This window comes from Dendropsophus ebraccatus, chromosome 7 (genome assembly GCF_027789765.1).
Source record: "Dendropsophus ebraccatus isolate aDenEbr1 chromosome 7, aDenEbr1.pat, whole genome shotgun sequence".
NCBI classification, from domain to species: Eukaryota; Metazoa; Chordata; class Amphibia; order Anura; family Hylidae; genus Dendropsophus; species Dendropsophus ebraccatus.
This window is the reverse complement of record NC_091460.1, coordinates 66271854-66383281: the sequence shown is the minus strand read 5'-3', so window position 1 is coordinate 66383281 and position 111428 is coordinate 66271854. Positions and strand designations below refer to the sequence as shown.

Here is a 111428-nt window from a genome sequence, read left to right as displayed (position 1 = left end):
CTGAAGTAAGTGTTTTATTTTCATTCAGACACAGTGCTCTCTGCTCACAAATCTTTGGCCGAGACAGGAACTGTCCTGAGTAGGAGAGGTTTCCTATAAGGATTTGCTCCTGCTCTGGACAGCACCTGTCTTGGCCAGAGATATCAGCAGAGAGCACTGTTTCTGAATGGAACAAAACACCACTTCCTGCAGGATATATAGGAGCTTATAAGTATGGGAAGACTTGAGATTTTTAAATAGAAGTGAATTACAAATCTATATAACTTTCTGACACCAGTTTATTTGAAAGAAAAAAAGGCGTAAAAGCAAATACCCCTCAAATAAAAGAAACACGTTTTCTTTTTCAATTTCACCACACACTTATTTTTTTCCTGCTTTTGCAGTGTACTTTATGCAAAAATTCAGCCTGTCATTGCAAAGTATAATTAGTGGCGCAAAAAATCAGGGCTCATGTGGGTTTCTAGGTGGAAAAATACAAGTGCTATGGCCTTTTATGCACAAGCAGGAAAAAACGAAAATGCAAAAATTGAAATTGTCCCGGTCCTCTAAGGCAGTGCTTCTCAAAGTGTGAGGTAGGCCTCCTAGTTGTTGGTGAGGCCCAGCTGGGGAGGCGGTTTTCACAAAATAACTATAATCTGCACAGTCCTTTTGCGGTTTGCAGAAATCTCCATTTTAGCAACATTATTAATTTATTTTGTACTTAATATATTAGTATATAGAGCTTGAGAGATGGGTGTAAGGTAGCCCTAGCATTATTTTCAGCTTTTAAATGGACTTTTACCACAGATGGTGAGGCCCAGGCACCATCTTAGTCAGTCTGGTGAGGCCCAGGCATTGCCTTGGTCTGTTGAGTGAGGCTCCAGTAGAAAAAGTTTGAGAAGCAATGCTGTAAGGGTTAAGTAAAAGGATTTTAGCTGCAATACCAGGCATTGCCACTATGATAAACAGAACGCTGTTTCTGAGAACTACACAGCTGATCTGATGATACACTATGAATATTATAGTCCCAGAAAATCCTTATAAACTTATCATGAAAATTGGAGACAAAAAAAACAAAAAACAGATTCAATATCATGAAAAACAAGCTATTGCCTGCAATCCCAGAATGGGAGGGGAAGCTCATGGCCATGTAGGGTAGGAGTTTGGGACTTTTGTTTTGGGAATGTTGGCCAGTATGTATACTGACACAGGAGGACGATCACATTAACACAAATACAAATACACATTTATGTTCCTTTAGGTTATACTTACACATGGCAGATGTAGAAGGTCTTGCATACATCTGAATGGAGATACATGTGCAGGGATATCTGCAATAAAACTGCTTTGTGTGAATAAAGCCCTGTATGTCTGAATGTCCACAGCTGATCACTGTTAATTAGAATGGAGGGAGGTAACATTAACCTGTGAGCCAAGCTGTAGAGACTGCAGCAAACTGATCTAAGAATCAGTAAGGTAAGTAACAGGATCAGCAACCAAAACGGTTTGCCAGAACATGAAGCCACCCCCTTACTATACAACAGATGTAGTCATGCCGTGCACCCATTTTCTTTCTGTTAGTATTAATGTTACTGATGCTGTGATAAATTGCTAAATTTACCAGATTACACTTCCAACCTTACATCTAATATAACATGGGCTTAACTGAATGATGCAAAGAGCTGAAATCATAAATGTTGTGTACACTTCAGAGTTTGCAGCAGCTTTTAAGAGAGGGACCATCAGGGAATTCCGCTGAGAGCTGATACACAGCAGATTGGCTAATGTTCCATTGCTCGCATATGAAATCAGAAAGTCACCATGTACATCTTGCCTAATGCCATTTCCCATGGTAATTCATGATGCACGTTAAATAGAAAAACATCCACATCACAGCCATCCTCCATCATTCCAGAGTATAACCCTGTGTATTTCTTGGCTATAGGCAGCTGATGCCTGCCCAGTCACAATGGGAGACCAAGACACCATGACTGAGGTGCCTGCTGCTCTGAAACGACTGGCTAAGTACATGGTTCGTGGATTTTATGGCTTAGAGCATTCGCTGACCCTCGATGTGCTCATCAGGTATTCCTGCGTCAAGGAGGAGGACATTGCCTTACTCCTCAAGTTTGAAAAGAAGCAGCTTCGAGCAATCCTCAACACCTTAAGGGGCGATAAATTCATCAAGTGTCGCATGCGTGTAGAAACTGGCGCCAATGGCAAGAGCACTAAACACAACTATTACTACATCAATTACAAAGTGCTAGTAGATGTGGTCAAGTATAAACTGGATCATGTCCGACGCAAGATTGAGTCGGATGAGAGGGAATCCACCACAAGAGCTTCCTTTAAGTGTCCTGGGTGTCACAGCACTTACTCTGACCTAGAGGTGAACCAGCTGTTTGACCCATTCACAGGTATTTGCCATATAATTGTAGTCTCCAAAGTTTTTTCTTACCTTTTAGGTCTGTATTAGTAAGATCATTATGGTCGCAAATTTAATAGATTGTCCCTATGGAAGAGTGATTTGAGTCATATTTTAATTGTTTGTATATTGCTCACTGTACAGAGATTAACATCTCTCATGTCTCCCTATTAGTACATTTTAGAAGTTTGCTTGGTTTGGTACCAAAAAAGAAGTTGCCCTTGGTCAGATTTGAGGGCAGGACTAGAGATAAGTAAACTTCCAACACGCTCAGGTTTATCTGAAAGCAAGTGTGCAGCATTTGATTACCACTGGCCAAAAAGTTGAATGCAGCCCTAGAGAGTCCTATAAACATGGATACAGCCTATGGCCATATTCACATGGCGTAAGACACCGGCCATTCTGTGACCTGGGAGGTGTCAGAGAAGGTCAACCTGGGCAGTACTGCAGTACCAGCCAGAGGATCTTCACTTCTGCTAAATCCGGATGCAGGCGCACCTGTGTGCGCCCCAGTAGTGGGTTATAATAGGGGCGTTTCGGGCAGCAGCCCGGGGCCCTGAGCTCCTGGGGGGCCCATGAACACCCAAAAAGACTTATACTTTCAATGGTGTACTGTCTCCTGGCTACACTTCCGCCATGATTTGCAAAAAAATCACTGTTTTTTTAATGGCAATTTTGCACAAATCAGGACATCATGACATTATCTGTCCTGTACTATGAACGCCAGGCTAGTGCTTCCATAGTTACAGTGGGGTGGGGGGGCCCAGGCTTGGTGAACAGCCCGGGGCCTATGGTAAAGTTAATACGCCCCTGGTGCGCCCGCATCTGAATTCCCTGCTGCACACAATTGAGCGTTCATTGTGTGAACTTGACAGATTCTCTGCGGCCACTGTTCAATGAATAGAGGCCGCAGAAAACTGACATGCCAGTTTTTTGCATGGCCGCTAGTGATTCCGGACGGAGTGTGTACTATATGTAGACACTCCGCCCGGGATTCCCTTTGGCTGCAGTACAATATAAGTGAAATATTATTCATGGCTGTGTTGCATATCTGCAACAACGGCCGTGATTAGTACTTTATTTACGTTGTGTAAACATGGCCAATGGCTGTATCCATGTTTTCCAGGCAGCCTTATGGTGGAGATTTGGCAGATTTTAAGCCAAAGCCAGGAACAGACTATAAACAGAGAACAAGTCATAAAGGAAAGACTGAGATTTCTCCTTTTCAAGTCCATTCCTGCCTTTGGCTTCAAAAATCTGTCATCTCTCTGTGTAAAGACACCATTAGGGCTGCACCCAACTTCTGCACCCACTGGTGATCAAATACTGCATACTTGGGTTTAGACAAACCCAAGCGTGCTTTAGGTTTGCTCATCTCTAGACAAGACCAAACATTTCAAGGCTATAGTACGAACTGCTGGGTCACTATACTGTCCAGATATAAATACTGTAAATATGAGGTGTTTCCTTAAAGGGGTTATACAGGTTTAAAATGTATAGATTGGTCAGGGTTCCACTCCCAGCACTCCCTCCATTCAGCTGAAATGTTTAAAAATAGTGTTGAGCAGATCTGTGAAAATGTTTTTGTTCTGCAATGTTATCCAGACCTGAACACACAGCCTTTAATTCCCAATAGCTACAAAAGTTGGATGCTGCCCTAAGGAGTCCTGGATAACATGGATATAGCTCTATCAATGTTTTCTTGGCAGCCCTGAGGCGGAATCCAAGTTCTGCAGCTGCAGGGAATCAAATGCTGTGTATTCGGGGCTGTATAACATTGCAGAACAAAAACGTTTTCACAGATCTGCTCAACACTACTTTTAAGCATAAAAAAAACATTTAATCACACCAGCTCTATGACCCATTTCATACAGCTAATGGGGTTGACACTGCCCTCAACCCCACCCCTCCCACCCCAAAGAAAAAAAAAAATATCACAAGGACAACAGGCCAGGGCAATGTCAGCACGTGGTGGTGCTCAGTCTCGGGGCACCAGATTCACAGTGTAGGAGAAAAAAAAGAAGAAAATGAGACGGCACTCACCGACTCTTTGTGCTTCTTTATGCCAATTAAAAAGCAGTATAATAATAAATAATTTTTATTTAGATAGCGCCAACAGATTCCGCAGCACTTTACAATTCTGGGGGTACATACATAGACAAAAAATAGACATTACAGAGATATACATATAATTATCCATACATGAGGAGTGAGATCCCTGCTCGCATGCATGAGCTTACAGACTATCAGGAGGGGGTGCGAGACAAAATGGCAGAGGGGCAAAGTGCATCATTGTTCTTATGGTCCAGCCATCTTTATAAATAAGGCAGTGCAGGTAAGGGTGGGTGAACCTGTCACCAGCTAATGCCTGCATTCACAGGTCTAAGCACAGGCTTAAATGCTTGGCGTGTGTGTATGCTTGGGGGTTGAGGGTAGCAGTCAAAATTAGGGAAGCTGGAAAGCCTGCTTGAACAGATGAGTTTTGAGGGCACGTTTGAAGCTTTGTGTATTGGAGGTGAGTGACAGTCTTGGGTAATGCATTCCATAGAACTGGTGCAGCTCGGGTGATGTCCTGGAGAGGGGAGTGAGAGGTGCGGATCAAGGTGGATGTTAGTCTTAAGTCGTTAGCGGAGCGTAAGACACGGGTAGGACAGTAGACAGAGATGAGGGAGGAGATGTAGGGAGATGCAGCACTGTGGAGAGCTTTATGGGTGAGCAGGAGGACTTTATATTGAATCCTGTGTTTAAAAGGGAGCCAATGTAATGACTGGCACAGGGGGGAGGCATCTGTATAGTGGCTGGACATGGAGATGAGCCTGGCCGCTGCATTGAGAATGGACTGGAGAGAGAAGAGTTTAGAGGAAGGAATTGCAGTAGTCAAGACTGATTCAACAGTAAGGAAGGGACGGATTTTAGAGATGTTTTTTAGATTACAGGAACGTGAAAGAGATTGAAAATGAGGAGTGAAGGAGAGATCCGAGTCAAACATAACCCCAAGGCAGCGAGCTTGTTGTCTAGGGGTTATGGTTGCACCACAGACACAGATGGAGATGTCAGGTGGGGGGCGGTTAGCAGAGGGAGGGAATACAAGAAGTCAAAAGTCATTAGAGGAGCGTAAGGCACGGGTAGGACGGTAGACAGAGATAAGGGAGGAGATATAGGGAGGTGCAGCACTATGGAGAGCTTTATGGGTGAGCAGGACTTTATATTGTATCCTATGTTTAATAGGGAGCCAATGTAGTGACTGGCACAGGGAGGAGGCATTGGTATAGCGGCTGGACATGGAGATGAGCCTGTCCGCTGTATTCAGAATGGACTGGAGAGAGGAAAGTTTAGAGGAAGGAAGGCCGATTAGTAAGGAATTGCAGTAGTCTAGACGGGAATGGATCAAAGCGACAATAAGAGTTTTAGCAGATTCGACAGTAAGGAAGGGACGATTTTAGAGATATTTTTAGATGCAGATTACAGGAATGTGAAAGAGATTTAATATGAGGAGTGAAGGAGAGATCCGAGTCAAACATAACCCCAAGGCAGCGGGCTTGTTGTGTAGGGGTTATGGTTGCACCACAGACGGAGATGGAGTTGTCAGATGGGGGGCAGTTAGCAGAGGGAGGGAATACAAGAAGCTCAGTCTTAGCAAGGTTTAGTTTTAGGAATAGGGAGGACTTAGCGTTAGAGACGGCAGACAGACAGTTACTGGTGTTCAGTAGAAGAGCGGGGGTGATATCACGGGAGGAGGTATATAGCTGGGTATCATCAGCGTAGAGATGGTACTAAAAACCAAACTTGCTGATGATTTGTCCGATGGGTAAAGTGTAAAGTGGGAAAAGGAGAGGGCCCAGGACTGATCCCTGGGGAACACCCACTGTAAGGGGAAGAGAAGATGACGTGGAGCCAGAAAGTGATACACTAAAGGAGCGGTCAGAGAGATAGGAGGAGAAACAGGAAAGAGCAGAGTCCTTGAGGCCGATAGAGCGGAGCGTGGAGAGGAGGAGCTGGTGGTCTACAGTGTCAAAAGCTGCAGATAGATCCAGGAGAATGAGCAGAGAATGGTCACCTTTAGATGTGGCGGAGAGGAGATCATTAGAGACTTTAGTAAGGGCAGTTTCGGTAGAGTGTTGAGGACGGAAACCGGACTGAAGGGGGTCAAGGAGAGAGTTGTCAGAGAGGTAGCGGGTTAGGCGGGAATAGACCAGACGTTCCAAGAGTTTGGAGATAAAAGGAAGATTACAGACAGGTCGAAAGTTGGCTGCACAGGAGGGGTCTAGGGAGGTTTTTTTTCAGTAATGGAGTGATAATGGAGTGTTTGAAAGCCGAGGGGAAGATGCCAGAGGAGAGGGAGAGGTTGAAGATTTTAGTAAGGTAAGTAGTAACAACAGGAGAGAGAGACTGGACAAGGTGTGAGGGAATAGGGTCATTAGGGCAGGTGGTGGGGCAAGAGGAGGAGAGGAGTCTGGAGACTTCCTCCTCTGTTACAGGGAATACTGAGAGGGAAGAGGAGGAAATACAAGAGGGAATGGAATCAACACTACTTGGGGACTGGGAGGAGATCTCCTGACAGATAGTATCTATCTTTTCCTTGAAGTAGGATGCTAGGTCTTCAGCACAGAGGTTAGTTACAGGTGTCTGAACTTTGGGTTTGAGGAGGGAGTTGAGGGTATCAAAGAGACGTTTTGGGTTATGGGATAGAGAAGAGATGAGAGAGGTAAAGTAAGATTGTTTAGCAGAATGAAGAGCGGAGTAGTAGCTTCTAAGCACAAATTTGTAATGTAGGAGGTTTGCATCAGTTTTAGATTTCCTCCACGAACGTTCAGCACACCTAGAACACCGCTGAAGAAAACGAGTTGAAGGTGTGTGCCAAGGTTGTGGTCGTCTGCGTTTTGCTGATTGAGGTGTGAGGGGTGCCATTTTGTCAAGGGTTGTTTTGAGGGTGTCGTGATAGCATTTGGCAGCCAGATTGGGACAGGAGAGCGAAGAGATAGGAGGCAGTGATGACTGTACAGAGTCTGTAAGTTGTTGGGTGTTGATGGCACATAAGTTTCTGTACATGACCAAGGTTGGGGTATCAGGAGGAGAATGAGTATTAGTGATTGAAAAGGAGAGAAGATTGTGGTCCGAGAGCCCGGTAGGAGTGTTGTTAAGGCGAAAAACTGGGCAAAGTCTGGAGAAGACAATGTCCAGGGTATTCCCACCCTTGTGGGTTGGAGAGTCAGAATGCTGGGAGAGGCCAAAGGAGGAGGTTAGGGAAAGAAACTGAGAGGCCGATGGGGAAGTGGTTTGTCAATAGGGATATTAAAATCACCCATGATGAGGGCTGGAATGTCTGAAGATAGAAAGTAAGGAAGCCAGGTGGAAAAGTGGTCAAGAAAGCGTCGTTGTGAACCAGGGGGGCGATATATGACTGTGACTCTAAGGGAAAAGGGTGGGAAGAGTCTAATGGTGTGCACCTCAAAAGAGGAGAATGAGAGAGAGGGTACAGGGGAAATGACCTGGTAAGTGCAGTCCTGAGAGAGAAGTACACCCACTCCTCCACCATGTCTGTTATCAGGTCTAGGAGTATGGGAAAATTGAAGGCCTCCATGGGTCAGAGCAGCAGGTGAGGCTGTGTCTGACTCTTGAAGCCATGTTTCTGTGAGAGCCAGCAGGTTGAGCGATTTATTGAGGAATAAGTTGTGGGTTTCAGTGAGTTTGTTGCAGACAGATCTAGAATTCCATAGAGCACCGTTAATGGAGATGGGGTCTGGCATGCAGGGAATCTTAATCAGGTCAAAAGGGTTTCTGTAGGAGGCTGATGAAAAGAAGCTGTTAGTAAAGGAAGAAATGGTTTATTGTATGGGAAAAAGATAGCAGGGGGGGGTTAGATCAGCAGGTAGAAGGGTAGGAGAGATAAATATACTATTGCTTGATATAGGAGTTGGGGGTTTGGAGCAGAGTTTGAGTATTAGGGAAGCAAAAGTGATAGCAAAGGTGAACATTTTTGGAGAGCAGAGGAGTATATGGAATGCAGTTACCTTCAGTTCCCTTCTGGTTCAATTCTGGTTTAATTCATCTAGACACTTTGACTGATCAGCACTTAGAGTGATCAGGAATGACCAGAGCAGTTCACTATATAGTTAGATAACTTGCTGAGAAGTACTACCAGGTGTGAAACATGGGGTGGGTGGGGAAGAGATGGAAGAGGGCAGGGGTAACTAGTAGAGATGAGATTGTAAACAAACAGTTTGGGTTCACTGCTTAGAAAAGAGGGCAACAAAAGTCAATACTGAGAAGAGTAGAGACAGATATCATACCATGAAATTTAAACAATGCAATGGATAATGGGGGTAGGAGTAGATAGCTGGAGCCAATTGGCTGCGATTACACATACACATTTATCCGACAGATTTTTTTACGCCAAAGTCATGAATGAATTTGAAAAGAGGAGAAATCTTGTCTTTTCTTTATGATCTGTTACCTGTTTATAGTCTGATCCTGGCTTTGGCTTCAATAATCTGTCAGATAAATCTCTGTGTAAATGCAGCCATACATAGTAGCTTGTGGGGACGCCAGCACCCACAGACAGGTTACAGCTGTTTCACACGCACCTGCGTGCTTCCTCAGACTGTAAACTGGCTATGTATCCTGCTTTTACTAGAGATGATTGAACAGCCGAAAATCTTAGGTTCGATTGAGCGTGAACCTTGCCAGACCTTCCGCATTTGATTCCTGATGCCTTCCTGGTCCGTGGGGAAGGAGGAGACAACTCGGGTACCGCCTGGAATTCCGGGATTCAGCCTAGGTAATAGGCTGTATCCTGGAATTCCAGGCGGCACTCGGGCTGTCTCCTCCTTCCCCATGGACCGGGAAGGCATCAGGAATCAAATGTGGAAGGTCTGGCAAGGTTCACGTTCAATCGAACCTAAGATTTTCGGCTGTTAAATCATCTCTATTTTTTACTTGGAATAAAGAAGCACGAAGATTCGGTAAGTGCCATCTCATTTTCTTCTTTTATCTGCTATACTATTTACAAATGGTTGTCATTTGCATTGCTGTACTACCAATGACAGTGGTGCAAGGTACTTCAGCATTGGCCCATTGAACAGAATCTTGAACTGGTGCAACTTATAGTATGGCAACTCCAAGAAGAGCACTTTATTACCCCATATAACCGCATTATAACCCCTACAAACAATTGATACTGAGGATCGGCAATCAATCAAATCCTGATAACCCGTTTAGTTTGAAGAGGCGTTCAGCATTTTTCAAAATCAACGTCATAGCTGTTCATGGGCCATATTTGGTATTGCAGCTTCATTAAAGTGAATGAGGCAACACTGCAAAACTACACAAGCTGTAACACCTCATCTGTAACCTCGGCCAACACTGACATCACACAGTGATCACCTTGCCAAGTGTGAGGAAACAGCAGCTTCTCCTGGGTAATATAGGGGAAAGGAAACACTGTTGTTTCATCTCTGTCTCTAATCTATCTAGATAGATGTTGTCTACTTTTTTTTTTGTCTGTACTTATGCCACAAGCAGCGTGCTCCCTGCATTGCGAACAGTGTCATAGATGTGCTGCCAATTTTTCCTTTTTTTTGTGTAAAGCAGGAGCAGATCGAGCCAGTGGTGGGAAGATGCTCCAAGACAGGGAAAGGTACAAGGCAGTTGATTCAGAGGTTCAGTGCATGCTGGGAGATGTAGTTTCCTGGCCAGGTGCCATGATGTAAAAGTTAGAATCTAGAGCTAGGAACAGTGTAGACAAGTGTTTTTTTATATGTATTTAAGTAAAAATAAAGATAAGTTAAGAAAGTGTATGTATAGTAAGTGTCGAATGAAAAAATGGCTAAATATTCTCATATAGACTGACTTATTTTTAGTCATAAGAAAATATAGATTATAAACTTCTATATACAAGTACACCATACTTTTTTTTATGACATAACTTTCTTTACACCTCTGATGTCATATTTCTGCAGCATTTCAGATCATGTTCTGGTACACATCAAGTTCGATGAACCCAGTACTGTCTTTCTGATAATTCCTAACACATTAATTCTATTTGTGGTGCAGAGCTATTTCGCTGTACTTACTGCAATGCTGAAGTAGAAGAAGACTTCTCATCAATGCCCAAAAGAGATGCCAGGACATTACTTGCCAAGTTTAATGAGCAGATTGAACCAATTTTTGTACTTCTCCAAGAGACAGAAGACATTGTGCTCCCGCCTGAATTGCTGGAGCCGCAGCCAACATATATCCCAGAGCTTGCAAACAGGTAAGTTTACTTGCCCTCAACTCTGTTATAGTGACCCCTACAGTACTATCTTTAGTACATATAGATTGCCATTAGCTGTTATGCCTATTATCAAAAGTTGTAAGTGGTAGCTGGAGCGGCCTTTGATCCTTCTTGCTGTATGGGTTGTTCCATGGGACTTCAGTGCCTGCAGGAACCTGGAACTTCAAAGATTTGGCATTGACTGCTGCAAAAAGTCACTTCCTCCATTACTGTCAATTCTTTATAGATGCAGCTAAATGCCCTATTACACTAAACAATTATCAGCCATATGCCGGGTTCACACTACGTTCTTTTATACATTTAAAAAAAAAACAAAAAAAAAAAAACATGCATTTGTGTGCGTCCGTTTTGATTAATTTTTCTATTGACTTACTTTATAAAAAAAAAAAAAAAAGATTAAAATGCACCCGGTTTTTTAACATACACAAAAATAAAGCCAGCTATGTTTTTGTGTACGTTCACAGAAGATGCGTTTTAATCTGTTTCTTTTTTATTACTTGGCCAATTACTGACCATTCATATCGCTAATCATTTAGTGTATTAGAACATGTTGAAAGGCCACAATTAGCCTACACGCACAATGTCGGCTGATCGTAGTCTTTCAACATGTTGAAAGATTACCACTGTTTCTGACTTTAATGGGCTGCCTGAATAATCTAAGGATGTGAGGTGACAGTATAGAAATAATATGCACAGTGACATCACAGTTATAGTAGTATGACAACGTCATGTTCTAAGCCATCTAGTTGGAGTGAAAAACTCACTTGAAGGCAAAACTACCTTGAAAAGGTGGTATAAGAGCTGCTTCACTTATCCCTTCTTCATAGTTAGCAGGAAATGGAAAAGAAATACTGTGAAGTCATAGGAAAGTGTTATTTCATGGGTTAACTTGGGTGTGCACCAACACTAATACTTTAAAGTTTAACCACAGTCTGGAGGCTGCTCCTTATAATCCGAGCCTATTTACTTTAGCTGTGAACAGAGTTCTGACATGCCAATGGTTGACATGCAAGGAAGATGGGCAAACAGGACTTCTTCCATAGACAATATGTATGTCCAAAATGTGACCATCAATGTCCGTGAGCATGAGCTTAAAAAGGTAAAAGAGAAGAAGGGGAAGGAGCAGCCAGTGTGGATGAAGGAAAGTACTGTGACAGTTAGCGAAGCCCTTCCAGAAGAAATGAAGGCTAATATTGGTGAGTATTGCGAGAAACGCCTGGTCACTCACTGGGGTGCACACTGCGATGGTTACTGGGATTGGTGAATAAGACAATAGCCTCTGAATATATATTCTTTCACGATTAAGAAATCCATATCTAAATATTAAGTCTTCTGGTTCTGGGTATTTTCATCCACTTAAGAACACTATAATAGGCACAGTTTCTAATTGTCACAATCTACTTAGAAAGTTAGTGCATCTATCAGTGTGTGGCTAGGAAGGGCTAATCCAACCTCACTCCTACTAAACCTCTATAATTTTTTCTGCACCATGTTGGTTCACCATGACACTGGCCCTAGTGTTAGACTATTAAAGCAAAGACTGGATTGGTTCTCTCAGCACAGTAACATCTTAGCCAGTTTACCTTCTGTATTTTAATACAATTCTCTGTTCCTGTATCCAAAGTACCTGAAGAACCAGAAAATGTGGATGAAAACGCCAATAAGAACAGTGGTGCTGACAATGAAGTGATAAGGACCCTCTTAATCCATGAAATGAAATCTGGATCTGGTCCACCTGTAAGTCAAATTACCAAAAGTGATTCAGAAAGCGATACCAGCGAGTCCGATGAAGAGAGAAAACGCACAAAGCCAGCAGCAGGAAAACCTATAGACAGTATAGAGCAAGAGGAGGAGGTCGAAGCAGATGACCCAGTACTCATGGTTGGTGGCCAGCCTCACGTGTACAGTGAGGTCAGTCAAAACCCTGAACTTGTGTCTTTCATGACTGATGAAGAGAGAGAAGTGTACATCAAGATAGGACAAGAAATGTTCCAGTCAGCATTTGAGTGACATATGCTGTATACTAAAAACCTGACCAGAAAAGGTCTCAATGAACTTTATTTTTTGCATCATTGTTTTTCTGTTTTGGTGCATGTCTTATTTTTGTGCATTATTCACAGTTTAGTGTAAATAAAACATTACAGCATGACTTCTTATGCTATTGGTCACTCTTACAAGAACAACTTCATTTGATATACTTCTGTACAGTGTGATCCATCTTTCATGGATCTTATTAATCAAAATGTTTTACTGTATAGTGTCAGTGAATTAGGATGTTTTCTGTACATGTTTACATTGCATTTATAGTTGTAAATAGAAACATCAAGTTCCGTAACACATGTTGACAGCTGCCCCACAACCGGGCAGCAAGGGCTTTCTTCACAAAGCCACAAGGGAACAACGTCATCTATGCAGCACAGAAAGAAATAAAGTGCACTCACAGTAGTACTAGCACTAGAGATTCATGGATTAAGTCGGTTCACATTTGAGCAGAGGCAAGAACAGTTAGTTAAACAGCTCCGATAGAGGCAGACCATAAGCGGCCAGTAATTCTGTCAATGCAGAAACAGGTTCTGAAGTGTCCACGGGGGCTACAGTCAGTGGGGGTCCCAGAGACTAACCAGGAAGACACTGGGGGAACGAAACCAGGTAAGATTATTTTCTACTGTAACCTTTAAAGCAAGGGCTGCACAGACATAGTCAACAATGTCCATGCAGCCCTTGCTGCGTGATCATTAAAGGGAACCATTCACCCCGTGGCCCCCGGCAGAAACTGACATACAGTGACATAAAGGTCAATATACTTACCACATCGCTCCCGGTCCCGTCCCAGATCCCGTTGTTGACACGGAGAAATCGCTGATTCTTCTTCTCCCGCCCATTATGGTAATGAGCTGAGATGAGTCCAACGTCCATAGGAAACGACGGACGAGTCCAACTTATTCATGAGGTCCTCTTCTCGTCGCCGCCCATCCACGCCTCCTGGAACTTGATTGACGTCTTCAGCCTTCTGCCGAATTCCCGCGCAGGCGCCGCTGTGATGGTCCCGTCACCTCTTCTGCGCCTGCGCGGTAAACAGGATACGGTGTTCGAGCAAATCGGCGCACGCGCAGTAAACAGTGAAGCTGCGGAGCAGCTTCAATTGTGAACTGCGCATGCGCCGAAAACGACTGTCACGGCGCCTGCGCGGGATCCGTCGAGAAGAAAGAAGACTAGGAGGAAGAGGACCTGGCATCAATCAAGTGTCGGAGGCGGGGAGAAGGCTGGACTTCGGACCCGGCGGCGCTCATTACCATAATGGGCGCGAGAAGAAGAATCGTCGATTTCTCTGTGTCAACAACGGGCTTCGGGACGGGACCGGGAGCGATGTGGTAAGTATATTGACCTTTATGTCACTGTATGTCAGTTTCTGCCGGGGGCCACGGGGTGAATGGTTCCCTTTAAGCCGTCTAATAGACTCTGTAAGTGAGCGCTGCTCTAGTAGATCGGTATTCACTTACCCTGATCCTTGGGCCGTGTAATACAGCCCTTAGTGTCAGCAGCTTATACACAATGGTTTCAGTGTGAAACCAATTTACTTAATATCTATTATGTGCTTTAGACATGTTTTACCCTTGCTCCTTTGTGCGCATCTTCTCAACAAAGCCATAAACCTATGAGAAGCAGGGCTAAAATATGTCTAAAACACATTTTACACCACAATGTGATGCCACAAATAAGTCAACTGATTGCTGGTGAACTTTAGACCAACTATGTCATACACTGTAATAAGTAGACTGTCTAGTCCAAATATGGATTGTCCAAGAATTTGTATCTCTATCTTTTAAAAGGATTGCAGCACAGCGGCACTCATCAGGCTGGATTCACATTCACTGACCTTATTTAGTCATTCTCTGACAGTTAACAGCAGTGGTACAGAACATTCTGGGATGCTCCATGGGTAGACTACGACTGTTTCTCTGCATCTCCACTTCTTCCGGGTCAAATAACACTTGCAGAGACTTCAGGACAGTGCAGTCTGTATAGTGCTTATCTTGGAGAGAAGGTGTCTGTTGGTCAGTGCTGGTGATTAATTTTCTCATTTAATGGTAACTGCTCCAGTGTTTCTAAGGGCCCTATTACACCAAAAGATGTCTGACAGATTTTTTCAGCCAAACTCAGGAATGGACTATAAACTTTTCCTCTTTTCAAATCCATTCCTGGCTTTGGCTGAAAAAAATGTGTCAGATAATCTGTCAGACATCATTTGCTGTAATAGGGCCTTAAGTCATCTTGTTACTTATGAACATGTTCTCTATCTATATTGCGCTATAGTACAAGGCACGATATTAATCCCACTTTATAACCATTCATGTGAAACTGGCCTTACTAGAAGAAAAGACACAAATACAGATAAGCCAAAACTTTATTTAGAACTTCATTCTAACAATTCCGAATTTACAAAAAGAAAACCGTACAAAGACAGAGATTGGGACATGGAAAAAGAACAGTGCTTGGACTTATAGATCAATGTAGGGTTCCTTATATAACCAGAACAGACAACTTTTTGTGTATTTCATTAACTGAGCTGATCCTGAATGGCTGTGCCCTAAGACAACTTTTTAAAATAAACTTTTAAACATGGAAGATATAGTGCAGATATTTCATTTGCTTCAGGTCTGTGTAATATTATGAAAATCAGTGCATTTCAGGCAGAACTGGATCCACAACTATCTGCAATTAAAAAGTAGTACAAATTAAAATATAACAGTATTTCAAAGTATAATTAGGTACATATAAACATGATCTATCATGCTGTGCTTTAATAGCCAAAAACAGTAGGGATGCTGAATGACACATGGAAGTAAGAGAAGCTACAATAGCAGTCTCAAACCAAATCTGACAGCTTAGGCTGGGTTCACACTGCATTTTTTTTCATCCGTTTTTTTTTTACAAAAAACGGATGAAAAAAAAATAGATGCATTTGTGTGCATGCGTTTTAATCCGTTTTTCCATTGACTTCCATTGTAAAAAAAAAAAAACAAAAAAAAACAACAGATCAAAACTGATCCTTTTTTTTTGACGGACACAAAAACGTAGCTGACACTATTATTGCGTCCGTTAAAAAAACGGATCCATTTTGATCCTTTTTTTTACAATGGAAGGCAATGGAAAAACGGATTCACACAAATGCACGGATGCGCAAAAACGCAATGTGAACCTAGCCTTAGCTGTCTAAATTTAGTCTACAAAAAGTAGCTCTGCTTTTAATGTGCCGATTGTTCTGTGTACATACCTTGTACATAGAGTGCTCGGAACAATCAGTGCACATTAGAAGTTAAACTATTTTTTATTTTTTTTTTCAGATTAAACAGACTGACAGACAATTCCTCAGATCTAGCCTGTAGTACTGTACTTCCACTAACCCTTGGTGGCAGGTGACTTATTTCTGATGAAAACAAAGGAAAGCAAATATGCAGTAGAGGCTCATTTATCTGACTCTTTAATGAAACTCCAGGTTGGTTTTCAAGCTATCATGTAAATATACCCATAGTGTATGCGTAAATGTTTAGGATTTGCCTACAAAAGAATAGCTTGCCTGTGGCTCTTGGCTTATTCTGTCAGATGTGAAAAGGCCATAGACTTAGAATAGAAATCTATGGCCTGTCCTAACCTCTCTAAAACAAAAAGCTTTTTTGGTCTTAATAACTAAAGTACACTTTAACTTTAGTCGTTGATTCTGCAAGTGTCATGTGTCTCAATAACACAGACAGAATAGAAACAATGAAGGTGCATTGTACATAATACTTGATAAAAGTGGAAAGACATACCAGGCTCTTTCAGCGACAATGCATCTCCTGCCAACTCCTCAGCACCATTTCCTTGTCCATTCAAATTGAGAATCTCATCACATAAATTGTTTTTCAGTTCCTCCTTCTCCATTTCAGCCATTAGCTCTGTCTGGAAACAAGAAAACAAAATTTTTAGCTTAAACACCAAAGTAACTTCATTATTCTTATTATTTTGCTATTTTCCTCATGCTACTTATACCTTAGGTAAGGTTAGTTTAAGGGGCAAATCCTCAACTTTTACAAAGTCATCTTCATCAGATTTCTGACTTAAATTTCCAGAACCAGTTTCCTGCTAGGAAAAACAAATATTTCTAAATAAGAGATTAGCAGAGATGGTCACAAAAATATCACTTATTAAAAAGGGGTATTCCCCCCCCCCCCCCAAAAAAAAAAATATTTCTTGCATTAAAAAATAGCCCACCTACAGCTTTCCACCTTTGTAAAATCAACTCACTATGGCCTTTGAACAGTTTTGCTGCTTTTTAGCTGCACTCACTCCCTCTGGACACATAAAATCATCTGAACTCAGTCCTCTCCAAAACCGCTCCTTCGTGTTGGGGATGACGTGTCCTCCGTCTTTTCAATGGGCTGGGTTAGCGCTTCTAACCCTGACCACTGAAGAGAGGGAGGACACATGGTCCACTGAGAGCGCTTTTCTTTCCAGAAGTTTGTCTGTGTGTCAGCACAAGTCCTATCTGACAGCACAAAAACCCTGACTACCCCCCCCCCCCCCCCAAGTTAATACCAGGCTCTGGGACCGCCTTGTTACGTCCACCTCCTCCATGTCTATGTGCCGCCTCATGCTTCTGATGCTGGAGGTTTGTCTGCGTGCCAGCTTAGTCAGAGCTATCAAAAGCTAGGGGGCAGTGTTTGAATCCTGTACAACTCTCTAGATTTATTGTTAGATGAAAGAATTTGAAACGACTACTTACATATTCATTAACTAGAACAGGGGAATCAGTAGCTGGACTGCCAGGTCCAGAGCTTTCTGCTGATGCTAGAGATGATTTGGTGTCCACATCTACAGAAGACATTTCACCCTCTTTATTTAATAGCAGTGGAGCAGATGTATTGTCTGATGACATGTCTGCTGATAAACTCTTCTGGTCTTCCTCTGAAGTCTGATCATTTCCTAGATCAGGATCATAAAATTGTATTTGAACTAAATGTATTTTAAGATTTTTCTTTAATTCATGCCTATGTTTTCTATAGCAGGTCAGTTGGACAGGTCAAGGTCTATGTTTCCAAACTATGACAATAAAAAAACTGGGAGAGGCTGGGAGATTGCTTCTTGAGCACAGAAAGAGGCTTTTTTGGCTGATAAAACCTATTACAGAGTTTCTTAAAATCGCTTATACTACTGATTTCTGCAATAAAAAAAAAACATGACAGTTACGCTTTAACCCCTTAAGGACAGAGCCTGAAATGGCCTTAAGGACCGGAGCAAATTTTATGAATTTGACCAGTGTCACTTTATTCATTAATAACTTCGGGATGCTTTTACCTATCCGGCTGATTCTGAGATTGTTTTCTCGTGACATATTGTACTTCACATTTCTTGTAAATTGGAGTCGATACTTATAACGAATCTTTATGAAAAAACCCAAAATAGCGTGAAAAATTGTGAAAAAATGCATTTTTCCAACTTTAAAACTTTTCTGCTTATACAGAAAATGGTTATACCACATAAATTATATATTAAATAGCATTAGCAACATGTCTACTTTATGTTGGCGGCATTTATTAAACTATATTTCATTTTTTTTAGACAATAGGAAGCTTAAAACATTAGCAGCAAATTTCCAAATTTTCAGTAAAATTTCAAAATCAGATATTTTTAGGGAACTGTTCAGGTTTAAAGTGTATTTGAGGGGACTGTGTGTTAGAAAGCCTCACGAAGCACCCCATTTCAGAAACTGCACCCCCTAAACTCTGCAAAAGCACATCCAGAAAGTTTTTTAACCCTTTAGGGGAGTCACAGAAATAAAAGCTAAGTGTGTAAGAAATTTGAAAATTTTAATTTTCTGTGCAGAGATTTTATTGTAATCCAATATTTTTCATAATTATAAACCTATTACCAGAGAAATGCACCCCAATATTGATTGCCCCATTTCTGCAGTTTATAGAAATACCCCATTATGTGGCCCTATTGCGCTATTTGACGCAACCACAAGCCTCAGATATAAGGGAGCGCCTAGTGAATTTCAATGGCTCCGTTATTTTTGGTCATTTTTGACTGTACCACTTCAGGTTGGCAGAGGCTCTGGGGTGCCAAAACCTAAAAAACACCCCTAAAGGGACACCATTTAGAAAACTACACCCCTCAAGGAATGTAACAAGGGGTGCGGTGAGCATCTGGACCCCACAGGTGCTTCACAGATTTTCCAAACAATATGGCTTGAAAAAAGACTAAAGTATTTTTTACACTAAAATGTTGTTCTAGCCTTCAATTTTTCATTTTCACAAAGGGATAAAAGGAAAAAAAAAACACAAAACATGTAGCACAGTTTCTCCCGAGTACGGAAATACCCACATGTGGACATAAAGTGCCAAGCGGGCGCAGGACGAGCCTCCAAAGGGAAGGAGCGCCAATTGGCTTTTGGAAGCTGGATTTCACTGGAATGGATTTCAAGGGCCATGTCGCATTTACAGAGCCCTCGTGCTGCCAAGACACTGGAAACCCCCCACAAGTGACCCCATTCTGGAAACTACACCCCTCAAGGAATCTAACAAGGGGTGCAGTGAGCATATGGACCCCACTGGTGACGGGCACAAATGTGGAAAAATGTGACGTGAAAGTGAAAATTTTCATTTTTTCACTTTCATGGCACAAATGTGCCCGTCATCCAGGGGTCCATATCCTCACTGCACCCCTTGTTAGATTCCTTGAGGGGTGTAGTTTCCAGAATGGGGTCACTTGTGGGGGGTTTCCAGTGTTTTGGCAGCACAAGGGCTCTGTAAATGCGACATGGCGTTCATCATCCATTCTAGCCAAATCCAACCTCTAAAATCCAAATGGCGCTCCTTCCCTTCGGAGGCTTGCCCTGCACCCACATGGCGCTTTATGTCCACATGTGGGGTATTTACGGACTCGGGGGAAATTGCTCTACACATTTTGTGTGTTTTTTTTCTCTTTTAACCCCTTGTGAAAATGATAAATTCAAGGCTAGACCAACATTATAGTGTAAAAAATTTAATATTTCATTTTCACGCCACATTGTTCCACATTTGTGCCCGTCACCAGTGGGGTCCATATGCTGACTACACCCCTTGTTACATTCCTTGAGGGGTGTAGTTTCCATAATAGGGTCACTTGTGGGGGGTTTAACTGTCTTGGCAACACAGGGGCCTTTTGAATGCAACATGGCCCCTCGAAATCCATTCCATCCAAATCCAGCCTTCAAAAACCAAATGGCGCACCTTCCCTTTGGAGGCTTACCCTGCACCCGCATGGCGCTTTATGTCCACATGTGGGGTATTTCCGTACTCAGGGGAAATTGCTCTACACATTGTGTTTTTTTTATCTTTTAACCCCTTGTGAAAATGAAAAAATCAAGACAAGATCAATGATTTAGAGTAAAAATTTTAAAAAAATTACACTAAATGTTGGTCTAGCCTTGATTTTTTTCCATTTCCACAAGGGGTTAAAAAAGAAAATGAACACAAAACGTGTAGGGTAGTTTCCCCTGAGTACGAAAATACCCCACATGTGGACATAATTTGCCATATGGGCACAGGGCAAGTCACCAAAAGGACAGAGCGCCATTTAGAGGCTGGAATGGGGGATGGAGGCCATGTCGCAATTACAAAGCTCCTGTGCTGCCAGAACAGTAGAAACCCCCGACAAGTGACCCCATTCTGGAAACTACACCCCATAAGGAATCTAACAAGGGGTGCAGTGAGCATATGGACCCCACTAGTGATGGGCACATGTGTAGGACATGTGCCGTGAAAATAAAAAATACCATTTTTTTCATTTTCACGTCCCAAATGTGGCCGTCACCAGGGGGCCATATACCCGCTGCCCCACTTGTTAGATTCCTTATGGGGTGTAGTTTCCAGAATGGGGTCACTTGTGGGGGGTTTCTATTGTCCTGGCCGCACAGAGGCTTTGTAATTGCATCATGGCATCCTCTAATGGGAATGGCGGCCATACCTACTTAGCTGGGGAAAAGGGACAATTCTAATTTATTTGGGGGTATTAGGCCAATTATTAGTTTATAAGGTTGAAAATGACAGGTGTCCATCAAACTCAACCTGTGTTGATCCAGAGGAAGGCAAAAACCCCTCGTGAGGCAGACGACAGTAGCCTCATCACAGGGGAAAAATTCCTTCCCGACTCCATAATGGCGATCAGAATAATCCCTGGATCAACGTGACCCCTGAAATAGGAATAAGGGACAGAATTTAGATAATGTAGAACCCCAATGACGTGTAGTGCGCCTTGGAGCGATCCAGTATGCAGAGGCCGGGGGGATCAGGACAGGTGTCACACTGGTAAATGGTGTCCTTCCTGATCCCCCTGTTACCCCACACTCTGCACTTCTTCTGGGGTCTCCTGTTCTCCAGTGTGGGGGACGTCACCTGGAAAATGTTGTCCTGGTGCGATACGGGGTCCTTCATATCCAGAAGCGCTGGGTCCGCTCCATGGCTGCTAAATATTAGGGCTTTATTACTACTTCTGATATGTTCGGATCGTGCCGCAAGCTACAGGGCAGCGAGGGACCGGAAGAGGGGGTGCTGGTATAAAAGTTATCCCCGTACGGGTGGTGGTGACCTTTATCCAGCAGTGGGAAGATCAGTTCCCGGACGATCTCCCCACTAACTCCGAGGATGGGGGGGGGGGGGCATCTGGCGGCTGGATTCGAGTGTCCCTTCCTTCATACACTCTAAGGGTACGTGCACACTGCGGAATCGCGAAGGATAACCCTTTGTGCATTCCGCAGTTGGCACCCGCCGGCGGACTGATGCAGGCGCACGTCTCCGTCCGTGTCGTAGACTCCATTCTATGCACGGGCGGATTCCGCTCTGCGTCCAACGTGTTGATGGAATGACGGATAATGGAATCCGCCCATGCATAGGATAGAGTCTATGACACAGGCGGAGACGCGCCCCTGCATCAGTCCGCCGGCGGGTGCCAGCTGCGGAATGCACGAAGGGTTATCCTTCGCCATTCCGCAGTGTGCACGTACCCTAAATCTGTAAGTGTACCCTGAGGTACTCTCACAGAGTTTGTAGAATTTCACGCCATACCGTCATCTCTTATTGGGACGGTACTGGCGGAAAAGACGTGTCTGGGGGGCAGCGTACGCTACGCTACTCCCAGACACGTCACTGGATGATGAGGAGGATGAGGATGAATGGAGGAAAGAAGGATCCCCCCAATTCATCCTCACTGGCTGTTTCGGTGTCGGAGGCAATAATAATGTATGCGTCCGACACCGAAAACACCCTGGGGGCCATCTTTATATGGGGATTGGTATATGGGGTATGTAGTGGTGTAGTGTAAAACTTTATTCAATGTAGTGTGGTGTAATGTAGTGTTTTTTTACGTGTTTTTTACAGTAAGTATAAAAAAAACCTACGCCAAAAATGGTGTTGCTGATGAATGCCGCACTTATGTTCGGCACTTATAAGCAGACCGTGGCAGTAGGATATAAAAAAAAAACACCCTACGCCAAAAAGGAGGAGTTGCTGATTAGCAGCGCACTTTCGTGCGATGCTGATCAACACTCAGCGGCGATAGGGTGCGGAAAATAGAAAAAAAAAAAATTGGGAAAAATTTTTTTTTTTTACTACATTCTGAACATCCCTGTAGTGGCTGATACGTGTATTACACTTATCAGCCGCTAGGGGGCAGCAGAGCGCAAGATCCGAAAATAGACGACGCTGGAGCCGGAAAAATACGAAAATAGACGACGCTGGAGCCGGAAAGAGACGATCGGGACTCACGGAAGAAGCCGAAGTCCCAACAAGAGGAAGTGGACGCCGGGAACCCGGAAGACGCCGATCAGGACCCCGGGACAGGTGAGTAATGTACAAATACCTGCTCCGGACCCCTCAGCTACCTAGCTGAGGGGTCCGGAGCAGGTATTTATTACTTGTGGGGACTTTGATCGCCGTGAACGGCCGGCCGGCTGGCCGGCCGTTCACGGCGATCGGGACGGTGGTACCGTGACCACCATTACTTTTTACAGTAATGGCGGTCGGTGCCGTCCTCGGACAGCACCGACCGCCATTTTTTTCCGGGTCATCGGGCCACCGATGGCCCGGAAAGGTTCCGATCGCCGCTATGGGCTTATCAGCCAATAGCGGCGATCGTCGGCATGGGGGGGGTTAACAACCCTCCATGCCGACAGGGAGAGATGGCCTGCTATGTATTATAGCAGGCTATCTCCCCCGATCGGGACCCGGCCGGCCGCGGCGCCCGTTTAAAGGGATGACGTACCGGCACGTCATGGGTCCTTAAGTGACAGTGATCCATGACGTGCCGGTACGTCATGGGTCCTTAAGAGGTTAAGCCATTTTACATCCCTTAAAAAGAGTCACTGTAGTTAAATTATTTTTTGCAGAAATCAATAGTCCAGGCCATTTTAAGAAACTTTGTAATTGGGTTAATTAGGCAAATCTGCCATTATCTGCATTTAAAAAGCCTTTTCCCAGGTCCCCCCTCCTCTCCTTTCTGTCATACACTGCTCAGAATCAGGAAATCTCGACTGTATTTTTATCAGTCGGATCCTGTCTGAGCTATGGAGAGGGGAGGGGGAGGAAAGATGGAGGAGAAATGCAGCAGAGAACAAAGGATTACTCAGCTGGGGAGCTATTCAGAGTGGTATTCAGAGGTCAGAGAGGTCAGTGGTGACTGTCAGAGGAGAGAGCCTGTGATGTTGCTGTAAATTAACTCTGTTGTCCTGTTTTAGTGCCTCGTTTCCCTCTCTCCATAGACAACAATGAAGACAGGGGGGAGAGCTTAAAACTGCTTTTTCATGATAAAAAATTTATTTTTCAGCTAATAAACCCAATTACAACGTTTCTTAGGGTACAAACCCACTTGACGTATTTGCTGCGTGAATCAGTCTTAAAAATAAGCAGGCAAAACGCAGGTTGGCTTTATACAATTGTTCTGCATTAAAATACGCAATTGCGTATTTTTGAAGCGTGAAGCTTGTTGTTAGCAAAGCATCAGTTGTTAACAACCTGTGCGAAAAACGCATGTAGCTTCATGCTTCAAAAATACGCAATTGCGTATTTTAACACTGAACAATTGTATAAAGCCAACCTGCGATTTGCCTGCTTATTTTTAAGACTGATTCACGCAGCAAATACGTCAAGTGGGTTTGTACCCTTAAAATCGCCTGTACTGTTGATTTATGCAAAAAAAATGTAAACAGTAACGTTTTAAATCCATAAAATAATTTTAAACAGTACACAAATGTTAAAAGTCAGTCACCAACCTGCCCCTCTAAGCTTGATTGACATTCCCTGTAAGTTACCACCTGCTAGGGGGTTAGAGGAATAGGCTGTGTCTAGAGAGGCAGGGTTAGAGACTGAAGAGCTTTAAGGCTGTATCACACGGCACAACAACGAGGGGGAAGTAAGTGCCATTTGTTGTCGACAGATTGCTAGGTCTATTACACAGGGTAATATCAGTTGATAAATGCCCCAAATACTAGGCCTTAATGCTGTTACTCTATACAAGGGTTGATCAGCATTGCGGAGGTAATAAAAGCATGCTGCTTGCAATAATGTAGGTAGGTTACCTGTTTCCTGCTTCAGAATCTCTGTATTTCCGTTTGCCACTTCCTTTGGACTATTATTTAAAACCTGCAATAAAATATAACATGTAATTGCATGTGTTGTGTAACGATCATACAACCCCTACCAACATACTGTATACCATAAACACATAAAACTTACTGCCTCTTTTTCATTTTCCTCTGGGTTTTCAGTGTTAGCTTCTAGTGATGTCTGTACATCTACAGGCCCTGCCTCAAACTCATAATTCTCCTCCTCCTCCTCATTTTCATCTTCACCGCTGCCATAGTTTGTTAGAGCTTGTGTTTCTGCTTTGGATAAACCTAACACATTAAAACACATTAAATTGAAATGTTACGTTCATTTAAACGAAAACTCTTGAGATTTCACACAGACATATCAACAGTTTTGGTCCTCAATATAAGCCTATAAGACTCCTTTACTTTGTTGGATTGAGTGTCAAGCTGGAGAGTTAAGAGCACTTCCCCCACCTATATCTAGAGATCCTGAGGGTTTTGGGACAGAGACCCCAACTGATCAAAACTTTTGCCATGTCTGTATGACATATAATAAGTTGTTTTTATATTACAGTGACACTTAAAATATATTAAATTCAATATTTCTTCACAAATTTTATGTATTACCTTATCCTTAGAAACAATGTACATGAGAAAATTCCCCATCTACTGTTCTTGAATTTATTGACCATTAAGTGAACAAAGTAAAATACTAAAACTCTTACTGATGGACACAGGCATATCATCTCCATCTTCATCCTCCGAAATGTCAGACCTTCCACTGTGAGCTTCAGATACATCAATATTTTTAGTATGTGTTTTTGCTAATGTCTCCGTTTCATCTTTGTCCTAAGAAGTAAATGAAAGACAAACATTTAAATGAGCTAAGACCTGATGCTCTGCTGCTAAATTATTTACACACATTGCGTACAGGTGTATTGTGTGACAGGTATCCTGATGATGAGCTGCTATCACTTATGGAAGATGAAAGTTTTCACTTCCCCTGCAAAAATTAAGCATTACACAATGCCTCAATTGTGCAATAACAAGCTTCTTCTCCCATTAAGTGTATCACGCTAGGCTAATAGTCCCAGAACAGAGAACTCTACCACTAATTTATCCATAGCCTTTATAAAGGGTTTGGATAGGTGCTGTATAAGGCAGATACTTTTCTCAGCTTATATAATGCTCATTGTTTTACACATCCTGGCTTCAATTTTGAAAGGGGGCATATGATGAAATCAGGCTCTCTTAAAAACACAAATATTTAAATTTTTAATCTTTAATTTCATAACAAAAGCCCTCTAAGCCATGACAAATAATTAATATTGTCAGCTAAGTCATCTTGTTGTTAAAAACATTAACCATAGAAATGTATATATGTATGGATAGATAGAGATATTTGGGTTTTTTTTCCTTCAATGTTCTATAACCTGGAAGAGGGATCATTAATTTATCGTCAGTGCCTACTATGGACAGAAGGGATTGAAAGCTTATATGCATACCTTGTCTTCATCATCAATCTCCCCGGTTTCAGCACTTTCCTCACCCACAAAAATCTTCTTTGCCTAAGAGAAAATAATTAAAGTAATTTGCATTAAGTCATAAAATTAGGTCTGCATTCATGAGGGTGTACATGGGTTGTGGATGTTAAATAAAAAAAAGGATCATGATAATTTCGTGTGTATGTAAATATAACCCCCATATCATAAAAAAGTGCGGAAACTGTTGGCAATATACAAATTAATATTTATCACACGCTTTGTTAATTTGTACTGTTCCAAACCTAAATAGTATATATATATGTGAGAATATCATATAAAGGCCATAATGGAGTCTTTAAAGGGGTTGTCTCACCATTATAAATTTAGCCCTGTCCACAGGATAAGGTGTAAGAGTACAATCACAGGGGGCCCGACTGCTGGGACTTCCAAAACATAGAGAATGGGGTCTCGAGTCCTATCAGAAAGGAGCAGCGGTCAAACATGCACATTTATTTCCTCCACTGTCAATAGTAGCTGCTGGAGATAGCCGAGTACAGCTCTGGGCATCAGGAACATGTTCTTAAATTTGTAGGGCGTGTCACCCAGTCGGACCCCATGTAATCTTGGACTGCATTCACATGTTCAGTGTTTTTCCTGGTCCTTGAATGTAGTCCGCTAGTTACCATCATGAGCCGTCCAAAAAAGGTCCATGTTTACAGCCATTCTGTATTCGTGTCCATGTTTTTCAGGGATCTGTCTAAAGCATTTTAAATTACATTGATTACATCACATCCGTGTTTTTCACGGATGTCACATCCGTGAAAAACACAGATCTCATTGATTTCTATGGGGGGGGATCCGTGCTGTGCTTCTTTTCCGAGTTTTTTTAAACAGAACGGATTGGAAATCTATGCAAACACTAAACACGTGAATAGCCCAATACAAAGCAATAGGCTATAAATTTGTCCATGCACATGGACAACTTCAAGAAACGTGTGAATGCAGCCTTATATTTATACCCTACATTGTGGATAGATAACTTACTAATATAGTGTGTAGTGCTTTATTTGGGACATTTAGAGAAGAAAGGTTTATTTACAGCATGTTGTCTTTTGTTGAATGATGCTACAGAAAAAGAAGCAGATGGGAAATGAGCACAGCAGGTGCTGCAACCTCACTCACTGTGCAATAGCCTGCTGTGAAATTAAATGTTCTGCAAATTGTTCTGGGTAGGGAATTGGTGGGTGGCTAAAGGGAAAGCAATGCATTCTGGAAACTGTAGTTCTTGGCAACCGCTCAATCAGAAAATACAGAACTAAGCCCTCCAAAGTTTTTGTTGGTAGTTTCAGAAATGTGGTAAACAAGCAAGCAATGCTATTGGGGTCTGCGGCATTTTTTTTATCTGATGCCAGAGAACTACTTTAAGTAACGGTGGGACAATTCCTTTAAAAACAAATCTGATGTCCTATTTAAAATGCTAAGCCGTATTAAAGTCAGAGTGGGTGGTATCTGGAACATGGATAACTTTTAAAAACGGACTGGTCAATGGCTGTATAGGTGTAACAAAGGTGCTACTGAAATGAATGGAGGAAACATTCAAAAAAAGGACTTTCACAAATCTCATTTTCTTCATATTATTTATTTCAGTTTAAATAATAAAATATGCACCCTGACCATCTTCTTTGGGAAGTTGCATACTCCCCCCTCCTCCCCATTCCCCAACAACTACTTTTCAATGCAATCTTAGATGGTTGTCTCAAGAGCTGTTGCTGCATATGAACCATAAAGACAATCGTGCACTTTATTGGAATTACAATACTAAAGCATAGGTTAAATAAATTTGTTTAGTGGTTTTATCTCAATTCCTTACATCCACCAATATGCTGAAACCCATCCACTGCATTAATTTTTTTTTAGATATTATGTAGGATCAGATGTGTGTCTCTAATCCATTAATATCTCTTTTGGAGGCATTTATCTGATCAAAGCATTAAGGTGCCTATACACCTTCAATAACTGATATTCTCAGAAAAACATCACAGTCATGACATCTGTCATTGGAGACTCAGGAAGCTCCCATACACCATATACTGTCAAGCATACAGTGTCTTGGGACCATAAGAAAACTTGTGCAGGAGGGCACATGGCTTAACTAATGTGAAACCTCAACCTGAATCGACTGATCTGAGAGTATCTCAAGCCCTTAAGATTACATGGGAAAACTTTGTTTTACGTATTCGCCAATTGATCAACAAAAAACACCTTGCGACGCTGTTAGATTTTTGTCATATTCAACATCCCATTAAAGGTCTTTACGCTGCTCCTCCAATCTCTACGTATATGTTAACATCCGAGTCCTCTGAGATGGGGCAACATGTATTGTTGTATTTTTAGCAAGATTCCAGAGTCTCTTATAAGAGCTCTTAAGAACAACTCGTGAAATATAAAAAGCGGTATTTTCCTGTTATAAAACATGACCCAAGTCCAATGCCCATCATCCCTACATGTTTTATTGTAAAAGATCAATTTCTTCATGCCTAATGAGATGCTTGAATAGCTTTTAATTTACACCTTATTCCAAAACAGAATATAGAGACATGGGTAAAAAGTAAGGACTGTTCCTCTAAAAGAGGGCCACTGGGAGGCACTCAGTGGTTGGGTACAACACAGGCCAAGGGTCAGTTTCCAGGCCATTTTTGTTATCCCATGGCAGCTTTAAGCAGAAAAAGCTTTGAAGTGGAAGAAAACAGACACTCTTAAGCACATCACCTCCTCTTTACCATTGAGAACACTCTACATTTAAAACAGATCACAGTTCAAACAGACAAATCTTATTTCAATGAGTTAAAGTCAATGAGAAAGCCCTAACTTACATTCTGGAAGAAAGATTAGGGGCATTATTAAATTTTTCATTAGATTAACTTAAAACATGGATAGGTTCCCCTACTACCATGATGCAGAATTCACTCTGAAAAGCTGTGGCTTTTCAGAGGAATCAGGGTTATAACATTGACTAGGAACCAGGCCCTAAGTCATCAAGGCAGCCCCCCACCCCACCAGCCTTGATAGTATGATAGGGGCCTATAAGCAAAGATCTATCAGTCCACCAGACCTTGACCAGAGAATAAAAAACTACTAGTTTAAATAATGTGCCATAAAAAACACTAATAAATATTTTCACAATTACATTGAAATGCTGCTGAAGATTTGCCAAATGCAGCATCTAAGGGGGTTCTCCGTAGGAAAAAAAATGCAAAGTGCCCCATTCTTTCCAGTCTGACAGTGTTCTCTGTTGTCACCTCAATCAGTGACAGGAACTGTCCAGAGCAGGAAATGTATTCTATAAGGGATTTCTTACTGCTCTGGACACTTCCTGACTCAGATGGCAGCAGAGAGCAAAGTTTCAAACTGAAAAGAATACATTACTTCCCGCAGGGCATACAGCAACTGATGAGTACTGAAACGCTTGAGTTTTTAGAATAGAAATAAAAGACTTTAAAATTATGCATAGCCTTATGACATCAGTTGATTTGCAAACAACTTTTTTTTTTAACCCCCCCCCCCCCCCCCCCCTTTTGAAGTACTCCTTTAAGGCACTTGAGATATCTCCCATTGTAGAAATAAACTGCACAAAGAAAACAATTGTACACATATAATAAAGCCACAGCCTCTAAAATTATTTAATGCGACATATACATTTTATATGTGATGAAAATAAATTAAGATTCTCAACCTCTTTCGAGAAAGACTGCAAAACCTCAGCATCAGGTTTCTGTTGGCTTCTGCTCGGCACTGAGCTGCTTGTATTGTCCAGGTCTTGCATCAGCCTGAAAAAGGCTAACTCATTGAACAACACTTCAGAGATTTCTACCAGAAGATCTTCACCACAGTCCTTCAGCTTTTTATTACTAAACTTTGCCAATGAATCCTACAAAATATAAAAATGATAATCACTGTTCTAGATTGATCCACAGAGATCAGTGCCTTTCAGTATGTACTTTACACTCAGAGGTTTTTTGGACTTTTTTTTTTAATATTGATTACTTTGAGATACTGAAACATTTTTTTCTAATCTGCATTTTTTTATTGTAATTTTTTAAATAAAATTTTTGGTACATTACTAGGGAGGTTGCCATCTTTCCTATGAACATCTCCAGAACCTATCCTTTGTTTGGGACACATTTGTAAACATGCTCTGTGGTCTCTATGACCTGTGCAGAGGAGGCTGGTCTTATGTCCAATCTATCTATTGGTGTCAACTTGACAAATCTAACCTGCCGATAGCTATCAAGTGCGCACAGGGTGCTGAGGATAGGATAAAGGTATGTCTGTTACCTTCATCCTCGGCACCAATTCCATGCGTTTGCAAAATCCTCTGCCTGGTAAGCCATTAGGAACACTCGGGTTAGGGCTACCTCCCCACAAGCTACCCCAGTGCCCTTCATTGATTACCAGTTTCCCTTTAAACAACAGGTAATTTTTTGATGACACATCCCCCTTAGTTGCACATACACTTTACACTAAAGTTGGCTGAATGTGCCGCTGGCGGCAGTATAAGGTAAATGGGGGCCTTCTGACAAATAACGTTGGTGAAGAGCAGCAGGGTCAGAGCAGTCTGGCTGTAGCTGGAGTTTGGGTCTCCATGGATATGAAAACACAATAAAACCGTAATGCACGTGACCCCCATTTGATTAAAACGGGGGTTGTGCATATTATGGTCTTAAAGCGTGTTCGTATCAATTGAGACCCAAATTTCTAGATAAAGAGAGGAAATCCCAACTGATCCATGCAGACAGGTACACTTTAAAAGTTGTATAGGTACCTTTAGATTGCAGTCAGAAAACGAGAACCAGTCCTGCTCTTAGCTCAGGAATTGGGGAACCGGGGACAATAAAATCATAAAGAAAAATTAAGCCTTTTTGGACCGGCCACACAGCCTCTTAAAGTGTAACTGTTATGATGCATGTTATTTTGATTGGTGTGAAATCCATTTTGCCACTGGAAGTTCAATGCGACCATGCCAGGTTGGTTCTGTGTGAGACACCTATTGGATCAGAGTGGGGTCCGGGAGAATCCTTCCCGTGAATCCTTGTCTCAGAAATAAACCTAGAGGGCACGCCAGTAGGCAATGTCTAATAGCTGCATGATGTCGCCGATGGACACAACTACTCTAAAATTAAAATTCTGTGCTTTTACAAGAAATAGTCATGCCACATAACAGTTATCATTTACAATATGTTTACTTTATGTTGACTTTATGACCAAAACACCTGTTCAACTGTACATACTATAAAGAAATGAAGCCTCCAGCATGGTTTCCAAACATGTAACTTACAGCTATCAATTTTCCACATATCCCCTGAAAATATACTATGTAAATGTCCACTGTATGTAAATTACCCTTAGCTAGGCATGTGGGCGATCGTCTGCAATGAACTAGTCACGGATGGCACATAAGAGACATCTGTAATCAAGCCTTTCTAGGAGGGTCAGCGCTCAGGGACAGCCCAGTGAGGCATGACTACAGCCAACTTTGGTGGTGAGAACTGTCCACATTTACAAAGTTAATTTTTTGGGGGGGATCAGAGGAAAGCAGACAGCTATCAGTTACATGTTTGGAAACAGTGCTGGAGGCCTTATTACTCCATATGTATAGTTCCATGGGCATTTTAGTGGTGATTGGTTCCCTTAAACCATTTAAGGGCACCGTGGATTTTGCCATTAAAAGACAGAGCCAATTTTCATTTTTGCATTTACGTTTTTTTTCATCCTCACTTTCTAAGAGCAATAGTGCTTTAAGTGTTATTTTTGCACCACAATCTCTAGTTTTTATTGATATCACCTTTATGTAGACTGGAATTTATCACTTTTTTTTTTTCCGGCAATCCAGGCGTTTGTTTTCATCTATGCTGTTCACAGTGCACAAATGCTATTGATATATTTTACTGGATCGAATATTTACGCACACTTCGATCTCAAACATGTTTGTTTATTTTTAGGTTTTATTTGTAAAATTGTAAACTTTTATTGAGGCTTTTTGTTATTTTTTAAAAACTTATTTTAATTTTTACACTTTTTAACTAGTACATGCAGTCATTAGATTGCATAGAAATTGATCAGTGTTATCTGCATCCACACTAATAGCAGCCAGTCCACACCTTCTGTGAAGCCAGCTCAGCTCGCTCACATCATAGAGCCCTGGGACTTAATGACATTAATGTATGCCATGGGTCATTAAACCTTCCATGGCATACATTTACGTTATTTGTTGGGAAAGGGTTAAACATTGTTAGAAAGTTTTCATCTTTGGCAGCAATTTTCAAAATATTTAAAATCTGATTTTAGGGACTAGCTGAATTCTGGATGTTATTTAAGGGGCCTGTATGCTAGTAACACCCATGAGGCATATTCATAATGACATTTATTAAGTTTATTAACAGGTGTTTTACAGAAGTAAAAGTGACACTGTCACCCCTTTTTGCATTATGACTTCTCTACACAGATGTAGAGGCTAAATTTTGCGGTTTGCATACCCTATTTTATATCATACGTCATGGTGCTTGTTCCAGTAAAAAGTGATCTTTTATCATCTGCGCATTGTGCTACCTGAATGGGGCTTCACGGGCGCAGCACCACTTAGCCCCGTCCACATCCCCACCTTGCCCCCTCTGTGACCTAATCCACGCATAGACCTTTAAGCCAGCCCGTCTCAATGGCCGTTGAGGCCTAAACGGATATGATGTCATGGAGGGGCAGGGTCTATGGTGCCACTGTGGGTGGGGTAAGTGGCGCTTAGGTCAAAAAGCCCCACCCAGGCAGCACAATCCACACAATCCAAATCAATGGCACTAGCTCTCTCACTAGAGACAGGAGCTTTGGAGATGGGACAGGGAAGTTTCCACTGTATGCAGCAGACGCTATAAAGCATATGATTACATACCTGTAAGATGCTGCCTAGTTGTTTGTGAAAGAATTTCACAAATTCTTTACTCTCATCATTCTGCTGGGTTAGGGTTAGAACCATTCTCCTGATGGATGTCAGGAGATGAGGAGAGCACACTTCTTCCATGTGTTCCTGCAAACACACAAAGAACAAGCTTCAGCAAAAGGCAATAGGCAGGTGAACAATTGACACAATGCACCCATTTATAAAAGAAAGGAACTATTCTCACCTTCTCCAAGTTCTCCTGCAGGCGTGTCTTCAAAAATAAATGAGGGGGGCAAGGTGAAATTTATACGTAAAATGCCACCCACTTATACGGAATCTTTATGGCTACATCTTGGCAAATTTACCAAATTTATCAAGCTTTAGAAGCTCAGTTACAAAAAGGCCAAAATATGGTGATGTGTAGCACAGATTAGTGTCACATACATATTGATCACCTCCTCTGAAAGGAGAACTCAGAGAAACAGCTGTAAATGGCTGATAAAAGGAAAGAAAATATTAAACATCAAACTATTTCCCTTAGCCAGTGGCTTCCACATATACTTGTCGTTGGATATGCACAAACCGTATACTGGGCATAGGCTTTGGGTCCGAACATACTACAGCCTACAACAACCGACACTCAAAAGAAGTTTGATGTAAATGATTCTGAAGATTTAGTACTACCATTTCCATACAATCTCATACAATGGGCACTTCATGGTGCCCATTGCAACGGGAGGACCTGACAATAATACAAATGGCACCTAGACATTAAGGGCATATCACTATAATTGGTAGGGTTCCCACCTATTGGACTCTGTTCTTGAGAATAAGGAGGATGCAGTGCTGGGGGCCCTTCACATTTTTTCAGCAGGCAGGATGTAGGGCCAAATGGCTGGGAGCGTCCCTGTATGCCCAAAAAAATTAGAAGGGGACAAGGCACTAGGCTGCATCCACTTCATTCTTGGGATTGGTGGGGGACCAGAGGTCAGTAACCACCAATGACAAACTAATGGCATACTCTAGCAATATACCATCATTTGACAAGATGGAAATAACCTTTTAAAGTGATATAGGCAAAAGAGTGTAAATTGTGAGCATGAAGGGTATGGAATGAAGTGGATTTTAATACTGAGAATTTTAGCAAATTCGAGATCTCAAAAATTGCACAAAATTATAGTAACTTCATTTTATCATGCTGAAGCTAAATCTATTCGACTGGTCCATCCCTTTAGGGATCTGGTCATGTCATTATAAAGAATATGGGAACTGTCATTAAAAACAACTTTGTACATTTGAACAGAGGTATTCACATATAACATATTTGTAAATCGCTTTGTTTTTTTTCTAAGTTGTTTTCTGTTTGTATTTTATAGTTCTACAAGTAGCCATTGACTGTCGCTGTTCTATAGGTTTTCCGCTACTCTGTCTGTTGTCAATACATCTTCATTGATGACAAAAGCAGAGCTAGAACGAAATACAGCAAGTATGCCAAGCACAGTGAGGGCAGACGTCATCCTAGATGAAGCTAACACCCCTTATATTCTGCTGAACCGCAAAAGGAGGATAATAAGATGGCCAAAAAGCGGTCAAAGAAGAAAATACAAGGACGGACACTATGTATTATGCAGTTGAAAGCTGATGCGTAAAATAGGCAAACATATGAATGAATAAGCCACTAATGACACACATCTAAGTTTTTTATTTATTTATTTTAAATAATGGGTATTGTTAAAAGGGTTATCCAGGATTAGCAAAAAAAAAAAAAAAAAAAACTACTTATGCTACTTTGTTGCAAAGACAGCACCACCCCTGTACTGTTCTACTTGTAGTACTGTAACTCAGCTCCATTCACTTCAGTGGAGCTGAGCTGCAATACCACATACCAACTGAGTCCCAGAAAGACACACTTTCTGGATAACCCCTTTAGATTGGCTTCCCAGGGTGAAAGAGACATTGTGTAAAACAAGTCTCTCATCACTGCCCTGGCTCTTCTCAGAGTTATATGCAAGTGACACAAACATTCTGTAGTCGGACTCACAGTGTAGAGCGTGGGTCTCCAAACTCCGGCCCTCCAGCTGTTGCAAAACTACATTTCCCAGCATGCCTGGACAGCAAAATCCAAAGCTTTAGCTGTCCGGGCATGATGGGTATTGTGGTTTTGCAACAGCTGGAGGGACGGTTTGGAGACCCATGGTGTGGAGTGTTATAAGTAACACAGCCTGTCTCCTCCTGAACACAAGAGTTCAGCATCAATCTGCAGCACACACTATAAAATCTCAAGCTTAATATTGCATAGACTCACCTATTCTACCACAGCACTCTTTCTGTCTTTTAGGGTAGATGTAAATTAGTAATTGAAGATTACTTGAAGATTACTTCATGATGTGAGTGCCAATCAACTAGACGTTCCCTCAAATAAAAAGAGCCAATAAAACCGCTAAGTAATCGTGCTGGGAGGCCATTGTGTGTGCAAAATTGTGGGTTTTTTTTTTAAATGAATTTTGTGTTACTAAATAGATTTACAACAAAGAATTTATGTCCCACCTTACAATAAATGCATATGGTAAAGTGTGGAAGCTTTTCTCACCTTTAAAAATGGAATGACTTCTTTCATAATTGCCTTTATTTGTCGGTCAAGCTGCTGAGTATCGATACGTGGGCAAGGAACTCCAGATCCATCTTCATTGAACAATCTGCTGTGACCACCCTCTTCAGAGCCTGTTTGAAATTAAATAACTCAAGGAATGTATTTACAACTTACGTCCTTATGAGAGATTTTTTTCAGAAACTTATGAAAAATTCTAAATCAATTATTATACAGTTATTCAGTATTTCTGTGTGCTCTAACTCCACTACAGAACTACAACAATGACACTAGGAATAATTAAGGTATTTTCTTCACATGCCAAGCTTTATTTGAACCAAGCAGAATCTACGGTCAAGCATTTTAGCTACAACTTCTAGTCCAAACCAATGAATTAAGTTTTATGCAACCTTCTGCACTATTACAGGTTCACCAGATTGTCATCAATAGTGCTACAAAAACTGTAGTGTAGCCCTAGATTTAAACTAGTTGTATAATACTGATGACCTATCCACTGGATATGCTATCAATATCTGAACAGCAGGGTGCCAGCGCCCCCACCAATCAGCTGTTTGGGGAAGCTATTGCACCCATACACAAAGAATGGTGTAGTGACAGCACGAGTTGCTGCAGCTCAGCTTTATCTGAATTTAATGAGAGCTGCAATAACTAGACAGTACACTAGACAGTGTAGGGCTAAAATGTATACATAATTTTCCAAAAAAATTAGTGAATAAGAGCATTGATAACTCCAGTCAACAACCATCACAATACACACTTGTAAGCCTAAACATATTACAAAGTGGCTACAATGTTTCAGCACATTTCGAAAACTGTGCCCTCTACTGTATGTAAAAAGAGATGTGGTGCAACCTCATTTACAAAATGCATCATGTCCTGATTCTGCAGTGAAGCTGTAAAACATTTGGTCAAGAAGGGATTACACATTTGTTTGTGCATAATATAAAGTTATCTTTTAACACCTAAAAGGTTAAAGAGGTTGTCCAGGCAATACTAACTTGTCCCCTAACCATAACTAACTTAAGCCTGTGACTGTATTCATAACAAAGAAGTCATGAGGCCAATATGGAGATTGGTGAGGGTTACAGAGGTCGTTCACCTTGCAATTTCTTACTTGTCCCCTATCCAGAGGACAGGGGACAAGTTAGTTTTGACTGAACAACCTCCTAAAAGCTACTTTGGACCTTTATTCTATAAAACTTTCACTTCCTTTACTGCATTGCAGCACATTCTGCCCAGTCAGTGTAAAATGGGCTGGCAGTTTATGAGGCACTGGCCTATTAGGTTCATGCACATTGGCATCCTGTAATTGTACAGCGGTGGCACTGATCAGTGACAGACAGAGCTCTGGTCCATCTGGCTAATGACTTGAATGCAACCCTAGCATGTAATTGGTTATAGGGGTAGTGCGTCGTTTCAAAATTAATCACTAAATAACACACACTAAAAAATGTACCCGGCGCTGCCCGGGTATAAAGTGTCAGTGTGTTAATTAGATTTGTTCTAAGGTGCCCAGGAGGCCAAGCTAAAGGTATTGTTTCATCTGAGTTAATCAGTGGAATTAGTGTATACCTGTAGTGCATAGTAGGAGGGGTTCTGTATAACCACAATGTATAGTTTTTAGGGGTCTCGCATATCTGTAGTGCATAGTTGGGGGGGGGCTGTATACCTGTAGTGTGTAGTTGGGGGGGGCTGTATACCTGTAGTGTATAGTTGAGGAAGGTCCTGTATACCTGCAGTGTACAGTTGGTGGAGTTCCTGTATACATGTAGTGTATAGTTTGGGGTCCTGTATACCTGTAGTATATAGTTGGTGGAGGTCCTGTATACCTGAAGTATATAGATGGTGGAGGTCCTGTATACCTGTAGTGTATAGTTTTCGGGTCCTTTATACCTGTAGTGTAAAGTTTGGGGTCCTGTATACCTGTAGTATATAGTTTTGTGGAGGTCCCGTGCACCTGTAGTGTATAGTTTTGGGGTCCTGTATACCTGTAGTCTCCTGTTTACCTGCAGGGTTGTATTTACCCGTATGGCAGCGTTATTCAGTCACAGTGTGTCGGTATTGGTCATGTCTAGTATGGCGGTGTTATCCAGGGGGGGAAGGGGGCCATTCACTAACATAACATACATTACAAAGTTGTATAACTTTGTAATGTGTGTTATTTAGTGAATAATTTTGAAACGCTGCACTACCCCTTTAAACTGCTAAAATCATAGCAGTCTGAGATCTAAGCTGTTGGTGCAAAGTCTCAGCTATCATATAAATGTCACTATCCATGCAGATGGTGCAAGCTATAAATTTATGAATTTGAGGGCCAAGTGAACAGCGCAGGACATCATCAAGGGGCTGATATGTCCCTTTTCTATAGTTATATCTTTTTGGCATTATAACAAAATGTTTAGGTAAATATCTAGCCTTTCATTTAAATTAAATGGTGTGAGGATGAAGTGCCATTATGCTCCAATATACACTAGGGTAAGGAAGTAGTGCTGCCAATGTAGGTTTATACAGCTTGGTTGAAATCTTCACTGACAATATTCTGTGAGTTGAGCATTTACCTTCTAAGTTAGTTGCAGCATTGTTAAGGTTATTGCAAGAGTCAGTTGCTAAATTATTTTCACTCTCAAGTTTCATGCGCTCATATTCTCTCATTCTTGCCAATGCTTGATCTAAATGAATCACTGTGTTACCTGAAAATAAATGGACAACACAGTATGAAGACAGACATTGCTGCAACAGGCATGGCTAGTAAGCACAACAAATGCAACACTTATGTAAAAAGAGAACGCCTACCAAGATCATCAGTAGCAAAAGGCTCAAAATTGGAAGATGTTGATAAATTGCTTAAGTTATCCCCGTCATTTTGATCACCTTCATTGCAAGCTGGACCAGTTGAGTTTTTTGCAAACATTTCCTAAAAGTAAAAAAGTAAAGCCAGATAAATTAAGGGATATACATACGGCCCTAATGAACAGAAACACAAAAAAAGACTATTAACTAGTAATAGAAATATTACTGTATTCGATTATGAAACTATGGCCCACAATGCCACAGTTGACCCCACCCCCTTGGCAGCCATAGAGGGGTGGGGCCTAGACCTTTAGGACAGCCTGTTCCAATGGCTGGTGAGGGGGCGGTTGATAAAAGATGACTTTTTACTTGAACAAGCACCATGACGTATGATATAAAATAAGGTATGAAAACCGCTAAATTTACCCTTTACACATGTGTAGAGATGTCAGAATGCATAAAGGGGGTGACAGTGTCACTTTAAGTTGTTATGATTACAATGATATGTAACATGTATAACTTTTATTTGATGGCTTGTAAAAAATTAAAACCTTTTAAAGAAAATATATGTTCCTTAAAATCGCTCTATTCCCATGCTCATAGCGCTTCTATCCTTTGGTCTATGAGGCTATGTAAGGTGTCATTTTTTGCGCCATGATGTGTTCTTTCTATCGGTACCTTGATTGCGCATATACGACTTTTTGATCGCTTTTTATTACAATTATTCTGGATTTAATGCGACTAAAAATGCGCAATTTTGCACTTTGGAATTTTTTTACGCTTACGCCGTTTACCGTGTAAGATCAGGAATGTGATAAATCAATAGTTCGGGCGATTGCGCACGGGGCGATAGCAAACATGTTTGTTTATTTATTTTTATAAAATGGGGAAAGGGGGTTGATTCACACTTTTATTAGGGGAGGGGGCTTTGTGTTATTAAAAATACATTTTTCTTTTACTTTACACATACACTAAAAGCCCCCCTGGGGGACTTCAAGTATATGCACTCTGATCTCTCATAGAGATCCATGCAGTATAGTTATACTGCATGAATCCATAAGATCAGTGTTCTATTGCTTTCGGCTGCTGCAGCCGAAAGCAATAGAATGCCGAGCCGGGATCAGCACCATTACGGCGCAGACCCCGGCCCGGGATGGATGCGGGGATCACCCCCCCCCCCCCCTGCAAATCGTGCCACGGGGGCGATCCCCCCACTAGACCACCGGGTATGGAGATGGGCAAGTATTTAGAAGCAGCTGTCAACTTTGACAGCTGCTTCTAAGTACTTAATTAGCAGGCACGGCGATCGGACCGTGCACGCTAATAGCCGCGATCCCGGGCTACATGCGGCACCCGGGATCGCGGCAATTCAGCCGCGCGACCCCCCCTATGAACTCCCATAGCGGCACCAGGACGTTCAGTAACGTCCTGGTGCAGCTATGGGTTAAAGATCCGTAATATGCTGCCCACTGCCTGCCATATGCCCTAAACCGCACCTTGGTGTTTACACATAAACCCAATATGTTTTTTTTGTCACTGATTTATATAATTTCTGTAAGGAAAAAAGGCATGCTCCACTGCATGATGTTTTATGGAATATTCCTGCCTAGATTTAGTTTAGGGGAGAATACAGTGTCTCGTGGAATGTGGGTACAAGTGCCTATGATATATGGTCAGTAGCACAATATCTAAGCAGGGTTTCAATTAAACATATGACTTAACCTTGAATATCCTATAATTAAAAATTCAAATGTTTTGAAAGCTAATTGGAGTCTGAACTCCTAATGCATCATTTTTGTGAACACAGCCCTAATTTCACTGCACACTTCTGCACAATTAGAGAAATCAGTGCAACACCTGCTTCTGGCTGGTCAGAGATGGGGAATCACTCAGGGGGTTGGGGGATCCAGCCAAGCCTCCTGTGACATCACTCCCTGTCTGCATCATTAGCCTGATCTCAGCAAACACACACAATGTCAGACAGAGGCATGGAAGATTTGTCTCCTGGGGGGGTTGGAGAGGGAGCAGGAGACAATGTGGATTTGCACAGGGGCCATTTTTTTCCCACTTCCTGGATTTCTATCAGCTACCAGTGTGGCAGAACCGTACAGATACGGTAATACATTGTATAGACACATATATTTAACTATTAATGTACTTTTAGTAGAAAACAAAGTTTTTCCTATCCGGAGTTCCCCTTCAAAAGGGGTAGTGTGGTGCTAAACATTTATTCACAAAATAACACACATTACAAAGTTATACAACTTTGTAATGTGTGTTATGTATGTGAATGGCCCCCTTCCCCGTGTTCCCCACCCACCCACGCTAGACCCGGAAGTGTGGTGCATTATACTTACGGCATTCGTGTTAAACCCAGCTGTCCCTCATGCCGGTCCCCCTCTGGTGCGTCATCAGCTGCTCAGCCGCGATTGGCTGAGCATTACTGTGCTTTGGAGCGGTCCGGCCGGCCTCCTGAAGATGACGTCATTGTCACAAGATGGCGGACGGCGGTCGACATGAATGCGGTAAGTATAATGCACCACACTTCCGGGTCTAGCGCATGTGGGGGGGAACACGGGGAAGAGGGCAATTCACTTACATAACACATAACAAAGTTGTATAACTTTGTAGTGTGTTATTTTGTGAATTAAAGTTTAGCGCCACACTGCTCCTTTAACACCTATTTAGAGCTATTTGTTTTAACCAGCCATGTACCTGGTGGACCAAAAGTAAATAATAAAAGGTTCTGATTAAACAAGCCCAAGCTGTGATCTCGCAAAATAAGAGGAAATGACAGAACTGATATTAAAAGACCATATAACATTATGCAATCAATAAGCTGAATTTGCTGAAACTACATTATTAATGCAACTTTTTAAATGTGCCTTCACAAGTGTTAGAAGCTCCAAAAAAAACTGTTCATTCTGAGTAAAGGAAAAGAGAAAAACAGAAATACATACATCATCTGTTGTAGCCAGACTTTCACTTGGTGTAAGCTCAGAGTTAGATGCCATCCACCCAATGGACTCCACAGGCTTAGTACTGTCATGTTTCTTGTCTGCAGCTTCTGTGACACGTCTGGTCACAATGTCCTAAAAATATGTATTTATGAGCCTTAAAAAGGTCATATAAAATACGTTTTTTTTTTCTTATTATTTTGTTTTTAAAAGGAATAGCACTACTCTTGTACATGGGCTTTACCTGGCAAAACTAACTTGTCCCCTATCAACAGGATAGATGGCTCCATAGAAATGAATATGCCATGGGTCACATGCCATACCTGCAGCTGTATTCCTAACAAAGGAGATAGGGGATGATCTGGAGATTGTCGGGTGTGTGTGTGTGTGTGTGTGTGTGTGTGTGTGTGTGTGTGTGAGGGGGGGGGGGGGTGTACGGAGATCAGAACCCCCTCGCAATCTTACTTGTCCCTTATCAATCTTAGAAATATATCAAATGACACAATCAGCAATGCACAGGGAATCTTACCTGAAGAGCAAAAAGTGCTTTCTGTCTAAGATAGTCAGTATTCAGAAGCTGCAGTTCATGGAAGAGCTCAATAAGAAAATGTGGACGGCATTCATTTTGAGAAATCAGTGTGGCAACTTCAGAGTAAATGGTATCCCGCAAAGCTTCAAACATAGAAAAGTCACTTCCTGCCTCTGCAAAGTAAATTTAAAGTTTAAACTTTCAAGGCTAAGGACACCTTTTAAAAGCATTTTTTTTATCCTTGCTCTGCACCTATTAAAAGGTGATAAAAACATTTTCTCCATAGATATTTATAAAATAAATTTTGGTTATTTTCATGCTACAGCCTCTGCAGCTTAAAGGGAATCTGTAACTAGATTTGTGCCACCTTAAATGAGGGCAGTATAAATTAGTGATATAAATGTTGAACAGATCAGTGTATTACTTACATTATTTTGTTCAGTAGTTCTCCGAATATGCAGGAGAATAGGATTCTTGCCCCCGATAAAATGAAGTGAGTGTAAGGGGAGGAGGGTGACAGTTTCACTTTAATAATCAATTCAATTCACTTTAATAATCATGCTGCAGTCCCTTCTTTCTTAGGGTCCAGACAGGACAGACTGAATCTTTCTTAGCATCATTGGGGTCCCAGACCAACCATACAAAGATAGCATATTCTAGGAATACTCTTTCAAGTGCAAGGTATCTTAAACTATTTTTAAACCTGGAAATTTTAATTAACTGTATTTAAGAAGGTAGGCTTGACCATATATTAAGATTCGGCAAGAAAAGTCTTGACATGCTCAAAACTCAAATCAGTGACTGCAAGCTAAATGACCTTTTTAGTTGTGTCACTGAAATAAATATTACTAAGAATATATGCAACCTGAACAAGCTATATTTAGGTTGCTGCCCTGCATTTTCATTGTTTAGAAGGTTTCAAAATGATACAGAACTTCTTCAAACTCCGCAGCTGACAGGAGCCCTGTGCTGGGGCAGGGGTGATTATGTGAGCCGGGCAGCTGACAGGAGCCCTGTGCTGGAGCAGGGGTGATTATGTGAGCCGGGCAGCTGACAGGAGCAGGAGTGATTATGTGAGCCGGGCAGCTGACAGGAGCCCTGTGCTGGAGCAGGGGTGATTATGTGAGCCGGGCAGCTGACAGGAGCCCTGTGCTGGGGCAGGGGTGATTATGTGAGCCGGGCAGCTGACAGGAGCCCTGTGCTGGAGCAGGGGTGATTATGTGAGCCGGGCAGCTGACAGGAGCCCTGTGCTGGGGCAGGGGTGATTATGTGAGCCGGGCAGCTGACAGGAGCCCTGTGCTGGGGCAGGGGTGATTATGTGAGCCGGGCAGATGCTGTAGTTGCTCCATACACAGATCAACCATGCCTGCACACGGCTGCTGTCAGCTGCTAATGAAGATGCCTATACCGGTCTCACTGCCCCCTCATCCCTCTCATCCTTCATGCTGCATAAGTACTCACACTCTAGGAGCAGCTGGAGACAGAGGCAGGCAAGGCAATCCGAAAGCAGACAGACAGGAAAGGGTTACTTGCCGGGCAGGTCACTTCCCCCAGACGGAGCTCCTCACACCGGCATTCCAAGAAGAAGAGCCTGAGGTGTGACGGGCCGCAGTCATTAGCAGCGGGGATCTGTTACACATAGTAGCCGACATTCCCCGCCACCCCCCACCACCACCATTTCTGGAGCGATTCAGTTGTCAGATGCTGTTGTCAGTTGTGACAGCGGCATCTACACAGTTACATACCTGGCACATGCCATCACTGTGTGCCGGCTATTAGAACGTAATGCTGCTGTGAGCGGAGGGAGGGGCGGGAGGGAGGTGACACCAGGAGGCAGCACTCGGAGAACATGGTCGGCGCTTAGTTAACCGCCGGCCGCTCTGCTCTATACTTTATGTCAAGTTGCTTTATTACACAGCTTAAAGGACAACTCCGGCGGGACCCCCCCCCCCCCCCAAAAAAAAAACCAGACACCATACTCACCATCCCTCCGGTGACGATCGCCACTCCATTCGCCCGCCGTCCGCCTCACCGTCACCGCCGTCCAGCGATGTCTATGACTTCCGGGTCCTGGGGATGGAAAAGGCTGCCAGTGCGCTTGCACTGGAGCGCATCACATGGCTTCCAGCAACCTCAGCCAATCAGTCACCAGATGCCGCCCGGGAGAAGAGGACCGTGACGATCGTAATAGGTAATGTATACATTCTTTTACTTCCGGGCGGGAAGGGGGGGGGGGGGGGGGGGATGGGGGGGGTTGGGGGTCCGAAAGTGGGGGAAGGGGGCCAGACCGGGTATTTAACCAAATTACAAAGTTATATAACTTTGTAATGTGTGTTAAATAAGCTTAAAAAAAATTTCGTCGGAGTTGTCCTTTAAAGTATCGATACCAGGAAATCCTGGTACCGAACAGTATTTTCCCCGAAATATCGATAGTAGTATCAATATTTTGGTGCATCGTGCATCCCTATTGCCTAATAAAACATATTACAGAGTTTCTTAAAATCTCTTGTAGGGCACAAACACACACACCGTACACGCAGCGTATTTACTGCTGCGATACGCAGCAAATACGCAGCAGATTAAATCTAAATAACTGAACACAGCATCAAATCTGCTGTGTATTTGTTGCGTATCTGCTGCATATACGGTGTGTGGGTTTGTACCCTTACTACTGATTTTTGCAATGACATGATTTTGAAATGACAGTTACACTTTAAAAACAGAAAAAAAAGTACCTGAAGAAATATCAGCAGTTCTATTATCCTTCCTCAGTCTTTCTATGTGATCACAGCTGGGATTTGCTTCGGTCACCTCCTCAGTCTGTGCATGTTTGCTGCTGCTTTCCTTAGATTTAGGAGCACTGAAGACACCTACACCGTAGAGATCTGTGAAAAATTAAACAGTAAAATATTTTTTCACTTAAAAACCCTTTTTAGTGAATTTGTTTTGTCAGACAAAACTATAAAATATACCATGGTTCTTCAATCCTTTACTTTTATGATGGAAAATTTTTCTCTTCTTATTCTTTGTCTTTGGAGTTTTGTCCTTGGACGCCAGGCTCGCCTGGGCTGAAGCTTTACGAGATTTATATGTTTTAGTCACTGTTGTGGGATCTGCTGGATCAGGCATACTGCTCAGACTCTCCACAGACTCTTCATCGTACTGCCTCAGTTGCTTGACAGAGTTTCCAAAGGCTGAGAGTCTAGAGTCCATAAAGGGAGATGTTTTACCTTGGTCCTTATTCTGGCTTTCTAATCTGTGACCTCTGCTGTGTTCTCCATCTTCAGCTGCTTTAGGGGAGGTTCTGAGGGAGATTGTAATGCAGTTTTAGGTAATGCAAAGGGAACAACAAACAAAACATATAGACATGCAGAACATAAGGGAAGCAGAAGAGTATGTGTAACTTGCTGACTAAAGTTATTAATCTATATCATAAAAATGAAAGTCTGTCTGTCTCGTATAGACTTCCAAACGCCTGAACCGTTTGATCCCAAATTTGGCCCACAGATACATTAGGTGCCCGGGAAGGTTATAGCGAAGGTCTAGTCCTTGCCAGATGTACAGGAGGAGAGGGGGAAAAGCGGCGCCCCATAGAGATGAATGGGAAAATCTCCACACTGCACACACAGGTGATATAATTAGTGCTGCAGCTGAAATGACAATTGGGAGCCTTAGCAACCAATACGATTACTACTTTCATTTTCACAGGGAGCTGGAATCTGATTGGTTGCAATATACAGTTTTAGAAACTTTGAAACCTCTTCTGTGTTGTCCTTACCAAGAATGAAAGGTAGTGCCTAAGAGGGCACCAGGCTGTATATAACACTGCCAATGTTGTATATAACCAGGCTCAGTATAACACTGTTAATGTTGTATAGCAGGCTGTATACTGTATAACACTACCAATGTTGTACATAACCAGGCTGTGTACTGTATAACACTGCCAATGTTGCATATAACCAGGCTGTATATAACACTGACAATATTGTATGTAACCAGGCTCAGCATAACACTGCCAATGTTGTACATAACCAGGCTGTGTACCGTATAACACTACCAATGTTGTACATAACCAGGCTGTGTACTGTATAACACTACCAATGTTGTACATAACCAGGCTGTGTACCGTATAACACTACCAATGTTGTACATAACCAGGCTGTGTACTGTATAACACTACCAATGTTTTACATAACCAGGCTGTGTACCGTATAACACTACCAATGTTGTACATAACCAGGCTGTGTACTGTATAACACTGCCAATGTTGCATATAACCAGGATGTATATTACGCAGCCAATCTTTGTATATAACCAGGCTGTATATAAAACTACCAATGTTGTATATAACCAGGCTCTGTATAAAGTCTGATCACGTGACACCTCAGTTTGGCTATTAGGTATTTAGGATTTTTAAAGTTTTTAGTTTATTTCTAATGTGCATAAGTTACAATTTACATAAACAGTGCAGAACTGTCGGGGTATATAGCGTATAAAGGGATATATAGGGCTCCTGGTGATTTCCACTTAAACAAAAAAAAAAACAAGGGCATAGATTGGCCTTCTGGGCGACCTTGGAACAAATCTAATTAACACACTGACACTTTATACCTGGGCAGAGCCGGGTACATTTTCTAGTATATCCTATAGTCAAATTTAGTAAATCAAACTACTATTGGAAGAAAAACAAACACAATGCAAATAAAACACAATGTAAGCTATTTTCCATCTAATCTAAGCCAATTGCCAAATAGCACAACCCATCAGCAAAGACAGGCAATATTATGTAAATATATAAATGACAAAAAAAAATAAAAATAAAAAGGGGGAAAAACTCTTGCCAAGTTACAATACACTATTCAAACACCTATTTCCAATATGTCTGCATGTTATCTATTAAGAGACTCTTATATAGGTAGGGCCCTATTACACAAAGCAATAATCTGCCAAATAAGGCTGATTCAGCAGATTACTGCTCTGTGTAATAAAGAAAACAATCAATCAGATGACCGTTGTTGTTTATTCCAATCTTAAAATCATCGGGCGTGTATCGCTACATGTAATAGAGATGCCTGGCCAATGGCTGATGACGGTGTGAAAAAAATATTAAAATTTTATACATACCTCTCCACCGTGAAATGGTGCGTTTACACAGACAGATTTTTTTAAGCCAAAGCCAGGAATGCATTTGAAAAGAGGATAGATCCCAGTCTTTTCTTTATGACCTCTTCTCTGTTTATAGTCTGTTCCTGGCTTTGGCTTCAAAGATCTGTCAGATAAATCTCTGTAAATGCACCATTAAAGAGCTCAGTTAAAAAAACTGGGAGATTTACACTCTCGTTTTACAAAGTCAGTATCAGTATTGTACCAGTCATAAACAGCTATTGCTCAACTCAATACAATAAGGAATTTTACACATTTATACATTTGTTTGTAATTGAAAATAAATAGAACAGTACCTTTGCTTATCTGCTGTACTGGATGAAGTACTTTCAAAAGGCTTAGGAAAAGCCATGTACTCTGTTTTCCCTGAAGTATTTGGATCATGAGGCTGGAGTGGTATATCAGGCTGAGAAGCAGAATTACGAGTAAGGTCTCCTATACCGGGCTGAAAGGCTGGATTAAAATTCACGCCTATGTTAAAAACAAAATGAGGCAAATTAAATACACCACCAAATCATAGCTTTCAACACAAAGAATCTACTCAAGCAAATAGACATAGCAAATCATAATGAAAAATACCTGGCATCAGGTTAGGAAAGTTTCCAAATGTAGGCATGTTAAACATATTCATTGGAGGAGGGAGGAAACTGAAATTATTAAATATATTAGGGGAGGATGGAGGTGGTACGCTGCTACTTCTCTCTTGCCTCTGCTGGCTATTTTGTTGAAAGTTTTCCTGCTGCTGACACATATCATTCAGCATCTGCTTCAGCCTGCAAGTATACATAAGTAAACTATTAAAAATATAAACGCAAAGACTGCCAACCAAAAATATATATATTTTTTTTTACTTATAATCTTTTTTATTGAAATTTATACAGAACAATAAAGAAGTGCAGGAGTGTCACAATGCAAGTTCACAGCAACAAACCACATCAAAAGTCCAATGGTTAACGGTTTGTGAGATATATATGCCAAGGCAGAATAGGCACAATGTGAGAGCTGTATAACTTCTCCAAAAATATACAAAAACATGAAACCAGGGGTGGGGTGGGAAGATGACAGACAACAGTCAAGACAAAGGGACAAAGAGGGGAAAAGGAAGGAGGTCCCTTGGATTACTATCCAGAGAAAATGTAGGTATTCCGGTCTTATGGCCTCTGAGGATATCGAGAATAGAAATTCACACCTGAAAATAATAGAATAACCGCAATAACAAAAGTTAGCCAAGGGTGCCAGCATTTCGTGTATCTTTTGGAGTAGTTCATGGTGTCCGAGAGGAGTTCCTCCATTCTATGTATGTAGTGGACTTCAGCGCACCATTCAGCAATTGTTGGGGGAGAAACCTGCTTTCACTTTCTGGGAATGACAGAACGAGCAGCTATAAGCAAAAAGCACGTCAGGGAGTGTAGAAGGGCTCTCATCGGGCCTGGTATGAGAGAGAGAAGCGTAAGCTGAGCAGAGTTCTGTAGCGATTGACCCGTAATGTGGTTTATGAGCCTCAACACTTCAGTCCAGAAAGGCTGCAGTGAAGGGCAGCTCCACCATACGTGGGACATAGTTCCCCGTGTGCTACCACAGCGCCAGCAGAGGTCAGAGGTATTGGGGTACATCTTAGCCAGGACGACTTTGTACCAGCGAGAAATCACTTTGTAAATCACTTAGTGCAGTGCGTCTTACATGACATTGAGGTCTTATGGCATAGCGTAAAGATTTTCTCCCAGTCTTCAGAGGAGAAGGTTTTGCCGAGTTCCTTTTCCCAGCTTGAGAAAAAGGAAGGGGGCACCATGCACAGTGGGTCTAAAAGGAGTGCGTAGATAGTGGAAGTAGGCTTCGCTATCGGCGAGGTGGCGGCACACAGAGATTCAAAAGGAAAGAGAGGTCGCCTTAGTCGAAGCGTATTCCCCTGTTTACGCACAAAAGCAGCCAGCTGGTTAACCTCAAATGTATGGCGAGCACGTCGAAAAGCCGGTTGTGTGTCTGGAAAAGGTAAATCATCTAAAGGAACGAGGCCGGAGGAGGACAGGAAAGTAGAGAGGGTAACCCCCGAGTGTGAGGTAAAGCCCAGGAAAGAGGGAGCCTGTCTGATGTGGGGAAAACTCGGTTGTCCAAAAAGAGGGGAAAGGGGACCATCTGGAAAGTAGCCTTAAAGAGGCAATGGAGCGCGTGATGGGAGGGGAATGGGAATTAATTAGGGAGAAAGACAAATCCGGTGGCAACCACAGGAGGGAACCTGGGTCGTGGGGTGCAGTGTGTGATTTCAGGAGGACCCATAATTTGGAGTGTCTAAAATGGAAGCAATCCAGAACACTGTTAAAAATAGCGGCCTGATAATACGCTCTACAGTCAGGGAGGGCTAAACCGCCTTTAGCTTTGGGTCGAATGAGTGTAGTGTGTGCGATTCGTGGTCTTTTATTGTCCCAGACAAAACGGGAGAAAAGGGACATAATAGTGGAGAGGTATGCTTTAGAAAGGACAGCCGGTACAGCCTGAAATGGGTACATTAAACGTGGCAAAGCATTCATTTTGAAAATATTAATTCGGCCTATCCACGAGAAATCTCTCTTGTGCCATTTTGCAAGGTCCGCTTTTAAGGTCGACAGCAATGGATAGTAATTTTCCGAGACAATAGCCTCAAATAAGGGGGTGACGTGTGTGCCCAAGTATTTTAAGAAGGATTTGGTCCAGGAGAAGGGGTAGTTATCTTGGAGAGATTTCCGCAGTGAGGGGGGGTATGGAAAGCCCAAGGACTTCACACTTAGATGCATTCAGCTTATAATTAGAATAAAAAGCATATGTGTGGAACCAAAAAGATTTTATGAGTTTTAAATTGTCAGTAACCCTTTAATAATATTTTTAGGATACGCTGTTGTAGGTGTACAAGATAAGCAGCATATTTTGGCCATTATATAAACTCTAGCAATAAATATAAGCTCATCTCTTAATCTGCCCTGAGCTACTGGCTGGTGACTAGCTTTTATATGGTCACTCATATAGTGAACATACAGAAGAATCCTGAGAGAGACCGGCCGGGTCACGGAAAGGCCGGTCTCTGTAAAGATCAGCCCAGCCGGTACTGTAGTACCGGCCGGATGATCTTTCTGGCCGCAGAGTTCTGATGTGGGTGCATCAGCAGGCGCCCGCATCAGAGCTTCACACAGCCCACAATGAAGCAAGTGGCCGAAGCCGCTCGCTTCATTGTGTGAACTGACAGGTCTTTCAGAAAACTGACATGTCAGTTCTTTGCGGCGCTGTATGGGATCCCGGCCGGAGCGTATACTATATGTATACTCTGCGGCCGGGATCCCATAGCAGAAAAAGGCAGTGTTCCACACTGTACAAAGTACGGCTGTTGTTGCCGATGGCAACAACGGCCATACTTTTACATAGTGTGAACATAGCCCTAAACAGTGTAAACTGGAGTGTAGCCAGTGGTCAAGGTGCATGTTGACATTTCTGTAGAATGATATGCTGACATGAGCCTCAGTGTAGTAACCAAGTTCAACCTATTACCAAACTTATACCAATGTTATGTTGGGGGACTTTCAATGGAAACTTACTGGTTTCCTCTCTGAACTGTGACCTTGCTGTTGTCATGTAACAGTGCACACTCTTCCGATAATCCTCCCCTATTGCATGTGCAATGAAGACAAACTGCCGACACCAATGGGACATATCAGCAGACTGCAGCTGAACTGAGCCTAATGCCCCTATTCCACGAGTCGTTTGGAGGAGCAAACGAGCGCTATTGCTGCGGGAGGGCTACCCGGGGGATCGCTGATCGTCCGGGCAGCCCATAGGATATAGCAGCGTCTGCTGCCGATGCTCCTATTCAACGGAGCGACGGCAGCAGATCACTGCTATATCAGTCGCTTGTTTTTCAACATGTTGAAAAACAAGCGACTGCAACGATCAGCCGACATGAAAGATGTCGGCTGATCGTTGCACTCTATTCCACGGGACGAATATCGTTAGTAGCGGCCGATATCGGCCAAATACGAACGATATTGCTCCTTTAAACGACCCGTGGAATAGGGGCTTTAGTGACCCTCCTGAGTGGATACCCAATTGCTTGTCATAACCGAGGGCAAGATGTTATGAAAACATAGCAGGCACATAAGGGGTTAATAGGTCTACAGCTCTCAAACAGGATATTTCTAGAAATGTTTCTACATTTGAAATAGGTTTCATTTAACATTATGCATCAGTCTTGACATATATATTTTCACAGAACAGCCCCTTTAGATATATGCATTAATATTACAGTAATGTAATAAATACACCGACTGTCTGCATGAGGAACTACAAACAAATCTCAAGTGTCTCATTTTAAACACACAAATCTAACACATACCTAAGAACGTTGTTTTGTTGCCAGTTAAGCTGAGTATAGCACTGATTCAGCTGGTGCATTATAAGGTGGACTTGAGGAGTTCCCACGCTACTTGGCATCATGCTGTAAGGATTTGTGAATAAGCTTTGCAAGAGGTAGGAAAGCGACTAAAAAGAGAAAAAAAAAAGAAAAAAGAAAACTACATCACACAGAGGACTACAAATGTTCTTCAGGAACCCAATACAATTGTTATGCTCTCTATATAGTGTAATAGTTTCATTATTTTAGTTGATTAACTGTAGGACTAAATAACTACCAAACCTCATGAGACTTTAGCCATTACAATAGCCATAATTGACAAGTTTTGACAAAAGGACAGGAAATAAGTGCCTCAACTACAATCAACCTCTGGCGAAACATTAATTTAAAAGGGATACGCCAGCAATTTAAAGCGGCACGATCAGCAGGTTTTGCCCCACAAGCTGTTTACTTTTCCACTCCATAGCTGCTGTTAACTCTTTCCTCCATGTCCACGCTTTGAAGCAATTCCCTAATTGTCCCTATGCTAATTAGGCTTAGGAGCATTTAGGGCGCCACCCTGTGTTCCGGAGCACCCCCTGATACCGCCCACTATGCATATTCATATATGCATCGTGGCCTCTTGACAGAGCATGTGCAGGAAAGATGTCGGAGACGGCTGGTTCCCGCACATGCTCGATTCGGCCGGACCTCTTGATGCAAAAGGATCCTGCTGGAGCACATTTTTTAAGGTTTTCATCATAAAAAAAAAAAATGTACATTGCAAATATGCTTTATATCACATCCCCTGCTGATTTAGATTTTGACATTTATCATTGATAACGACACTAATTCATAAGTGACACTTTTAATTCATCTACAGAGCAAGCACAAGTCTGTGTGTTTGTGCATGGTAACGAACCCTTGTAATAAATATAAAAATACATTCCACTGCAATAAACACGTTAAGAGCTCTTTTCTGCTCCAGTGAGGCAAAACAGAATTTCCATCACACTCTAATGTGCCAAGTGTTTGGGTAAACTTATAAGACCTCAGCATTTATGAGAAGTCACAAATGTCAATATCAAAGGGGTTATCCAGCGCTACAAAAACATGGCCACTTTCCCCCTACTGTTGTCTCCAGTTTGGGTGGGGTTTTGAAACTCAGTTCCATTGAAGTAAATGGAGCTTAATTGCAAACTGCACCTGAACTGGAGACAACAGTAGGGGGAAAAGTGGCCATGTTTTTGTAGCGCTGGATAACCCCTTTAAAGCCTACATTTTTGCATTAATTTGGGTTAGCAAGCAAAAACAAGTAGGGAAAAAAAACAAAGGTACAACAACAAATTTTTCGACAGTACCTGTTGGTCTCGCATCAATGTCTGGCATATATTTGTGCTGAACTCTATTTGTTTTTTTAGCTGGTTTATCTGTTCCTGCCAATGTTCTTTTTCTTCCACGTGGGAAAGTTCAGATACCCACTGAACATTTTCTTGTCGCCTCATGCTAATGTTTTGCTGCTGTCTTGTCTTTGGAGAAGGACGGTAATTTCCATCAACAGAATATGAACGTTGGTTTTCCCACCTGGAAAAAAAGTATGGGATTAAACAAGTAATATTATTTATTACATCTACAACTCTAATGCATCGCCGTACAGACTTCACACCATCCCTTTAATAATGCAAACAAACTACTTTCCAATTGTAAACACTGTTTGCCAACTAAAATTTGAACGTGAAATTGAAATGGAACTTGCACAATAAAAACCTGCTGCCCTTCAACCCCTTAATGCTATAACCTCCTTACATTTTAGCATTTTTCTCCTTGTCTCCTAATCCCCTAGGGATTCCTTATACCAATAAATGTCATGCTGCTGCATGCAATGCTTCTGAGGGCCTTTAGCTGCCATGACAACTGACTGGTCGGAGATATGACATGCACCAGTCAGATAAAAGTCTAGATCCGTACTTGCTATTGACCACAGCATCTAGAAGGTTCTTGCAGAGACTGTGGAGAAGACCACTCTTGGTAGTTTCTTACAAGTGCCACAAGGTCAGATCCAGAGTCCCCTCCATAATTCCCAACCACATTAATCATACACACATTAACAATCTTAATTGAATTATTATACTATTAAAAACCATGCTATATAAAGAAACAGGCTCTCCTCTAAACACATCCACTAACCCAGGTTTATTGGTCTTCCCACTAAAAGCATTCTGATTTATGCTGCTAGGGGGATTTTCTTGGAATGTGTTTTCCTGCTCTTCTTCTTCCTCCTCCTCCTCCTCTTCAGCTTGATTTACATCTGAAATGCAGTCTTCATCTTCATCATCAAGAGCACACTGTGTGGATCCACCCCAAGTTGCCATCGTTCTAACAAAAACAACCAGTCAAATTAAAGCCGCCAAATCAAATTTCACTACTAATTTACATTTGAAAATGTATAAGCCATCAAGAGGAAACTGAACTGGGCGCTTTTTAACATTGACGGCTATTACATGTATTAACACTGCTATATATCATTCTTCTGTAAAGCAGTGGTTTTCCAATCCAGTCCTCTAGAAATCACAACATCAAATGTAATATTTCATTTGTCAGTATTCAACAAATCTCTGCGGTGAGATACTATATGATAATCAAATAAATCTTACTTTTCAGTTCTGCTTTGGTGCTGAAGACTTTGTGCTTCAGAGTCATCGCTTCTTAAAGAACCAGCAGAATTAGTTTCTGGGATTCCTTGTCTTCTCTGATGTTCAGCCATCAATGACTCAAGCTGTTTCCGCCTTTGTCGCAGATCTTCTCTCAAAATTTGATGCCTGCGTATCTCCGACCAAACCTGAATATGAAGTTGTTTAACAGCTTTGAAAGTGGTTTTACAATCTAAATAACTTTCTGAAACCAGTTGATTTGAAAGAAAAATGTTTTCGTCCGAGTACCCCATCAGTTGTAATTAGGAACGAACGAGGTGTACATACACTGAAAGATTTGCGAACAAATAAAAGGTGATTTTCTGGTCAGCTCAAAAGAAGCTATTAACAACATACGAATACATTTATATTAGTCATTTGATTGATGCCTGCATACACACAGAAAAATAATTCAAACAATATAACGATTTTTCGCACGCTAATCTTTCCATATAATAGGCACCTTAAGGTCACACAAGCCAGTATAACACTGGTGGAGCCATGAAAAGTAAGCTTCTTTATTATTTTCTATTGTATTTTTTAAAGCAAAGGCTTCACGGACATCGCTAACTATGTCTACGCAGCTCTTGCACAGACTAATAGGCTCTGTAAGAAAGTGGCGATCTAGTAGATCCGTGTTATACAGCTCTAACAGAGTAATAGCAGACCACAGTGATCCACTGTGATCCACAATGTTATTTCATTGGCATTGCATGTATTTGCTAAAAACAGACAACCCAGGAGTGGTGACAGGTCCTCTTTAATAATAAAGTTCTGCTGATACCTCATTATCAGCAGAAGATGAATCTTCAGGATCTGGCATGCTTGGCATTACTACAGGATTGATATCATTAACCTCTGGTGTTGAAGCCGCTGTTGGTATTCGCCTTGATGTTCCAGCATTTGAGGGGGACAACTGAAAAAATACAGAAAAGGAAAAAAAAAATAGAAAACAACATGCTTACAGGACAATTTATGCATTTTTATGTAGTGGTTATGGCAAATATACATACCTGAAGGTCAGGACACGCTTTTCGTAAAGTTTGAATTTTTTCTTGAATTTCAATAAGTTTTTTTCTTTCTTCTTGTAACTGTTTAAGTTCTTGCTGCTGTTGCTGTAACTTAGTTTCGTAGAATTTCTCTCTGTAATATCAATTTTAATAGTAAATTGACAAGTTAAAAGCATAGTAAGGGTGAAGGTGCAAAATGATGGTTAGGGTCTTGTAAAATTTTACACACAAAGTAAGAAATCTGGGTAACCAAAATGGTTTGTACAAATTCTAAAATATTAGCAGAACAGAGAAAGACCAAATAAAAACACAATTACCTTGCCTGTTCCTTAAGGGCAACATCTTTTTGTGCTTTAGAAGCATTGGGACGGGTATTATTTGGTTGCTGATTTGCATTTGCCTCCTCAGGTAAAAGATGGGCTACAACAGTTGGTCTCTCGGCGGCTGTTTCAGAATCAGTATCATCTCCATACTTAAAAGACAAAAAAATAAATAAATCCTAGTCGATACTGTTAAATTATTTAAAAATGAGAAACAAGGTTAGAAAGGATGGAAAAACAAAACAAAACAAAAAAAACACTTGAAATACATTAAATTTCACCCAAAACAGAATTATGTGAGTTGATAAAAAATAAAATTGCACTTTGTATACTGACTACTCTCATGTGGTAGTTATAAGCTGTATATTTCTCTACTTTATAAAATGATGAATTCTGACCTCTGATCAAGGAATAATGCTCTAGGTTATAATACATACTGTGCTGCTTAGACAGCCTACAGGAAAGAATACAGAAACTTTTAAGAGAATCTAGGTGTAGGTTAGATCATTTAAAAAATAATCCACTGACCCCCACACTATGGTCACATGCTCTTCCATGTTGGCCATCTTATGGACAGCCTGACCACAGAGCAGGGCAGCACAGCCTGGAGGATGGGGGTGTTTAATTTTAGCTTGTGGCACTGTCAGTGGTTACTGTCATGATAACATAACATTTAGAACAGACCTACTCTTATGTGCATATAAAAACACACTACCATTGCAACAAGATCCTGCAGTTGTCTCAGTTTCTGTTTGGCTGCGATAAGTCTGTTAAATTTTTCTTCAAAATCATCATCATCGTCGTCATCGTTTTGGTCATCTTCTGTGACACTGCTCCGGCTAGAGAGAGAAGCTGCACTCACAGGATCTTCATCTGCATCATCATCATCATCATCATCCAGCCCTTCAATCCTATCCTCTCTTTTATCCTTAGTGTCTCTATTATAAAGGCATTCTACAAAAAAAAGAAACATCAAGCAAAATGTACAAATCAATATAAAACAGCATCTTACTAGCCTGAGTTTGCAGACTTAAAGAGAACCTGTCAGCCCCCATGCCGGTTCAGAGTTTGGCCGACCCCCCGGCACAGACCCATATACTCACTGCTTCAGAGAAGTCCCGCTCCTGCCACCGAGATGTCTCCGTCCGAAGCGCCGTGCTCCCAGAGATGAGTCCAACGCCTATAGAGAATGACGGCTCCAGTCATTCTTTATGGGCATCGGACTCATCTCTGGGAGCGCGCGCACGGTTTCGGATGGAGATATCTCGGAGGCGGGAGCGGGACTTCTCAGAAGCGGTGAGTGTATGGGTCTGCGCGGGGTGGGGTGGGGTGGGGACAGGTCTCCTTTAACGTGTACCTTCCATTAGAAAAATAACTTTTCACATGTCAAGGTTTTGATTGGTTGGGATCTGAGTGTTCAGTCTGCAAATGATCAGGATAGCAAAACAGAAGGCAGCGATCAGCTGTCTCTGATATGTCACAAGTTTTTTCTAATGACAAGTAGGCCTAAAGGGTTATCCGTAGACCAAAAAAGTTTATATATGGATGAGAGCAGCATAAAAGACTAGATGACAACACACTGGGAATTGCAAAGTACCAGTACCATCTGAATATAAACATTTTTTGGTATGTGGGTAACCTCACTAAAAGGTCACCTTGCACTTTAGATTAATGCTGACTGAATAAAAAAAAAAAAAGCCATAATTTTACTGAACTAATTATGTCAGTGTAAGGCAGCGTTATCCAACAGGGGTGCAGGGAGAACCCGCCAGGGGTGCCGTGGGATGCTGGTGGGAAATCTGCGCTGTCACTTTAAGCATTCCGAGAAGCTGCGGCCGCGCAGCTTCTCGGGATGCACAGATCGCTTTAACGTTCCGCCCGCACAGTGAGCGGGCAGAACATTAAAGTGAGCATAATGTAGGAGCAGGAAGTATCAGCATCCTGCTCCTACATTAACTCCCATAGGCTGCCGGAACTTCATGCCAGCAGCCTATGGGAGGCCGGAACGTGACCTCTCCGGCAGGCGTGATGATGTGACGTCATCACGCCTGCCGGAGGTTCCGTCCCCGCGGCTCGCAAGATGGAGCCAGAAGAAGAGGAGGAGAGCTTCTGCCTGCAGCCACAGCGCGGATTAGGTGAGTAGGATGTTTGTTTTTTTAGGGGCAGAGCAGGGGGCATTATTAGTTCATGGGGGGCACCTCTGGGGGCATTATTAGCTCATGCGGGGCACCTCTGGGGGCATTATTAGCTCATGGGGGGCACCTCTGGGGGCATTATTAGCTCATGGGGGGCACCTCTCAGGGCATTATTAGTATATGGGGGCACCCCTGGGGGCATTATTAGTTCATGGGGGCACCTCTGGGGGCATTATTAGTTCATGGGGGCACCTCTGGGGGCATTATTAGTTCATGGGGGAACCTCTGGGGGCATTATTAGTTCATGGGGGAACCTCTGGGGGCATTATTAGTTCATGGGGGAACCTCTGGGGGCATTATTAGTTCATGGGGGAACCTCTGGGGGCATTATTAGTTCATGGGGGAACCTCTGGGGGCATTATTAGTTCATGGGGGAACCTCTGGGGGCATTAATAGCTCATGGGGGCATCTCTGGGGGCATTAATAGCTCATGGGGGCACCTCTGGGGGCATTAATAGCTCATGGGGGCACCTCTGGGGGCATTATTAGTTCATGGGGGCACCTCTGGGGGCATTATTAGCTCATGGGGGCCACCTCTGGGGGCATTATTAGCTCAAGGGGGCACAGCAGGGGATCCTACATACAGGGGGCATGCCACATTCCTACTCGCTTTACTGCACATAACACCAAACAGTGCAGTTACTTTGGGAGCCGAAAGGAGGGAGAAAGGAAAGGAAGTTGCTAGAAATGTGCGGAGCCTAAATTATTTGTCTCGCAGGTTCTGAGGGGATGAAACGTATCTGGAAGAAATCATCATGGAGGACTGGACTGGATGGAGAGGAAAAGGGAAAGTGACGCCTCAGATCAAAGAAGGTGTCACCTGTAAGTCACTGTACGACCGTTTTCTTATTTTGTAGAACATTTTTTAGTAGGGGTGCCCCGAGGAAATTCTTTTTTTCAAAGGGGTGCCACGAGGTGGAAAAGGTTGGCAAACACTGGTGTAAGGTATAATGCATCTATGTCGCTTAACCATTTTTACCAGATCCCAAGAAATGATGCTGCCCAAATTTTAGGGTACTATGTACACATTTGTATTGGTATGCTGTGTTATGGTATGCTGTGTTATGGACCTGTATTTGCATCTGCAATGTTATGGAAACTACCGAGCACAAAACAAATAGAAACATCAATAAAAACAAAGCTGATACTAAGCAAAACATAAATAACAAAATTATGTAATTAAATAAAGTTGTAGTCAGGTAAAGCAGCCCATGTTTGTTGTTAATATATATCTCAGTATTTCAGTACTCACAGGAATAAAGTTTAAAGTACTAGCTATCTTGAAATTTTATTATATATATATATATATATATATATATATATATATATATATATATATATATATATGTATTACACACACACACGTTTTACTTACAAACAAGATGTGAATGCATAAAAACACTAAGCAGAAAAGAAAGCCATCAAGTAAACATAGGAAAAGAGGTGTATTATGAAATTAATAATGCACACATCTAAAGACTGTGGCCTAGGTAACCAGTATTGTGTTACAGACTGGCATTCACAGTATGATTCACTGAAGCATACCTAATGCAGAGGACACATTGAAGCTTCTTAGATTAGCTGCAGATCTGTTATTTATCTCACAATCCATATTACACGGCCTTTCATCTCTGTTATTTACAGCACACTGTGAATTAGTGATGCCATTCACTGGTCCCCAGCTACTCATACGTTGTGGGTTTCTGCAATAAGAAAAAAGCAAGCATGTTAACTAAAGAACCACAGTTTACCTTTGTATCTTATGTCTTTTTACGGGCGGCGAAATAGCATTTTGTGGTACTTTAAAAATCTCTTTCTTTGACACTTACCGTAATAATTGGTTACAGATTAGCAAATTAAAAAATAAGGATAACATATTTTATAAACTAAAGGATACCTCTCAATTCGCAACTGCAGCAGGATATGCCGAAAAAAATCCTGCAGCTAGGCAGTCCACTTCTGACACAGGCGTATGGAACTGCCATAGTGACATAAACTGCCATTGTAATACACTTACAATGAAGTCTATGGTGCTTCTGGGAATTCCGTACCTGGCCCGTTCCAGAAAAGGATTCAACGGTGGTCTAAGGCAGTAAAGGGTTTGTGTCACTAACTGTGTCGGTCAAGAATATCAAAGAAGAAGGCTAAAAAGTAAAAACTAGCAGCGGGAACCAGAAGGAACTGGACTAGTAGACGTGGGAGGGTCACTTTTTACACCAGCCCCATCATAACATTTTTTTTTTTTTTTTTTTTAAAGGGGAAGAAAAAAAAAAGCCCTTTAACGTGCTCCGGTAAAATGAAAACTAAACTGTGATTGGTTGCTTTGGCATGATTTTGATAAATGAAACCCAATTTTTAATTGTTGAATAACCCCTTAAAGACACTTTCATTTTCTCCTCCTTGTGCTTAAAAGGCCATAGCACTTGCATTTTTTCACCTAGAAACCCACACGAGCCCTTTTTTTTTTTTTTTGCGCCACTAATTGTACTTTGCAATGACAGGCTGAATTTTTTCATAAAGTACACTGCGAAACCAGAAAAAAGTTTAATGTGTGGTGAAATAAAAAAAAAAAAAAAAAAAAAAAAAAGACGCATTCTGTTTATTTGGGGGGTATTTGTTTTTACGCCGTTCGCCCTGGGGTAAAACTGACTTGTTATACATGTTCCTCAAGTCGTTATGATTACAACGATATTTAACATGTATAAACTTTTATATTATGTGATGGCATGTAAAAAATTCAAACCATTGTTAACAAAAATATATTCCTTAAAATCGCTCCATTCCCAGGCTTATAGCGCTTTTATCCTTTGGTCTATGGGGCAGTGTGATGTGTCATTTTTTGCTCCATGACGTGTTCTTCCTATCGATACCTTGTTTGGGCATATGCAACTTTTTGATCGCTTTTTATTACAATTTTTCTGGATTTGATGCGACCAAAAATTAGCAATTTTCCACTTTGGGATTTTTTTTACGCTTACGGCATTTACCATGCGAGATCAGGAATGAAATAAATTAAGGGCTTTTTATTAATAAAACCCGATCGGCGGGAGGAGGCTGCAGAACGTTGCCTCCTCCCGCTGCCACATCTGATGGCTTCCCCCCCTCGTCCCCCGATACCGGCGGATCACCGCTATTACCGTTATTGCGGCGATCCGCCGGTACCAGGCATTACCGGCGCCGCCGACAGCTTTCATCTCCCCCCACCGTGAATCCACGGTCGGGGGACATGAAAATGTATCCCCCAAACCCCAGATCAGCCCCCCTAGTGCCCCGATGACTAACCCTTTCCCCTCCCCAGGCGGCCATCACATCCAAGATGGCGGCCCCCATTCCTGCGAACAAACGATTTTTGTTCGCAGGGATGGAAATGAATAAATGATCAAAACCCCATGTTCTCCGCCACCGGAGGTAGCGGAGAGCATGGGGCAGTGATCGGCAACCCCCCTGTCTGGTCCCGGAGCAGGCGATCGGCGGTATATACTATATACCGCTGATCGCCTGTTCCCAGTGCAAAGATGCACTTTTTATCCCCTGTCACCATAAATCATTGGTGACAGGGGATAAAAAGTGTCAGTGTGTCACCCCCCCACCCCCCCGTCCCCCAGTCACCCCCCCTTCCCCATATACGTTACCTGATCCTGGAGCTCCTTCCTCCTCGGTGTCCTGGCTGGTTATGAAGTGCGCATGCGCTCCACAACCAGCCAGGTCTGAAAATTTTAAGTGACAGAGACCAATTTGGTCTCTGTAATCACTGCACGTTGCCCCTAGCCACCGCGCGTTGCCCCAAACCTCCGCACATTGCCCGTAACCACCGCACAATGCCCGTAACCACCGCACGTCGCCCGTAACCACCGCACGTCGCGCTGCGGTTTTGCTCCAGCAAATTGGCGCTCCCTTCCTTCTGAGCCCTGCTGTGTGCGCATACAGTGGTTTATGCCCACATATGGGGTACCATTTTACTCAGAAGAAGCTGCGTTACAGATTTTGGGGTACGTTTTTTCTCCCATTCTTTGTGAAATTAAGAAATTTTCAACTAAACAAACATATTATTGGAAAAATTCTAGTTTTTCATTTTTACTGTCTTATTTTGAATACTTTCCTCTAATACCTGTGGGGTCAAACCGCTCACTGCACCCCAAGATGAGTTCTTTGAGGGGTGCACTTTCCTAAATGGGGTGACTTTTGGTGGGGTTCTATTCTGCTGACACTACAGGGGCGCTGCAAACGCACCTGGCGCTCAGCATTTCCAGTTCAGATTTTTCCGAAGAAGTCTCTAATTGGCGCTCCTTCCCTTCTGAGCCCAGCTGGGTGCCCATACATTGGTTTATGCCCACATATGGGGTACCGTTCTACTCAGGAGAACCTGCGTTTCAGATTTTGGCATGCAGCTTCTCCCCTGTTCCTAGTGAAATTGAGAAATTTCAAACTAAACGAACATATTATTGGAAAAATTCTAGTTTTTCAATTTTACTGTCTTATTTTGAATACTTTCCTCTAATACCTGTGGGGTCAAAATGGTCACCACACCCCAAGATGAATTCTTTGAGGGGTGTACTTTCCAAAATGGGGTGACTTTTGGGGGGGGGGGGGTTCTCTTCTGCGGACACTACAGGGGCGCTGCAAACGCACCTGGCGCTCAGAAACTTCTTCAGCAAAAGGAGGAGTTTTTACTCACCGTAAACTCTCTTTCTCGTAGTCTTCATTGGGGGACACAGACACCATGGGTATAGGCTGCTGTCACTAGGAGGCTGACACTAAGAAAAAATAAAACAAGTCGGCCCCTCCCAGCAGGCTATACCCGCCCACTGGCACTGAGCTAATCCAGTAGTGAAAAGCAGTAGGAGGAGCCGAAGGAAAAAAGGAAAAAAACCAAAGTCCACCTCAAGGTCTGAAAACACAGGCCAAACGGCAACAACAACACAGACAACAAGGGGTGGGTGCTGTGTCCCCCAATGAAGACTACGAGAAAGAGAGTTTACGGTGAGTAAAAACTCCTCCTTTCTCGGGCGTCTTATTGGGGGACACAGACACCATGGGACGTCCCAAAGCAGTCCCTTGGGAGGGAAAGAGCAGAGAAGAACTTAAGGGGAAGAAGCCACCGCTGCCTGCAAGACCAAGCGGCCCAAGCTCGCATCAGCCGATGCAAAGGTGTCCACCCGGTAAAATTTCGAGAAGGTATGCAGAGACTTCCAGGTGGCGGCCTTACACACCTGAAGGGCCGAAGCCCCATGCCGGATAGCCCAGGAAGCCCCGACCGACCGAGTGGAGTGAGCCGAGACTCCGAAAGGAGGAGCCTTCCCCTTACCACTGTAAGCTCGAGAGATAGCAGAACGAATCCAGCGGGCAAGGGTCGCCTTGGACGCCGCCGATCCCTTGCGAGGACCCTCAGGGATGATGAAAAGGGAGTCAGAAGTGCGAAACGATTTAGTCCGCGCAAGGTAGATGCGCAAGGCGCGAACCACGTCTAAGTGGTGAAGCGCCCGCTCCCTCGGATGAGAGGGGGCGGGACAGAAAGAGGGGAGGATAATATCCTCATTGAGGTGAAAAGGCGACACGACCTTGGGCTGGAATGAGGCCACAGGCCGCATCACCACCTTGTCTTGATGAAAAACCAGGAAGGGAGGGCGGCAAGAAAGAGCGGCCAACTCAGATACTCGTCGAATCGACGTGATGGCCACCAGGAAGACCACCTTGAAGGAGAGAATAGACAGGGGCACGTCCCTGAGGGGTTCAAATGGAGAAGACTGCAAAGCATCCAAAACCAGGTTTAGGTCCCAGGAGGTAGTTGGACGACGATAAGGGGGGGCAAGATGTGCCACCCCCTGAAGGAAGGTCTTCACCTGAGAGATCGAAGCCAAGGGTCTCTGGAAAAAAACAGAAATAATAAGTAACAGAAGAAGGGGGAGGTTGCTGACGGCGAGAGGAGTCAGACCTTGACTCAGACATAATGCATATAAAGAGAAAAAAACACAAGTGCAATCTCCTAGGTAGACAGCTTAAGAAAAAAAGGTGTCGTGTGGAAGGATTCCAGCAGAGTACCCGGAGACTGGTGACAAGCTGCAGGGGGAGAATAGAAATCCAGTGAGCCGGCAGCAAACAGACAGTAACGTAAAGTAAAGAAACCCAGAGGGCTTACCCGGGAGATTCAAGCGTCCTGAAGATGAAGCAGGAGCAGCGGCGTAAAGACCGGCAGAAACGGCTGCAGAGCAGGGTACAGTGACGGCGAGTGGACCGGAAGCCTGTATCCTGGAGCCGACGCGCGGGAATGAGTAAGCGCGGCGTCCTCAGCGCAGTGACGTCACCGCGCCTGCCCGCGCGCAAGTACTGGCGCGGCGTCCTCAGCGCAGTGACGTCACCGCGCCGGACCGCGCGCGCGCGGGAAATTCAAACAGGCGCCCGAACCGGAATGGCGCCGGGACTGGAGTGCGGCGAACGCCGCCGGAGAAAACCAGCAAGCTGCCGCTCGGGACCAGAGGGACCCAGTATCCTCCGGTACCAGGCCCAGGTGGAGGGGTGGCCGAGGAGGGGCAGGACCTGGGCGCTACAGCCGGCGGGAGAGTCGGGCGCGCGCCGGGGTCGGGGTGGCGGCAAGCACGAGCGCACACAGCGAAGGCCCGCCGAGACCAGAAACTCACCGTTCCGATGTCTTCTGGTCTTCTGCCGGCACTGTGCCACGCTGAACGCTCAACTCTGGGAGGCTGAGGGTGCAGGGGCTGGCGGAGTGAGATCCGCAATGAGGAGACAGACAGCTGAGCAGGTCTGTGTCCTGGGCGCTGAGTCCGGCCGTAGGTGACCTAGGGTAGACAGTCCCTCTATATTTAGGGTCTGTTCCCTGGTCACTTGGGGAGTGGGATCAGGGTGAGTCTAGATTACTCACCGTGCCCAACCTGTAAGGAAAAAAGGGGTTGTTAGTAATAGAAAGTAGCAGAGATGATCTGGAGCAACCAGACCTGCATCTGCCTCCTACTGACACTAAGCTAAACTGGATTAGCTCAGTGCCAGTGGGCGGGTATAGCCTGCTGGGAGGGGCCGACTTGTTTTATTTTTTCTTAGTGTCAGCCTCCTAGTGACAGCAGCCTATACCCATGGTGTCTGTGTCCCCCAATAAGACGCCCGAGAAATCTGCATTGAAAAAGCTAATTGGCGCTCCTTTTCTTCTGAGCCCTGCTGTGTGCCCATACAATGGTTTATGCCCACATATGGGGTACTGTTGTATTCAGGAGAACCTGCGTTACAAATTTTGGGGTACTTTTTTTCTCTTGTTTCTCGTGAAATTGAGAAATTTCAAACTAAACAAACATATTATTGGAAAAATTCGTGTTTTTCATTTTTACTGTCTAATTTTGAATACTTTCCTTTAATGCATGTGGGGTCAAAATGCTCAACCTACCCAAAGATGAATTCTTTGAGGGGTGTACTTTCCAAAATGGGGTGACTTTTGGGGGGATTCTATTCTGCGGACACTACAGGGGCTCTGCAAACGCACCTGGCGCTCAGAAACTTCTTCAGCAAAATCTGCATTAAAAAAGGTAATTGGCGCTCCTTCCCTTCTGAGCCCCTCTGTGTGCCCATACAGTGGTTTACGCCCACATCTGGGGTACCGTTGTATTCAGGAGAACCTGCGTTACAAATTTTGGCATGCTTTTTTTTCTTATGTTCCTTTTGAAAATGAGACTTTAATCTAAACGTATATATTATTTGAAAATTTTAATTTTCGATTTTTTTACAGCCTAATTGTGAATACTTTCCTCCAGCCCCTGTAGGGTTAAAATGCTCATTATACCCCTAGATTAATTCTTTAAGGTGTCTAGTTTCCAAAATGGGGTCACTTATGGGGGTTTCCAGTATACAAGCCTTCTAAATCCATTTTAAAAAAAAGAACTGGTCCCTAAAAAAAAAATCAGTTTTGGAAATTTTCACAAAATGTGATAATTTGCTAATAAATTTCTAAGCCCCGTAACACCCTAATAAAGTAAAATATGTTTCCCAAATTATGCCAGAATAAAGAGGTCATATTGGTAATGTGATTTAGTAACTAATTTATGTGCTATGTCTTCCTTTTTTAGAAGCAGAGAATTTCAGAAGTTCATAAAATGCAAAATTTTAAAATTTTTCATGATATTTTGATGTTTTTCACAAAAAATACACAAAGTAGTGACCAAATTTTGCTACTAATATAAAGTGTCATATGTGACGAAAAAACTATCTCAGAATCGCTAGCATACGTTAAAGCATCACTGAGCTATAAGCGCATAAAGTGAGACAGGTCAGATTTTGAAAAATGAGCCTGGTCATTAAGGCCAAAACAGGCTTTAGAGGCAAGGGGTTAATTAGCAATTTTTTCTTCCTATGCTTTATATATTTTGTTGCTGCTGTACAGATAATAAATACACAGTGACTGATAAGTCACTGTCTAATTTTTTAATAGAATAAATACTCTATTATATAGAGAGTTTACTCGTCTGAAAAACCTTCAAACTGTTGCATATTCTTGGCCTTGACAGTAAAATGTTAAGTGTATCTAAGGTTTTTCACTGGAATTAATAATGGATGTGACCACTATGTCAAAGCATTATTACATTCAGGCTGGGTTCACACTATGTATATTTCAGTCAGTATTGTGGTCCTCATATTGCAACCAAAACCAGGAGTGGATTAAAAACACAGAAAGGATCTGTTCACACAATGGTGAAATTGAGTGGATGGCCACCATTTAATGGCAAATATTTGCTGTTATTTTAGAACAACGGCTGTTATATTGAAATAATGGCCGTTATTTACTGTTATATGGCAGCCATCCACTCAATTTCAACATTGTGTGAACAGATCCTTTCTGTGTTTTTAATCCACTCCTGGTTTTAGTTGCAATATGAGGACCACAATAATGACTGAAATATACTGACTGAAATATACGTAGTGTGAACGCAGCCTAAAGTACTAAAAAAAAAAAATTATGCAGTAAAATACATGTACATTTTACAATGAAATTAACAGCATTCAGCATTTTCACCAGCGTCCCCTCTTTATTAGTACTTTCATTTTAATGAAATAGATCTTAACCCCTTAAGGACAGAGCCAATTTCGATTTTTGCGTTTTCATTTTTTCCTCCTTGTGGCCATAGCACTTACATTTTTCCACCTAGAAACCCACATGAGCCCTTATTTTTTGTGTCACTAATTGTACTTTGCAATGACAGGCTGATTTTTTTCATAGTACAGTGAAAAACCAGAAAATAAATGTATGGTGAAATTGAAAAAAACAAAACAAAACGCATTTTGTTTATTTGAGGGGGGGGGGGGGGGGGGGGTATTTGTTTTTACGCCATTCGCCCTGGGGTAAAACTGACTTGTTATACATGTTCCTCAAGTTGTTACGATTAAAGCGATATGTAACATGTATAACTTTTCTTTTATCTGATGGCCTGTAAAAAAATTCAAGCCATTGTTAACAAATATATGTTCCTTAAAATTGCTCCATTCCCAGGCTTATAGCTCTTTTATCCTTTGGGGCAGTGTGATGGGTCATTTTTTGCTCCATGATGTGTTCTTCCTATCGGTACCTTGACTGCGGATATGCGACTTTTTGATCGCTTTTTATTACAATTTTTCTGGATTTGATGCGACCAAAAATTAGCCATTTTCCACCGTTTACCATGTGTGACCAGGAATGTGATAAATTAATAGTTTGGGCGATTACGCACGCGGCGATAGCAAACATGTTTGTTTACTTATTTATTTATTTTAATTTATAACCTGGGAAAAGGGGGGTGATTCTGACTTTTATTAGGGGAGGGGGCTTTTTATTGACAACACTTTTACACTTATACTAGAAGCCCCCCTTCAATGATGGAAAAGAAACTAATTCAAATACACTTTACAGTTTTTCCATTAACTAAAGATAAAACTATAACGTCTTACCTATTGTTAGTAAGAGGCTGATTCACTTCCTGATCAGACTCAATCCAAGAATCCTCAGTTTCTTCTTCTACCTCCTTAGTGTTCTCATTTACAGCATCAGTCATCATATCGGATGTCTGCTCATAATATCGAACCAAATCTCGCAGCTCATTCAGCCGTTTACGAACTTCTTTCAATTTCCTACATAAGAATTAAATATTATGTATAAGGGTATATTCACAGCATACATTACCTCTCCTCGCTGCACGGGTCCGCCGTCCTGCTCTCCTGTCCGGCCAATCAGTGGCTGCGGCTCGGCAACACACTGATTGGCCGGACGGGAGAGCAGGACGCTGGACCTGTGCAGCAAGGAGAGGTAATTTATGCTTACAGCGGGGGAGCCGGGCGGGAGCAGAAGGTGTTAAGGGCGGTAAAATTACATACTCTTACATACTATATAGTGTGTGGGAACTGCCAGGACCTGCCGGACTCGCAGCGAGAATCTCGCTGCGAGTCCGTTCGTGTGAATATACCCTAATAGAGATAGGCAAGAGATATATTAAAAAGAGATATTTCAGCTTAAACACTTATCCGCTTTAAAATGGAGATAGCCAAGTAAAGCAATCTATATTCAAGCTGTTCCATAGACAATGATGGTGCGGCAAGTGCATGTGACTAGCCACTCTATTCCAAGGTTCTTGCCATCACTGTGGACAGTCCTATTAGTTACTGGCAGCTTTCTGTATCTACACTTCTGTATCTACACTTTTACAGGCTGTCAGCCTTTTTTTTTTAGCATGGTATGTTCTTTTTTAAGAAAATATGCATAACATAACGGCCCAAGGTTTTGAGGAAAAACTGTCCGACATGCCCATGGCACCCAATCCCATCTGAGCTTACATTTCTTAAATTCTTCTAGTTAAATGAAAGCTGAGCTGTGGTTTCATGCTATGGTTGCTATGAGCAAAACCAGACATTTATTTCCCTCGGACAGATTGATAAATCTGGGCCATTCTGTTCTACAATATTTCTTTTCAGATTAACAAGTTATTTCAAATTGGTGTTAAGTAAATAACAATGGATTCAGCCTTAGATTTTTTTTCTAGGGCAAATTATACATGTGTTTTATGTGGATATTTACACAACAAAATGAAGATGCTACAAATGTATAAATACATATTATATACTGAATTCCATAAAGAATTTTGTATTGTTGCACATGCGAGTTGCAATGCAAACCTGCTTAGTAAAAAAAAGCACATAATAAAGCACATAGTTGATTCCCCAAAATGTACTGAATCAGAAATAGTGAGAAAGTATAGGCAAAGTGAATTTATTGTGGTTACTCATCCCAGACAATGGCTGTTACTGTGATTACTCTGTCACACCAAGGCGATGGGATGAAACATACTTAAGTTTCTCTGCAGGGTTTTGGTTTTCCTCATCTTCGCTGACATTCATGGAAGCTGAAGAACATACAGCTCCTCTAGCTGGGCTGGCTGACATCCTTTTATCAGTAACCTGATTAGCAGAAGACGTGGAAGCCATGCTTCTTTGTTCCATAACCCTTTGGGGGGAACCTGAAGAACCTACAACTGAAAAACAGACAGATAAGTTTCACAACAATAAAAGAAATCCAGAAAAGGAAAATTAAAAGGTAAGAATCTAACCTGCTGTTAAGTTCCCAAGGGACAGGGAATGCTGAAGAAAAGGGTAGTTTTCTTACCTAAATCCTCAGCGACAGTTTTCCTGAAATCCTGTATTTTAATATGTTAATAAGCCAGCTCTATCCTGCTGATAGTTTCCCTTTACAAACAATATTTGCAATATTTGTAGTGAAGAAACTGGCTATTGGGTTCAAGTCCTTATGCTACTGTTACAGTAGTTGCATTAGAAAAAAAAATCCCGAAGAGTGTTTTCAGTCCCTATGCTAACACCAATCTTGTGTTTGCATACATATTAATTCAGTCTATTGCAAACAGCTTAAACAACAGCATTTTAATTTACTGTGTCATTCAAATATGTTTACTTCAGCCAAAGTATTTTTTGTGTCTAGAGACTAGACTAGAGGTACTCCAGGCAAAGGTTAAAAAAAAAAAAAAAAAACACCACTGGGAGGGGGTGGTGACATAATAGATAATTGATACTTACCTATCCTGGTGCCCCAGCTCACCGCCAACCTCCAGTCTCCTGAATCTCCCAGGTTCCTGTGTCATCACACCACCACAGGGCCAGTTACTTACTGCAGAGGTGTCCAGTATCAAAATTTACTAAGCCGGCATTTCTGAGCAGGGCTGTGATGTCAGAGGACTGAAGGATGCAAGATACCGGCAGGTGGTTGTAAGTAGTGATACTGTGCTGTGGAGGCTTTGGGACAGGTAAGTATCACTTCATGTTCCCACAACCCCCTTTCCCCTGTTTTTTTTTTTTTTTTTTACAATTGCCCAGATAACTCCATTAAAGGGGTTATCAATAACTACAAAAACATGGCCACTTTCTTGCAGAGACAGCATCACTCTTATCTTTAGTTCAGGTGGGGTTTGCAAATAAGTTCCATTCACTTCAATAGAACAGAGTTACAAAATCTGCACCCAAACTGGAGACAAGAGTGGTGCTTTCTCTAGAAGAAAGTGGCCATGTTTTTGAACACTGGATCACCTCTAATTTTCACTTTTCTACACACAGGTTACATACAAGTATCATCTTTAAAAAAAGTAGCTTTTAAAGTATTTTTTTTTATCTTTACCTTGCACTGACGCAGTATTATAACCCAGAACTTTATTATTACACATATGTGGTAGATGTTTATCTCATACAGCAGAAACACTCTCATACAAATGTGTGGAATAGATTTTTGCTGTGAAAATTTCTTGGAACAAATCTGCCACTACAGATGAGTGAACTTAGGGTGTTATTCCATGGGCCGATGGGGGCCCAATAATTACTGTAAAAGACCGCCGATCTGCTAGATCGGCGCTCGTTTACTGGGCCTATTCCAAGGCCGATTATCGCTTAACAAGGGCTGCATGGACATGGTTACCGATGCTCTTGCTTAAACTTTATACATTAAATATCCAGGCTGCAGGGCTCCTCTTGCGGTCTTCTTCTCCCCGGGTCCTGCACGCTCCAGCTGTCCACGGCAGTCCCGGCCTGTGATTGGCTGAGCGGCTTGTCAGCTCAGACAGGCCGCTCTAAAGCTGGAGTGGGTGGGACCGGAGGAGAAGAAGACCGCAAGAGGAGCCCTGCAGCCTGGATAGGTAATGTAAATTGCCAGTCGCCGGCCACGCACCGTATCACACATAGAGATGAGTGGTGGGCGCCCGACAATTATAGGTTCAAACCAATATCAGCGATCAGCCGATGATCATTGTCATCAGCTGATCGTTGTATTTATTCCACGGAGCGATAATTGTCCGATTATCACTCCGTGGAATAGGCCCCTTACATTAAGGAACATGCAAAGTTCTGTGGTTTGGGGGGGGGGGGGTTCTACACTGATTACTAGTAACTGGTAAAAACAGGACTTTTCAGGATGCAAAGTGTTTTACAGAGACAATTCAGCTGAGGATTCAGAAGTATAATTAACATTTTTATATACTCACATGTAGTGTTATTCAAATGGTGATCTTGTAGAGTATGAAGTTCTCCCAGTATAGAGTCCATTTTTTGTTTCTTTTCTAACAGTACACCCACTTTGCTGAACAGTGGCCCCCTTTCTTCAGAAGCAGGTTCTGATATGGAGGAGTTTAAGCTCTGAGAAACCGCTCTTGTAAGTGACAAGCTTTCTGCTTGTCGTCTGTTATCCGGAACTGGTGGACTCTAAAAGTAATCATAGTTTAAGATCAATACAATAAAAGATCCAACCAGTATTTACATTGGGTTACACCTCTACTTCACTGCATAGAAACAGGTGAAATATTAATGACAAGGCTGATTTGCAGGAGACTTGCTTTAAAAAGTAAAATACTTTAATTCATTTATCTCTTTTCAAAAAACAAGTGAATACAAATATAAAGAAATATAAAGAAATAGAAGAAAATAAAGCACAAAATGCAGTACCTGAACATCATGCAACTGGTTGTGAAAGCGCTGGATCAGGTCATTCAGTTCTTCATTTAGCTCAGATGTTAAGCTTAACCCAGACACGCTCCCTGTTGTTTCGGTGACAACTGAGAAAATAAATAAAATAACATATCTAGACCATGGCAGTGCACTTCACATAGCTATAACCAATGATTTTAGTAGATCAAAACAATGAGTCCTTGAATAATCTAACTTTTGTAAATGCAGAATGATAGTTCTCTTTCCAGGGTTTCCCCATTCTATGGTAGGATATCACTTTCTAAATAACGGTCTAACTGCCAGGACCCCAAGCAAGGAATACAGGCCACCATTTTTTCTTCACAGCAGCACTGTTGTTGACCTCTTTTTTGTGACTTTTATTTGGTGATGCAGTATCCCAGGACAGATCCTGATTCCAAACTACGTTGGTTATCGTATGGCTGCAGTGCCGCTTCATTGCTGTTAGATGCAAGATGCACTGGCCGCTACAGTGTTAAAGAGGTCCTATTACCACCACTGCCTGTTTGTTAAAGTAAATACATGCAAGGTCGATGAAACAATAATTCTGGATCGTCCATTTTATAGGCCTATGGATGTTACCATTTCTAGAAATGTATGACTCAATAACCAACTGGGTGTTACCAAATGGGGATCAGTTCCTACACTGTCTGACATGGTCCAATCAAAGCAGACAGTACCCAACTACATAGAGGTACACCCCAACTGATAACACCCTGTTGGTCATTGAGCCATACATTTGGGAGTACAAGGAGACAAGTCAAGGACTATGAAATGCCTACAAGCTACTTTCTTGCCTCCAAGAAGGTGACATCATATTCTCCCCACAAGGAGGAGTGATTACAGAGCCAACTAAAGTAAGTTATAGAAGGCCTCTTTGATTTCTGGTACCTGCACTAGCTTCAGGCTAAGGCCTAAGCTTTATGGCTATAACGTCACATCTCTGTACAGGTCTGCATCCTGCGATAGAAAACTTCCAGTCAACTTCCAATGGTAGGTTACTCCTGAAAAAAGTTCAACACCTGGGAACCTACCGCTAAATGTATAGCTTTATTTGAGCACTTCAAAATTTTTCTTTGGTATCAGCACAGAGGCTAGAGGAGGGGTTTTTCTTAGGTCAAAGCACATTAAATACTATGACACCTAAACTACCTGCTAACACCACAACTACCAGCATACTGCCACTACCCACTGGCCCCAGTGACAACATAATATTAGCACTGCACACAGTATTGAAACGGAAGTATAGGTTTCATTTAATACACTTACCTGATTCATCCATAACAGCAATAGCTTGTTCAGCCTTGTGCTGTAAAGCGAGGAGAGCTGCCTGTTTTCCTTTCAAAGCCCTGAGTTGTTCTTGTTGTTGTAGCATCCTTGTCAGTAGTGCATGCTGTTTTTTCATATTTTTTAGTTCTTCCTTAGCCTCTTGTTGAGGATCTATTGCCTAAGGACAAAATAGTTGTAAGGTTATACAGTTATTAAAAAAAAAAAAAATATATATATATATATATATATATATATATATATATATATATATATATATATATATATATATATATCTTAAAACCTAGTTATTCCCAAGAAAAACATGCATAAAAGGATTATAGAGTATTAGGCTGGGTTCACACACAGTATATTTCAGTCAGTATTTGGTAATCCACTCAATTTCACCATAGTGAAATTGCCTTTCTGTGTTTTCAACCCACTCCTGGTTTGGTTGCAATATGAGGTCCACAATACTGACTGAAATATACTGTGTCTGAACCCAGCCTTAAGTTGCTAAATACACAGCTAGCCATCTATCCATTAAAACTGCAGGGTACATAAAATATATCAACCTTGTACTCAACTTCAATGATGTGTTCAAAATTCATTGTATCTGGATTTCCACTTTGCATAGAAAATGGTTTCAAGGAAAACTATTGGCAGGTTAGACTAATCTAACCTGCTGATTTCGCCCTTTCTTCTTCATGGACGGGAACGCTAAGGATGAAGGTAAAGGCCATATTACATTGCCCAGGGAAGGGAGCGCTGACCTGTCAGCTCAGCACTCGTTTTCCCCTCTTTCCCTGCTTACTGCACTGTGCTATTACATGTAGATACAGAGTCCGGGGAACAGCAGGAGGGTCTGTCTGAATAATCCTTAGGTTATTCAGGTGGACCATTAAAGTCGAAGGCGGCCCGCTGCCGCCGATCCTATTATATCCTATATATATTCCCAGAGCGACGCGCAGCTGATTGATCATGAATTTTCAACATGTTGAAAGACCACGATAATCTGACATCGCGCATGTTAATTCTCTTAGGGCCATATTACACTGAACGATTATTGGACTTGGCCGATTACTGACTGTTCAAACAGATATTTGTTTAGTTTAATAGCACACGTTGAAGGCAACAATCAGCCAACATACACAATGTCTGCTCAAAGCAAAAGCAGCGTCAGCATCAGAGCACCAATGACTTTAGTAGGCCTCCAGAACAACCCAAGGATCATTTGGGCGGCCCATCCACTGCTTCCCACTCGCTGTCTGTGCAATAACAGCTTGTTGCTGTTTAGTGTATTTAGTAGTTATATCTGGCCGGCCCACACCTCCTAATGAATATCAAGGAAGTGGATCAATGCACTGGAAGTGGTAGTCCTGCCCCCAAGTACTCCAAAGCGCCCGATTAGCCTGTGGATATAACTACTGCCTACATTGAAACGGCCGCATTCACAAAAGGGAGATATAAGAAGGTTAGATTCTTCTAATCTGCTGATTGTTTCCCTTTAGGGTGCGTTCACACCTACAGGATCTGCAGCAGATCTCTAGCAGATTTGATGCTGTGTTCAGTTATTTAAATGAAATCTGCTGCAGAAAATCAGCTGCAGATCATGTAGGTGTGAACGCACCATTAGGCTGGGTTCACACTATGTATATTTCAGGCTGTATTTGGTCCTCATGTCAGGTCCTCATAGCAACCAAAACCAGAAGTGGATTGAAAACCCAGAAAGGATCTGTTCACACAATGTTGAAATTGAGTGGATGGCCGCCATATAACGGTAAATAACTTCAATTATTTCAATATAACAGCCGTTGTTTTAAAATAACAGCAAATATTTGCCATTAAATGACGGCCATCCACTCAATTACAACATTATGTGAACATAGCCTTTCTGTGTTTTTAATCCATTCCTGGTTTTGGTTGCTATACAGCCTCAAACATACAGCCTCAAATATACGTAGTGTGAACCCCGCCTTAGGCTGGGTTCACACTACGTACATTTCAGGCAGTATTTGGTCCTCTTGTCAGGTCCTCATAGCAACCAAAACCAGGAGTGGATTGAAAACACAGAAAGGATCTGTTCACACAATGTTGAAATTGAGTGGATGGCCGCCATATAACAGTAAATAACTGCCATTATTTCAATATAACAGCCGGTGTTTTAAAATAACAGCAAATATTTGCCATTAAATGGCGGCCATCCACTCAATTACAACATTATGTAAACAGATCCTTTCTGTGTTTTTAATCCACTCCTGGTTTTGGTTGCTATACAGCCTCAAATATACAGCCTCAAATATACGTAGTGTGAACCCAGCTTTAAGGTAGAATTGAAACAAACATGCAAGATAGATTATAGATTTATCCCAATTGACGCCTCCATTATTGGAAATGGCTATATACTAGGCTACTTAGCAGCTTAAAAGACATGGTCTCACATATTTAGATTTTATTTTTGATTATGTTTTCCTGGGACACCTATATTAGATATAAACACTTAATTTGGTGTGAGCTTTATTTGCAGCTAAATGAATAGAATTCCATTGACAGAGAACAGACCATAGGTTATTACAGTTTCCAGTGATGTAGTAGAGACACCTGTATTAGAGATCAGGGGGAGAGGCTATGTAGGCACTGGTTTTTGAGATATTTTTTAAGCCAAAAAGACAAAAAAATTTAAAAATGCTAAAACCATCTATTTTCAGGTATGAAGTAATTTAGCTTACTGTATATATGGCTTATTGCACTTGAAAAGAAAAAAAGGAAACACAGTGGCTCTGCATGTGCAGGCGGTTTAACCCTGTGAGATGTGTATGTGCAAATGCACACTCACCTGGTTAGGTTGTACATATTAGGCAGGACTCTAATGTAGGCTTGTAGGAGGGCTGCTGCCTTTCACCTTTCGATTTCCCAGGCTGTGGGACCGGAACCAAAATCCAGATAACCTTGAAACAATAGTGGCTTCCTTGGTAACAGTCATTCCACTTCAATCAAGAGGCAGAAATTCCTGGTATTATTGCCAACCAGATGTGTTCTTTATTGCAGTGCTAAGTATGTTGCAACTTGCTTTTTTTACTGATTTATACCCATTTGCAATACCCAAATGCAGTCTTTTCCCCATTGACTTCTGTTATAAAGATCATTCAATGTCACATCTAGGGGGAGATTTCCCTATTGGTAAGAAGATGACATGTCTATAGCGGGAATTGAACTTATGGACCTGACTCCCCAGTGGCGTCCGCCTATGTAAGGAGCCAAAGCATTAGGCTTTTCAACAGGGTACATATATTTATACGTTGCAGTAATGGTTCTGGTACCTTATTAGCAATAATAACCCAATAATTCGCGAGAAAAATTATTTTAACTTATTTTACAACTATATTATTTATATCCTTTCCTATTATTACACATTTTTAGAAACATTTTAGTATAGAAAACAGAAAAACATTTTTTTGAATCACTGGGGATGAGAACCCAGGGTGGTGGTGGTGGCTCCACACTAGAGTCCAGCTACTTACCTCAAGACCAACTAAATAGGTTTTAGCCACAGAAACGAATAATGCTGTTTTTTTAATAATAGGTCTTCAGACTGATTAGCAGATGGGAAGAGATGTCATGAGGACACCTAGGAACAGGGAAATTCTTTGGGTTTAATCACTGGAGTTTTTATATAAATACTAGTGTAATGTACCTAATCATGCCTGATGGAGAGGGTGGTTAACCCTTGAAAGGCGTAGCACTACAACAAAGAATACATCAGGTTGGCAATAATACCAGGAATCTCTGCCTCTTGATTGAAGTAGAGTGACTGTGCCCAAGCTTGTAGGTTTGAGTGCAAAGGAATCCACCATTGTTGTAAGGTTATCAGTATATATGGCTTAAAATATACTCCAAATTATCAATACACCCCAAATTATCCAAGAGCTCCACTATGGAATTCAAACAGGATGAAGCTGTAAAACATACCAATGCATTGGATCATCAGTGCTAGACTAGAGAAATATTCTGACTACTAGGACACAGGTTATTCTGAGAAGAAGGAAGTCACTTTTCTTATAAGGGAAACTATCAGCAGGTTGAAGTATGTAACCTGCTGATAATTTCCTATAGCGCCCGGGGCACTGAGGATGAAGGCAAGTTACTTACCTTCATCCTCTGCACAGTTTCCGAGACATTCAGAGTTCAATTCTTATGCAAATAGGTTGTTTTGGTGCGATGGGGGCAGAACTACCCACCGCCAGCGCACTGATTCACCTCCAGTGCCCTCCCCAATGTCCCACAACAACCTATTTGCATAAGGATAGGGATCTTAATGTCTCAGAAACAGCGCAGAGGATGTAGGGTAAGAAAGTTCCCTTCATCCTTGGTGCTATAGAGAGCTTTCAGCAGGTTACATACTTCTAACTTGCTGATAGAAAAATGTTTTTAAAAAGGGAAAACTGTTATGAAAGCACAGCTGGATATTTGAAAGGTACCATGCATCTCCTTGCAGCAGACAGATTCCCTTTAAGTAAAGGAACATTGGAAGGAAGAACCATATTTAAAAAAGAAAAAAAAAAGCATATCACACTTTAACTTTACATACAATATTTAATGTGATCACTCTAATCATTGTAAGGACTCCCCTACTACTGCACTCCTGGTCCCTTAGATACGTTAAAAATGATGTAGCAAATTTATCAATTGTTTTTGTGTAGGTCTTTGTGTAAAATTTTGAAAAACCAATTACTTGCACGAAAATTGTGCCACTAAAAAAACAGTCTCTGCAGTGACAGGCTGCTCAGCCAATCACTGGCCACGGTGCTGTCCAGTTTCGGTCAGTGATTGGTTTAGCTGGCTGTCATTGCCAAGTTCTGAACGGTCATCAGTGGCTGCGGTCAGCGGGGAAAAGTCAGGAGGGCGCACAATTATTGAGTCATATGACTCAGCAAGCGAGCACCAATCTAGCGGATTGGCAATCACTTAAAGCCCTTTTACATGGGCAATTATAGGCAAGTGTCAGTGAGGAGTCGAGGAGTGGGAAAATGCCTGATCCTCAGCTGATTGCATCTGTTGTAAGGTGACAAAACTTATCACTATTAGCCACACACTGTCCTACTTAAAGGAGTAGTGCGGCGCTAAAAAATTATTCACAGAATAACACACATTACAAAGTTATACAACTTTGTAATGTATGTTATGTCTGTGAATGGCCCCCTTCCCCGTGTCCCCCCCCCCCCCCCCCCCCCCGTGTACCCGGAAGTGTGGTGCGCTATACTCACCTGTCACGTGCTGACACCAGTCTCCGATCTTCATTCGGTGACGTCTTCTTCGGCCGGCCGGCGAACAGCTCCGTCTGTTCCGAATGCTGGCCGCCCTCTGCAGCGTCATCCGATGCTCAGCCGCGATTGGCTGAGCATAACTGTGCTCAGCCAATCGCGACTGAGAAGCTGATGACGTGGCCGCGTCAATAGCCGCGATTGGCTGAGCATAACTATGCTCAGCCAATCGCGGCTGAGCGGCTGATGACGCGGCCGATCGCGGCTGAGCACAGTTGTGACGCGGCGGAGGGGGACGGGCGGCAGGGATTCGGCCGTCCGTCCGAAGAAGACTTTTGGCACAAAATGGCGGACGGGCCTCGACACGGATCAGGTCATGTATAATGTACCAACACTTCCGGGTACACGGGTGGGGGTGGTGGGACAAGGGGAAGGGGGCGATTCACAGACATAACATACATTACAAAGTTGTATAACTTTGTAATGTGTGTTATTCTGTAAATAATTTTTTTGCGCCGCACTACCCCTTTAAACAGGGGATGTTCTTATGCAAATAAGTTACATGGCTCCACAAATAATACAGTGATCGTTTGTGTGGCCCGACTACTCCATTATTGGTCATGCCTCCTAAAAGCACTGCACACGAGTCTGCGTCCTTGCACAGCCCTAAATTGGCCAGTGTAAAAAAAAATGTGAGGTTGTGCACGCTAACATGTCCCTTACACTAGTCCCCCCAATCTCTTGAGGCAATACCTTATATTAATAGGTGATATAGAGGAACTAGGAAGACAGAGGTTGGTGGGGAGGGGTCTGGAAGGAATCTGATAAATAATACAGTTCATGCTGTTCACACAAAGTTATCTACACAGGAGAGAAGGTGTTTACACATGAAAGCAGACTATGGACTGATGGCCTCTCTAGAGATCACATGACCCAGCTACCACAATAACAGGGTTCAAGGTATGAAGATGCAAATAAGCTGAGAGAGAACAAATTACACTGCTACAATAATGCTGGTAAATTATCTTTATATAGCAGAGTAGTAAAGTATTAGAACCATTTTTTGCATATTGTTTGTGAACACAGTCTAAGGGTCAGATTATCCGCCAAAGATTTGAAGCCAAAGCCAGGAATGGATTTGAAAAGAGGCGAAAACTCAGGCTTTCCTTTATGACCTGTTCCCTGTTTATAGTCTGTTTCTGGCTTTGGCTTCAAATCTTTGGCAGATAATCTGTCAGATAATCTTTCTGTGTAAATGGACCCTAACAGGTAAAGATTATCTACTAGGCACGTAGACTACTCATACAAATATTATAACATATACCTTAGAGGGTAATCCATGCTGCAGAAGACAAGTGCTACTTGGCCTAATTTCATTGTTATCCACAGTCGGCCTTTTACGCTTTGCAGAAGTATTGATGTCAGGGTGTGAACATTTCAATTGTGTCCCCGAGCTCCCTAGATTGTCCTCAATTCGTGGTCGACTAAGAGATACTTCCTTTGTTGAACAATTTAGCTAGTTAGACTTTGTCTTCTTAATATATGCAAACTAAAAATGTTACAGTATAACAGTATATCACATGAACAAAGCTGTGACACCCTATTTACTTCATTCCAGATGTCAATATCATTGTGTATGTCTCACGCTTGACTGTTTCTCATCTACTAAATCTTCAAGAAACCCCTCTTCTACAGGGTCCAGAGAGAAAAGGAAATACTAGAGAGGGCCCCTTATACTTATTATCTGTCCCGACCTTTGCAGTCTGGACCCATCCATTTATATGATGGTCAGCCACACATCTGACCTGCCACCATGAAATAGCACATTTCCTATGCAGCCTACCCAGTTTCTAGGAGACAGACCTGCAATGATCAACATACTGTGGAGACAGAGTAGGAGTCGTTTTCCACTGGTAATCTCTTAAAACAAAATGTAACATTAAGCAAGGTACACATTTATTGTTTGAGGGTTTATTGAACTTCTTAAGCAATGTTTTTGCCAGCTAGAACAAACTTACAAAAACAACTAACCCCTAAAGGAAATAAATGGGGCGGATGGTAAAGAATATTTATTGCCTCTGTAAACTATAACCTACATAAAAGAGGAGAAGAATAGGTCTCTCCAAACTTTCACACAAAGCTTTAAAATGAGATTTTCTATACCCTCCATTATGTTCTTGTCTACACTACAAATCAGTTCTGTCTGCCATCGTTTACAGATAACAAAATAAAAATTCTGAACGATTCCTAAAGAGCTGAAAATGTATTGCTATTTATCAATACACAGGCTTGCTGTTCAGGTTTATAAATGAGCAACCACCCGTGGAAATGGCCCTCAAAGACAAGACAATCCACACATCCTCTCCAGCTCATGATTAGACAGTCTATGCTGACTATATCGAGGGAAGCAATAACCAAGCCAATGCACTACAAACTATAGGAAGTGGAAGAACCTATGCTTCCCAACAATTTAAAAAAACATTTAAGCATAATATGGAAAACCATGACACCCACACAAGCTATCCGGAACCACCTGTGAGGACAGAAATACACAAAATTACATCATAGTGTTTTTATTTGGTTTTTTTTTACTTGGAATGTAATTTTTTTCTACTATTACAACTACTGCCAGAATACTAATATTTGCTTTATAATGAATGCCCACTTTTAACACTGTCATCTCAGAGTGAGGGTTTTCTGCTGCAAATCCGCGGCAGAAAATCCACTGTGATATGGTACATGTGAAGTTGCTAAAGTTACTTGAGGACTTCATGTTAAATAAACATTGCAGCGGGGACTTGTGCCAGCAGCATTTCAAGAAAAAGGGGCAATGATAGGAGGTAGCAGGACCTAGCAGAGTGGTACTTTAAAGTGATACTCCAATTTTATGGAGTGTGTGAGATGTGGTTCACCTAGAGCAGATCTGGACCATCACTGGTGGAGCTGTAGTAGAGAATACTGTATTGGAATAAAGTGTTCAGCATTATAATAGAGGTTTATGGAATTAGGGTGGAGGATGCATATACGTGTGCAGTTTTAGGGGTTATGGAAACACAACAATTAGATTAAGTTAAGTTTCACAGCTCATCTAACATTAGTAATAAGGTGGGCATCAGAATAGGCTCTTGTACTGAGAGAATGGGAAGAGTTATCAAATAAAATACTGAGACAGGAGATATGGTATAACCAAAGCAAAAAATGATGGGATAAAAGTAAAAGCTTGTGTATTTATGGGACCATTTTTGGAGCGAATATCCTGGTTAGTGATTTTTTTTTTTTTTTTATCTATTCCCTCCACCCAGTCAGCAACCAGGGTTGGGGATTAGGTTGTAGAATGGGAAGATGGGAAGAGAATAAGTAGAGGTGAGACTAGTGATTGATGTCACCCTGGGGGATGCTCCCCGAACGCCCGTGATGCCTTGGTTTCCCTGGTAGAGAGTGCGGATAAGAGAGGCAAGGATCGTTGGACCGATTGGACCATGAAGGCTGGTAGAAGAATAATAAGTTAAAGAAGATATTAAAACAACAATAAAAAGAAGAAATTGATAGTCAAAAATAACTGAAAACGCGCTGATTAGCATAAAAGGTGTCATACTCCTTGTGCGGATGGAATCATTTCTCGAGTGGTAGAGTGACAAGAATATGCAGCGCTCATGAGATATCAGGAAGGAAGGTCTTGGCCCTCCGTTATATATGAGGAGGGGGGGGGGCAGTCCTTTATGGTTAGATGGTTGGGTGTTGGGGAAGTGTTTGGGGTCAACCGCAGTGACTGGTTCTGTAACGTGAAAGGGGCTTTTACTGGAGATGGACAACTGAAGAGTGAAAGTCATGTGGGTGTGATAAAGCAGTTGTGGGCATGAGATACCAGATGATGAATAAGAACTATATAATATATGGAATATATGATCAAGTGAGAAAATAGCTTATTGATTATAAACAGATAACTAGTTAGTTAAAAGCTGGATTGGTCTAATGGTCTCAGTGTCAAGATAGTTATGGAAGAGTCACTTCAGCGGTAAGACAATGTTTGATGTAGAATATTGGTTGAAGAAGGGTTGGATGAAACTACTTATCATTACTATTATATTGAAAATGGTTTTCCCTTATCTTACTTTCTTTTTTAAAGTATTGTAATGAGGGGATATAATGTTAACGTAGAGTGAATTCTATGAAAAAAAAAGTTGTTTGAAAAAGGAGAACAAGCTGAAAGAAGCTCCCGGCTTGCGCCAAAAGATGGGCTCTATAATCTTACTACAGAATCCATCACCTGCAGTAAGGGCCAGTTCACACAGAGTAAAACTGGAAGAATTCCAGGCGGAGAGTTCCGCCAGACTGTGTCATACAGGCTGTCTATGGGAGGGCTCGCATGCCTTCTCTCTCCGCTCGTAAGAACTGATACGTCAATTCTTATGAGCGGAGAGGTGCGAAAAGAGGAGGCGCGTGAGCCCTCCCATAGACAGCCTGTATGACAGAGTCTGGCGGGATTCCGTGGCGGAGAGTTCTGTCGCTGAATTCTGCCAGTTTTACTCCGTGTGCACTGGCCCTAAGACAAGGAAAGCAGTGATCCAGAGAGAAGTGCTCAGCCAACTGCTCTCCCTAGTTTGTTCTAAGGATTAGTGGAGGTCTGAGCACTCAGACCTCAACCAATCAAAACTTTTCACATCTCTATGACATTTAAAAAAATTTTCTATTATTGATAGTAATGCTTTATAGGGGAACTATCAGCAGGTTAGATGAATCTAACCTGTTGATAGCTCCCTAGTGGGGTGGGCACGGAGAGCTGAGGATGAAGGTATGTATTTTACCTTTATCCTCAGCGCTGTTCCTGTGCTGTTAGTTGTGCCCAGTAAACCTTTAGGAGCACTGGGGACATAGCTACTGACCCACCAAGTACCGATCTGGGCCGCTCCCCTCCTTTGATAATTGTCAGAGGGGTGGGGCAGTTGGGAAGATGTAGCCCCGCCCCCATGTGCAGGTGAGACGCCCCCAGCCAGCCCCCTCAATTTATAATCTTTACGAGGCGGATCGCTGCACCTTCACACCCCCCCCCCTTTCCCAGCTGGCCCATCCCCTCTAATAATTATCAATGGAGGGGGCGGGTAAGATAGGTGCTTGGAGGGAAAGTAGCCACACCCCCGGAACACTCAATGGTTTAATGGGCAAAACTAACAGCACTGGAGCGGCGCTGAGGATATAGGTAAGATATATACAGTCATCCTTAGCACCCAGTTCCCACTAGAGAGCTATCAGCATGTTTGATTTGTCTGATACCTGCTGATAGTTCCCCTTTAAAAGGGAACATGTCTTCACTTTCACGTACCCTGAACCACAATTCATCTGCATAGTGCCTGAGGCCTCTCCCAACCCTGACTGATCTCTCCCTGTTAGGATATATATTTATGAGTCAAGGCTACTGGGGCAGGGAGAAGCTGCAGGGGACTGCCACAATGACTTGAGCTTCAGGCTCTATGATGACAGGATGCCTTCAAGTAAATGGTTGCCAAGATGCAGTAAAAGCACATAAACCAGACAACATATGGAGCTGTGCATGCAAGGTAACAGACCCTCACCAATTAGACTCACACATAATCCATACCAAATTTAACCAAGTATTCAGAAGACTTCTTACCGTGGTATCTGAAGCTTCAGACTGCACATCAAAGTTTAGTGATGTGCTTTCAGCTACAGATCCAGATGCCACAGCTGAATTTATAGTCCGTGCATCCTCCTCATTTTCACTACCCTGAAATAATGTGTTAGCATAAATCATCAGCTCACGATTTGTAGACGTGACACAAAACATCTTCATACAAGAAACAGGGTAGGCATTCAGCAAAAGACACACTTACAAGTAATTTTTTTAAAGAAAATTTAGGATACAATTTTCCTTGTCTTTTAGATCCTCAATTAGGTTTTAATAAGTGCTCGACATTCATTAACATTTCATTTTTCATCTCTCAGGAAACTGGCATTGGAGATAAAGCTGCAAATCTGTACAGGTCTACTCACAACCTACAGTAAAAGACATTATTGTAACTAGAATGGAGCCTGCGGGTCCACTATGGTGGTGTATGTGTGTTTGGTTACACATATGTGAAGGTATGGTTCAGACAGTCTGGCCCAGGGTATGGCTCTGCACGGATTGATTAGGATAATATTCGTTTATGATAAGGGGTGGATGTACTAGTGGATTGGATTAGGCAGGTAACCCAGAATTTGGGATAATGTGAAGCTGGGTCACGGGGTGACTCCACCGGATTTTAAGTTCCTGTAAGGGCCTGGGTCTTAGATTGGAGACTTTTTCTGTTTTGGGGGTGGGTAGGGATCAGGGTCTAAGTGTGTATTGCCTTTCATACTTTTTCCTTGTGTTTTTGAATGTTGTAAAACTAATAAAATTTAGTACTATAAAAGAAAGAAGCCTGCAGTGATCATGTGTTTCTGATTTACAAATAACAATAAGGGAGTAGACAAAAAGGAGTAGTGAAAAGTTAAGCCCCTATTACACAGGGCAATGGAGAGGAGCAAACCAGCACTGTCAGCGCTCGTTCCCCGCCGCTGGCGCTATTACACGTATCGCCAGCAGCGGATAAGAGCCGGGGGGAACTGCGGGGGGGCTGCTCAGGTGATCACTAGATCGTCCAGGCAGCCCACAGGAGATGGCGGCGGTCTGCTGCTGCCGCTCCTATTCCACGGAGCAATGGCAGCAGATCATTGCTGTCTTAGTCAGACTTTCAATGGTTAAAAAGAAGACGACGACAGACAACGATCAGCCAACATCGTTCATGACATCTGATCGTTGTCTTCTATTACACGAGACGATTATCGGTCGTAACAGTCGATAATTGTTTAGTGTAACAGGGCCTTTATAGAAAGGGTATGTGCACACTACAGAATTTGGGCAGAAATTCAAGCAGTTTTTGCACGGCGGTCTCCACTTGAAGTTCCGCCTGTCTTATAGACTCAATGATATTCTGAAGTTTAATCCTGTCAATTCTTTGGCCGGACAGCAGATTAAGCTTCAGAATATCATTGAGTCTATGGGACAGGCGGAACTTCAAGCAGACACCGCCGCTTGAAATTTCAACCCAAATGCTGTAGTGTGCACATATCCTAAATTGTAAATGGAGGTAAAATACTGTGCCTTCAACACTACAGCATAGCCACCATAAGGATAACTGCTCAAAGTTATCAAACACACAGTGTTTCTGGGAGGGTGTGTTAAAAAAAAAAAAAAACATTGAGTAGAATTAAAGCATTAGAAGCACATTACTGACTCATGTGCCTACAAGTGATAGATATTCCCTGTAGACTCTCTGATCATGCATAAGTAGAATAGCTCTGAGATTATATTCTTCACGCTAAGCTCTGTTCACACCTCCTCTTTGGCATACATAAGAAACATATGTCCAACACATCCATAAAGCCTCATGAACCCAGTGTATGCTATAAAAAAATGTGGTTTTGGAACATCTGCACAGGAGAACACACAGCATTGTATATACCTATATAAGTGAACATTTCTAGATTATTAAACAGATAAAGAAGATTGCAATAATACAATGGTACAATAATGTTCTATATTGATTCACAATACCATAACTACAGTGACCCAGTAACCAGGCTCATAATGCAACACAACAACAAGAGAACTCATAGCCAAGAGCATTCTGTCATCATAGGAGGCATCAACTTTCAATGGGCAATATAAGGCTAAGCATAGCTAAAGAAGATTTGTTGTAGTCCACTATAGATACCGTCAGTATATTAATTCTATAATATTCTATTAAAGCATGCTTGTCCGCGCTTAGCCTTCACTTAGGGCCTACAGCTGCTGGACAAACTCCCCGCTCCACCTGTTCATTCAACAGCTGCCCTTGGTGACAACATTTAACCCTTAGACGACCCAGGGCGTATAGTTACGCCATGGAAGTCTGTCCCCAGACGACCTAGGGCGTAACTGTACGCCCTGGGTGTTATTCCCGCTATGAAGCGCGCTCCGGAGCGGAGCGCGCTTCATAGGAGGTGGGGGCCGGCTGCAGTGAGCAGCCGGGACCTCACCGGTAATGACACGCTGCAGCGATCGCGCTGCCGCGTGTCATTAACCCCTTAAACGCCGCGATCGCGGCGCGACCGCGGCGTTTAAGTGTAAGTGACAGGGGGAGTCCCCTGTCACTTACCGATCGGGACCCCCGCAGTGTGACTGCGGGGGTCCCGATCGGTAAAACGGACTGCTGGAGGTCTCTTACCTGCCTCCATGCGGTCCGATCGGCGCTCTGCTACTCTAAGCCTGCACAGGCAGGCTCAATGAGCAGAGCGCCGATAACACTGATCAATGCTATGCCTATGGCATAGCAATCATCAGTGTAGAAATCCAAGTAATGTATGTAAAAGTCCTCCAAAGGGACTTCAAATGTGTAAAAAAAAAAAAGTTAAAAACACTAATACACTACCCCAAAACCCCTCCCCCAATAAAAGTTGAAATCACCCCCCTATCCTATTATATAAATAAAACATATAAAAATAAATAAATAGATAAACATATAATATACCGTAGCGTGCGTAATTGTCCGATCTATTAAAATATAACAAGTGTCATTGCGAACGGTAAACGGCGTACACGAAAAGAGGGGGAAAAGTGTGCGGATTACCGATTTTATGTTACATTATATATATAAAAAAAATTAATAAAAAGTGATCAAAATGTCCGATCTTCACAAATATGGTATTAATAAAAACTAGAGATCATGGCGGAAAAAATGACACCCCAAACAGCCCCGTAGGGGAAAAAATAAAACCGTTATAAGCGTCACAATAGTCCCATTTTATTTATATTTAATTGCCAAAAAAAAGGATTTCATTAAAAAATACATATATAACATTAGAGAATCTGTGTAACCTGCATATGGTTGTGTTCAGACTGACGTATAGAATAATTGTATCATGTCGCTGTTACCATATAGTGCATAACGTAGACACAGGAACCCCCCAAACGTTACCATATTGCATTCTTTTTTGCGATTTCACCAATTTATATCTTCATAAATAATATATTTGGGATTCCGTCATACATGTTATGGTAAAATGAATGACACCATTACAAAGTACAACTATTCCTGTAACAAACAAGCACTTACATGGCCTGTAGATAAAAAACTGAAAGTGCTGGAGCTCTTAGAAGGGGAGGAGGGAAAAACGGAAACACTAAGATCAAAATTTGCGCGGTCCACTGGGTCATTTTGGGCCTGGTCCTCAAAGGGTTAAAGAAAAAACAAGCCTAGAAAAGTATGTTTTGGAGTTTAAACCAACAGAGTGTTCTGAATCCAACAGACAACATACAGAATCTCAACCTGCAAATCTTCACCATATCTACAAATTCTACAAAGAATGTAGGTTAACCTCTTGCTGCTCTGTTCCAGTTTCAGGCAGTATGAATCTGTGATTCAGGCAGTATGAAAGTGACGAAAGGTTCCATTTAAAGCAACTTAGGGCCCTTTAACACCAGGGCCCTGCAACCAAAGCCAAGAAAGGACTATAAACAGTACAGGTCGTAAAGGAAAGACTGGATGGTTGATTTAAAGGGAACCTTTTGTCACTTTGGTGTAATGGTGTTGGTGGTTGGTGTAATAGGGTACTTAGGGTGTGATGTGCCTGAGACTTGATGTCCAATTGGTGGCACACTAGTGGTGATTAGTCTGAAAATTTTGTACAGTTTATTATTTTCAACACACACAAAACATGTTGCTAAGGAATGACAGCTGCATAAAACCTTTAATAGATACTTAAAGTGACACCGTCACCCCCTTAGTGCATTCTGACATCTCTACACAGGTGTAAAGGGTAAATTTAGTGTTTTTCATATCTTATTTCATATCATACGTCATGGTGCTTGTTCAAGTAAAAAGTGTCCTTTTATCAACTGCAGATTGTATTAAGTGGGCGTGGCCTCGCGGCACTAGCGCCACATAACCCCGCCCACAACGGCACGGTTGGCCCCGCCCCCTTGACGCCCCCTTACAATCTGCAGATGATAAAAGGACACTTTTTACTTGAACAAGCACCATGACATATGATATGAAATAAGGTATGAAAAACACTAAATTTACCCTTTACACCTGTGTAGAGATGTCAAAATGAACAAAGGGGGTGACAGTGTCACTTTAAAGGGGTTGTCCAGGACCCCTTTCTGCACTATGCCCAGGGAGGGGGTAAGGGGGAAAAAACAACACACACTCACTAGCTCCTGCATTGTTCTGGACCTTGCTATGTGGCCGCTTCCATTTGGGATGTAACAGACACACACACAGCCTTTCAGTGGCAGACAATTAGGTGACCACATTACAAGCCATTACTTACAACGTTGCAATGTGACAACAGAATCTTCACATCAGACAACCTAAGGGCCAGTTCACACGGTGTAAATCTGGCGGAATTCTTCACCGCAGAAGCTCATACCTCCTCTCTCTGTGCAGAAGAATGGACATGTCAATACTTCAGAGCGGAGAGGTACGGATAGAGGAGGCGCGCAAGCCCTCATATAGACAGCCAGTATGACACGAAGGCTGGTGGGATTCCTTCACTTTTACTCTGTGTGAACTGGCCCTAAGGCCTCCTTCACACGTCCATAGTGCAACCCATAACTGCAAACCGGCAATTCACGGATCATGGCCTGTACACGCATACAGATGTGTAAACAGGGATATTGAAATGCATTAATCCTATGCCTAGACTAAGAAAGGAATTACTGGTATTTTTTGTGCTTATTTATGGTCTTCTGTTCTCTTAATTTAAAGTATATTACATAGAACTACCACTTTAAGTGCTGACACCCTGTAACACTCTAATATTCCCAGTACTGCAAAGACAAGTAAAGACAAGTTCTGGTGTAACTTACTCCACCACAACAATAAAATGGTCACACATCAAAGGGTTGCTGTTACTAAATGATTCAGAGAGCATTAATTTTCTTTTGTTACGTTTGCGAGATTGGGTGACGTATACCGGATACTTCACACAGTCACATTTAAAGTGCAAACATTAACTCTTGATGCAATGATTATATACTTTAGGACAGACTTTTTTTAAAGGAGTTATCCAGTGTTTAAATTTTTTTTACATATTGCTGCTCTGTTGGTAAACAACATGTTATGCTTACCTCTCCGCATTCCCCTGGTGTCCCGATGCAGTGTTGCCAGTGTTCCTCGCTGACCGCTGCCTCGCTTCTTCCAAGATGAACTTGTCTTGGGAATGACAACCCACTTAGCCAATCACTGGCTGAGATAGGGAAGCGCCACTGCCAGTGATTGGCTAAGCAGCCTGTAACTCCAGAGACAAGTTTGTCTCGGAAGCAGCAGAGAACACAGAGAGGCCACATCAGGACACCAAGGGAGCGCATAAAATAAGCATGCCATATTTACTATGTTTACCAACAGGCTAGCAATATATAAAAACTTAATTTGGTAAATAACCCCTTTAACCCTTTCTCTCTGCAGCCAGTTTTAAATCCCAGAGTCCATTTTTCAAATCTGTTATGTCTCACTTTATGTAGTGATAAACTTGTGATGCTTTTAACTATCCCGGTGATTCTGAGACTGGTTTTTCCTTACATATTCCTCTTTATGTTCGTAAGAGAAACAGATTGCTGAACTCAGGGAGACCAGACAAACGACAACACTGCCGGCTACTAGTGAAAGCGCTCAATGCAGTGAAGTCCTAGGTGCATTGCCCCCTGGGAAACATGAATATGCAAAAGAGGAGCCCGTGGAGCCTCATCAAAGAGTCTCAAAACACAGGACTAGCCAGATATCCCTCCGGGAAGGACCCAGCCAAGGGGCAGCTCCTGTTAGGAAACCACCAAATCCACCATATTAAGTGGCCCTATAAGTCAGTGTAATGACAAGGGATAAACCAAGGCTAGGTAACCATCCACATACAGCTGTTTCGGGGTGTTGACCCTCATCAGTGTGGAGCAGGATTCTGGCTAGGTGGGAGCAATGCCTAGTAGAGCCATAAGAGAAACAGATTGCTGAACTCAGGGAGATCAGCCAAACAACAACACTGCCGGCTGCTAGTAAAAGCGCTCAATGCAGTGAAGTCCTAGGTGCATCGTTCCCTGGGAAACATGAATATGCAAAAGAGGAGCCCATGGAGCCTCATCAAAGAGTCTCAAAACACAGGACTAGCCAGATATCCCTCCGGGAAGGACCCAGCCAAGGGGCAGCTCCTGTTAGGAAACCACCAAATCCACCATATTAAGTGGCCCTATAAGTCAGACTGCTGCTCCACACTGATGAGGGGCAACACCCCGAAACAGCTGTATGTGGATGGTTACCTGGCCTTGGTTTTACCCTTGTCATTACACTGACTTATAGGGCCACTTAATATGGTGGATTTGGTGGTTTCCTAACAGGAGCTGCCCCTTGGCTGGGTCCTTCCCGAAGGGATATCTGGCTAGTCCTGTGTTTTGAGACTCTTTGATGAGGCTCCACGGGCTCCTCTTTTGCATCTTTATGTTCGTGGTAAACGTTCATACACAGTCATGGCACATAAACTAATAATTAATGTATATCTACTTTACGTTGACATTATTTGGTAAACGTCCTTTTGCTTTATAGTATGTTAGAGGGCTTCAAAATTTAGCTGTGATTTTAGTTCTCAAGTTGTTTTGTGGGGCCTGTATGTTAGTTACCCCCATAAATCTCTTCACTGTAAAAACTGCAGCCCTCAAAGTATTCAAAGTGACATTTTGTAAGTTCATTTCTAACTGAGAAATGCAACTCAATATTTATTCCTCTTATTCCAGAAATACCCCATATGTGGCCATAGTACGTCACCTGACTAAACCACAAGCCTCAGACACGATTAGATGCCTTGGCAATTTTGGAGTCTCCTTTTAGAGTTTTTTTAGCTATTACATCAAGTCACAGAATTGATTCCATAGCTCCCAAAAGTCAATCTAAAATAATAAAAATTATAAAAAAAATAAATAAACATAGCCAATGCAGTTAAAGAGATTATCTGGAGATCAGAAAATGTGCACTTTTGCAGGCAATGCTCAACAGCTGCACGGTTTTACTGATGTTGCAACAACATTGTGCAGCTATTGGACATTGCATGTAGGCAGAGGAAGGGAGGAAGTGCAGTGCTTAGAAGAATAGGTGGGACCTTTTCTGCTCTACAGATAACCCCTTTAAAACATTTCAAAAAAAGAAATTGCTGCTGGAAGCTACCAAGCCATTCTCTATGTTAAGGTCAAAAGCTTCTTTAGGCCTATACAGTACACACAGTGTATAAAATAAAAAATAAAAAAAATTATATATATATATATATATATATATATATATATATATATATATATATATATATATATATATATATATAATGAGTCGCCCACACTAATAACCCAAAGAAGCTGCTCATACAGAGGTAAAAGGCAGCACAGGACATATAGTTCTATACTGTATTGCAGATAAGTGCATGCAGGAGATTTAGCATTGAAATGTCCAGCTTTTTGTCTGGATATTGCTGTACGCAGCATTTGGCACAGATGTAGGCCATCTGTTGCACTGTATGTTGAATAAGGTGTAATATAACAAAGGAAAGAAAAAAAAATGTACACTATACCTGACTACTGTCAACAGCTGGCTCCCCACGAGCATCTTCTTCCAATGAAGCTTGGTAATTCTGCAGGAGTTCTTTAGAGAGGGGAGAAGACAGAAAGTCCTTGGGTAAAGAGGAGCCACTGGTTTCTCGCTTTGGAGGGCTTGAAGATGAAGCTTTATCTCTGTTAGTGTTTAACTGTAGTGGTAGAAAGTTGAAAGGCTTTCTGTTCTCTGAAAGTTGGCGCTTATTGTTTGCTGCTGTTGCTCTTCCTTGAGAATCACTCCCAATGCTCCGCTAAAAGGAAATAAAAGAAAACATTCACAAACTGTTGTAAAGCTGTTAGAAATCACAGGCTGGTGAAGAAAAAGATGTTTTTACTGTTGTAAACACTTACAAGGAACACATGTAAATAAATATTTCTATACAAAGTAACAGCACCTGATCCAAATCCCCAAAATTTATTTTCTGCTTCAGTCTCTCCAGTTCTGCTTGTTCTGGGACAGACATCTGGGACATATATCTGGTATGTGGATAAGTGTGCGGTGTTCTTGTCCTCCTACGGCCAACTCCAGGTGAGGACCCGGGTGAGATATCGTTTGTAAGTCGGGACTCACAGTCCATGCCAAACTTTTTCTTGTTCTTTTCTGATGATCTGTTTGCTTTCTTTTGTCCACTCCACTCCTGTTCAAATTCAAAGAGGAAAAATGTATTAAAACTAATAATAATGACAATAAAACTGAAGGACACCAATGGGCCATGTAAATTGTTTGCAAAGCTCTTTACAAAGCTCAGTCAGTCATGGGACTAGGTAAAATCCACAATGAATTACAGCATGAGGCCTTATTCACATGTCCCATAAAGTTGTCCGTGATTGCAGAACCGCAATGATGGATCAACATAATACCCATTGATTTCTATTGGGCTATTCACACAGTCTGTTCTATTGCGGATCCGCAATCCAAACCGGAAAAAAAAAATAAGACGTGTCCTAGTGCGGATTGTGATTGCGGTACGGATTACTAATAGAAGTCTATGGGATCCGTGTTTTTTGCAGACTTCACATCTGGGAAAAACTTGGATCAAATCTAAGCAAACTAAAAAAAATTTCAATATGTTTGCAGATGCGGATACAGATGCACTACGGATGCAGCTACAGACCATTTTTCAGTGATCACGGAGTACAAATAGCGAACCTGAAAAATCACTGAACGTGTGAATAATGCCTAAAGCAAGGGGATGAGGTTACACAAATCTCATCCGCACGCTGTGGACATTTTCCAAAAGGATACCGAGCTCTGGTAGAAATTTGTAGCTCAGTGAAATGTACATTTATGCTGCAGATTTCATATCATTCAATGTAGCGGGAATGAAATCCACATGTGCAATCTGATGTATGTGTTGACTGACCATAGGGCTTTTTTTCACACTACAGTATTTGGGTCATTACGTTCATGAGTCTTTGTATATTAAAACTCAAAACACAAAATAGTTGGAAATTTTTCATAAGACTTTCATAATACTGTCTATGGGCAGCTTCATACAGGACGGATCGCAGTGGAAATCTCGAAGCGAGTTTTGCATTAAAATCTGTTACAATCCAAGGTCCTGTCGGTTCCTATGTGAATACATACAGCGGATCTTTCAGAAAGCTGCGGATGTAAATCACCTGCCACCTTAACCAACACACTGACGATGCATACATCGTTCGTCCTCAATACAGCTTGCTGCACGGGGTCTGGGCTTCCTGCTCTCCAGCTCAGTCAACCAAGACGTTGCCCAGCCACAGTCACTGATTGGCTGGGCAGGAGAGCAAGTCAGATTGAGGACGGGTCATGTAGGCGCCTGCAGCGTGTGGGTTAAGGTGGTGGATGATTTACTTACTCAGAGCGGTCTGAAAGATACGCTTTATGTATTCACATAGGAACTGACAGCACCTTGGATCATAACGGATCTCGCTGCAAAACTTGCAGCGAGATTCCCACTGCGATCCATTCTGTGTTAAGGTGTCCTATAACTGCTGTGTGCACACGTGCTACACATTTTAACTGGAGTTCTGTCTTATTGATAAACATTTGTTTGGTTGCAGTGAAAATGTAACTTCCAGATCTTCGAACGCAAAGGGAGATTTATCAACACTGTTTAAATTTTCAAGATGGTGAACAACTTCATTCTACTGAAATGACAAGAGACTAAGAACCTAATGCACCGCTATACACATGTAGGGGTACATCCATCATAAAAAAATTATCACTCTGTATTCTTTTTTTTTTTAGTTAAATAATCCTGGAAATAATCTCCGCAGCAGGGAAGGGAAAAGTCATGAGAAATTTTTTCCATTTTTGTTTTTTACAAACACAAACGGAAGGTAGTACAACAAATACAACATGGCACACAATTTCACCAGCCATTTGGTAGCTCTGCTGGTTGGTTCTAACTATTGAATGTTGGCTACAGTCCATAAAATGCGGTTCAGATTTATCAGAGGGTGTAAAATACACCCTGGAGTAAACTGTCCATAGCAACCAATCACAGCTCAGCTTTCATCTTACCAGAGCTAAAAGCTGATCTGTGATTGGTTGCCATGAGTGGTGTATATCAGTGTTGGTTGGTTCTTGCCTCCCCCAGTGCACCAAAGAAGCCAATTAGCATATATTGTTTTTAGTGTTTTCTTTTAGAGTTCACTACAACTGAGCGACTGATTTTTTACATAACTTGTTTATTTGTCAATACCTCTATAGAGCACTGCATTCTACCAAATACTGAAGACTGTGAAAGCACAGCAAGACACTGACAAGGCTTGGGTTGTGACTCACGTATATGTTTATTTACTTTTTACCCAACGTGTCACTCCCTACTTAGAACAAAGGACAATGAAAAGCTTCACAAAATCATAGGCATACAACAGTGTATACCAACTACACTATTATGTATACTTTCAGTTCAGAGTCCATACACACTCACAGGATCCGAAGCAGATTTGATGCTGCAAATTTCATGATGTGTTCAGTCATTTAGTAACAATGATATCTGCAGCTTCAAATATGCTGCAGATGCTGTACGTGTAAACTGATCCTTCGGCCCTTATTATAGAGAAAGATTATCACGCAAAAAATTGTTATATCCAGTTAGTAGCGTCTCTACCTCTCAATCATCCCTGAAGAGCGAACTGACAGGCAAAGATTTGTTATTAGTCACGGGCGACTCTCTGCCCAGATGACTAGTTGCTGCCCTTCCCCCAGGTTTGCGCGCTGGGATAAAAATGTTTTTAATGTGTTTAACACTGCATCCATGGAAGGTATGGTAGATCTAAAGGGTGCAGCTGGGAGCTTTATCAACACAATCGCGCCAACTGGTTCCTATTGGAGCACGGGCTGCATGAATATCTCTAAGGATTAACGCACGATTATCAAGCTGTGTAATAGGCTCTGTAAGCAAGCACTAATCTGGCAGGTTAAAGAGGACATGTCACCTCCGGTGCCGGGGTGACAGGCTCCCAGCCCCCCGCTGGAGCACCCTATACTCACCTGATCCCGCTTCTTGAGCCGGTTGGGTGACTGAGATATCAGCGCCCGAAGCCCGGCGCGCGCGCTCCTCAGATGAGTCCAACGCTCATAGAGAATGACAGCTGAGTCCGACGCTCTGTTATTCTCTATGAGCGTTGGACTCATCCGAGGAGAGGGCACGCCGGGCTTCGGGCGCTGTTATCTCAGTCACCCGACCGGCTCAAGAAGCGGGACCCGGCGGGATCAGGTGAGTATAGGGGGCTCCAGCGGGGGGCCGGGAGCCTGTCACCCGACACGGGGGGTGACAGGTTCCCTTTAATGTGTTCAGAACTGCTCCCTCAGCTGTTATTGGTAGGTTGCGTAGTTAGGGCTCTATTACACAGGGCGCTATGACCCTGTGTAATTGGGCCAACAATCAACTGACAAACACTAAACGTTGAGCTAATCGGCTTGTTAAGAACAGTCAAAAAGAAAATCACAGCTCGACGGCCACGCATCTCCTTGTGTGCCCAATTTAATAAAACTGAAAAACTTGATTTTTGCTTATTGATCTTTAATTTCTTGGTAGGTAAAAGTGATTTTCTAATCAAACCCTTCAAATGACTAAACAGAAAACAAAATCACCATATTGTTCAGTCTGTCTTCCAGCGATTCATGACTCCAGTTAGGCAGATCCTGATCAGTAATGGTTTCTTCAGGTGGACCTCCTCCAGTCGCCATAATTTCTTTAAGTACTCAGTAGATAAAATACAAACCTGTATTACGGATAAAAGAAAAACATTAGAGAATCTAAGAAAAATAAACATAAAGCAAAATCAACCCAGGCACACCCTAGAAACTACTATCAAATTATCAACACTTGCAAAGCAGACACTCTCATTCCAAGGTAGCCAGTAGTCAATCATTTGGGTAACATAGCCGTATTAAAGCTATATTTTATTACTATCAAAACTGCACTTGTGGCTAAAAGCCCACTGTATCCAGGATGGATGGGAGATAGACATTGGGTCATAAGTCACTTTGAGTCCACATGTAAACAGCCTCATACCATAACAATAGAAGAGTGCAGCCTGCACCTGTATCAACTGGCGAAGTGATGTTTTTTTGGCAAAAAGTCACGATTTGCGAATGATTTTATTCGCAAATGGCCGATTAGCGAATAAAATATTTGCAAATCTGCACTTTCCGCCGGGGGGTGGGGAGGGGGTGTTCAGGGCGCGGAACGGGGGTGGTGGACTCATAGTCCGTGCGATTCAGCATTCGTTCCGCCAAAAGATAAGCAGAAAACCTACTCCAGCCCTCAGCTGGCTTGGGTTTTCTGCCGTGCGGGGCACCGGCGTGGGGGGAATTTATGTAGAGGCAGTCCGCCTCTACATAAATCTCTGTACCGGCGGAGCTGCGGGGACATTTTTAAGTCTGGCGCAGCAAACGCTGGACTTAATAAATGTCCCCCTATGTGTATACCCAACACTGCACACATTACATAGACACACACACAAGTACTTATACATTATGGAGGGAGATTTATCAAACATGGTGTAAAGTGAAACTGGCTCAGTTGCCCCTAGCAACCAATCAGATTCCACCTTTCATTCCTCACAGACTCTTTGGAAAATGAAAGGTGGAATCTGATTGGTTGCTAGGGGCAACTGAGCCAGTTTCACTTTACACCATGTTTGATAAATCTCCCCCTATGTGTATACCCAACACTGCACACATTAGATAGACACACACACACGTACTTATACAATATGTGTATACCCAACACTGCACACATTAGATAGACACACACACACGTACTTATACAATATGTGTATACCCAACACTGCACACATTACATAGACATACACACACTTGTACAATATGTGTATACCCAACACTGCACACATTACATAGACATACACACACTTGTACAATATGTGTATACCCAACACTGCACACATTACATAGACATACACACACTTGTACAATATGTGTATACCCAACACTGCACACATTACATAGACATACACACACTTGTACATTATGTGTATACCCAACACTGCACACATTACATAGACATACACACACTTGTACATTATGTGTATACCCAACACTGCACACATTACATAGACATACACACACTTGTACATTATGTGTATACCCAACACTGCACACATTACATAGACATACACACACTTGTACATTATGTGTATACCCAACACTGCACACATTACATAGACATACACACACTTGTACATTATGTGTATACCCAACACTGCACACATTACATAGACATACACACACTTGTACATTATGTGTATACCCAACACTGCACACATTACATAGACATACACACACTTGTACATTATGTGTATACCCAACACTGCACACATTACATAGACATACACACACTTGTACATTATGTGTATACCCAACACTGCACACATTACATAGACATACACACAGTGTTCCCCCGTGCTCTCCTCCGTTGTCCCAGGCCCCGCCCCTCCCATATTAGCCTATGAAGTGTTTACAGTCTCCACAGTAACCGCCCGTCACCCGGGAGTACTGGAGATCCTGGAGATGAGCGGGCAGCTCAGTATACGGAGCCGCGATGCTGCCGCTTCCCGGTATATGTATAGAGTACACGGGGCACCCCCGGTACCGCACTCACCAGCCCCGGACAGCCGCTTCTGCCGGACTCACAGCGCCATGGCCGGCTCCACAGGAATGCTCTGTGCGGCGGACCGTGCTGGGGGCGGAGCCGGTGACAGGGGCGGGGCTATTGGAATGGGCGCCGCGCAGTCAATAGGGGCCGCGCTCAACTCCCACAATACCCGTCTAATACTGGCGGCAAAATGCCCGGCAACCTGCGGTACCTGCCGCATTGTGTGTGTACAGTACCGGGGTGCGGAGCCGCCTCCCGCCACACACGGACAGGCAGTAGGTGAGGCCGGTGTAGGGACAGCCATGATGTGTGTACATGCTGCAGGAGCTCCTCAGCAGCACACTGACTGACACGGGGCTATTACCTATACAATGTGACCTGGGGGACAGCTGCCGCTCACCTCCAGCTACATCACGTCCTACCACTAGGAGGCGTTCTACTCCCTTACTAAGGAGCCACTGTAAGAGCTCACTAGGGTCAGGCCCTGGTCACACTGTTCTTACATCCCATTATAAAGGTCCTGTGGTTTATTTATTGTCTTGGATGACCACGCTATTGTGTACACTAATAACGGATACGTTTTGAAGTGTGAACCCAGCCTAATAATGTATTTACACAGAGAGCTTTATCTGACAGATTCTAGAAGCCAAAGCCAGGAATGAATTTGAGAAGAGGAGAAATCTCAGTCTTTCCTTTATAACCTGTTCCCAGTTTATAGTCTGCTGCTGGCTTTGGCTTTAAAGGGGTTATCCAGCGTGGGGGCACTTTTTTGGGAGGACCGGGGAGGAGGTGGCTGAAATAAAAGACTTTCACTTACCTCCCCGGTTCCAGTGGCGGGTCCCGCATCACGGCACTCCGGTCCCCGGCCGTTCCTGGTGTCTGACGCCGCCCACCGGAGCGCCGTGATGCAGGACCTGCCGCTGGAACTGGGGAGGTCAGTGGACGTCTTTTATTTCAGCCACCTCCTCCCCGGTCCCCCCAAAAAAGTGCCCCCACGCTGGATAACCCCCTTAAAGATCTGTCAGATAAATCTCTCTATGTAAACGCAGCATAAGGCTAGGTTCCTCACACAGTATTTTGGCTCAGAATTTTTCAACCAAAACCATTAGTGGATTAAAAACACAGAAAGGCTATGTTCACACACACCTGTTGTTTTAAAGTAACAGTAATCATTTGCCATTAAATGACAGCCATCCACTAAATTTCAGAGTGTGACCATAGCCTTTCTGTTTTCAATCAACTCCTGGTTTTGGTAGAAAAATTCTGAGCAAAAATACTGTGTGGTGGAACACAGCCTAATCCAGGAGAAGCAAAACATGTCTGTCTTCCGTCAGCACCAGTGCAACTCTTGTCCTCAGTTGGTGTGCAGTATTGCAGCTCAGATCCATTAAAGTGAGTGAAGCCAAGGTGTAATACCGCACACAACCTGAGGGCAGGTAGGGCATTGTTTTTGAGGGAAGGCAGTCATGTTTTTCTAACACTAGAGAACACCTTCAGAAATCAAATGGTGCACATGGTGTTACATGGGACTTGGTGTCCAAGCTAGCACAGACCATCTCATATTTAATTTTTACATTTCAGTTGTCACTTTGCTGATCTTCCATACGGAGAGATGCAAGCGGAGTGATGGGTGGTACAAGTACAAGTTACCACGGCAGGTGTTAGTCTCCATAGTCACCACGTTTGGTCTTACCCTGGATAACAAATGGACAATGCTAATAGATAATCAGGTTGGACCTGTCCTAGAAATGGTCAAGGATTCTCCCTCACTGAGTTATAGGACACCATAGCCAAACAGTCTGACAGATCCGCTCTACACTAATGACACATGGTCAGGATAGGCCGCCCCCTCCAGGTTTGTCTGGACGTGGATCAGCATCATGGGGGAGATTTATCAAAGGGTATAAAATACACACTGGTGTAACCTGCCCACAGCAACCAATCACAGCTCAGCTCTCAGCCCTGGTAACATGACAGCTGAGCTGTGATTGGTTGCTGTGAGCAGTTTACGCCAGCGTATATTTTACACCCCTGGGCCCATGTATATACTATAGGAAGCCTTCTGGGTGAAAACCTCTCCAGTAGATTGCAGGCTGTGGTCACATATCAAACATCACAGTGAAAGGCCGGGTGCTCAGCGAAGCCGTGACATGGGGGCAGAGACACAATCCCCAATAGTTATTGTAACTTAAAGGGGTTGTCCAGTGAAAAGCTTTTTCTTTTAACTCAACTGATAAAGTTATATATATATTTGTAATTCACTTTTATTAAAAAATCCCAAGTCTTCCCACACTTATTAGCTGCTGTATGTTCTGCAGGAAATGTTTTATTTTCAGTCTGACACCTCTGTCCAGAGCAGGAGAGGTTTTCTATGGGGGATTTGCTGCTGCTCTGGACAGTTCCTGTCTCGGCCAGAGATGTCAGCAGAGAGCACTGTGTCAGACTGAGAATAAAATATTTCCTGCAGGACATACAGCAGCTAATAAGTATGGGAAGACTTGAGATTTTCGAATAGAAGTAAATTACAAATCTATATAACTTTCTGACACCAGTTGATATGAAAGAAAAATATTTTCACTGGACAACCCCTTTAAAAGTAAAGCTGCCACCTTGATCTTGCCCTCCATCATGATACAGCCCACCCTCCAGCTGTTACTACAACTCCTATCCTGCCTTCGGACACCCATGTTACATATTACATGATAAGATGAGCACACTGATACATATCATTGAAAAATAGTTAGGACACATTGAAAATTATCAGATGAAATCCCTGCTTTATGCTTAGGAGTCCAGTGGGCGGAGCTACAAAGTGATGTCAGTCTTTCCTGCATAAATATGCATAGAGCTAGCTGTCAATCACTGAGAAGGACCGCCCACTGGACTCCATCCATCAGGTTACCCTGTACGTTCCCCTCCTCCTCTATAACATGGGGCTGGCAGGTGGGCTGCTTGTTCGCCATGGACATCACAGTCAGGGAGGATTTGTGTATACACTGCAGTGAGGGTCACAGACTACTGTCTGCACTGCTCCCTCAGCTTCTGTGGTACTACAAGTCCCAGCAGAGCTGCCCTGCTCACCCCTGGAGATGCTGCAGTGCGGAGTACACAAGCCCCCGGGTCTCTGAGCTCCCATCCTCCTCCTCCCCCGGAGCTCGGCCATACTACGAGCCTCGGCGCTTATGGTGACAGCTCCTGGGCTCCACCTCACACACTCACCCGGCGCAGCCTGTGCAGGGAGCTCACCTCTCCGGCCTCCGTCACTCTACGCTATCAGCCGTTCTTCCCCTCTAGCAGCCCGCCATATTGGGAATCAGTTTCGCTAGCTGACGCGTTACGGAAACACGCCGGTTACCCCAGCAACCAAGGAAGCGCCAGACGGGAAGAGACGGCGGGAAAACACTACGCTCTGTCAGGTGATCTCTGACTGCAAGCGCTTTACCGCGGAGCAGCGCCACCTTGTGGTGAGGAGTGATACAGCTGGGAGTACTTGGCGAGCTCTGTAGGACTACTACCGGGCGGATAAACGAAGAGGGACAAGTAGTCTGTTCTGAAAAATATACACCGGTAAAAAGTTTTATAAAAATAACTGCCAATAGCAACCAATCACGGTTTAGTTATGAGCTCTGGTAAAATGAAAGCTGAGCTGTGATTGGTTGCTGTGGGCAGTTTACACCGCTTACACAGTTTACATACATTGATAAATCTGATTCCATGTACTGTATTTCATTATGAATAAAGGTCATGTACCTGATAAGGCTCACATAGCATTTATATTTATCTTTAAACCACATTAACCCTTTGGTGACAGGCCAATTTTAATTTTTGCACTTGTTTTTCCTGAGATCCACATGAGCCCTTATTTTTTGCAGCACCAATTGTACATTGCAATGACAGACTTAATTTTTCCATAAAATACGAAAAGAAACTGGAAAAAAATTATTTGCGAGGTGAAAATGAAAAAAAAAAATTTCAAATTCGGGGGGTTTTGTGTTTACGCTGTTCGCCCTGTGTTAAAACTGACATGTTACCTAAGTTCTTCAAGTGCAATTGGCAACTTAAATAATAATAATAATTAAAAAAAAAAAAAAAATGTGTTTAAAAAGCAGATTTTTTTTGAATTTACATGCTCCTATCCGCAGGCCCTCTTTGAACCCCCCTAGCAGCGCCATGACGTCAGCTTACACCATGGATCATCAAGGAGTAATGCCGTTTTTACACGGAGCGATAATTCGCCCGATTGTACGTTTAACGATTTCGAAGTAACAATTTTTTTTATAACGATCAGTGTTTAGACGGAACGATATATTGTACAGAAAAAAAAAATCGTTTTGCTATCGTTTTAAGATCGCTTAAGCCTACCTCGCACATTAAATCAGTGAATGACTGTTTACACGGAACGATCTGCAAATTTTTTACGAACGACAATTTAAGAACATGTTGTAAGATTAAAATTTCTCGCTCGTCGTTTGATCATTTGCTGCGTTTACACGTACGATTATCGTTCGAATTCGATCGTTATCATGCAAATTCGAGCGATAATCGTTCTGTGTAAACGCAGCATAAAATAGGATAATGACAGATACATTAATGGATGGCAAAATTGATGCAAATGGAAGTGAGAACACAGCCTGACATACACACAATGTCGGGAGATTAATCGCTGTGAGTTCATGAGCAATTTGACCTCATATTGTGGTGCACTGTTGTGAGGCTCGACCGGTCACTTGCCAGATGGTACTGTGTGACGCCACTATGGTGGTGGTTGGTTGGAGTATAGTTCAGCCAGATGTTGTACTGTCCTGATGCCAGTGCCAGGTGTGCACACAGGTATGGAGGCACACCTGCTTTTTTTCTAGTGGCAAGCTATACCCTTTCCCCTGTGGTCGGTGACCTGCCGAGCTGTGAGAGGGTCCCTTGGGTACTTATCACAGTGCTCCGGAGTGGAGTTGTAACCCACCCGGACTATCGGCATCACGACACACAGAAAGGGGAGATGACCCAAGAAAGGTGAAATTACTCTGTCGGGGTTTAACCCTTTCTGGCCCGGCTAATTTTCATTTTTGCGTTTTCGTTTTTTCCTCCTTGTGTATATAAGGCCATAGCACTTGCATTTTTACTCCTACAGACCCACATGAGCCCTTATTTTTTGTGTCACTAACTGTACTTTGCAATGACAGGCTGAATTTTTGCATAAAATATGCTGCAAAGCTAGAAAAAATTATATGCTATGGAAAAACTGACATGTTATATATGTTCCTCAAGTCGTTACGATTAAAACGATATATAACATGTATAACTTTTATATTATCTGATGGCTTGTAAAAAATTAAAAGCATTGTTAACAAATATATGTTCCTTAAAATCGCTCCATTCCCAGGCTTATAGCGCTTTTATCCTTTGGTCTATGGGGCTGTGTCAGGTGGCATTTTTTGCACCATGATGTGTTCTTTCTATCGGTACCTTGATTGCGCATATGCGACTTTTTGATCGCTTTTTATTACAATTTTTCTGGATTTGATGTGACCAAAAATGTGCAATTTTGCACTGTGGGATTTTTTTGCGCTGACGCCGTTTACCATGCAAGATCAGGAATGTGATAAAATAATAGTTCGGGCGATTACGCACTCGGCGATACCAAACATGTTTGTTTATTTATTTATTTTTATTTATAACATGGGAAAAGGGGGGTGATTCAAATTTTATTAAGGGAGGGGGCTTTTTCTTAATAATAACACTTTTTCTTTTTTTATACATATACTAGAAGCCCTCATGGGGGACTTCTCGTATATGCACACTGATCTCTCATTAAGATCTATGCTGTATAGCAGGGGCCCTCAACTGGCGGACCGCGGTCCGAACCCGGACCGCGGAGGCCAGCTGTCCGGACCCCTGGTCAGACCTCCTAACCGCCCCGGATCCGGTCCGTCCCGCTCCCCACCGCACTGCCTCCCGCCCCATAGGCGTACTGTCCTTAGATGTCAGTACGCCTGTGGGGCTGGGGGCAGTGTCGGTCCGGCCCCCGGCTGATACACGCTCTCTGGGGATGTCCCGGGGATTCCCCAGCAGAGCGCGCACCACAGACCTCAGTGTACGCTGCCGGCCTGTCCTTCCCGGAAGTGCAGGCCGGCGGCGTACTCTGAGGTCACTGATGCGCGCTCTGCTGGGGAATCCCCGGGACATCCCCAGAGAGCGCGTATCAGCCGGGGGCCGGACCGACGGGAAGAGACGAAGACAGCCGCAGCGGGGAACGAGGTGCTAGGTGAGTTGTTTTTGTTATTTTTTTTTTCTGTCTGGGGGGCATCTACAAGGGGAGAGCGCACAGGTGGACTATATACTACAGGGGGGACCTCACAGGGGGCTATATACTACTTAGGGGGCTATATACTACTGGGGGGAGCGCACAGGGGGCTATATACTACAGGGGGGACCTCACAGGGGGCTATATACTACTGAGGGGGCTATATACTACTGGGGGGAGCTCACGGGGCAATATACTACTGGGGGACAGCGCACAGGGGGCTATATACTACAGGGGGAGAGCGCACAGGGGGGCTATATACTACTGGGGGGAGCTCACAGGGGGCTATATTCTACAGGGGGAGAGCGCACGGGGAAGCTATATACTACTGGGGGAGCAACAGGGGGCTATATACTACTGAAGGAGAGCGCACGGGGGGGGGGCTATACACTACTGGGGGAGCAACAGGGGGGCTATATACTACCAGGGCAGTCACCCCCTTTGTACCTAATATCAAAGGCCTGGTGAGAGAGAAAAAAATGCCAATTTTCCCGCTAATAAGCAGCAATTCTGTATATAAATAGTTGAACGTTTGTGACAAAGTAACAAAACACGTTTCCTACTGATGTTCAGCTCGGACCTTCACCTGACAATAGACCTCGGTAAGTGGACCTTCACTAAAAGTTGTTGAGTACCCCTGCTGTATAGGATATACAGCATAGATCGATAAGATCAGTGTTCTATTGCTTTTGGCTGCTGCAGCCAAAAGCAATAGAATGCCGAGCCGGGATCAGCGCTATTACGGCGCAGACCCCGGCCGGCACCAGAAGCGGAGATCGCTCCTCCGTGACAACGTCACAGGGGGGCGATCTCCCCACTAGACCACCAGGAAACAGCTGCAGTAAGTCTTCAGATGCAGGTGTCAACTTTGACAGCTGCATCTGAAGACGTAATTAGTGGGCACGGCGATCGGACCGTGCTCCCTAATAGCCGCGGTCCTGGGCTACATGCAGCATCGGGGACCGCGGTGGCGTACAGTTACGTCCTTGTGCGGGAAGGGGTTAAGTAATGATCACTGAGTCCTGTTACCATAAATAAACTCTTCTTTAGGGTCTGTTCACACGTACAGACTCGCTGCATATTTATCGCTGTGAGTTTCTCGCACATAAATCCACAGCGATACTGATTGCTATCAAGTCAATGTATGTGTATTCTCGCTGCGTGTTTGGTGCGATTTTTACATGCGAGTTTTGATTTTCACATGATTTTCACAGGCAAGTTCAACACCACAAAAAACGCAGCTACTTTCATGCGAGTTTGATGCGAGTTCTGTGCGAGTTTTACACAGCGAGTCTGTACGTGTGAACAGACCCTAAGTAATACTTCATACAGTAGTACAGACCTGTGACTTAACAATATACTTTGGACTTAAGTTGACTTTTACTGAATTATTTGCAGTACTTTATTATTTCATTGTGGTCCCACCCACACAGCCCACAGTTACTACCTGTAACACCACACAGCACGCTGTATTCTTTACCTGTAACACCACACAGCACGCTGTATTCTCTACCTGTAACACCACACAGCACGCTGTATTCTCTACCTGTAACACCACACAGCACGTTGTATTCTTTACCTGTAACACCACACAGCACGCTGTATTCTCTACCTGTAACACCACACAGCCCACAGTTACTACCTGTAACACCACACAGCATGCTGTATTCTCTACCTGTAACACCACACAGCACGCTGTATTCTCTACCTGTAACACCACACAGCACGCTGTATTCTCTACCTGTAACACCACACAGCACGCTGTATTCTCTACCTGTAACGCCACACAGCACGTTGTATTCTCTACCTGTAACACTGATATTGGAATAAAGTACTTTTGAGTTAAAATTTTTTCCTTTTCATCTCCACGCACATATTATGATCGAGCATCTTTTATCTTTGAGGTTGAGCCCCACAATAAGGACTTTATCCAATATTATCTTAAAATGGCATATACTGTTTATGCCTCATTTTTTTCTCCAGGTGGGATTTGCAATGCGGCTCTGATCCTCTCTGATGTTTAGCATCATTTAATTGTGTTAATGCATATATTTTGTGAAGACGCTGCAGTACTGCAATGTAGGTCCAACATGTATGAACATAGCCCTAATTTCACAGCAGTTTTGCACAATCAGCGAAGTTACAGCAGCTGCTTTTGGCTGGTCAGAGATGGTGAATCACTCAGGGGATTTAGGGATCCAGCCAAGCCTCCTGTGACATCACGCCCTGCCCCCTGTCTGCATCATCAGCTTGTGCCTAGCAAACACACACAATGTGAGACAGAGGCATGTATTTTTTGTCTCCTAAGGTGGGAGAGCAGTGAGAGCAGGAGACGATGTGGACTGACACAGAGGCCATTTTTCTTCACTTCCTGGATGTCAATCAGCTACCAGTGTGGCAGAACTGCACAGATATGGTAATACATTAAATAGACACATCTATATAACTTGTAATGTACTTTTAATAAAAAACAAGTTTTCCCTATGTGGAGTTCCCCTTTAGGCCCCATGCTTAGAAGTACCACAACCCCTGCCCTTGCAAGATTCACCTAGCAACCCTTGTGTTACCACACATGCACACCCAAGTAGTAAAAAAAATTTTTTTTCCATCTAGCTATAGAATAATGTTGATAACAGCAGAAATCTACTCCATCCTTTTAAAAAAAAATAGATACAATAAGCAACCGCTGGTGTGTCACACCTTGTGACCAACAATGTCATACTTGGAGCTGGTCTTGAAAATGTCTTGACCTCTTCTCTGCCTAGCAGAAGGCAACATTTGCAATTCATGGGTAAAAGTGATCACTTGAGTGCAGATTGTTGGGGCACAACAGGTGGTGGCATCATGGCCTGAAGATTGTCTTCCTAAAATAACAGTCATCATACCACAATCCTTGGATGTTGAGCACCATTGGGACAATCATTTGAATGGGTGATTGGAAATTGGATCACAGTTCACTTTTATTTGCTTTATAAACAGTAATAACACTACTGACAGAGTGCTAAATCAGATGAGACTTTAGCATCTGGAACAGGATGTAGATTTACTGGCAAAGCTAGAGCTTGGTTACTTGCTTCACAGTCGGCTTTAGCTGGAAACAGAGGGACTCAGTTAGGCCTAAAACATTTTCTCCTCTTGTAGCGTAGCTGGAGACAGCAATATCCAGAATCAGACTAACTAATGTAGGCCACTTCCAGCCCTCTGGGTAGAGAGGATGGGACTTGGTAGACTCCTCTCTCGGAACATTCTGGTAGCTTCTAATAGAAGCTGGTCTGAGGGAAGGCCATGTGACCAACATTCCATGCTTTCTTTAAGTGTAATCAACCAGTGGTGGCATTACATGACTCATTATATTCAAATAAAGATTTAGACATTTGTTGTGTCCCACCATGGTGTTTCTTATGTCACACCTATCGCAAAAGCCCTTTACTCAAAGCTAAGTGGTGATAAAGGTAGTTTATTATTTCAACACTAGATGTCAGTGTTTTCTATGTAAACAGCTGAGGTAAGCAAAGGGTTACTGCTCCTTATTGTATTATGTACTTTTATTGACCAATGGAGATACTCTTTTTTTTCTGACCTATTCTTTCTCTCCTCTTCTTTGCACACATTCTTTTCCACCACTCACAGGGTCTTTTACACATCCCTGTAAGAAGTATTCACATGGTGGGAGGAAGTGTAGCTTCAGTCTTACTTAGATTCTCGTGGGAGGAAGACACACAGAGCAGATGTAGCTGCTGTAGCCAAGCCAGGGCCTTGCTTTGCCAGGACCCCTGTCCAGGACAGTCTAGTTGTGTTATTGAGTCAAGACACGTGTATGTATCAGCCAGAGACACTCAGCTTTTCTAGTCTATCAACTATTTCTTCGATGCAGTGCTAGACACTACAAGAGGGAGAAATTCGGAGATCATCTCAGCCCACGCCGAGAACATCTCTACAAGGTGCAGGGCAGTATCATTATATACAAAGGAACTAGCCTAAATAGAACAAAGATACCAGAATGTCTACGTATTCTATATATCTATTCAGGAGTGGAATATAAAAGTGCAGAGTAGATGACTTGAACAGAATAAGTCTTGTTCTTGCATATAAGCAGGAGCACTCGACCCTATTGGTCCCTAATGGTGCACCATGCTACCCCTCCTCGCACAGGGAGTAGTGGAGTTATCGCCCTAGAAAGGGCAGCTCCTGCCCCGATCTACCCCTTTAAGCCACTCTACCTATACTGCCTATGCCCCCGACACAGTGTTTCGTCCCAATATTCATCCGGGGAGTAAATCAATAGGTAGGTTAGGGATACAGTGAACAGCAGGGATACAGATGTACAGCATGTGGCACTGAGCGTATGGCTCCTAGCCTCAGTCAACACAGTGGAGACTTAATCCATCAGCCACCAGGTGTGTATGATGCCGGGTCCCGCCCACTTCCAGTTCTGTGGAACGCATTTCCTTTCACTGACCTCATTACTCAAGGGACATCAGCGCCATCCACAAACTGTATGGTTACTAAGCAACCATGTAAACCGTTGCATACAGTGAATCCAATGGCAGGTAACCTTGCAATTGTGAAATGATACAACTTATATTTAACAACATGCAGGACACCAAACAATAAACCTATATCCCAGAGGTGCTTACATGTTATACATAAAAAACAAACAAACAAGGGAATAAAGGAAAAAGGGAATGTTTACAAGGACTGTGGACCATGGAGATAGACGCAGGGCAGCACACCTAGTTCTATACCCATATGATCACTTAAGCTATGAGTAAATTAGTCTAAACAGGACTATGTGAGCCGCTCATTTAACCCTGTGGGCGCTACTGTTTTCATGCGAAATATCCATTCAGTCTCTCGTAAGATAAATCGATCCCAGTTCCCCCCTCGTATCGGAGGTTTAACCAGTTCGATCCTTTGAAACTTAAGGCAGGCCCCTTGACCATGGTGTACTAAGTTAATATGTCTCGCTATTGGCTTATCTGCCTCATTCGCCGGAGGGCTATGTGAGTTAGGCGTCTCTGACCATTATCAGGATGTTGCGCTATGTTGTAAAGCCACTTTTTGCAATGCTTAACTGCTGTTCACTGTATCCTTATCCTACTTATTAATTTACTCCCCTGATGAGTATTTGTACGAAACACTGTGTTAGGAGCATAGGCAGGGGCAGTGTAGGGATAGTGGCTTCAAGGGGTAGATCGGGGCAGGAGCTGCCCTTTCTACGGCGATAACTTCAATACTCCCTGTTTGAGGAGGGATAGCATGGTGCACCATTAGGGACCAATAGGGTCGAGTGCTCCTGCTTATATGCAAGAACAAGACTTGATGTATTGTTTGGTGCATTATTATCAGTTACCAACATCAGTATCTGAGTGGTCGCATTTTCATCATGTGAATGTGAATGCATGTTTGGGCAAGGTGCCTATTTTAAATGGTGGAGGTTTTGTGTGTACACTATAGGTGTGTTTCTGAATTTTAATAGAACTATTGAAAGTTACGTTTTATTATATTGATTACCCTTCTATGGTGTGGTGTGTGTGTGTGTGTCTGTGTATATATATATATATATATATATATATATATATATATATATATATATATATATATACATACATACACATACATACCAGTTCTCCTGGATGGGGGAGGAATGTGGTAGCATGGTTTGCTCATGGGGGGGAATCAGGCAAATTTTTTGCACAGGGGCCCTATGCAGTCTGTGTCCGCCCCTGCTTTGGGTAGTACCCCATTCTGCTCCTCCACACCTTATATTGTTTGGACAGATTGAAACTAATATTTCTGTTGGTCTGATAGCCGTGCTCATTGGCAGTATTAGCGTTGTTTGCAGTGGAATGGAAGAAATCATTTACAGCAGGAATATGCAGTCAACAAACCTGCAGTAACTTTCTTTGTAATCTTATTGTGAGGCCAACATGCATCAGAGTCACTGCGGATTGTTTCTGGCATCTTTTGGGAAGCCATGCCAAGGCTTAACTAAATGTGAAAATGGATATTAAACATTAAATGGATATTAAATATTTTATTAGTTTTATTTTCTAAACCAACCAGCAACACTTTAGTTGACAATGCTTCAAATGGCAGTAAACACAGGATGACCAATAGATGTCACTATGAAACTGTGTTTTCTCAGGTGCAGAGTCTATTCCAGCATAGACAATAATAACTTCTTCCACTTTGTATTCATGCAGCACAGATGGGATATTCAGCTCCTCCTAGTTCCTCCCAGGACTGCCCACCTTAAAGGAACAATAAAACAATTAACCATAAAAATTGAACAACATAAATATGAGTATCACAAACCAACAGACACTGTGGGGGAGATTTATCAAACATAGTGTAAAGTGAAACTGGCTCAGTTGCCCCTAGAAACCAATCAGATTCCACCTTTCATTCCTCACAGGCTCTTTGGAAAATGAAAGGTGGAATCTGATTGGTTGCTAGGGGCAACTAAGCTAGTTTCACTTTACACCATGTTTGATAAATCTCCCCCTGTGTTTTCCCTGTTTTCTTGTTCCTAGAAGCCAAGTAAAAAATTCACTATATAGATAGATAGATAGATATACACTACCGGTCAAAGGTTTGGGGTCACCCAAACAATTTTGTGTTTTCCATGATAAGTCACACTTATTCACCACTATACGTTGGGAAATGAATAGAAAATAGAGTCAAGACATTGACAAGGTTAGAAATAATGATTTGTTTTTGAAATAACATTGTTTTTACATCAAACTTTTCTTTCGTCAAAGAATCCTCCTTTTGCAGCAATTACAGCATTGCACACCTTTGGCATTCTAGCTGTTAATATGTTGAGGTAAGCTGGAGAAATTGCACCCCACGCTTCTAGAAGCAGCTCCCACAAGATGGATTGGTTGGATGGGCACTTCTGGCGTAGCATAGGGTCAAGCTGCTCCCACAACAGCTCAATGGGGTTCAGATCTGGTGACTGCGCTGGCCACTCCATTACCGATAGAATACCAGCTGCCTGCTTCTGCTGTTAATAGTTCTTGCACAATTTGGAGGTGTGTTTAGGGTCATTGTCCTGTTGTAGGATGAAATTGGCTCCAATCAAGCGCTGTCCACTGGGTATGGCATTGCAAAATTGAGTGATAGCCTTCCTTATTCAGAATCCCTTTTACCCTGTACAAATCTTCCACCGTATCAGCACCAAAGCAACCCCAGACCATCACATTACCTCCACCATGCTTAACAGATGGCGTCAGGCATTCTTCCAGCATCTTTTCATTTGTTCTGCGTCTCACAAACCTTCTTCTTTGTGATCCAAACACCTCAAACTTGGATTCATCCGTCCACAACACTTTTTTCCAGTCTTCCAATGTCTGTGTTCTTTTGCCCATCTTAATCTTTTTCTTTTATTGACCAGTCTCAGATATGGCTTTTTCTTTGCCACTCTGCCCTGAAGCCAAAATCCCCCAGCCGCCTCTTCACTGTAGATGTTGACACTGGTGTTTTGCGGGTACTATTTAATGAAGATGCCAGTTGGGGACCTGTGAGGCGTCTGTTTCTCAAACTAGAGACTCTAATGTGC

The 111428-nt window shown here is 42.6% G+C and overlaps 2 protein-coding genes across 7 annotated transcripts; one reads left to right on the top strand and one right to left on the bottom strand.

The window, feature by feature from the left end:
- The first annotated feature begins 1948 nt into the window (after positions 1–1948).
- Positions 1949–12815, top strand: LOC138796844 (general transcription factor IIE subunit 1-like). The gene is made up of 4 exons (XM_069976556.1): positions 1949–2396; positions 10457–10658; positions 11652–11875; positions 12304–12815. Exons 1-4 carry the CDS (start codon positions 1949–1951, stop codon positions 12687–12689), a joined length of 1260 nt encoding a protein of 419 aa, XP_069832657.1. The 3' UTR covers positions 12690–12815.
- Positions 12816–15066: 2251 nt separating this feature from the next.
- PCM1 (pericentriolar material 1) lies at positions 15067–100988 on the bottom strand. Of its 6 annotated transcripts, none has more exons than XM_069977695.1 (37): positions 100783–100988; positions 95538–95668; positions 91849–92091; positions 91432–91704; positions 72554–72731; positions 71264–71373; positions 70807–71023; positions 68616–68793; positions 67226–67405; positions 58853–59010; positions 55828–56066; positions 55110–55264; positions 54796–54925; positions 54567–54698; positions 53747–53931; positions 53280–53468; positions 52454–52676; positions 51096–51241; positions 47321–47514; positions 47038–47212; positions 44551–44882; positions 44314–44463; positions 41579–41751; positions 41053–41184; positions 38096–38216; positions 37861–37992; positions 35285–35415; positions 32707–32841; positions 29500–29694; positions 25788–25850; positions 25008–25131; positions 24428–24588; positions 24271–24334; positions 17443–17642; positions 16710–16802; positions 16490–16619; positions 15067–15392 (listed from the first exon to the last, which is right to left on the bottom strand). In XM_069977695.1, the coding sequence occupies exons 2-37, from the start codon at positions 95631–95633 to the stop codon at positions 15367–15369; spliced, it is 5763 nt and encodes a 1920-aa protein (XP_069833796.1). In that variant the 5' UTR covers positions 95634–95668; positions 100783–100988; the 3' UTR covers positions 15067–15366. The 6 variants fall into 6 exon arrangements, with proteins under 6 accessions (XP_069833796.1, XP_069833792.1, XP_069833795.1 ...); XM_069977691.1 differs by having other exon boundaries at positions 68616–68799; positions 100783–100987; XM_069977694.1 differs by having other exon boundaries at positions 16710–16799; positions 68616–68799; positions 100783–100987.
- Positions 100989–111428: the final 10440 nt, after the last annotated feature.

Excerpts from the sequence above, each read along its gene's own strand:
- PCM1 (XM_069977691.1), bottom strand. The coding sequence starts at position 95,633 with ATGGCGACTGGAGGAGGTCCACCTGAAGAAACCATTACTGATCAGGAT. Across the intron at positions 53,932-54,566 it reads CATCTTCTGCTGATAATGAG|GTTTGGTCGGAGATACGCAG; the intron begins GTATCAGCAGAA and ends CTTCATATTCAG. Across the intron at positions 51,242-52,453 it reads CATTGATGCGAGACCAACAG|TCGCTTTCCTACCTCTTGCA; the intron begins GTACTGTCGAAA and ends TTCTCTTTTTAG.
- LOC138796844 (XM_069976556.1), top strand. The coding sequence starts at position 1,949 with ATGGGAGACCAAGACACCATGACTGAGGTGCCTGCTGCTCTGAAACGA. Across the intron at positions 2,397-10,456 it reads GCTGTTTGACCCATTCACAG|AGCTATTTCGCTGTACTTAC; the intron begins GTATTTGCCATA and ends TTTGTGGTGCAG. Across the intron at positions 11,876-12,303 it reads AGAAATGAAGGCTAATATTG|TACCTGAAGAACCAGAAAAT; the intron begins GTGAGTATTGCG and ends CTGTATCCAAAG.